General features: G+C 41.1%; 1 protein-coding gene across 3 annotated transcripts; it reads left to right on the plus strand.

Moving 5' to 3' along the window:
• Nucleotides 1-16,141: 16,141 nt before the first annotated feature.
• Nucleotides 16,142-77,911, plus strand: Amot (angiomotin). 3 transcript variants are annotated; one of them, XM_048441961.3, is made up of 15 exons: nt 16,142-16,562; nt 24,185-24,251; nt 30,737-30,885; nt 32,967-33,900; nt 40,453-40,900; nt 44,797-44,941; nt 45,311-45,403; nt 50,091-50,236; nt 60,649-60,798; nt 62,383-62,573; nt 70,812-70,934; nt 71,691-71,923; nt 73,046-73,323; nt 73,634-73,843; nt 74,170-77,911. In XM_048441961.3, exons 4-14 carry the CDS (start codon nt 33,029-33,031, stop codon nt 73,820-73,822), a joined length of 2,868 nt encoding a protein of 955 aa, XP_048297918.1. In that variant the 5' UTR covers nt 16,142-16,562; nt 24,185-24,251; nt 30,737-30,885; nt 32,967-33,028; the 3' UTR covers nt 73,823-73,843; nt 74,170-77,911. The 3 variants fall into 3 exon arrangements, with proteins under 3 accessions (XP_048297918.1, XP_048297899.1, XP_048297909.1); XM_048441942.3 differs by having other exon boundaries at nt 73,046-73,843; XM_048441952.3 differs by lacking the exon at nt 30,737-30,885 and having other exon boundaries at nt 73,046-73,843.
• Nucleotides 77,912-144,179: the final 66,268 nt, after the last annotated feature.

The following is a 144,179-nucleotide window of genomic DNA, read 5'->3' on the forward strand; positions in this document are numbered from 1 at the left end:
TACACACTGTTCTACCCAGTACTAAGGAACAAGAGTCATGGGGGTTGGTGAGAAGGAGAAATTGACAGTGCTCTCACTCTGACAGATACTTCCTCGTCAATGAAAGGCGAAAGGCCCATTTCCTTTTAAATGTCCGTTTTCCCTTCTACAGCAGCAGCCTTCTGTTTACTCCTTGTGTACTGTTAGCCTTCAGTTTCCCAGGAAGTTGGATTTTTCATTTGATTGTATTATTTCTGTGTTGGAAAAAAAATCTCTGTGTTGCCAGCTCTTCCCCTATCTAACCACAAGAAGTTTCTGTAGGTACGTCTGACACTTTGTCTTTGCTCATAGCATCCCTAAAACCCCACACACTGAGATCATCTCCAAATTTTACATCATCTGCAAACTATATGCTTTCCTTTTCAATACCTGCGAGCTAATTCTCCATAAAGGAATATGAAATTAGCCTTTTATATGTCACCTTAAACATGTTCAAATTATTCACCCACGTATTCCTCTTACACAGACTTTGATATACTGTACATAGATATTAGTCTTAGAAAAAACAACATATGCCATTTTCCTCAAAGATCTCATCGTGAGAGATATAACTAGATCGGCTGTCTTAGTTAGGGTTACTATTGCTATGACGAAACACCATGGCCAAAGAAGGAGAGGAAAGGGCTTATTTGGTTTACACTTCCACATCACAGTTCATCATCAAAGGAGGCCAGGCCAGGAACTCAAGCGAGGCAAGGACCTGGAGGCAAGATCTAATGCAGAGGCCATAAAGAGGTGCTGCTTAGTGGTTTGCTCCTCAGCCTGCTTTTCTATAGAACTCAGGACCACCACATCAGGCATAGCCCCATCCACAAATGACTGGGCCCTCCACCGTCAATCATTGGTTATGAAAATGGCCTGCAGCTGGATATTATGGAGACAGTTTTTTTAAATTGAGGTTTCCTTCTTCTCAGAGCAGGTTCCCTCCTCTCATACTTTAACTTGTGACAAGTTGACATCACACTGTCCAGCAGCACACAGGCCATTACAGTACAGTAGGAAACGGTTTGCTTTCTATTCCATGTGTGGTCAGAATACCATGGGAACCATTAGACTACATTAGGAAGATTTCCCAAGGAGGTAACGGCTAAGCTGTCTGAAATTACAAGTAGAGAAAAGAAAAGAGAAAAGGGGGATGGGAGAGACAGAGAGAACACAGTATGTTCCGGAGCACTGGGACATGAACAGACACTTAAAAGTAACCGCTCTATGCCAGTAGAGCACAGGGTGTGCACTAAGGAGAAGAGTGAAATGATCTAGGTATAAAGCCTGCCAGTCAAGTTTGGGCTCTATCCAGAAAGGAATATAGAGCACTCCTGAACACTTATAAATAGAACGGTGATGGTGGAACTCAGAACATAATACTCCTGAAGTATGGCATCTTGGCACACTGAATAATATCCATTAAAAGAGATTCAACGAGCCCTAGAAACCAAGTCTCAGTCATTTCCTCCTGGATGACTGATTGAAAATGGTGGGGAAAAGACAGGGGAGAGTTTTCTAGGGGAGTTGTGATTCCGGCTTGGGTAATTAGGCAATGAGATCAATGGTGATATCACTCACAGTCATAGAAGATGAAGGCAAAGGCACATAATAGTCATGCAATCCATTCTATTGTTTCAGAAGGTTATTTGATACATAGATCTTAAAAGAAAATGAGGAGATGGTACGGTTTTTCGGCATCACTACTCACAGTGTTCCAGATCAATTTTTGAGACAATAAAACATCTTTGACTTCTGGGTTGAAGATGTAGCTCAGTTGGTAGTGATGATCTAACATGCATGGAACTCTGGAGTCAATTCCAGCTCCGCATAAAACATCTGTAGTACTGCACAGCTGTAATCTCAGCCCTCAAGGGGTGGAGTTATGGGGATCAGAAATTCAAGATCATTTTTGGCTACAAAGTACGTTTGAGGCCAAGCTGGGATATATGAAACTTTGTCATCCATGTATCTTAGGCTTCTAAATACTCAAGACTCTGAAAATAACTTTCAAGTATCCTTGAAGCATTTTCATAGAGAGTGCCCTCCTAGCCCAGCCTGAGTCCTCTTGACTGAGCATAGGTGCATTGTAGCACTTGCAAACTGGGATAGATGCCACTCTTAAAATATTTCTCACAGGGTAATAAAAGATCTAAGAAAATCAAGCTTGCTTCTTGTCAGTCTTGCTCCCTAGCTAAATACTACATATGCACCAAGGACATTGGATGGCTTCCAAAATGTCCTAAAGAACAAGTTTCAATTGCTCCGGGTAGCATTCAAGTTCCTCAATAATTTGTTCTAACCTTACACAGCAAAACTCAACTTTTGCAAGCATGCATAGAAACTGCCTGCTACAATTAAGTCAGTCTACTTTCTTGTAGTGCAAAAAGAAGCCAGACATTTTTAAAATAGAACTTTAATAATGTTATTATTTATAGAGGCAGAAAAGTATGAAACTTTCCTCACTCATCATAAGCATCAAAACTGCCAGCTACACCACATATTAACAAGGGAAAAACAGTCACCTTATTGAACCAAAAGTTATGAGGGCAGGTTTTGCAGCAATGAGGATCCAAGAAACCAAGAAAAATTTGTTGATGCTCAGATTCAGTGGAGGCTATGTATTTATGTACAAATGAGATTGGACAAAAAGGAATTATTTTCTAGAAATAGACTGAGGAGAAACCCAGCAAGGCCTGTCTATTTAGACTTTTCTTGAACTTTTTAGGTAGCCATCTTTCCTTGTGACTATGGAAGAGAGGAAAATGTGGCTTTTCTAGATTTTACAACTTGCTTTCTCAAAAGGGTGCTGAAATTTTTCTGTGGTTCTGTGGGAAAAGGAATTGGGGTTGTCACTTTGAGGAGAAAAAAAAGTGAGGAAAAAAGAAGGCAGAACTCTGGGAGAAAAGTGGGGGGGGGGGGAGAGAAGCAGGGGACTGAGACTCAGCGTCTGCAGATTCCCAATCTCCGTCTGTTCAAAGCCCTCCTCTTGCTAAGGAAGCACAGCACACTTGATGATTTTCTCTGAACACCTACTGTGCATCCTGGTTGCTAATCAGAATTCATATAGCTTCCAGTTGCTTTCCTGCTTTGGGAAATGGGCTTACTGTGCCCGTGTATTCATAATAAAAACAAGTGTGAAAATTATATGTGACAATCAAGAGAGAAGATATACAATGGAAGCTATTCGGTCATCGGAATTGTTTCAGTGAGCCCCCTGTGTAGTTATCTAAGCATTTTGTCTCACTACTGATAACAGAGGCTCTGGACAACTGGGTCTTAATTGAGACTTCCTGGCACCATCTCATGTTAAGTATTTACTAGTCCTTTGCTGTTTACGTTTGGACTCAGGGCTAAGGTTCTATAGCATTGTGCAGCATTTGTGAGGTGTGGCCATGCTTGCTAACTACGAAAGTAGTACAAAGGAAAGCCAAAGAGAGTGAAATTCAGTTCGGCCAAAATACATTTTAACAGAGATTAGTCCTTCTGCTGAGTAAGCTGAGCCCTCGTAAACTGATCCTGCTTTCTTCCAAAGAGCTATGGAAGTAAATCACCTTGTGGGTGAAACAGAGTTAGTCTTCGTTCGCGAGGGGATTTGACGTGTCTCTGTGGTTTGGCTGTCTGCAAAAATCTCCCTGTATTTAACATCTGCTCTGTCTTCAAATTACCCTGAGCATTTTTCGGAGACTCCGTGAACATGAGCAAGGAGTCCTCATTTTGTAAAGTGTCCACCTAAGCCAAAGGGACAGTAATTAGATGCAGGGAGGGAGGGAGGGAGAGAGAGGGACAGGGAGCTGGTCTTTGCAAAGGAAGTCAGTTTATTCCCTGGGAAAGAAATGAAACATGAGTTCAGGGCATAGACCAGAAACCTTTTAAACTCTCCCTGGATAGACTAGCAAGTGAGTGGAAGGGATAGATGACAACGTCAAATGGGGGGGGGGGATAAAAAAGTCAGAAATTTCCTGCAACCTCGGGAGCTAAGGTCACAAGCACTTCAGAACACTTTCAGGACATTAAAAAAAACTTTCTCTGCGAAGAGTCAGATACTAAATACTATTTAGACTTTGTGAACCTCATTTGTGTAATCTCTGTCATGATTTACTGTTCATTTCATCCAGACTTCTAAAACGTGAGCTAAATTAAACAATCTGGAGTGGGGTTGCCTCCAACGACATCCACTGAGAAACACTCTTAGGCCCAGTCTTTGTTCCAGATGTCCTTGTTCAAGATAGCCCATGCTTAAAGTCTGATTCATTTTCAACTTGAAGAATACTTATTGAACAACTGTGGTTAAAAAGGCAAAAGTTTCGTTGGAAGCCTTGGGTAAAAGAAGACAGGATTCAGAATGAGGAAAAGACTGACTGTGGCCCTAAGCAGCAGGGAGAACTGTTTGGAGAGGGAACATGTTGAGTAAATCTAAGGATCTGTGCAAAAGCTATACAAAGTGAAGGGGGGAAAAAAAGAAAAAAAAACACTGGTGAGTGTGATTTAAACAGGACACTGAGCATCTGGCCAAATTCAAGCTGGAGAACTCCCGGGGGAGCCTTGAATGCAGACCCAAGAGCAGTCTGGAAGCTGGGGTCAAGGGGAGGCAAATGCTAAGGGTTTTTTTTTTTCCCACAAAAGCAGAGAAAGTTCTGGGGTTTGTATTATAATTACCAAGCATTGGAGGCAGAGCTTTGGGAATTAGTGAAATCTCTGCAAAACGTCACGTGCCTGCCAGGTATCCATCTAAAATACCTCATAAGGTAGACCTTGGTGCATGTAAAGAAATTATGCCTGAGAAATTGGAGCCTGGGGACCCTGGGAGTTCTGGAGCCGAGGATGGAGAGGTTGGCAATGTGCCCTTTCCCCTCCTCCCACAAGAAGCACTTTTCCCTGGGATGACAAAGCAGGCTGGGAAGGTAGCAGGGAAAAGGCACTTGATAGTAAGCCTTTGAGAACGCGGAGGAGGGGCTCCCCCAGATGCTGACTGAAAAGACCTGAGGGCAACAAGTCTTAAGCCAAGATCAACTTGTCAAGATACGAAGAACAATGCTTTCCCCTACCCAGCAATAGCACAAGGCTGTGGGGGGGTTAAGACAGGATCAATTCTTGGAGCCTAACTGGGAGGGGGGCAAGGGGCAGCGTGGGTGGTAACCACACTAACCACAGGTGTCCTGAAAATAACCATTGAGTTCGTTTCCGAGGTGTTTTCTTAACTGTTGTTTGATCCGAAGCTCACAACAAGGCAGTATCATACCAAGGCATGACAGTGATTGTCTGTTTTTTTCTTTTTCCTGAAAAAAACTGAGGCTCAGAAGGGTTAAGCTGCTTTCTCAAGTCTGCACAGCTTACACAAGTACCATCACTAAAGCTGGTTTTTTTCTCTGCCCCCACCCCATCTTGGGTCTCTCTCTCTGTGACCCCTGTACTCTTCTTTCAGTTCAGTTCTCTTTGTTTTGTTTCTTTTTTTAATTAATTGATTACTTAATTTAAAATTTCCACCTGCTCCCATCCTCCCATTTCCCTCCCACTCCCCCCAGTCCCCCTCCCGCTCACTCTCCAGTCCTAAGAGAAGTCAGGGTGCCCTGCCTTGTGGGAAGTCCAAGGCCCCCCTCCATCCTAGGAAGGTGTGCATCCAAACAGACTAGGCTCCCCAAAAACCAGTACATGCAGTAGAATCTAAATCAGGTGTCATTATCATGGGCTTCTCAGTCCGCCCTCATTATCAGCCACATTCAGAGTCGGTTTGATCTCATGCTCAGACCCAGTCCAGCTGGCCTTGGTGAGCTCCCACTAGATCAGTTCCACAGTCTCCGTGAGTGGATGCACCCCTCGCGGTCCTGCCTTCCTTTATTACATTCTCCCTCCTTCTGCTCTTCATCTGGGCTTTGGGAGCTCGGTCCAGGGCTCCAGTGTGGGTCTCTATCTCTATCGTCTCTATCGTCCCTTTCCAGATGAAGGTTCCATGGTGATATGGAAGATATTCATCAGTGTGTCTATGGGAGAAGGTCAGTTCAGGCACCCTCTCCTCAGCTGCCCACGGGGACCCAGTTGGGGAAAGCCCCTTGGACACCTGGGCACCCTTCTAGAGCCAAGACACTAGCCAACCCTAAAATGGCTCCCTTAGTTAAGATATATTCTTCCCTGCTCACATATCCACCCTTCCTCCATCTCAGTTATCCCATTCCCTCAAGTTCTCCCCAATCCCCCTCTTCTCCCTTCTCTCTCCCCATTTCTCCTTCCCCCCAACCCATTCCAACCCCCCTGCTCCCAACTTTTGCCCGGCGATCTTGTCTACTTCCACTATCCAGGAGGATAGCTATATGTATTTCTTTGGGTTCACCTTCTTATTTAGCTTCTCTAAGATCACGAACTATAGGCTCAATGTCCTTTGTTTATGGTGGCTAGAATCCACTTATGAGTGAGGACATACCATATTCCTCTTTTTGGGTCTGGTTATCTCACTCAGTAAAGTGTTTTCTATTTCCATCCATTTGCACGCAAAATTCTGTCATTGCTTTTTCTTTTGTTTCTTTGAGGTAAGCTCTTGCTCATGCAGGTCAGCATAGCCCCCAACCTCTGACTCTCCTTCCTCTACCTTCCTTGCTCTAGGATTATAGGTGTGCTCAACCACCCCATCTGTGGTTTAGTTTTTAACTGACATCTTAATTGTATATATTTATGGGATATAATGTGATTTTTTTCATGTGTTTACATTGTTTAATAATCAAATCAGGTTGTTAAACACAGGCATCACGTCATGTACCTACCATTTTTGTGGTAAGCACATTAAAACACCTAGAAGTTTTGAAATATATGATACACTGGTGTGGGAGAATTGTCTGTATTCTGTCAATCATATTTTAATAAAATGCTGATTGGCCAGGCAGGCAGTATAGGCAGGAAAACCAGACAGGAAGTAGAGGAGATGCAATGAGAACAGGAAAATTCTGGAAAGCAGGGAGGTTCCTCTTTCACTCCTGCGCAGACGACCAAAGAGGCAACATGTAAGTTGTCACATTGAGAAAGGTACTGAGCCCGTGTGGCTAGCATAGATCAGAATAATGGGTTAAGATAAGTCATAAGAACTAATAAGTAGCCTGACCTAATGGGCCAATCAGTTTATAACCTTATGGAGTCTTGTGTGTGATATTCTTTGTTGCTTGCCAGCTGTTGGGGTACTTGGAGGGATGGAAACCCCAACAAGCTGGCCCCCTCATGTTACAATACACTACTGTTAACTATAGATACTTTGCTGTGCAATATAACAGCCAAGCCAGTTACTGTCTCAATGTAATTTTGTAGGTGGTTAACAATGTCTCCCTACATTGCAAATAACATAACCACAACTGCTTTTCCACCAGCAAATGACTGGTAAAGAAGTACATGCTTGGAAGCCCTGTGGTGGTGGAGGCACACACCTTACTTAATCCTTGCACTAGGGAGGGAAAGACAGGCACATTGCTGAGTTCAAGGACATCCTGATCTACACAGTGAGTTCCAGGACTCCCAAGGCTACACGGAGAAATCCTGTCTTGAAAAACGAATAAAGATGAAGAAGAGGAAGAAGAAGAAGAGGAAGAAGCTTGGAAGAAGTGACCCAATTGGGAGTGGAATGGCGGAACACAACTGGCCAACTAGACAAGAAGGGTGGTTAAAGTTAGGAAAAACAAGCCTTCCAGAGAACAGTGAGTGAAAAAGACTTTTACATTGAAACAGTTCTGAATCCAAAGTCTATGTTTCAAGGAAGCAGGGACCTGAGATTTGCAAAAATGCTCAGGGCAACCAGGCAAAACTGCAAAGATGGAGTCAGAACAGCTTGAGTTATCTCAGGAAGAGAGCAGTCTAGAGGAATTGTTTTTCAAACTCTTGCTGAAAGTCCTTGCCTCAAATCTGATTTAAATGCAAAATAGGGTTATAAAGTACTCAGTTACAACAAAACAAAAATAGTGTTATAAATCTATATCCCCCCCACCTCCAGACCTTTACCTACTATTTAGTATATGCTACCTCTAACACGTTCCAGGGAGAGCAGACACAGCAGCTAAGCACGCATTGTCAGCACCTGGGGGAACCTGCAGTTGAGCTGGCTATACAAAAAAAAGAAAAAAAAGATTGTCCCAAAGCAAAGTGATAAGTAATCTGATAGAGATAGGAACTCAAAGGACAACGGAAAAAGGAAGCAATATAGGATCCTGCTGTTAACCCAGCTCTAGCTCTGGACACCTTCACCTTAAGCCCACACAGCTCCTATAGGGGGAAAGAAGTGATCGTTGAAGTGCTGGAAACAAGATATTGCAGGAAACATGACACTTGGTGAAATTAAACACATAACATGTGAAACATAAGTCACGGTTCTATTGTTCTATAGGGAGGTAAAAATTGCTATTTTAAACAATCAAACTAGAAATAATGAACCATGAGGAATTAGGAACTACATCCTTCCCTCCCAACCTGCCCCACTCTTCTGGAAAAGAGACTATCACGGAGAGGGTTGGACCTGGTGAGATGGCAGATCCGGTAAAGTTTCTTGCAACAGAAACCTAGCAACCTGCTATCATATAAAGGTGGAAGGAAACCCACCCCACCGTGTTGTCCTCTGGCATCCACAAATGGCACATCATACATACAAACACAAATTAAAAATAATACATACAATTTTTTTTTAAAAACCTGGGGGACATGGGACATGATGCTTGTGAGAATGTTTGGTGGGTTCCTGCCACCTGGCTAACAACGTGACAGCAGTAGCTATTTGGAATGTCAAGAGTCCACATTCATGCTCTCTGATCCCAGAAACAATGTGAGGAAAGTTCATCCACGTAGAGGTGAAACCTTTTGCTCAGGATCACCCTGGACTAATTTTTACCATGCCAGAAGTTGCTAAGGAGGAAACCACGGTAGGAACAAACAAATATACAGACAGTCAGGATGGAATGGAATATATTAAAAGCATCTCAAGTACTTTTTAAAATCCATTTACTGTCCACTGTACAGAAATTACCTGGATTTGCTTGAGTTTTAACCGAGTAATTTTTAGTCTATCAAAATATAATAATACTGGGGCTAGAGAGATGGCTCAGTGGTTAAGAACACTGGCTGCTCCCCTAGAGGAACTGGTTTCAACTCCCAGCGCTCACATGTTAATCTAGTTTTAATGATCAAAAATCTCTTTGCTTCTTCCATTTTATGAAGTTGCCCGCTGTACCATGTATTCACAATTTACTCCCAACAAGAGTGTCTTAATCGGCCAGAAAAACTTGTTACTCCCAAGGCTCCATCTTTGCACTCAGGTCGTCACCGCACACCATGAAGTTTGTAGGAATGAGGCCCAACACTTAGAAATGAAATTTGTGCAGGTATTCCGGCATCACCTTAACTTTTAGTCAAATCGGGGATCTAGTAACTTAACTTAGAGGTGACATCTGCTTAAGAAGTTTCAACATGGTGAGTAAAACTGTCCTCTGCTTTAGATTTAAAACTATGCAGTTGAGACAGTAAATGCTTAGACAGGCTCGGTGACTCATACCTTCCTTCACAGCACTCAGAGGCACAACGTGAGTTTGAAGCTAGCATGGCCTCCATGAGATATTCCAGACTAACTTCCGGTTCATAGCCACAACCTGTCTCACAAAGAGAAAGAGAGAGAAAAGTGAGAAAGTAGATAATATAGATACACACACATACATACAGCTCAGGCACTCTGGATAGCTCGCTGTTGACATTATTACAAAGTGCAGTATGAACTAATATTTGCATATGTATGTCAATTTAGCCTTGCCACCATCCTCTCAAATAAGTACTGGCTTTCATATTTCATTGTATTTGGTTTTGTTTTGTTGGTGTGAGACAAGTTCTGACAATATAGTCTTTGGTGACCTAGAATTCTGTTTTTAGACCGTGTTGGTCTTCAACTCATACCAATCCACTATCCTTTGCTTCCTGAATTCTGGGATTAAAGGTGTGTGTCATCACACCTAGTTCATTTTACTTTATTTTTATAAAGTGTGTGTGTGTGTGTGTGTGTGTGCATATGTGTGTTATGTGTGTGAGAGCTGAATGTATTTTCTTTCATCTCACTATAAAAGGGCTGGGATTACAGATGCATTCAGCATACCTAGGTTTTTATGGGTTTGAGGAAAGGAGACCAAACTCAGGTGCCAACATTTGCTCAGCAGGTGTTCTAACAACGGGAATCATGTCCCCAATCTGGTACCCATATTTCGGGATTGAAGAAAAGAGGACCAAAGTCACCAAGGTAGTGAAGAACCTAACAGAGACAAAGGAAATGACACCTTTGAGATTTGGAAACAGCCAAAGACTCCACTGATCAGGGCTACAAGAGAAAAATGGATGGGGCGAGCCTTGCAGCTAGGAGTTTTTCTTCGCTGGATACTCCTCAACAAATCCGTCATGCTGCCTCCTGGAATGCCTATGGCACACGAATGGAGGAGAGTTAGGTGACTTTGCTATGTCAGGCTTCATAACGGGATCTCATTTTGTTTAATCCTCACCACAACTCCTTACGGCAGAGAATTTGTCTTGATTTTATAGGGAAGGAAGTTGAAGTCCATGATGATTAAGTAATTTACCTCCTCATTAAACTGTGGCTCTGTGTCGGAATCCAGGTTTGGGTGACTAGAGAGAGCCTCTTTGCCCTTTCCACCGGAGGTCACAATTATGGCTTACTATTTAACCCTTCCTAGGTTAGGTATTTACATTTTAACAATGGGCTTCCTGTGTGAATTTCACAGGACAGTGGTAGACCTGAAAAGAAGGCTGATTGGAGCCTGCATGGTGGACCTGGCTTAAATCACACTGGAGTGACATGGACCTGCCTTTCCTAGAGGTTCAAAAGTCAAGCAGTAAGCCAGGGAAGATAAATCTCTCCTCCAGCTATCGCCTTCTTCCCCTCCAACTGGGATAACAAGTCTCACACACTCTGCTAACTACAAAAACAGAATGCAGAATCAATCAAGAGTTTATTTGCAAAGGGTAATGTCAGAGGGTGAACTTCCTGCTAACTCGGTACATTTAACATGCTTACTGGCTCAGCTGTTTGACTTCCTTCTGACTGGCTCGCAGAGATTTTTTTTTTTAAATCACTAACTCCAATAATATGCCCCCCCCAACCCCCGTACAGCCTACCACCTTCTACAGTACAGGTTTTAATGTGTGTTCTTCATACTTCATATATCCCTCTTGGTCCACATAACCTAGGAATTTACAAACAAACTCTACTTAGAGGCATCGTCAGCCTGGACTTTTGCAGAAATTCAGACTGCTGAGGGAGATATGGTATTTAGTTAAAACGAAGTGAAGCCCTGCATAAATCATAAAGAGGTGAACCCAGGTTAGTCAAACAGGGCCCTAGGAGGTATTTGGGGAATAGACTTGCCGGCAGTTTTAGTTCCCTACATTTGATTTAATTCCAAAATCCTGAGGCTCACAAGTACCCCAGGAGTAACTTGGCTCTCCAATGCTGAGCAGGTCTTGGCCCTGGAGCAGAGTTCTGGTGTTGTTTCCTGAATTCCCACATTGCTGTTTTCCACACATGGATCAGGCTTCAAACTTCCTGTGTCTGGATGTGTGTGTGTGTGTGTGTGTGTGTCTGTGTGTGTGCACGCACATGTACCCTTTGGTTCCTGTCCTGTTCAGACAAGGCTTCTCTCTTCTGGTCAGTTGACATCTTCGTGTTCAGGGTTTGGGTGCTCAGAAATCGGGAGGTACCTAAGCTTTACGGGGCTGCCCTAGAGAAGGCAGACTTTCAGCAAGTTTCTAGTTTGTCAGAGGCTGTTTTCCAGGGGTTGACGGGGGGAAAGGAGGCAGAACTGTAGGTAACGACATAAATATGTAGAATTTATTTGTTGTAGAGTCTGTGCTTGCTTCTGCTTTTGTTCCTAAACACATTTCAATGATTTCGTTGTTCACAAGGCAATTAGAGGAAGATGTGCTCATTTCCCCCTCCCAGCTCCCCGGTGGGTGGAGGAGCAGTCATTCATTGCAAAAGACTGTGCGGTTTTATGGTCTTTCAAGAATATGGCAGGCATCGAAGAATTCACCTCCCTCTACTTTCTGCTTGTCCTGGAGGTCAGGCAAAATTTTATATGTGAAAGACAGACTTTTTATTAAGACGTTCATTAGTTGACAAAACGTTAAAAACGAACGTTTTCATGAGGTACATATGACTTAAATGGCTCTTGAAGAGATGGAAGTCCTGGCAAGCTGGGCCTCGATGGCCTATGGTAGGGCTCCAGCTGCCCTTTTTACGTGAAAAAAAAAAATAAAAGAAAATCTACTCTTGGTACTGTACGTCATCGCATTGATTTTAAGGACGCGTACAATTAAAACATTGCGCAAGCATCACCACTGTCTAGTTCCGATCTTCTTCATGCTTCGAAATGGAAACCCTTCCTATGAAGCACTCTTTTCTCGGGCACACGTTTATTCCTCCTTCATTTGTGTTCCCTAAGAATCTGCGTCCTGCGGCTCCCTCACGCAAGCAGAAGCACAATCTGCTTTATTCCGCACAGGATCTCCAAGAGTGATATCTTTTCTTTTGACGGACAATTTCATTTTCCAGCACAGACTTTCCACATTGAAAAAGGAATTGCATTTTATGAAAAAGGGTCAAACAGGGTACCTAGCACAGAATGAAGAATCTTTAGTTCGCAGATGAAAACGTCCTTATTTTTTCCTCCATATAGTAAGATGCTTCTTCATGTGTAGTACTGCAGTTACCCAGTGTCTTTACACAGGTGTTTGACGGCTAGTGCTTAATTCTCCTGGTATCCCCCAGAGGGCTTTCCATGTTTTATAGGCAAGTCTTGAAGACTTAGGGATGCTGTAGGGATTAGTTAAATGTGTGTGGCATAGTCTGCTGTGTAAACTCACTCTCTGAAAGGTAGCTCTCACTCCCCGCTCTTAACGTCTACAGCTTTTACCATCAATACCGCTCATGTAGCACTTAGCAGACACTTGCTAGTTGTCTTCTCATGTGTATGTGCTGGAAGGCAGGAGCCAAGTCTCATACCTTTTTGTTTTTTTAGTCCCGTCCATAATAGCACTTCAGTCTATGTTTGTTGATGTTGCCCTCTCATTCCCTTTTAAGTAGAGCAGGCAAGGCAGAGCTTTATAAATTCAAGCTCACTTTAAACAAACTGAAAGGTTTTCGGGGTAAAAATACAGAGGAAGTCTTGCATGGCGGGAGAGGAGGAACCGCCTAAGACGTTAAGACACTTGGAAGACCCCCAGGGGAAAACAGAGTTTACCTAAAAACCTGCTGTTTTTGCCACAGGCTAAGTCAGAAATGACTCACACATCGCCTGCTTCACCATTACAATTTCAAATTGTTGGCGAGTCATATCCAAGGTTTACTCTTCTAGGCTCCGATAGCAGTGGAAAAGACATTTTGGAAGTGTTGTAGACGGCAACGTCAATAGTCAATAGTGTCAATAGCGGAAGCAAGCATATCGCGCTGAGTCCCCAGGCTTTTGCTACTGCAATGTAGTTTTCTGCGGTAACACAAGATTGGAAAGTGGCCCTTGGTAAGAAAGTGAGTGAAAGGGTTTTCACTCAGTTAAGAGCGAAGTGGAGGGTAAAGTGGTCGTCCTGATATGAAAGGAAGGACATGTAAGATATGTCATTGAATAAACAAACCCAAGGGTGGTGTGAGTGCGGACCCTACCTATAAGAGAGCAAAAGAATTCATCACTGGACACGTTCCTTCTTGCCTTACTTTCATCTTCCCATGTGTACATTTTGCTTTTTCCATTTTAGCAGGATTGTGGAGCTAAAAAGCTTCCTTTTGTGACTACGATCAGCTGCAAACCTTCAGGATGGCCCCATCACTTTTAGTTCCGGGTCCGTGTTTCTAAATACAGAACAACTCTGCCTCATAAACTAGATGCTTCTGTATTTTAAACACTCAAAAAATAAAATAAAATGTTACTTTCCCCAAAGGGAAAAAAAATCACCCAAGTAACCTCTCTTCACACATAGAGTGAATCTTACTCAGAATCCATTTTGCCAGGCACCAGCCTCCGAGTCAGCAGCTACTAGGAGAGCCTGCTGTACGTTCTGCAGCAAGCCTCCCACCTGCTACCTTTCATAGACCCAGAGGGATGTTTGGAGACCCTAGTAATCATGAAACAGTGTTTTGTGTTGAGCATACCTTCTTTGGGTTGCCTTGATGCAAGGCTCCCATTGGGTGGGCTGGAATTGGATGGCCCTCTTTCATGGCGTGGCTTCATTCTAACAGCTTTGAATGCATGGGGGCCTTTATACCTTTCCTTGTTTCTAACTCAAATGTTTTCTAAGAAGTACAGATCTATATAGAATGATGGTTTCCATGGAAAATCTTTGCTCATATCTGTTTGTTCAAGTTCACTTTGGTGATCCACAGCATGATTTCCTCGCTCAGCATCAGCGCCACAATAGCTTTAGGTCGTGGGGAAACTGCAAAACTGGTTGCAAAAGCAATCTCACCCACCCTGGTTAGAGGAGGGGTAATTTATTATTCTAACTGCAGGGAGCCAACTTCACATCCACCCTCAAAATTATAGGAAAAGAGGAGGCTTTTCAAAATAAAACCACAGAACTTACACAAGCCTGGATATAAATGCTTAAAACAGATGAGCTAGAGTCCCCGCCATGTGTATCGTATAAGCATGGATTGATTTATAGTTTTTAACGTACATTTCATTTTATTTTCGCATCTGTAGCACTACAAGCCCAGTTCATGCCTTACAGTGCTTTCGTACAGATAAGGAAATTTAGGCCCTCTAAAAGTCCCGCAGCTTGGTAATATGGGCGAGAGCCCAGAAGGAATTCTTTCTTTGGTTCAACTTCCTTGTTGTTTTGCTCTCCCTTGACTGCTTCTTTTTGTTTTCTTTTACACAGATGTTACCTTGTAGATTTCAACCCCTCATCTCGTGCCTCGCGATGCTGTTGTACTCAACTCTGTGTGTACTTGAGCAGTATGAATTTTTCGCAGCCAGGAAATGTGAGCACCACATTGACACTTCATGTCCTTTCCCTTTCCAGGTTTAATAGATGAAGAGCGAACAGTTACCTATTCGCGGAGAGTCAGACAGTGCTTTAAATACAAAGTTATATCCCAGTTGGCAAACACACTGCCGCACCCTTTCACGAGACTAAGAAGTCAACCGTCTCGTCTACCTATTCTCAGCAGAGGCTGGGGGAGCACAGAGAGCTAGACAATAGTCACTTGTTTGGTTTTATTAATTTTGAGGGCGGGTGGGATCAAAGTATGTGATTGGCGACTGAAAGGACCAATCACGGCCCAACAGCAGGCGTGACTGACCAATGAATAGATGCAAAAGAATGGTGGGTGGAACCTACTCAGGGCCCCGCTCTGCCTAGTAAGCACTCCCAAGAGGTGGAGCTTCCTCTGAGCCACGCCCATTTCCTTGTGCCCTAGTGGTCAGACTCTAGGAGTGGGCAACGACCCTGGTCGAGATTTGGGGCAGGAGGCAGGGGAAAGTGTAGGAAGGTTGAAGCTGTGGGTGGGGTGATGGAAAAAAAGAGGGGGATCTTGCAGACTTTGCCTTGAGTGGGTTGCCAGTTGGTCAAAGGAAACCGGAGAGTGGCTGGGCGGGCGCGGGAGGGGGGCGACGAAGGAGAGTTGCTCCTTCCTGGATTTGTGAAGCTGGCTTTGCCTCCGTGCTGCTTTTTCTGCTTTTCTACGATTTTTCTTCCGCCCGCGAGGGGGCAGGGAGCTGCGCTGAGTCTCCCACGCTACTTTGCTGCGCTGTCGCCATAGATTATTAAAGTCTTTGGAAAAACAACACAACAAAACAAACCCCGTTCCTTCCTTTCCTTTCTCCCACTTTAATTCCTGCAAACACTGTCGGCACTACCGCCACTGAGTCGAGTCCAGCGCGTGGGAGGACGAGAGCCAGCTAGTTACCCCAGCTCTCTCCGAGACTCCTGAACGCAGCGGATCAATTGTTTAAAAGTTCCCCGCCCAAAGGCCGCCTCTCCTCCTGGGGCACCGCCTCCTCCCCTTTGCCCGCCAGTGTCCTGCGGGTTTTCCTCCCGCCTCTCGCCCTGCTGGCCCCGCCCTCGGCTCTGCCCATTCCATCTTCCAGCCCCCTCCTTTTGGGCGGTCCTACCCGCTCGCCGCCAGAAGAAAAGGCACCCGTTCCTCCCCCTCTTCTACCTCCCATCCTTTGCTCAGGAGCTGCCTTCATCGCAGTCACGCCCCTTCCTTCCAGGAGCTTTCTGGCTGCGTTCGCTGGTAGACCCCTGAATTACTCCTCCATCCCCGTTCTCTTTCGTCTCTTCTCTAGTTCCCATCGCCTTCCCCCACCACCTCCAGCCTATCTCGCCTCCCACTATCCGCTGCTCCACCCTCCGGCCCGGTATCCTGCCTGCCTGTCCACTGCCACCAAGGAGAGACCCGAGGGAGCAGCGAGGTGGAGAGTAGCCGGGACCTGGGGCTTCCTCCCTACCCATCCCTGGCCTCTGGCCCGGGACCGAAGCCACTTGAGCCAGCGGAGAAAATCGTCACCTTGTCTTCATTGCCTTCAGGGGTAGGAGAAGCGTCGTTACTTTTTGCGGGGAACTGGGGCAGTAGTCTGTGGTGTTGTGAACTTAATCATGCCCTTATTTGTGAGTAGGTTGTTATATGTGCCTGTGGGGATTGCCTGTACGTCCACTTTTTGGCTGTTGGCCTTGAGTTTTCCGAGGTGTGCATGAAGTTTAAAACAGTTTAAAAGTATGGACTCCTCTCGTACTTGGAGGAGATGCTGGAAGGTACTATCCGGGTGCTCCTTATTGCGTCCCTGGGTTCTTGTAGGTCCCTACTGAATTGATCACTTAAGGAACGAAAGACCTTAACTAAGTTAGGGACTCTGAGGTCTACCTTTAGTCCTGCTTGAAGGTTTGTCTTTATCTCAGATAGCTAGATAACTTTCTTCTAAGTGCTTGGCTTGGGGTGGGAGCTCACCCTCCCTGACCCCCAGGCCATGAATTCTTCAAGTTTTCAAATGTGGAAGTAACGCACGCGTGTTTGTGTGGTGGTGGTGGTGGTGAGGTTTGGGAGGTGGAGACTGCCGTTATTTGCTTCATAAAATCAGAAGATTTTAATAAATAGTTCTGCAAACGGAGGTGTTTGTTTTAAGGTCCGAGCCTTGGCCATGGTACTTCAGTTCACCAATAGCAGGACTATCTTCATAGATAGGTAAAAAATGAACAGAAGTAAAGGGGGGCAAATGACACATTTTATAGACTGTGAGCAGTCCCTGATAATTGCCACTAATAAATAATAATAATTTGCAGCAAGGGAAAGGTGAAGGGAAAAAATTTGAGAAAGCCCTCTCTGTTACTATCCCTTTCCTCCGTGAAGAGTAGATGTCAGGCGACAGTTTAAAACTTCTATGAATATAATCTTTTCCTCCCATAATTCATTACCATAATCTTTAGTGATGAAGGGCTAATGATACGTAAGTTTTCTTGGGTTTGGCCATGTGAACTGTTCTCTCTCAGGCCAGCTTTTGTGAAGCCTCCTCAGACCTTTCAGTCCCCTCATTCAGTAGCTAAGAATAGTCAGAAATGCCATCTTGGACATGGCCTAAATTGTCACCTATCTCCTACCTCTCTTAAGTTGGGCAAGTGCCACAAGCCCTGGTTGTGTTGAAAGACTTGTTACTGAGATGTCCCCAATCTATTGCTTATTCTTTAGGGAACAAACCATTTACGTCCATGTTAAACTAATTTTCTTAGGTTGATTTTAACTGGGGGAGAGGGGTGGGAGCGAGAAGTTAGGAAGGTAGAGAAGGGAGGTGACCATGTTACATGGTGACAATTTTAAAGGCTATCGTGTTTCAGATCAGCTGGGAGGGAAAGGCTGGCCTGACCAAACACAATTTTAAAACTGGCCTGGGACATTTTACTAGCCAGGTGGTTGTAGAGGAGCTACATCTATTTACAGATGCTAACTCAGGTCCCAACTATTCTGTGCGGGTTTGCCTGGTGTCACTTGCAGGCACTCTCTGGCGCTACATCATACTTCATTTTAAGTTACTTCTTTCTTTGGGAAAGTTTGTGTGTCTGTAAAATTGAAAGTTATTTTTCGTCTTCTTTCTAATCCACAGCCTAGGTGCAAAGTAAACCTGTCACTCCACCTGTATGTACAGTAAGTTTTACATGGACATTGTAATCCCTTTACTGGATGAAAAATAGTTTAGAAAGAGAGTTTAGCGATTCGTAGTTGACATTGAGATACGAACCTTAAAGTATAATTTTTCATTTATGAAGTAAGGTTTGTTAGACTAATGCATAACTAAGGCCTTTTCTGAGGTTGATTTTCTCCATTCTATATTTGTATAGAATGAATGAAGCAGACCCTGGAATGCTAATAAGAAGAGGGGATAGATACTTTGACTTTGAGGTCCCATTGAGTGCCAGCATTCTAAGTGGGTACATCTGCTTCTGGGCCTCTCCTAAGAGCTCTCTCCCAGGGCCTGGGCCTTTTTAAAAAGGGTGTCTTTGTAATTAAGCAGCCCTTCCCCCCCCAACTCCCTTCTTCTTTTGATCCAGTTTTTTAGGCTTATTTTCCATTTGGAGAAAAGAGGAGTTTCTCACACCCTCTTTCTCCGCTCTTAACATTTCCTTTCCTTTATCCCAGAAAATCACACCCCACCACCAAGTACTCAGGATGGTTTGCAGTTTTGTTTTGCTTGGGACAGAGGGAGTGTTACCAGTGAGGAGGAGTAGAGGATATATCTCCCTATTGGGAAATACTTGTGGCCAGGTAGCCTCCTCCATGGAGACTGAGCATTTGAAATCCGTGAGAACAGTCTATTCTTCAGGACTGTCTGGTAGAAATTGTCCTTTGCACCCATTAAGCACAGCTTAAACCCACTGAAAGGGGTGGAGAGAGGTGTGTGTGGTCGGGTCTAGCCTTTTAGGATGGGAAATGTTTCCAAATCGCCTATTACATCACCTCTTTCTCCCATGGATTCAGTAGGTTTAGAGATCTGCGTGGCAAGTTAATTAGCTGGGGACTGAACCAATTTGTTTAGAATTGTGAGCTATTGATTTCCTGTCCCCAGGAATTCTTGTTGGTGTTTTACTATGATGTGTTGTCTTTAGCATTACTTTTCATTCCTTGTTGCCTTTTGTGGACTTTGGTCCAAAATCTAGGTTCCCACCCCCAAGTCAAAGGTTAGAATTTAGTTGCAGGAACTAAGGGGGCATTAAACAGGCGGGGACACTGCGCTTCTCTCCTCCACGGTGGGCTTCTGACCCTTTGGAAGGAAGTTGCCCTCTCCACATACAACACACACAATTTGAACAAAAACTAAAGAGGAAGAAAGAAAGAAAGAAAGAAAGAAAGAAAGAAAGAAAGAAAGAAAGAAGGGAAAGAAAGAAAAAAGAAAAAGAGAAAGGAAGAAAAAGGAAAGGAAGGAAGTAGAAGGTCATTTGCTTTCTAAAAGCATCTACACAGACTTCCTTGAACAGAGCTAACTTTTCTACTAAGTGTCTTTAAACTATGACTTGATAGATTAAAATAGTAATCAAAAAACCACCTTAGTATAACTGGGCTTTCTCAGGGACATGTTTATTGCTTAAAGGACTACATTAGCATTTGCTGTTTTGATTATTGCCTAAACTAAATGAGGCTATTATTGGGCTTTTGAAGCCTTTTGTTATATGGGATGGGGTTAATTGTCTATATCATTCTGGCTTGTAAAAATGCTGCCCACATTAGACTCAGCCCCCACATGCTTGTAGGAAGGAGTTAGCATTACTTTCTGGAACAAATAGAGCTTTGCAGATTTTGAACGTCTAAGGATGAGACTCTCCACCTCACTTAGGTAAAATCTTTTCTTTCCAGTTATTATATTTGATTAGCCCAAGGACCTAGAAAGTTGTTTGTTATAGGTTTATTTTTTGTTTTTGCAAATGATGGCCACTGGTATCATTTTAAATATAAGAGTCTATGATAGGCTTTCCAGGTGAACCCTTTGAGGAGAGGAGCCACGGTTTAGCAACGTTTTCTCCACTGTAAATTGTGGGGATTGGACAGGGGGATGTTGACAGTCAGTTCTCGAAAGTTCACGCTTGTCTTATGAGGCTTCACTAATTTGCTGTACCTCCCAGAATGAGGTGCAACAGTCATTATAAATTACAATCCTGTACTCATCCTGCGTGTGGGGGTGGGGTGGCGTGGGGATGAGTCTGTCTGTAATAATGTATCTATAGAAACGCGCTTTATAGTTTAGTGGTATCAAATAATAAAGCCAAGACTCTGTACAAAACTTCAAGAATCCCATTAATTGTTTTCCTGGTCCCTCTACTAATGTGCATTTTCCATAGTTTGGGTCGTAGGGGTGTGCAATGTTGCCCTTAAGCTTTGTAAACTGCTATGGAGTAATGGAGTAAGAACCAAAGTGAGTGCATGGGAAGAATCTCACATTTTGTTCCCAGAATTCCAGGAGGGACAAATAGGTTTAAGTGAGCTCTAAACACTTAGAAGTGGCTCATTTGTGTATGCAGCCAACCCATTAATGCTATTCTTCTGACCTGCACTTACGCTCTGCCACTAAAGAAAAACTAAACTAGAACCCAATGTCTACTCGTCTAAATCACTGGACATTATTTCAAATTGCTGCATTATGATATCTCAAGGTAGTATAAATTTGGGTGGACTCTGAAGGATCGCGAATGTGAAAAGGGGAGCAGGAAGGCCCAGATATGCTTGTCTGAAAGCTTCACAAATAATGTTTGTCAGACTGGAGATAAAAAAATGCAAGAAAACTAAAGTTTGTAGGCAATTAAGAACACAGCATATAGCTACAGTAAAGTGGTCCGCACACAATGGGTGCTTTAATTTGAGACCTTTAGGATATAGTGAAAACTTAAGGTTCATAGACCTTTAGTTATTCTTTAATAAATAAAATATAGTCTGCGTATGATATCTAATTTTTGATAGACTCATTCCTGGTAAACTAATAGCTCTTCACAAATTGAATGAAATTTCTTCAGCGAAAATATAAATATTGGAATCGAAGACTGTAGCATGTACAAATTTCCAAGTGAAGTACAGGCATGTGTTTCACCCTTTGTGCCCCTTGGGAAAGAAATGCAGGTGGGTTTGGTTTATTTGGTAATAGTTCCTAATGCAAATCAATCACACCCCCCTCTCTCTGTCTCTGTCTCTGTCTCTGTCTCTGTCTCTGTCTCTGTCTCTCTCTCCCTTGATTTGCTTGACATTTGTGAAGTCACTTTCACTCTTTCTGTGGCTGCCTGAAATGGCATTCATTAGTCTGTGTGACTTGAAGCCAGGATTTGGGATTCTCTGCCCAGCCCCTCTCTGACTTGCCATGTGACCAAGGGGAGCTGAATTAGCTGCTCTAAGCTTCAGTTACCCTTCTGGGAAGCGAGGATATTAATACTTCACAGAGGTGTTTAGGCATGCTTCATATTGGGCATATGCTTTGAGGTCATTGGATGAAAGGTGTTTGCATGATGGCAGAGCAGGCTTATTATAGGGTCCTGAGCAGATGTTCATGTCTAATGAGCTTTTGCTCGCTTATAACATACAGTGCCCTTTGGTGCCCTATTGCCTTTCTGAGTATAATTAAGATTGACCCTACATTTGTGCTATTGACCCTCTCAACCTTTTAAAAACATTCAACATTTTTTCCTATTCTCTCATAGTTTGTGGCCAAGTCAAAGGACAGTAGTGACTATCAGGATGGGGAGAATAGTTTGAGAAGCAGATAGTTGGAATGCACCCTAGTGACCAGTGAATCCTTCAGAGCACCTTCAAGCTTGTTAAAGTAAAGCAGAGTTTGATGCCTCTGGGTTTTAAGGGAGAAAGTTTTGAGTAATATTTGCCTGTGACAAACACTGGTGATAGCCAGTAACTGAAACCCAGCTGTTGTAGTGTTTTGTGCACAGCTGGTTTTTATTAATGATGGAATATTTATGCTTGCTCTACAATTCGTGGCTCATTTCCATGCGTATGTCAGAACTTAAATACCCCCAAAGGCAACATTAAGATAACATTAAGTATAAATGTGGCCAAGCTAGAAAGGGTGGATTTGGGGGGTATCTCGCTTATATTTATTGGTGTTGTTTCAGATTACAATAACTGATCATCTTTACACATTGATAATGATCTTTTCCCTTCTTATAATATCCCATAGATTTGGATACGTCTGATAAGGACAAGTGATTGTCGCCCCATTTTATGATGCAGAGGAAACTGATGTATGTATTTTTTAAAGAGCATTTTTTTTTTTACCCAGCACATGCTTCTCATTATCTGAGAGGCCTGGACTCAATCAGGAAAGGAGCAGAGAAACCACATAATTGAAAGGAGAATGACGGTGGTGCATACTTGGAATATTTGTGGGAAGGGGATTGCTGACATCAGAAAATGTAGCGGCCTGAGTGTTAACAGCATTGAAGAGAAATCAGCTTTCTGCGTTTCTGTGTATTGAGAATTATTTTAAGGCGATATAAATATGGGCCAGGTTTGACATCTTTTATGAAGTTGCCCTGGAAACTTTGATGAGGGTTGTTATAGAAAAGTTCAATTAAAGCCTTCCCTGTTAGGAAGCTAATTAGCGCATCCTTTACTCATTTTAGTTGTCTTCAAGGGCGCCGGTTTGCATTGAATTAGTGATATTCCCCCCTCGTGTGATAGCAAACAAGCCTAAAAAAAATCACAGATGAGGAAAATCATTTAGATTGCCAATTCTGAAGACAGAATTTCCTCTGCTACTTTTGGGCGTTTTGTTCAGATCTTTGTTGTACTCCGTTTATACAGTGATCCCATTTTAATTTAGCATCCAGTTTTATCTTGTGGATCATGAGTTCTGAACCACAACTTAGTAATGGGAGTTCTCTGTATGAACTGAGGAAATACAATGGATCGTAATACAGTATTTTATTAAGGTAATAGTCTGTTTTCTTTTCTTCTATGATTTTCTTGTACCTTTTTCTACCTATCCCCTTCTGTGTGTGTGTGCGCGTGCACATGTGTGCCTTTATGTGTGTTTGCCTGAGTACATACATATGTCAAAAGGAGAGAGCGAGAGAGATTGAGAGAGGCAGATTGTTTTCTAAAGCAAACAGTTTTTGTAGCTAAGAAAATATTGATGACCTGCTTTACCCCCTGGAGCATTCTTTTTGCCTGCAGCTGCCAATTAGTATTGTGTAGGGCAGTGTGGTAAATTTTCTGACCCCGTTGTTTCTGTGACCAGGCTAAGCACTTATTTCTTGGGAACATGAAGGGAAAGGGTTAGGGTGGGGCTAACCATAAGCACTGCCTTCCTAATAGCTTCTATTTTGCTTCACCTCTTTTAGGGAAAGAAATATTAGCTTCTGAGATTTCAGGGACATGTGCAGAAGAAGAGATGAACTATAGAGGGATAAAATATAAGGTCTACTTTGAGCCTCCCTTTCCTCCACAGTTTGTAGGAAATGATCATTCTTTATACCTAGTCCCTGATGCTTTTTCCTTGTGGGCCATGCCTGCATTAGTTTCCTGAGTGGGACAGTTACTTAGACTTTCTGACATGTGGCATAACTGATCTTCCTCTAGTCCTTCCTTGAGAAGGCAGGATGTAGAATCAGTTCTACAAGGCAACACAATCAAACGAAGTTCATGGTTTTTGCAGCTCGGCAGCAGGAGGAGGGGCTGCCTCTGTCTTTGGAGAGCGACTCAGGTTCTTTGGCATGAAGATATGAAACACTGGCTCTTATCCATGCACCTGCTGGATGCCACACCTGCAGCCAGCACCTGAGCCCCACTCCGACACAAAAACCTGACTGAAGGCAAATGGGGCTCCTTTCCAAACTCTGCAGCAAAATGGGGGCTTCGAGTTATGCCAGCACAACACCAGGGGATTTGGCTTTTTGTATGAGCTTCTCTTAGTTTTTACTAAAATTAATTTAAATGATTTCTGTTGTAAATTGTCTTCTTCCAAACCAGACAAGAATTCTGTGGAAGGGTTTGTCTTTTACCTGAATATAGGGCAGGCAGGAAGTCCCAAGATTTGGTTTCTGATTCTGACCCTACTGGGGAGCAACACTGAAACCTTGATCCAGGGAGTTAGCATTAGCTATGTGCCCTGCACTTGTGTTTCTCCAGTTGTAAAGTGGAGTTACTCACATCTGTCTTTACTTCCCCCCACAGCTGCTGCGAAGGCTAACAGAAGTGGAAGAATCATTGTCTCCATAGAGAGAAGACTGAGAAACTAAAGGTAATAATGATGTTAGTATTCTATGTCTTTCATATTTTTTTCTCCTGTTGCAGCTTCTATCAAAGTCCTTGGGCAGGTATTATTCACTCTTTATGTCCTTATTGAGTACACTGAATACATGAGTTGGTGTTTTAGGTACTGGGATAGAAAGAGCGTACACCCATCCTATGTATTCTACCAACTTGCACTTCCATTTCTGGCTCAACGTCCTGTGATTTCAGCCTGGACTCTTAGAAGCACCAATGAGGAGAATTGCCTTCTTTTATGTCTCTGAATACTACTGGGGGCGTAGATCCCTGAAGCAAGGCCTTCTGGATTTAAATTATATAGAGGAGGTGACCTGAGAGTAAGTGAAGGAATCTGTCTCACATTTACATTATAGGCGTTTCTCGAACGATTATTTTCTTCAGGGGTCCATCATACTTTCGGCCTTGGTGAATTCTGTTCCTATTTTGTGGCCCAGCCCTCTCTCTTATAACTTTTGCAATTACACATATACCAATGACTTCCAAAGATATATTTCAGAATGTCTCTGGAATCATGTGGGTCCACAAATTCTGTGCCTTTGACTCAGCACTCTGCATATCTCTGTTCTACAGAAGTTTCTAGAGTAGACCTACCTTCGCAGGCCTTCCTGATGACTAGGCTCAAATTACTTGTTGCTTTTTTCTTCTCCAGTGTCTTCTTAGTATAAATGAAAGCTAAGCACTTTGAGCTATAGTAAATGCTCACTAAATGTTGGTGAGTAGTAGACTGTGATTGATTAGTGCTAAAACTGAGCTGTATACAACGAACCATAGTAACAGAAAGAGGACAGAATTTGTTTTCTATGCTGAGCAGAATTCAGGGCAGTGAAGAAATGGAGCAGGATTAGTGAAAATCTTTGAGGGAGGGGCTGAACCCACTTTTCTGAGAGTTCTGGAAAAGAAGTGAAAAAAAAAAAAAAAGAAATGGGCCTCATGCAAAGCCAGGGGTATCTCTGGTCTGCTGCCTTCCCTAATTAAAACCTAAAACCCGGGTGACTTTATATGGTCAAGTATGTGCTCTTTCTATAACACATTGACCATTTAAACAGGTGGCATTTATTCATATTATATTAAACCAGGCCATCGTTAAAAAAGTGCTACTCTCATTGAAGTTGCAAATAGAGGCATGTGCACAGGCTCCTTGCTCATGTACATTCAGGTTTTTTTTTTTTTTATAGCAACATGCACATTAGGTTAAACCAAAGATTGGGATCTCAAAACTAACAAATTCTGTTCTCAGAAAGTAACAAGCTGGGTCACTAGAACTGAATGTCTTCAAGCTGACGGTCAGATCGTTCCAAGGGCAAAAATGAAAGATGATATAAGCCATTACAGGCCAGGAACCTCTTCTCACCCATCTGATGTTCTTACTAATTAGCTTCTTGGCCAAGTGGCAATTTGGGGCAAGTGCATACAAGCTAGATTCCTAGGGGAGCCCACATTCCACGCTCTGCCATTTCAAAAGGCACTGAGGTCCTACACTGCTTCTTTTGGCTTGAGCTTCCCAGTGTCCCCAGAGCCCTGCTCTGACCTGGTGGAAAAACGGGGGCAGAAGAACATTTTAGTAAGTGAAAGAAAGATTTCATGGGGTTTTGCTTTCTGCTACTTTTTTGTTCGTTTATTTTTTAAATGGATTTTCACAAACGTTTGTGCGCCTTGAGCCATTCCTTTCACTTGTGGGGTTGTATCATTAAGAAACAATATTATATTAGGATTAAGATTTTATTAATTTAATTAAGAAAATGTTTTTTCTTCCAAGATATGGCAAAATGGTTAAATCACAAAGATGTTTTAATGAAATTATTAAGGTTAGCACAAAATTGGAAGTCATTTGACTATCTTAATTGGAAAGTAGGTAAGTCATCTTGATACACTCATTCAATGCAATATTACATCACCATTACAATATTTGTTATGATATCTTACATAAAATCATATGGTAAAAGGCTTAGAATAAAATAACACGTAAGATCCCATATTTTGGGCATATTAATATTTCTTTGTGCTGGCTGTGATGGCTCAAACCCGTAGTCCCAGCACTGGGTAAACCGAGTAGAATGATTTTCACGAGTTTAAAGTCAGCATGGACTACATAGTTCCGGGTTAGTCTGGGCTACACAGTGAGACCCTGTCTCTAAAACCAAAACCAGGTGTTTTCCATTGCTTTACACAGGTCTAAATAGAACATTCAAAAATTTTAACAATGCTGAAGTACAGGATTTCTAAGTGATTTGTCTTCTTTATTATAACTATTTGCACACTATATTCATGTTGTTTATAAAAATAAAGTGTAAACAACAATACCATAGTGGGGAAGAGATTGTTAAGGCAGCAAGGATCTAGGTAGATTCTTAAACCTTCTTCCTTTTATGTGTGTCCCTTATATGGATCCCTTATACTTTTTTTGAGGCATTAAATGGCTAGATGTGGTACCATGGTCTAATAATTCCCGTTATGAATGGATGTATATCAGAGGAAGAAAAGAGGTGGTAACTGGATTCACCCCACTACTGTGTGTCTCACTGACTCCTCCACTGTCTGTGTGATCATTTTGTTGCCCATGAATATTTTTGGGTTAGTTGCTTCAGAGCAACATAAAAGGAAGTATAAGTGGGATAAAAAAAAAAGACCAATTCTGACCTGGGCATAATGACTCAGGGGTTTAGGGCACCTGCCTCTGGGAAGACTTGATTTCCATCTCCAGGATCTGCATGGTAAAAGGAGACAACTGCCTGCTGCAAGTTGACATCTGATCTACACATGCACAGCATAGTTAACTTAGCCACACATTGGTGCATGCGCGCGCGCACGTGCGCGCGCACACACACACACACACACACACAATAAATAAATAAAAATAAACTAATTAAAGTGTAATATGTTTTTAAAATAAATTAATGTTTTAGAAACAGTTTTCTCACATGCTCCTCAGTAAGGGTTAAAAATTTCAAGGCCTTACAGTAATTTTCCAACGTGGTATAGGCATTGAATGATATAGAAAAGAATTGTTGCCCACTCTTCCCTTCCACATTACTTTTTGGGGAGGGGCTTTGAAAGATGGGTTTCTCTGTGGAGCCCTGGCTTTCTTGGAACTCACTTTGTACACCAGGCTGACCTCGAACTCAGAGAACTACCTGCCTAGGCTGGAATTACAGGCATGTGCCACCACTGCCCAACCCCTTCCGAGAATTTTCTAAGCAGGAGCAAATGCCTATCCGGTATGCGAGTTACAGGACTGTGGGACACTAAGTGATTTCCCAAGAGTTATCCAGATTCTGACGGTTGATGGCTTCCGAAACCCTGTAACTAGGATACAAATAGGGACTTTAAATCAAACAACTTTCATAACATTTTTAAAGCATTCTAGAATAAAAGCTAAATTGACATAATAATTATAGCAAGAATTAACTTTTTGGACTTTTACAGAGTGTCAGGAGCCATGCTTCACACTTTCCATGAAATACCTCTACTTCTCTTAATCTTGATCGTAATCTTCCATTATGTGTACACCACTGATCCTAATTTCTAGGTGCTACTACTGTTACCTATGCAGATAAAGAAACATGGATGAGGTCAATTAACAAAGAACTTAATTCAGGATTTGAACTTGAGAAGTGAGATTATAGAACCCTTGGCCACGGGGCTTCTACTGTATCTCCACCACCTGTTCAGCTCAGTGACACCCTATGCAAAGAGTTGAATGTGTGCTCTGGCTTGCAAGATTTCTTGGGGAAGGTAGTGTCCACGAAAGATCAGGCTATTAAGCAGCACAGCCGGAGAGCACATGTGAATCTACTGGGACTTTCTGGTTCTGTTGTTGTTAGGTTTATTGATTTGAATGGGTGTTGGGCCTGGAAGGATTTGTGCACGATGTGCATGCAGTGCCTGTGGCTGCCAGGAGATGTTGTATGATACCATGGAGCTGGTGATACAGACACTTGTGAGCTGCCATGTGGGTGCTGGATATTGAACCCTAGTCCTTTTGAAGAACATTCAGGTAAATATAACCACTGAGCCATCTCTCCAGTACAGACTTCTTGCTTTTAATAAGAGTGTGTGTGTGTGTGTGTGTGTGTGTGTGTGTGTGTGTATTTTGACCTGGATGCTTTCTACTTCTCTGGAAATAAAGTATGAAGTAGATTGATCTGAATTTGGCAGAGAAACCAGTTTTCTAGACTAGGTTTTCCATCCTTGTTTGTATAGTAAAGGGCAGAATGGAAGGAGGAAGTAGAAGAAGGGTTAGAAAGAAGACCTAATAGGCTTATTGCAAAATTCATTTGAAGGGCAAAAATATGGTTTGTTCTGGCCACCTTGTAATGTTGATTTTGCTGGGTCTTGGCATGGGAAACATCTGAACTCTCACTAATGTGTTTGGCTCACCTTCCAGGTATATGGGGAGAGGTTCATGGCTGCAAGTGGAGCAAGAATTTAGCTTCACCTTGCTGCCCTGTTGTTACAGAATAGCTGGATATATAGATTTATACTGCACTTTTTAAAACAGAGTGAGGCATTTCCTTTCTTTTCTGGTCCACTATCCTCAAAGGCACTCTGTGTGTCCAAGAGCAAGAAGGTTATTTTATTGATTGAAGATGATGTCAGATCCCTGGCAGTGGCATGATTAAAAGTGTGGGCAAATTAAAGGTTATGTAGTTCCTACTATTTCGTTTCTTCGGCATGAGGCAAGGGATCTTCTCTCGTTTTTCCTTAGCATGCCGATTGATATAAGGTTTATCAAAAAAGCCATAAGCTGGGGAGAACTCTGTATATTTTTTGTTTGTTTGTTTGTTTTCTCCTGAGATGATTTGCCTTCCTGTAAAACAGAAACCAGAATCATGTGGTAAGGAAGCAGGAGAACACAGTGTCTCGTTGGTATTAGAAAGTGATTTGGGGCTTGAAAAAGATGTGGAGGAACTTGAACAAAATTAAGGGGGGGGGGCGAAGAGATTTTGGCCAAGTAATGTTTTCTTCAGTGAAGATCAGAGAGACAAGAGAAAGCCAGTCTCAAATCAGCATGAAGAATCTCAGTAGTTCTGGAGGAGAAACCTGTGGCGCCTTTCCACCAGGGGCTCCTCTTTGAAAGTCTAGGGCCATTTTCTGGTTTCGGTTGAAAGGCAGACACCTGTTTTCTTCAGAGTAGGACAACAGGAGCATGCTGGTTATTTACCAGAGTTCTACTCCCAGTCTCACTTTGACTCCAATTAAAAGTTGTTTCTCTGCTTTGCAATGAGGGGGAATCACCCTCAAATAATTACCTTGCAGATTGGAGGCAGTTTTGCTTTTGATCACGATTATACTTTGGACCAAAACAAGATGGAAAGACAAATTTCCGGGTTTGTTCACTCCATATCTGCTCGTTTATTTTTGGCAACATTGCAAGGAAATAATGCTAAATTAATCACTGTGTGGTTTTGTGGATTTTTTTTTCAACTTGAAAATTTTGGAAAAGCTCCCAAAATACAACGATGCTCATGTGTTTCTTCTGCATTGCCATGCTTCTCACAGAGCCTCTAGTGTGGAGTAAAAGGTTGTTTTTTTTTCTCTTTCTTTAAAGTGATACGAATGAGTCATGGCTAGGCCAGGATGTGGTTCATGTGCAACCTTACGTAAACACAAAGTCTTCGGTTTTACAGTAGCGTTGGTTGGACTTGGAGGGAGTTTTAGAAGGATTCAAAGCAGAAACTGTAAATGAAGACGCTCTCAAATGGAAATGAAATGGAGGAGACTCCTTTTGCTGAGACCCTGGGTCAGAGGAAGTGCCGAGAGGGCAAACTGAGGCATATTCTGTTGTGTTTTGAACCCGATAGGATGTTCGGCTTTCCTCCTCTTGCAAGGGTGATTGGCTGTTCATCAGATTGTAAGCTCAATGAGAGCAGGAACCATGTTTTGTGTATCTCTGTATGACTCATTGTGTCTAGTACGAGGCTGGCAAATGTGCGGAATGCTCAATATTCAATAAATATTAAATGACTTGACTGAAGTTTGTTTTTTTTCTGCCGGCCCGAGGCTGTGGCAGTTGAGTCAGGACTTTGATATTCAGTGGTCTCCCCCCCCCCCCCCCCCGGATCTAACATGCGATGTCTGCCTTTCCTTCTGGTTGTAAGGTAGTTAAACTTACGAATCTATCCTGCAACTGACACCAACTGAATGTTGTTTCCCAAGGTCACAGTGGTTGTGGATATTTACCACCACCTAGGGTTCCAATAGGCATGGCTTTCTAAGGCTGGGAGACTGGGACACAGCAGCTCTTTCCGGGGTCACTTCTTAGTCTTTCTGTCCCCTTGGGGGCTGGCATGACCTCCTGCACACACCTGCTGCACAGTGGGCTCTCATTTCAAAGCCACTCATTTCAAAGCCAAGCTACACGGGACAAGACTTTCCCTTGGAAGGAGTAGGTTGTTAAATTGCTGGCTCGTGGTGGCAACTTAGAAACGACATTTTGATTTTTCCTGAACATTTCAGAGTGACCTGTGGTTGGACTCTTGCCGGCGCTTACCCTGAACCTGAGTGTTAGGGGAGAGGGAATCTGCTGCTGCGGTTTCTGGAGCTGCCCATAAGCAAGAGTTCCCTATCCTCATCAAGGCTTTAAGCCTAAAAGAAAGCAGAAATAGGTATGAACCGTTGGTGTGCCTATATGTGCGTGCACGTGTGTGTGTGTGCGTGTGCGTGTGTGTGTGTGTGTGCGTGTGTGCGTGTGTGTTTGGGAGTGTGTATGTGTGTACGTGCTTGAGCACATGGGACCTGCGTTTGTGCGTGCTGACCCACAGGGGCGCATGCCTGGGCGCCTATGTGTGCGTGCTGGATGGACGGGTGTGGCATGGGAGGGGGTGGCATACCTTTGAAGGTATGGGGTCTGGGACAGCTCAGTGTCCACATTCTCTTGCCTTGCGGGAGAGGGTTGGAAGTAATATTTGTCTTAACTACAAACATTCTTGTATCCACCTTTTTTTTTTGCTAGAAGAAAAGAATTTGGTAGTCATCTGTCCAATTTCAGGCAACAGAAGAGATTTTTCTATTTGAGTCTTGAGTCCAAATCTGGGAACCACAGAGTGTCACGGCAGTGGAGAGGAATATGATTACAGGCTAAGTTAGGTAGTCTTTTGGTGGCTAGCTTACACTTTCCCCCAAAATATGGATGAGATACAAAAAAAGAGTGTTTTGTTTTTTGAGCTGGGAATGTAGCTCAGAGGTAATGTGCTTGCCCAGCATGCCTGTGACCCTGAGTTCCATTTCTAATATTCCAAAACAAACCCATCAATAAGAAAATTATATATCTGAATAAAAAAATGATAAAACATGCTTTTGGGAGGGAACCTGGGGTTAGCTTTTCCCTAGAACAATTGGAAGGCAAGTAGTGATAAGCATCAAGAAAGAAGAAAAGCCAGAGGCTGAGCGTGTCCATCTGCTGTCCCCATTCTGGATGCCCTGCAGCACTAAGGAAAGGGATTTTCAGAGAGCTGGGGGTGACTTACTGTTGAGATAGAAACCTGGTAGTTAGAGTGCAGGATTTTCATTTGGAAACCTGACACTCAGTAGATTGGCCCTTACAGTGACTTTTGTGTGACATGTCTATGCACACCAAGTTACTTCAGGTCTCTACAGTGAAAATTGCATGCTTTAGCATTGTTGTTTACTTGCAGTATTTAACAGGACTGATTTTATTTTCCAGAGTCTTTGAGTGTCTGATAAATCCATGTATGCAGTCGAGTGTCAAGAGGGAAGGGGTGGTGCATGTGACTTGCCCTTCAATTTTTCAGATGAGGAAGCAGAAGTCATGAAAAGAAGAGCACTGGCTTAGGCTCCCTTGTGTATTGCCGTAGTCTTGTGCCGTGGATCTTCCTTTGTGCTGCTGCTATTTGACAAGATCCATAGTAACTCTTTAGAAGAGCTGACGGCGGCAGTCAGGGCCACAGTCATCATGTTGTTTCAGAAGGATGGACTTGGATTTTTCAGTTTCTAAATGTCAGAGGTTCTTCCCCGTATCCACTTGTCCTACCCGACACCACAGAAAGCTGCCTTAGTGTCTCTCCTTGCTGGCCTAAAGAGAAACGTGTCAGTAGTACTTGTTCAAAGCTATTTTCTTATTAAGTAATGGAGCATCCAAAATGGATACGAAAAAGGTGTTTTTAAGATTATGTTTCAAAGTTATAGGCAATTTGAGAAAAAAAATGACATTAAGGCAGAGTTCATTTATGCCTGTCCTAGCTAAGCTGTCTTTATTATTTGTTTAAGTTATTGTTTTGGATTTTATTTTTCCTATATCGCATGCTGAACTTATTCATAAATCCTGTTTAGGGGGTAACTTTGCCCACTTCTCTGTCTCTGCCTTCATAGCATAAGACTTCTATTTTTAATTTAAATAGAGTACAGAGAGATGAAACTTGAAAGGGTCTTAGAAAACTTCCCAGTCTAATCACCCTACTTGACTGCTTCTTGCTGGCCCACTCCTTTTAGAAAGTAAGTCAGGATTAGTTAGATTATGGTAAAAGAGGAAACTACTTTTTGACCTAAATGTTCCTCAACCTATCAGTGCTAAAGACAAGAAGGATGGAATTAACCTACGATTTATGAATGCAATTCTCTGTTTTGGTTCTGTAATGGATTCCTCCCCTTCAAAAACACGTTTTCTTCCCCTTTAGAGGACTGATTAATCCATCACCTGGATGTTAAGCTTCCTGTTTCCCCTTCCCAGGTCAAGGGCAGCCCAAGTGCCCAATTTCTCTCTCTCTTCACAAAGCATCGCCAGCTATAGAGATGAGAAATTCTGAAGAACAGCCAAGTGGAGGAACTACGGTATTGCAACGCCTGCTTCAAGAGCAGCTTCGCTATGGCAATCCTAGTGAGAATCGTAATCTGCTTGCCATACACCAGCAAGCCACAGGGAGTAGCCCTCCATTCTCCACTGGCAGTGGGAACCCCGGCCCTCAGACTGACGTGTTGAGTCCCCAGGATCACCACCAGCAGCTCGTGGCACACCCTGCTCGACAAGAACCCCAGGGCCAGGAAATCCAGTCAGAAAATATCGTCATGGAGAAGCAGCTGTCCCCTCGAATGCAGAATAACGAGGAACTGCCGACCTATGAAGAAGCCAAGGTCCAGTCGCAATACTTCCGGGGCCAACAGCATGCTAGTGTTGGCGCTGCCTTCTATGTGACAGGAGTCACTAACCAGAAGATGAGAACCGAGGGACGCCCATCAGTGCAGCGACTCAATCCTGGGAAGATGCACCAAGATGAAGGCCTTCGAGACCTTAAGCAAGGGCATGTCCGATCCCTGAGTGAAAGACTAATGCAGATGTCACTGGCTACCAGTGGAGTGAAAGCCCACCCACCCGTAACCAGTGCTCCCCTCTCCCCACCACAACCCAGTGACCTCTACAAGAATCCCACCAGTTCCAGTGACTTCTACAAGGCTCAAGGGCCACCTCCCAGCCAGCATAGTCTGAAGGGTATGGAGCACCGAGGCCCCCCACCAGAATACCCTTTCAAGGGCATGCCATCCCAGTCTGTAGTGTGCAAGCCCCAAGAGCCAGGGCTCTTCTATAGTGAGCATCGCCTGAACCAGCCAGGGAGAACAGAGGGGCAACTGATGAGATATCAGCACCCCCCTGAGTATGGCGCAGCCAGGTAAGAGTTCCCTTTCTGTCATTTCCTGGCTTCATCCCCAACCAGCCTCTCCTGCTGCCTGGTGGGAAAGGGAAGGAATGGGCAGGTGCTTGATATAACAAACTTCCCAGTGGCTCAAGAGAAAAGCAGTACCTCATTTTAGCGTTGATGTACTCTCTTGTCTCCTGGGATTCTGGAAGAAGGGTCGTTGTTTCTAATCTTACGAGTTCTTAAAGGCCTGTCCTTAAGAAATAGGAGCAGATCTTCTTGGACTTTAATAAGTGCCACATTGTGTCACTTCCATTATTCACAATTCACTTTTGTGTGTGTGGACCAACATATCTGTTAGTTGTACTGTCTCAGAGAATTGTTTTGATACTTTTCGACACTCAAGAGCAAGGCAGATAAGATTGTTGGTGGGAGAAGAATTATATACATGCGCTGGTTCAGAATGGTCCTTGCCTTGACCCTCAGGTCCAGCTTCTGGAAATGTCTGGGCAGGGGGGCTTCTCGGTTCTTCTGGAGAGAGCTGGTTAGTCAGCTGCCTGTCATGTTTTCAAGCATCTAGGTTAAATTCACATTATCTCTGTAGAAGTTCTTCCAGATACTAAAATCTATGTGCAAAACTACACTCATCCCTTCCATGTTGTACCTTTTGTTCTTCCTAACTATATTTCTTAATCATTCAGCACCCATTGTCATTTTTACTATTCACCCCATCCTGATTCTTTTTTATTATTTATATTACTACTCTTTGGTACAGTTTTAGGACATGGTGCAGGGGAACGGTTAAAAAAGACAGCAATAGCAACAGTTATGCTTGGCATCCTGGCCTCTTACCAGGGCTAGGTAATGATGGGTGACCATAAGGTTTGAAGCCCTAGGTGGCTCACAGTCCAAGACTGTGATCTCATTGGTATCTTCCTCGCCTCTTGTCTATTCGTTCATTTGGGAATGAACCTCCTGGCTTGAAGTTGGTGAGTCAGGAGGTAAGGCACTTCGGGTGGAGTAGGGCGGAGGTAAGAGAAGTTATCTAGCATTTCCTGGTATTTCTTTTCTCCCCTCCAGGTCCTGATTTTTTTTTCTTGACCAGAGGCAATTCATTTTAGGCTCCTCCCCTTGCCTTACCGGTTTAGGATTTTTTTTTTCTCCTTAACCCAGGGTGATTTTTTAACCCTTTGAAAGTTCCTCTGAAGTTTTCAGAAGGCAGGAGCCTGATTTTTGATAATCATCTCAGGACAGAAAATGGGATAAGAACAGGGCCCTTCAGCTTTCAACTACTGCAAGACCCCAACTCCCATCTGCCCCATGAAATGGCAGACCCAGGGAGGGCCTGCACCCGTGGACTGCATAGCTTAGTGGAAATCCATTCAAGCTAGGAAAATGTCAAGGAAGCCTAGGGCTTTTGTTTTGCTGTTCCCATCAGTATGGAAGCATTGGAGGCACTGCCTCCCTTCTGGCCTGTGGATGGGCTGACGTCTGATCTGTTGCCTTGTGGAAGAGTGTGTTGGCTAGGGTGTGGAGCTGAAGCCAATGCCCCAGCTCAGCACATGGCCCGCCTTCCCAGGAAAGCTATTTTCAGAACTCATTCACCAGTATTGTTTGTGATCTGAAATGACTCCCACAGTGTTTGAAGCTAGATGGAAAAGCTCTTTGATCTGCCTAAATAAATAATGGGACAAAGAGGGGTTTTTCCTTCCCATACTGATTAAACAACCAGAGAAATTAAGCTGCATATATTTTATAGGAAGATATGTATCTTTTCTCTTTCCTTCTAAATTATCTGTGGATCTCAATTTATGGCCCTTGGAACAACAAAGCCTAAGCTGACTACCTTTGTTTTTGTTTTTTTTTGTTTGTTTGTTTTTTGGCCGTGCTGGGTGTCTGATCCAGGGCCTCCAGCTTGCTAAGCAAGCGCCCTTCCACTGAGTTCCGCCCCCAGCCCTTGAGCAGCTTTTTAACACACAGGTACGCTCTTTTTAACAGTTGCTTCTCTACGGGACAAGAACAGCATATTGACATGCTGGACTAATAATGAAGTTGCCTAAGCTAGAAGTTTTCCATGGGAAGTTTGGGTATACATCCAACAAATTCTGTCTCTAAGCGTTTTGCGTGCCCTGCGTGGGGGAGTGGCACCCATTGACGGATCCTTGGCAGGCGGAGGCAGTCCATCAGCTTTCCAGAACTCTTCTGCTTTTCCGCGCTGACACCTTTTCCTGCTTGATTTCCTATATGGCTTGTGAATATCTTCCCAAGTAGCTGCAGCTCGCAGAAAAAAATTGAAAAAAAAATAGAAAGCCTACCTCTTAATTCTGAACCTGTAGATGACAGATCAGGATAAAATGTCAGTTTTTCTGAAGAAAGTGCCATTAGAAAGAAAACGCTGCCTTCATTGCCTTCAGAGAGTCGGTGAACTGTTGGAGATTTGCTGTTCAAATGAACACAGTGTTATAAACAGTCCTTTGATTACTTCATCACCCCCATGCCCTCCTCCCTCCTTAGAAAAATAAATAGCTTGGATGCTCAGAGCTCCAGATGGGAAATAAGGCCAAACCATGTGAAGAATTATTAAATTTTTAAATCTTTGTCTGAGTACTGAACAACTTCTTCTTCTTCTTCTTCTTCTTCTTCTTCTTCTTCTTCTTCTTCTTCTTCTTCTTCTTCTTCTTCTTCTTCCTTTTTTTTTGCATCCTGGGTTTATACACCGATCAAGTGTTTTTAAAAAATTAAAATTATTTCTGTTTATATAGCAGCCACCCCCTTTCAGGTGTTGAAATCGTGCCCAGATTTGCGGTTCCTTGAAATGCTTGTTAAACAGAATCTCAGGGTGACCTAAGTCTGTAGCTCAGACAGAGCTACTTGTGCAATTGGGACGGTCCGCAATTATTCACAAGCCACTCCACGATTCCACGATTCACATTCACTGTCCCAGAGCCTGGGAGAGGCACCCTTTCAGTGGTGAGAAGCCAGCTATACGCTGCTGCTGGCACCTGCTCTGGTGAGAGAGAGGGAGAGAGAGAGAGAGAGAGAGAGAGAGAGAGAGAGAGAGAGAGAGAGAGAGAGAGAGAGAGAGAGGTGCCCATGCTTATATGGGTGCATGTGTGAGTGAGGGAAGAGGATGAGGACCCTATAGAGGAAGCAGGGTGGGAAGGTCTGTGTTTGCCTGCGCATGTGCGTGCGTGTGTGTGTGTGTGTGTGTGTGTGTGTGTGTGTGTGTGTGTGTGAGCTACTTTCCCTTTTTGTCTTTACAAGCTCTTTTTGAGAATATATCCACTCTCTCAATGCAGCTTTGGGGAGCAGCTTAAGTTTGGTGAGTGGTCTCTTGCATAGACAGCCAGGTCCCCTCTTCTGCAGATCACTAATAGCCCACAAGTTTTAAGGAGTAGGGTGTTGGAGAGCAGGAGCAGAGAGGCAGATCAGGTTGTCCCTGAGATCATGTGATTCTATTGTCTCCTTGGTGGCTCCTTGTTCCCAGTTAGTTCTGTCAGTGGGGAGTGTTTCCAGCTGCTGTGGGGTGGAAGGACCTGGAAGAGTGCACTGCCTTCGCCTTGGCCACTTTATTGCTATCATTACTCTTTCTTTTATTATTTAGTCTTCAGTGTGTTTTTGTTTCCTGTGACATAGGCCAGAGTTCTGCCAACCTGTGTCTTCTTCCCTGAGTCCCCTGTTCTCCAACAGACCCTTATTCCAGTGTTAATGTTGCCCTGCCTTTTGATGGTGGGCAGATGTTGAAGACCAGCTGGAGTTCTTTTGCCTGGAGCGTTTCCCTGCTTTTTCAACTACCCAAGCCTTTACTGGTTTGCAAATCTGCCAGTGAAGGACTGCCTTGGTTTTTCCAGCACTCTGCTTCCTTTTGTAGCCTGGGGAGTCAAGGGGCAGCTGCTTTGTTTTGCCTTATCTTCATCCTGGGCTTATCTGAGCCCAGAGACCTTCCGGAAACCTTGCAGTATCTTTTGCTAGACCCCTGAGAAGCTGTGCACTGTCCAGGGCCTTGACAGGCCATTCACCCTTCAGGGAGGAGGGAGGCAGATGCCTAAGTCTGTTTGAGAAAAAGGCCCCTGATGCTTGATAAGCTCCCAGGGGAGCTGTGGAGAGGAAGCCCAGTTTGAAACTATGTGTTCAGGCTTTGAGAGAGACATACCTCCCAGGCGGTGGACTTTCAGATCCTGAGAAGGAGGGCAAAAGATAGTGTTGGGTTTTTTTTTTTCCTTACATTTTGAAAGTAGGGTTGGAGAACATGAGATTTAAGACCTTCTGTCGCCCAAGAGATTCAAAGGCCCCCTCCTCCCGAATCCCAGGACATTCCAGCTCTGCATTAGACATATTAAAACAGCTCTTGGGAAGGAAGCACACGGTTGTTTTTACCTGCATAGAAAGTGAAGATGTACAGGCTGGGAAGTGGAAACCTTTCACCACGTAAGTTCACAAACCACCCCGGGCTCTCGGGAAGAAAGGTTATATATGGCGTCAGCTTTCCAGCTGTAGGCTTGACTGGTGTGTCGTTTCTTTTATGCCTAAGTAGTTTACGTGATTTCTTCCATATTTACCAATTATTTTCAGCGACAAGTGTATAAAATTGGAAGAATTGTGTGTATGTTAGAGGCATGTACAAGACTGCGGGGCAGACCCTAGGTATAAAGAGGTTTTAGTACTGTTGTGAGTATTGAGGTCACTAGATGTGTCCATGAGCAAATATTTGGGATGATTGGGTTGTAACCAGCATATATAGGGAGGAGTGGTTGGGGATTCTGGTTACTGGAGTGTGTGAGAGAGAAATGTGCTGAAGTGTCTGGATTGCTAGTGAAAAGTTAATGGCTTCTGCTCACTTGTTCAACTTCTATCAAGAGTTTTATGGAAATTAGCACAAAGATGAACAGGAAGACAGTAACAAGGTCAACATATCTCACCAGTAGATAAAAAACTATACTGAGTCAAAACGTGCTTTTTTGCAATTCATTTGAAGCCTGGCTGTCTTGGAACTCAGTATGTGGACCAGGCTTCTCTTGAATGCACAGAGGTCTATTTGCCTCTTCATAAGTGCTGAGACTGAAGGTGTGTGCCCTCATGCCCAGCAAGATAAATTGAAGAAGGACTTATTTTATGTGTATGGGTGATTTGCTTGCATGTATGTCTGTGCTCTCCATGCATGCGGGGTACCTGTCAGAAGACAGCATCGGATCTCCTAGAACATGGCTGTAATGTGGGTTCTGAGAATCAAAGCTGGGTCCTCTGACCGGGCAGCCAGTACTCTTCTCACCAAGTTATCTCTCCTTCTATACTAAGGAACTTGAACAAGGTTTCAAAGAGCTAGTAAGTCGTACCAAAAGTCTCTGAAGTCCCCTTTTTGGTCTCTAAATCATGTTCTTAGTCCTCTGTCTTCCCTGAATTGAGAAATTCAGGAACATATAAAGTTCAGCCTGGGCCAGGAGATGAAAAATAATGTTTTTGCCTTCAGAATACACAGACATAAACGCTTCCTGTTGGTGTTGATAGTGGGAAATAACACATCCGTATGCTTTGATTGTTTTAGTTAATAGTTGTGCACAAATTATTTGAACTTAAGTGTTAATATTTCGTGTCTCGTAATTAGTTACCAAAAATCAGGAAGCCATATTAAATAGTGTACCAAAGTGTTCTTTCTGAGACATTCTGTGAGCAATAGGTTGGGGATTTGTACAGCACTGCTTAGAAATTCAGGAAGCCAGAGGTGGGAGTGGAATGCTACCACTGACACCATAGTTCACTCTAACCCAGATCTCTGTCTTTGGCTTTCTTTCTCTTTCGGTTTGTTTCATTCGGGATGGGACTCGGGGCCTTATGTTATGTACTCCGGGCTTGTGTTTCAGCCCTGTACCATATCCAATCCCTCAGCACATCTCTTTCCTTCTCTGGGTTTTAGTTTCACCCTATCCAAGAAGATACTTCTTTTAAAGTCGTTCTAATTCCTAAATTTTGTGATTCAGTGTGCTATAAATAGTACAATAGTGTTGCCTGTATCTTCTCCAAGCCTCCATATTGCTCCTTAATGTGTATTATTAAATCGATAACTGGAAAGAGGAACAATTATTTGGTGTTTTAAATTTAATAAATGTCTTCGTATCTTTGAGAAATTCTTGAGTGTATGAATTCTCAAAGGTAGTCATAGATAGGACGACCAAAGGCAGCCGAGCAACTGTTTTAAGTAACCAAGTAAACATATTTTCTAAATTGAAGTCTTTGCATACATAAAGTTTTTTCCAGACAGCTTCAGTTTGCAGTCAGGTCATGAGCATTACTTTGTACGAGAGGAATTTTAAATGACTGAGGAATGAATGTGGAGATAGCCATCTTAAGATTTTCATACTTACCTCAGAGGTTATCTGGTTTCATCTCCAAAGGGATCATAGCTAGTGAGCAGTAGCTGTTGGACAGAGCCACACAATGTCTCGGTAAGAATGGGACTCTCGAGTTCTCTGGCGGGGATCTAATTCTGCTTGCTTCGCATTTTACCTGTATTTTGGGGATATCCCTTTGTGTCATTTACTTGTGCCTTGGGAGTGAACTTTATCAGAGCTGGCCTTCTGTGTTTTTCAGGACAACGCAGGACATCTCGCTGTCTTTGTCGGCAAGGAATTCTCAGCCTCACAGCCCAACATCTTCCCTGACGTCCGGGAATCAGTTGCTGCAGTCTCCACCATCTACGAGACTGTCTTCTGCCCAACACGCTTTGGCCGCAAACCAAGGCGACCACTCTACACACCTGCCAAGGCAGCAGCAACACTTTCTTCCGAATCAGAGTCATCAGGGGGATCACTACCGTCTCTCCCAGTCCGCCTTGCCTCCTCCAGCACCGCAGCAGCCGGGGGAAGCCTACTCAGCTATGCCTCGGGCTCAGCCGTCTGCTTCTTATCAGCCCATGCCAGCTGACCCTTTCGCCATCGTCTCGAGAGCCCAGCAGATGGTTGAGATCCTCTCTGACGAGAATCGGAACTTGCGGCAGGAGTTGGATGGATGCTATGAGAAGGTGGCCAGACTGCAGAAGGTATGGCTCCCCATGAGGGTCAGTAGCGGCTTCTTTGAATCGTACTTGTGGGACCTGTTAAATACCCATCTAAATGTTCCGTCTGTGTGAGCCTACCATATAAATGTTTCGTCTGGGTGTGCTTACCATCTTGCGTGGGTGGATCATTAAAATTCTTCCTCTGATGTTGGTCAAACTTTAGGAAAAAGCTTTGTCTATGATAACTAACTTTTTTCTTTTTTTATTATCATAAATTAAGAACAAAGCAATGGACTTCATGATGAAATTTTCACAATGCTTATCATACTTTCATTAAATTCACACTCGCTACCATCTTTTGTTTCCCCCTTTTCTTTAAGAGAGGTAACATTTTGTTTTTATACTAAAATAAAAATACTATAGATGTCCCAGACTCTATAATCCTAAAGAAATACTTAGTTCATTATTTTGTTCAAAAAGTCATCAGATATACTTTTTCGTAAAGAATATTAGTAAGGTCTGTGCCCATGGAAAACCTGCCAGCATTTAAAGGCTTTTTGTCTTGATTATATTTTCCCCATATGATTTTGAGTCAAAAATATAAAGCCATAGTTCATAGGTTCTAGAAAAATCCCACCAGCTGAGATTTTTGTATGGCTCAGGAAAAGACTGACAGTGCTCTTCCTTGTGGGAGTTCTCTTCTAAATTCTTGACACTAGCCCTCCTCCCCACTTTTGCTTTGGTCTTTCTGCACAGATCCACTTCGGCATCTGCTCTATTTCCCTGGTGTGTGTGTGTGTGTGTGTGTGTGTGTGTGTGTGTGTGTGTGTATGTGTTGAGGGGGACACACAAAAGGCACTTAGCGCCACAGCTGGGTGACAGGTGACAGCCATAGGCAGAGGAAATAGAAAAAGGAGTGTGGTTCCCCAGTTCCCATTCGTCCCTGTTCCCTCACCCCCACTGTCTGCCACGGCTTGGAATTCAGCGGTTGAGGGCCTTCAGGCCCGAACCTCAGTTCTTGCCTGGGTGGCTGATTGAATAGAGTTCGGCCTTTGGCGGCTCCTCTGTAGCTTTTGACCATGAGGAGTTCATGTGGCCCGATCTCCTTCCCGACTGTTCAGGAAGTTGTGGCCGAAGGTGGGGAGTGAAGGATGGTAGCCTTGTATTATTTAGCAGCTCTATCTCTAGGAGACAACAAGAATGGACATTTCAGGGCCTGAGAATTTGCTAACAGCAGATCTTTTACCTAAAGGAGAAGTGGCCTTATTTTTTTCCATAGTGAAGTGGTTTTTATGTAGTAGAAAAGATGCCCCTTTCTCAGTTTCCTCAGATCCAGTTGAGGGCTATCAGGGTGGATTGAGAGCTATTACTTTGTCTTGATTTGATAGTTTCTTTCTTCTCAGTTTGACAATTCCCCTCTCTCACATTGTGCTAATGCTGTACATGAATTTTGTCCGTTGACTAGAAACCCTGTTTAGCTGGTTCGACCTCCTCTAACTTTTAATTTGGGTGACCTGGCCTTATCTTTGACATAATTACTGGTTCCTGAGCTCAGATCATCTTTGTCAGGGATCCCTGGTGACACTAGCAGCTGGGCCGGATGAGTAGGGCAGAGCGCAAAATAGGAATTTTCTTCATTGTTTGATCCTTGTGCAGACGTATGTCAGAAAGTCACAATCATCATAGCTTGCGTGTCTGGAGAAGCCAGTTCTAGCCAATGCCGAGGTAGAGAAAAAGGAACAGAAAGGGGAGAAGAAAATGCAAGGAAAAATATGGTATACACCAGATAGTAGTGCTAGAAAGAAAGGAAGAAACAAAGGAAGGAAGGAGGGAAAAGAAAAAGAGGGGGAAGAAAGAAAGAAAAAAAGGAAGGAAGGAAGGAAGGAAGGAAGGAAGGAAGGAAGGAAGGAAGGAAGGAAAGAAGGAGAGTAGGCGAGTGAGCACTGGAAGCTCCTGGGGACAGAAAGTAGAACAAGTAAGTCCTGAAACCCACCCCCACTCTCCCTGTCTTCCACTCCTTCTACCACTCACACCAAGTCATTGGATCGGCCGTTGGCCTTTCTGTGAAGGCCTTGTTGCACTGCTCTTTGCAAGAGGACAGTATCTCCACAAGGGGAAGGAGAAGGATTAGCAACAGCTCCTTCACAGGCAGGCTGTGTGTGCACTTGGAGAAAGGGGCTGTCTTCTAGGTGCCGGCCTTCTCTGGGCGCTGGGCGGCAAGTAGGAAGCCTCAGTCACTTTCTCTTGGCTGCCTCTCGCAGACCAACACCAAGCCTGCTCTTTCAAATGGAAATGTTTATTTTCTCCTCTGCAGCACTTGAATTTCCTGCAAAAGCCTTCACCAGGCACAGGCCCTGCAGATCTTGTCTCTAAATGCCATTCGCCAGTTTTCACCTTCTGTGCTGCTATCTTGGTGCCATCTGCAAGGAGAAAAACACTTTCAAGTCTGCTCTTTTCAGTGAGCCTCATTTATTTGCAGGCAGTTCTGTCTCCTGCAGGATTCTGAAGATGGGGGCAGCTGCAATTGGAACTGACTGCTCCTCCCCCATCCTCAATTGGGGCGCCTGTTTATCCCCCCACCCCAAAGCACCATGAGCTTTGTTTAAGAAGAGTGGAAAGCTGAGTAGAAATGCAGAGTGGTTACAGGAGTCAGCCTTAATTTGAAAATTGCTTAATAGGCCATGGGGTTTATTTGTCTTATACAAATTATATGCAAATAATCTCTGCGGTTGTTACACATGCTCGGGAGCTGAACTGGTCGCAGAGAAACTCTGGAGTCTAATTTCTTCTTTTCTTCCTGATTCTGGCTAATTCTGGACAAGAACGTTGGCCTTTTCTTCTCATTTTATAAGACTTGCAGAGAAGTGTCATAAAACCACACAAATTATGAATTCGAGTTAAAAATCGGTACTAGTTTCCAACTGACTCTGGTGACTGCGGGATAAAGTCCAAATGCCTGGCATTTAAAACCATTTTATGACCTGACTGCACTTATCTTCACAGCCATATCCCTCTAGCTTCCCTGTGGCTACCACACAGTGTCCAGTCAAATGAGACTCCTGGCCACTCTGGGAATGCATTTGCTTACTCAGAATAGAATACCCTTCCCCTCACCTCTGCCCATTGAAATCCAATCCCACTTTCAGGATCTGACTCCAAATGCCATCTCTCCCTGAAATTATTTTCCTCCCCTCCCCCAACCAGGGATAACTTCTTTTCTGTTTTGCATTGCTCCGTGTTCCCTTCTGGCTGTGTCTGGCCCTACGTTCTCTGGCTAGATTGTATTGGAGGAGAGGCTAATGTGGACGTTCTCATTCAGGTTTGCGCACTTTACAGCGCAATCGTGCCTTCTTGACCGTCTGAATCTTGGTTGGCTAGTTGTGAAAGGGAATTGAGTCGTACTGCGTAAGGCTGACTATTTGGGGTTTTAGGGCTTATGTTTGCTGCTGATTTGTTCTTGGGAAAGGTGATTTAACTACTCTCTGCCTCGCCTGGGCAGATGTCAGGGCAAACTGAAAGAATAGCACAGAAGTCCTTTGAGGGTGTCAAAAGAAAGTTATTGCTATACAATAAACAGTATTATTAATATTTTCAAGATCAGAAATAAAAACCTTATGAAGTCTATTTTATCTTATTGCCTACCATGAGGCAGAAATCACTATGCCCAGCCCCCACTCCACCCCAACAGAAATACACACACACACACACACACACACACACACACACCTTTGTCTTATGGAAATCCTATGAAGCAGTCGAATCATTTACTGAGCTCACAGTCTTTTTCAAAAACCTGGTTCTTAAATATGTTACACTTGCTTCCTGGCCATATGTAAACTCGGAAAAAAAGAGGCCACCTAAGTGCTGTATGTACGGTTCTAAACTGTCTTTTCCATTAAACGTTTAGCAGCAACACCATCTTTCTTTTTAATGTTAAGGTGGAGACAGAAATCCAGCGGGTCTCCGAGGCATATGAGAATTTGGTGAAGTCGTCTTCTAAGAGAGAGTCTCTGGAGAAAGCCATGAGGAACAAGCTGGAGGGTGAGATTCGAAGGATGCATGACTTCAACAGAGATCTGAGAGGTAAGGGACTAGTGGGATTAACTTGGTAGTTATTTTTTTGTTTGTTTGCTTTTTGAGATAAGGTCTACATAGTCCAGGCTGGATTAGAACTTACTCCATTGTCTATGCTGGCCTTGTGCTCCATAATACCCATGAAAGCATGCATTCCCTACACTGGCTCTTGCTTTAGTAGGTCTTGTCCTGTTTTGAGATTCACATTTGCAAACTCAGGTGGGTCTGTGTCACCCATCCTTATTGTCAAAAAAGATGCTGCCTTTTGTCAAAGGCTAGTATTTAGAAGACAAATGGCAAGTGCTTGGAAGTGTGTGTGTGTGTGTGTGTGTGTGTGTGTGTGTGCAAGGCCCTGCTGATTTTCTGCGCATCTTGCAGACCGTCTAGAGACTGCCAACAAGCAGCTGGCAGAAAAGGAGTACGAGGGCTCAGAGGACACCAGGAAAACCATCTCTCAGCTCTTTGCCAAAAGTAAGTCTGGAAACTCTACAGGCAGGTATGAATATGTGGATGGGCCGTAACTGCTCTGGAAATGTTGCTGGTGTATATGGAAGAAGAGTTTATGAAAATGGTGCCTGACTTTTTAGCCTTCTCAAAACAACCAGGAGAGAATGAATGTCTTTCTTCTGTTGCTGCATGAAGCACCAGGAAGGCTGCTGCCACAACCTCCAGTCACACTACTCTCTGGACTAAGTCAGAAAAAGCCCACTTGGGCCCCCACCATTGTCATGGCTAACTGAAGACAAGACCTTAGGGAATCTCGTCCTTATTAATGCTGAAGGGATCGTTGTAGGTGCTTCCATATACTGGCTCTGGTATATGGGATGGGCATGCACGACAATGATTAATGTTTGGAATCCCCAACCTGCATCAGGGGTTCCCCTATTAAATGCTTACTGTTGTATCATATCATTACCCACTTGGAAATTGTGAAGACAGCCAGAGAAGGACAGGCCTCTGCTATGACCTGAATTCATGGTTCTGCTTGCAGAGTTGGAGGGTACAGGGCTGGGCAGAGCTGCGCTTTCCTCATAATAGGGTTTCCTTTGTCTGGAAATACTCCTAGGACTGTAACAATGAATTAATCCTCTTCTTTATCGGCCCCTAATGGACTCCACCCAGCTAGACAATGCCTAATTCTTTCCAATTGCTATAATAAAAGCAACAATAAAAACTTCATAGTAGATTGAGTCCACTGGGAGAATGAATTGGGTTGAGAACAGATGAACTGGCCTTGTTTCTGCAGATGCCTAAGTTTGGCTTTGCCCTACCCCAGCCTCCCTCAGTGAAGCTCCCAATGCTATCCTGCTTGTTGGGGACTTGTCAGACTCTTTTCTTTTTGCTGGGCCTCCCAGTGACCCTTTCATGTCATTCTGTGCAGTTTCCAGTTAGCTTTTACAAGTCTGTTTGATCTTCACTTACAATATTCCCATCCCCGCCTGGGTTGCTCTGTTGCGCTCTGGCTTCTGAACAGTTTTGTTCTTCCTCTTTGCCCTGAGCCTCCCAGTCCTTTGTCGGTAGTCTAAGAGTGAGGAATGTTGTTTTTCTGGTGTCATCAGAACCTAGGGGAAATTGTGAAGTTGCTTTTGTGGTGTCACGCTTACCCTGGAAGCTAGTTCAGTGGCAGGAAGATGGTGGCAGTCTCCCAGAGTGAAACAAAACATATGGATTCGTGCCCTGGATCTGCTAGCTTACACTCCTGTCTGTGAGTAAATGCTATTTCAGGTGCTCTCGGAGCTCTGCTGTGGGTTTATAAAATATAGTTATTTGCTAAACCAAATTACATCAACAGCAGAATGAAACACTCTCAGCACTTCTAAAACTAGGTGGGAAAGAGAGCATGCCTTTTGACCCCTTTATTTCTCTTGCCTTTGGGCATCCAAACCTCCCTGCAAGGTAGGAACTGTAGCAGGAAGGAAGAAAGCTCTTCTGAAAAGCCTTCCTTGGGAGTATACTCCAGCAACCAGAGAGACGGAAGCAATTTAACCCAGAAGGCAGTTGGGTACAGTAGAATAGACTTCGAATAGGTTGAGCTTAAGTATGGAATCCACTCCTAATTTTCCAGATGTGGGAGCTCTTACAATGCAGTCATGCTTGCTCTCCAAGTCCTGTTTCCTCATATGCAAAACAGAGAAGAGAAGAATAATGCCTCATATCCTTGTTCTGAGGATTAAGCTAGCACAATGCCTGATATGTAGTGAGCGTTCAGTAAATGCTCATTGCTTTTCAAGGTACAACTTAGTCAGATCGATGTATGTAATGTCACAGTGGGAAATGAGGCCACGCTGGCATCATGAAGATAAGGTCCAAATCTATTTGTTTGAGTTTCTGGGATGAGGTTTGTCCTAGATAACAGGAGAAGTACCTGGAAAAACATGAGGAGCCATAGAGGGATATGTCAAGGTCCCTTGTAGCTATACTTTAGTATCAAATTCAGAAACAAAATTGCTATTCTTACAGGTGAGATTTAGTCTCCACATTGTAAAAACTAATATAAAAGAATCATTCACATCTTAATAAAAGACATATTTTGAAACTGTGATTCTTTTCCATCATCAATCATGGTGATGATGATTATCATTTTCTTTAGTAGGCTTTCTTGGTGTTTTTCATGTTTCTCTCATTTAAATACCTTATGTTATCTAATTGGATCCTTAACTAATATGGATTAACAAAAACAGCAATGTTGCCTGTGCTTTCATCTGTAGAGTGTTTTTATCCTGTCTTAGAATGTCCATCTTTCTAGTTATATAACTCTCCTGTCCTCGCATGCTGTCTACATTTTCTTATTAAAAACCTAAGCATATTAATCAAAGGCATTTCAGAGTTATGATCTGACCATTCCAACATCCTTGACTTAACTGGGTCTGGTCCCGATGCATGCAGGCTGTGTCTTTTAGAAAACTGTGTGTGCATTTTGCCCTTTAGTTTAAAAAGGGTACTGCTATGTTGATTATGCTGTTGAGTGGCAGGAATTACATGGTGGCTAAGAAGGGCTGCAGTAGGCAAGTCTTGGAAGAATATTTGCCCTGTATTGTTCTGGGCATAAGACTCCTTCCTGATGTGGCATGGGCTGTGCAGCAAGTGAAATAAATGGTTTCTAGCAGTAAGATTAGGTTTTTGGTTTTTATTTTGAGGCTGTGCTTTTGGGCTGTAAACCTTATGAATGTGGCTCGGTCCCCACCCCTGTTGACTGCAGTGTGATCAGAGGGGCCTAAAGTCACGTACTTCTTTTTCTGAGGCCTGGAACGTGTCTAAATGGACCTTATCATCGTTCCTCCAGACTGCTTAGTATCCGAAGTATTTCTGCAAGTTAGGTATTGGTTAAAGTTTCTCCTCAGGGCATGTCTTGTTGAGAAAAACAAAATGTCTCCGTCAGTTTCAGGATGGTTTCTTTCCCCTCCTACTGCTGATAACATATTTTTTTTCTGGTCTCCTGGGAGAACCTAGATGAACACCTGGTGGCGAAAAACTTCCAAAAATGTGGGTGTTCCAGTATGAGCGCCTCTCCCAGGAATTAGCCCTCACATTTGTACATACTGAACTGCTAACGATTCCTCAATTATAATGCAGGGTTTCCTAACCAGCTCCCATGGTTTCCATGGTCTTTGCCCATGGAATTCTAATTTGGTAAATTGTGATTCTCTGTCCACCTACCTCCTATTTTGAGGACAGAAACTTGCCCTGTGAATTTCACTCTGTGAGAGCTCTCTATAGATCTCTCTTCAATCTTTTCTTTTTAATTCAGCTTTTTACGTATCTGTTACAATGGAGTCACAATTTTCTGTTATTCTATTTTAGAATAAAGAATTTAAAATATGGTTGGTAGTTGGCCTAACTGCTTTTCATGTTGAAGTCAGGAAGGTAAAGACAGGGTAGAAGTTAGAATCAAGGTCCTGTTTAAATGGCTCGTCATAGATTTAGGGCCAAGAGCTGTGATATTTATGGAACCACCCTTGCATGGCTGAGATAAATACCACTTCATTTTGCCGTATCATCTCCTAGTACACACTTTGCTGCAGATTTCGGTTGTTCAATTTTATGTGAACAGAGATAAGGGATTGAGTGCTGTTTGGATATCATTTTCTCTATTTCTGTGTCTTTCTCCTCTTCATTTCTAGTATCTTTGATTTACCCTGCTTGACAGAGACTTCTCAGTGCTTTCATCTTTATGTGTGTTACTCTGCTTCTGAATGCAATCACTAATTAGACCAACTTCTTCAGTGACTTTTCCATTCTAAAGACATAGACTGTATCAATGCAAATGTACATATACACACAGATACACAATGCACCGATACATGGCTATACATTATTCATAGGTATACATCCATAAATATGTTTGTGTGCATGTATGCATGCATGTGTGTTCCCATATATGCAAAATACACTGTAAGCACACAAACATATTTTATTACTGTAAAAGCTCTAATCATTTGCATAGATGAATTTGATGCCTATATTTCTAAATTAGTTTTCCCTTATACTCTGCCTCGTTCTTTCCCACAGTCCCTCCATACCCAATCTGTCCTGCAGAAGAAAGGGTAGGAAAGAACATAAGATGGCTTCCAGTTTTACCTTATTCCCTTTATAAAAACTCCGGGCTTGGTGGATACTGAAATGAAGTGAGTTAGGTTGGCCATGGTGTTGGATCAGGCTTTCCCTAGAGAGGACATGTTTTCTAATGGTATTGATCTCAGAAAAGGTTCTTGCATAAGGAGTAGGTTTGGAGGTTGCTTCTGTTTTAAGAAATAGCATTTTTAGACTATTTGGTACATTGGAATAAGGAGATAGTGGGGTAAATTTTGTTCAGCTTAGTTGCTATTTTGCCAAACATTTTGTAAAAACAAAACTAAGGAAATGAACTTACTCTGCATTGTATGTGTATGTATGTATACATGTGTGTTCATCTTTGTGTAGTGCATAATCCTTTCTTAGGACACTTTATATCTCCTTATTTGTTACTTCTTATTTACTCAACAAGTTAGTGGTTGATCCAGTGGTAAAATCTAAATGTTGTAAAATTTTGATTCTTTTAGCCATGTTCTAGAAGAGTGTACACTGTCAAGTAATTAATATATATGGCATATTAGTTTTTCTCACTTAAGGCTTTGACCAAGCTTCAGGAAGACAATATTGATATTCCATGTCCTCACAGATAAAGAAAGCCAGCGGGAGAAGGAGAAGCTAGAAGCAGAGCTTGCTACTGCTCGCTCTACCAATGAAGACCAAAGGCGACACATTGAAATCCGAGACCAGGCATTGAGCAATGCCCAGGCGAAGGTGGTGAAGCTGGAAGAAGAGGTATGTGTCCTCAGGTAGCACATGAACCTGAGAGTAGGAAATCTGGGGGGCTCCTGGGCTTCTCATCCTTTTGAATATGCAGCTTACACAGTCTTCCCACAGAGAGAGGGGCCATTGTTGGCTTCTGGTTACAACTGTGCCGACAAAAGTGGGTTGATTTTGATGTCATTTTCCTTTTCTACAGGTTCTTTTGTTTCTTCCAGAATATAACATTATTACAATCAAAGGAGGCAATTTTCATTCTGCTATTCATTTACTAAGTGGTTTTCAATCCCTAAGTTCTCCCTAATACCTAGCCCTGCCTTAAACTTATTTTTTACAGAACTTTAAAGCCTTGTTTGCAAAAAACTATAGAACCACTCAAGGTATTTTCAAATATTCCAGTGATCTTGAAATTGGAATGGTCCTATTCTTCCCATACCCACAGGGAAGTCAAACCTGTCCTTTGTCTTAGGTCAGAAGTGCATCTTGATGGCCACATCTTTTGCTATTGAATTTGACAGTGTGATTTGGAGATGGGAGCTGGCTTCAGGGGTCTGACACAAAGTAAGACCCATGGAGAGGTTACAGTTTCTGTCAGGAGAATGCATTGGTAGAGATCTTGGCTGTGGCTTAGAGACTAGTTTTAAAGAATATTATTATGTGGTATGGCTGAATTTGCCAGCTCTTTGTCTGAATGTATGGAACCTTCTCTTAACAAACACAAGAGTCTCTGAACTATTAAAAATGTGATTTAAATATGTATTTGATTAGTCTCCATGTAGAAGTTACTCTATTGCGACACTAAACTGTCCTCCTGTGAAAAAGAGGAAGCTTTGTGACTCTACTGTCATTAATTAACCCTGAATGCTGGTTGCGATTGTACTAGAGTACAATTAACAACATTGGACTTTTGGGAATGAGTATATTCCAACAAAGATGTGATGATGAAGTATAAATTGACTAAGAAATTCAAATCTTCTTAAATTCTATCTTGAAATTTGAATTGTTTTAAGAGAAATAATAACTTTCATGGATCTCTAGTAGAAAGCCACTTGGACAAGATAGCAAATCTAAGGCCAACTTACGTTACATAGTGAACCGTTTTCTGAAAACAATAGTAATAGCCCCCATTTTCTTACAATTTGAAAGCCTTATGAACCCAAAACAAGATAAAATTGTAGTTTCAGCAACTAAATGACATTGTGGCTCTTGTATGTGAAATGTCTTCCCTGCCTCCCTTGATCCCCTGCTTCCTGCCCCTCTCTAAAAATGTCCCTAGTTGGTGGAGAGCTCCAGATGTACACATTTCCCCTGCTGTTCTCATTGAGCAATAAAGACTGCTTGGAGTTAGGTTGTGGGTTCAGTTTACTAGGAGATAAGATCATGTAATCCATGATATCCTTTAGTCTGACTTGCCCAAAATGTTAACTTTAAGTTGTAGAACATCAACATAATGTGTTCTACTTCTTCAGTCCTCTGTCTTAGAAACATACTTTTACGTCATGGAAAACGACAGCGCCTCAAAGCGTTGTCACATTGCCTTGATATGCCTGATTACCCAGAAGGCCTTGCTTATTCAGGATTAAAACTGCTCAGTATGGAATCTTAGGATTCACTAACTCTGTCACAGTTTGATATGGGGTTTTTAGTGTAATGCTTTCACAAAATCAATAACTGTGTCTGTCTTATGAATGCTTTTCGTGCTGGGTGTGGTGACACATGCCTGAGAACCCAGCAGTTAGGAGGCAGAGGTAGGTGGATTTTGGGGAGTCCAATGGCAGCTTTGTCTATATAGTGAGTTCCAGGACAGACAGAAATACACAATGAGAACCTATCTCCAGACACAAAGCAAGAGCGAGGGAGACTGAGATTTATTCATGAGTAGATAAGGTTTTCTTACGCTTGATGAACAGGGCTTAAGGAAGGCCATGTTGGAGAGTAGAGAGAGACACCGAAAGACCTGCCTGTGTTCTGTGTAAACACACATTGTATGGCTCAGGTCTGGCCTTATGAACTTTCCTTACTTCTCAGAAATCTGGAGTTTTTCCAGGGCAAAGTTCTCTTGCCTGTTTTGCAAATCAGCTTTCTGAGAACATTCTCCAAACAGGCCTTTGGTGAGGGGAGGCTTTTCCCAGCTTTTCAAGTTCAGGGTCACTCAGGTAACTAGTTTTCATTGCACCAAGATGGTAGGGAAAATTATAAGTGTATCGAGTCAAGGACCCTGGAGTTCTTATATGCCTTCGCCTCTTGAAAGCCCGCATGTAGGTACATTCCGTGACCTTCACCTCATGTTTCTAATCCTCTGTGCCTCCTGCCTGTAGGCTTCTGCAGTCACTCTTGAAAGCATTCCACAGGAGGGCCACCTCAGGCAAGAACTGGTTTCCTAAAGCCCTAACTTTCAATTTCTTACAAGCTCAATGCAGATGGGAGCTTGTTCCTCTGTGAACGACGCTCTCGTGAAATCTACAGAGCTATTCTGCTAGGACAGGGGTGAATACATCTGCTCACCTGGCAAGTCATGGTGAGACAGACCTTAAAATCAGTCTACAGCCTGGGTAGCCAACAGCCAGATGAGGTAAATGATGCATTCCTGACCTCCTTACTGTTATCTTTTGGGACACATGTGTCTTATTGAAGTTGACACTGATTAAATGTGTCTAAAGAGCTCTGTGTCCTAAAGCAACCACAATATTCTCACATTCACAGAGAGCTTCCCCATCCTCTCTAATTTTAACCTCACCGAGGAGTTTCCATGGCTGTCTGGCATGTCTTCTCACAAGACTCAAGGCAGCCTGGGTGCCTGGCCAGCTGCTACATTAGGAGAATACAGAGTTGAAGCAGTGGCTTGGGTGATTGTTCCAGGGATGGTGGGAAAAATGAACTTGGCAAAGTCAGATTGAGAAGATGCCGAGGGTATGCATAGTGGGCACAGGGTACACAAACACATAAAGCAGCAGGTGAGAGGGAGGACTGGTGGAGAGCCAGGGAACCGGATTTGGGGCTATAATCACCACTATAGAGACTGAGGAAGAAGGGGCTAAAGCGTTAACCTGTTTGGCATTAGAGTGGCTAGTGAAGATTTAGACTTGTGCTCTTGTCAAGACAGTCCATTCTCAGGCACTTCTCAAATGTACCTATGTCCTGTTTTACTCCACTGCCATGAACATTCTTCTTAAGGGTTATCATTTGTCAGTCTTTCTATGTCCTTCACTACTAAATTTATTTGGCTTTTTGTTTTGTTTTGTTCTAAAGATATATTATGCTATATCATCTCTCTACCACAGAATACACCAGATTCCTCCTTTCCAGTAGTAAAGGAAGATGTCTTGTGTACAAACATTAATATGTTTAATACTCTCCAATAATTTTTAACCAGTTGGACTCTGTTGATGAAGTTTAAGCTTATATAATAGTTAAAACGTTATACATTTGAGTGAAGTCTATGACGGTAAACTATGTTTACACTTAGGGTTAATAGGATAAGGTACATACGCACCCAGACATTTCCCAGAGTGTTCTGATGATGGACTATCACATAATTTAAAAAACATTTCATCAAAGGATGAAAATTTTATGCCTATGACAGTGCAGTTTCTTTGTAGTGGGTGTGGGTTGTCTTATCCAGCATGTTCAAAAAGAAAAAACTTTGTCCACATACCAGATCGAGATGGGGTGATCTCTTGTAGTTTGTCTTTCAATCATTCCTTAATGACTATATGACTTTTTAAATTCCCAAGGTAGAAGCCTTGGAAGTTTCTTTATTCCGAAGGCAGCAAGTTTCCAGAGGCGGTGTTCTACTCTTTAAGTCTTTTAATATCTACCAGCGGACCACAGACATTTTGGCAAAGGACAGAGGCAGCTTGCTAATACCAGGCTAGTGTTACCAAATTGCTTCAATGTGAATCCTGACTTAGAGCCGGGTCACCGGGTAAAAACTAAATCAGATGAAGCTAAAACTCCTGAAAGCTCATGAGGCAACATAAAAGTTCATTGTAGGAAGGAGAAGAATAGAGAAAATATACTGCCCATTTGATGCTTACAAAATACTGTTTTATAGGCAATCGAAGGCAAGAGACGAATTAGATATATTCAAGGCACTGAATTTAGTTCTGCATCAGCCTCGGTGTCCTTGAGAAGATGGGTGCCTGCATATGGCAGTGTTCTCTCAGCTAGTATAATAATTTGGTTGCTGTACCTACACATAGCTGTTATTGTGGCTCAATGGTGGAGCCCGTGCCTGGCATGCACATGGCCTGGGTTTGAACCCGAGTAACAAGAGAGAAAGAAAATGAATAACAACAAAAGACATGTTTTCTAGTCTCTGGGAGCCTTGATGATAATATTAAAGCACAAATAAGGCAGGACAGTTAGAGAGAAATCTAGGGAAATCGCCAGCGCTTCTAGACCTGCTTCTTGTCTTCCTGTAAAGCAATGAGAAAATGATGACTTAAACACTTCCCTGTGAAGGCCTGAGGCAAGTGATTCGCTTGGGGTGCTCTAAATCAAATTTTGTATATAGCTATCTTTAAAAAATCTGTTTGAAAGACACCCACAGTTGTTGGAAGGAGGGAAGTGGTGCCGTCACGTGGTATTCATTTGTAAGGATCATATTTTCCTGAGTCAGAAGAGGTTATGGGATCTGCCAAATTCTTGGGAATGGGTTCAAATTCTTACAGAAGTGCAGTGGAAAAGATGATTGATTTAGCTCAAGAGGATTTGCCTTGTTTGTTATCAAATTACTTTTCTGCTGTTCTTTCTCCTATTTCTTATAATTTTTAAAGATTCCCTTTATATGTCTTTGCATGTGTGTGTGTGTGTGTGTGTGTGTGTGTGTGTGTGTGTGTGTGTTCTGTATGAGAGGGGGTGGAGGGAAGGAGAAATGGGGGAGAGAAAGAGAGAGACAGACAAACTGACTCATAGACTCGAGGTTGGTCTTGAACACTTGGTCCTCCATCCTCAGTCTTTGAAGTGTAGAGATTACAGGCCTGCATTATGATACTTACATAAGATTCTCCTTTGAAAATGTGTCATGAATAGGGATGATTTGAAACCCTTATGGTGACTTAGCCAAGCAAATATTTAAGAAGCATTGGTAGAGAGACAAAAATGGATGGGGTGAGGATAAGGTGAACCAAAGATGAAGGCAAGGGGAAATAATGGGTTAAAAAGACAAATTGGGAGACAAAAATGGATGGGGTGAGGATAAGGTGGACCAAAGATGAAGGCAAGGGGAAATAATGGGTTAAAAAGACAAATTGGGAGACTATGGGCTAGAGGAAAGTAAAGGAAGGGAAATACCTTTGACAAGTTTTGAGAACTAGTGCTTACTAAGAAAACTTAAATGGATGGAATGATTTCTTCTATTCACTGGATAACCAGAGGGATTTAGGTTGAAATGATGGATTTACTTGGCTTCTTCTGGGAACTCATGGGTACAGGGCTTGATTAGAAACTCAGAATGACTAATCTGTGGTTTTGAAAACTCATTTTCCACATGAAGACCCGAGCCACTCTTGTGGATTTGGAAACTCATCATTTCCTTGAACACTGAAGACATCAAAAATAAATCATCTAGGATTCTATGAGAAGGGCACATTTTTTGTGATCCATCATAAATATACCCCTCCGCACACACACAGCATGTTCTTAGTTCTTACCCCCCACAGTTATGACTAGACAATATTCTAGGGCCCTATTTATGACCTTATTTTATGTAGCCCTCTTAGATATGGCTCATTGTTTAATCTGAAAAGTGAACTCCTAGGTTCATGAACTATGGAGTTTGAAGACCTGTAGAGATCATCATAAATTCATTATCTGTGTAGTTTAGTGGGTTTTTTATTTTTAACTTCTTAAAACTTTGTGGGAGAAGGAATTCCTAAGCAGTGAAACAGTTTGGGGTGAAACAGCAGAGGGTATATGAGAACCAAAAGTATTGTTATGTAACAATCATGTATCTGTTTTATAGAAAGATAGTCATCATGGTAGGTATAGTAGAGTATACCTGTAATCCTAGCATTCCGGCAGGGGGATCTTAAGTTTCAGATCAGCTTGGACAGTTTAGAAAAACTCTTGTCTCAGACAAACAAGATGAGTGGAGTAAGGTGGACAGCCAGTTCGGTCAGAAAACCATCAGAAACGAGAAGAGATGAATACAGACAGACAGAACTCTGTTTTGTATAGAATCCTAAGAAACACATATACAATAGAGGAGCTAGGCGATTCAACCAATCCATAGGAGTGACCCCCTAAGTGTCTCCACAAAACATTAGAACGCTGGAATACAGTTTGAAGTTTTGAGAACCTTCAGAGATTGATGAGTTTTGATTTTTGTTTTCCTGTTTTGTTTTGTTTTTGTCTCTAAAATACCATGCTGGCACTAAACAGTAAATAGTTTTGATTTTTTGAGGCCATTGTAGGGTTGGTTGCAACTGTTTATACTCAAGTCATCATGGCTGGAAGGCAGCTGTCAACACTCTGTGGCCTGGCATAGTAGTGGCCATTTTGCTTTGCTGATCCTGAACTTCCCCTCCTATTATTGCTCATTGGTTTGCTAACAGAGACTCTGAGGCAGAGAATGGGGAAGTTGTCATCCTTAGCCAACTGAGGACTAGAACTAAAGTCTCCTCAGGGCCACTGCGTTCCTTTTTCTTTGACTGTGCTGTCAAGCAGAGGTTTTCACACACACACACACACACACACACACACACACACACACACACACACACATATATATATATATGATGGGAAATGGGATGGGGAGAGAGACAGACAAGGTCTTTAGTTTCTTCATTTAAGGGTTTTTGTCAGAGGCAAAGTATTTCTTTGTCACAAAGTAGAAGCCCTCCCCCCCCAAACAATAGCATTTTCAAGGAAATATTGTTATTGTGGATACTCAATGATTCCTTCTAACTGTATCTTCAATAAACAGTTTTCCTCTATACATTTAGACTTAGTTCCTTCTCTGCATAAATGATTAGAAGTCTAGTGTTTATCTGATTATATTTTTATTAAATGATGTTATCCTCTGGGTCGGTCACTAAGACAATGAGAAGCACATTAAGGTTATTTGGGATAAATATTCACAATTGAGACCATTATTAGAACCTGTCTGACTTCGTAATGACCTTTTTCTCTATAAAAGAAGGAAAACAAAACAAAACAAAACACCAAGGACGTTTTGGTAGCAGATGCTCTTCTAAGCACTTTCCGTGTTATCTCATTTGATCCTTATAAAGGAACAGGCCACATTATTGCTGTATCTATATTATTGACTAATGAGTAATAAAGGCTCAGGGGAGAAATCAAAACTGAAGTCAGAGACATTTAAGCACCTTTTCCTTAAGTTGCATAAATCTGAAATAAGAATGCCAGGATAGGGACTCAGGCACTATGAGAACTTAGGATATTAGATTGCTACTACCTATATGTTCTTTACATAAGAAAGAAGCAGCAATATTTCCAGTGGCCTTGAAAGATCTAATTGGGGGGTCTACTGTTGCAATTAGGAATCTAATATTTGAGGAGCTTAACAGCACAGAGAGCTGTAAAAGACAGGCAGAGAAGACAAGGGAGGTCACCATGATGAAGGGAAAAGTAAGATATATAACATTTAGGATAGTAATGAAGGTAAAGCGCATGGACTGCGGTACTTAGAGATGCGCTACAAAATGTGGAGTATGTAACTTAGAAGATGGCCGAGTTAGTAAATTACATTCATAAAGCCCTGCATGGGCGGCATTCAAGAATTGTCACTTTCCGTTGTGCCATACCTAGGGGTTAAGCGCTTCCCGGGCTCTTGTGGTGTTTATGGTGTTTGCTATCATCTTGCCTTGACAGGGAGAAAGAGAGGAATTACGGCAATAATGGTCTTTATTTTTCTTAACTTGCTCTGCAGAATTTGTCTAAACTACATGCCTGCTTTCAATAAACTCAGAGAGCATCTTCATCCCACGTTGGTTTTCTCATGCAGGAGGTTGGCTTAGTGACTCCTCTTTCTGGGAGTGCTTTTCATAGGATATTTACTTTTCCTTTTTGAGAAAGGCAGGGCATCAGGAGATTGGCGTGACGCTGGGTTGCTTGCCTTTCAGTTTTCAACGCTTCCATTGCTGTATTTCACTATCAAGGCAAGAACGGCATGCTGTCTATGTTTAATTGCCTTTAAGTATAACTGCTGTAAGCCTTCGTAATTATAGTTCACGTTCTCTCCATTAGCATAGAACAGCTCCCTTAGGATTTTCAGCATGATTCACAAATAATGCATTCAACTCTAAATAACTCAAGAACATTATGGAACCCCAAAGGTGAAGGATAAAGAATGATTCCCCTCCCAGTACTAAATGCCTAGCAAATAGCAAGGCAGAGGCTTCGCAGCCCCAAATGTCTTGCTTGTACTCGTCCAAAAAGAAACGTTTAAGCATATTGAGAGGCAGGATATGATGACTTATTTGTTTATTTTCTATCCTCGGAAATGTTCTTAAATAGCAAAACATCTAGACTTAACTCTGCCTCTGTTGGGTTGCATGCAGTGATAGATTGAATGAGACCTGTCTTGGAAGGAAATGTCAATGAAACATTGAAACAGTTTACCAAATTTTGCCTTCTCATAGACAAAGGAGATGCAGAGGTCTGGAGGCAGGAATATGTAAGATGGGTTTCCCACCCCATGGAGAAAGCTCAGTAATTCTAATTTGGAAAGAGGGCGATTTGAAACAAATATTGTTTCCCCAGCAGTCAGCGGCCTTGCTGTTTGCAAATGGAAATAGAGCAGAATTGGTTGGGATGGAGACTCATTGCCGTGAAGGAGATAACTGGTTTTGGCACCGAGAAGTCCTGATGGGTCCTGTTGGCTTCATCAAAGCCATGTGGACAATGTTGGTACAATGAGCAACTTGCTATATTGCAGCTACCCACTGAAGTCACTCGGGGCTTAGGAATTACCCACAGTCAAATGTCTGGGTTTAGTTTTTTTAGTACAGGTTAGCAATAATACTTTAACTCTTAATCTTAGGGGTGAAGGTTATCCTCGAAGGGAATGGTAATGGCAGGTGTCCCTCACTTGGGAAGATTTCTATTTTAGAAAGAGGCTACAAGTTGATCTCCTAGAATTGGCTGATGCTGGACAAGTGTTGTGAGAAGCAGAGTCTGTTCTTTTGCAAGCAAGCTGCTAAGACTGCCTGCCCATTTCCCAGTTCTCTTGGATGTTGAAGAACGACTATCTCATTTAAGGCTCTCTAATCACTTCCTCCCTCGTTGCTACTGAGCCAAGATTTGGCTCGCAAGTTAAACGGGCACAGAGAACTCGCATTCTTATTTCCAGTTTTCTCGACGTTTACTTTGGTTTATTAGACTTGCAAATCTGGAGAATCATGATTTACTCAATCATTCACTGAGATATAGATTGATTCATTTGAGTATTTAGGGATCTTTGGTTCCAGAATAAAAGTAAAAAGTGTACAGTCATCAACCCCAACACGGGAAATAAGTCCCAAATTATTTGTTGTTTTTTAATAAAAAAAATATGTGCGACACTGCTGGTCCTGAGACCAAAAGGCATTTGTACCATCATGTGGCATAAACAGAAAAGCAGAAGTTTTCCAAGCAAACCAATGGAGGTTATTTTGGAGCATAACTAGGCATATTTTACAGAAAGACTTCTCTGGCTTCTTTATACCTTTAGTAGCCACTTTCTCCAGTCCCAGTATAAGAAAGGAGACAGAATTTTAAAGGGTTATGGGCTGGTGAAAAGTCTCAGTAGGTAAAGGGATTGCCACCAAACCTGACAACCACAGTTTGATACCTGGAAACCAAATGGTGAAAAGAGAGAGAAAATCTAGTCTCATAAGTTGTCTCCTGACTTCTATGTACCCATTGAGGCATGTGGGCATGTGACCATATATGTATGCATGAGCATGCGTCTCTCCTCTCAATCTCTCCCTCTCTCCATCCCCCCCCCACCCCGCAACACACACAAATAAGCAATGTAAAAACAAAGAGGTAGGCTTCAGGTAAAAGTGAACATCATTCTTTTTTCTCCTCCCACCCTTTTAGCATTTATTACCTTTGAGAACTAAAATGAGGCATACTTTGTCTCAGACATCCTCATGTATAGCAAAGAGCAGAGGTGAGGGCTACCAGAAGTGGGGAACTGGCGATCTTGCCATCTAAGGTATTGTTTGGAGGGGCGTAGCCTTGGGGAAGACAAGCCTTTTGGGAAGGAGGAAGGGTTCAAGAGAGGCTCCCCTCTTTGTTCCCATTATTTGTACGAGATATACATGGCAACCAGCTGCTTATTCCAAGGGTTTGTCTCATGGTTCGTTCTTTTTGAAACAGGAGGAAATCTCAGATGAAGGCTGGATTTGAGAGTTTCGTAACTGACTCTGTTGCCCTCTTTTCTTTCCATTTGCAAACCTGCCACCCTGCACTTCCAGCTGAAAAAGAAGCAAGTGTATGTGGATAAGGTGGAGAAGATGCAGCAGGCCCTAGTGCAGCTCCAGGCGGCCTGTGAGAAACGCGAGCAGCTGGAGCATCGACTCCGCACACGTTTGGAGAGGGAACTGGAGTCCCTGAGAATCCAGCAGGTACTGTGCGACTTCCCGGGGATGGCGAGAGGTGTTAGATCAGTGCAATGGTTCTGCCCCAGTGTGTCTTCGTGAACCATGATGTTTATTAGGGTTCCTTACAGAAATACGGGCGAGGGGTTACTTACAGAAGTACAGGTGACTCCAGTGCAGCTGGAAAGCTTGCCCCAGTGTGGGTGATGACTCACTACAGTTGAATCACTAAAGATCTCTGCCCAATGTTCTGGCTGCTCTACTGATCACTATTTTTTTTTCTCTCCAGCAATTGTTACTGCTTATGTAACTCCAGGGTGTGGGGAGAGGACTTAGGATTCTTGTGTTAGGTACCTTAACTCTGGAAATATGGTTTACTTCTTTACTTATTGAGGCTCGTAAGTTTCATTTATTCCCGAGTCTTCTTTACCAGGTACGGGATGAAGGAAAGGAAGAAAAGAAATGCCATTATTCCCGGGTGTTAATTAATTAATTAATTTTACTTGGTGTTTGGCAAAAACACTAAAGGCTTTTAAATGCTTTCTCATCTTTACATTTGTACCATCTCCCCGTGTTACGGCAGAAGGCTTTGCCAGGATAAACGCAAAGCTACCTATTTCCTTAGCTTCCACTTCCAGAAAAATTCATCATAGTATCTTACACCTTTGACTTTCCACTTGAACCAGAAGAAAAGACCCTACAGAAAGTGAAATAGCTACACATCTAGATTCTTGGATGGTTTTGGATCTTGGGCAGATCTTCTGTTTTGTTTATATTGAGACCAGGTCTCATGTAGTCCCAGCTGGCCTCCAGCCCAGTCTGTGCAGGTATGCTCTACCACGTCCAGCTGGAAGTGCTCCTTAGACATCTTCTGGTCATACTACTTATTGATTTAGAGGAGGAAAAAAAATCAAACCGCCCCTCCCCATAAAATGTTGCATAACTCACCAAAGATCTCATAAATTAGGAACAGTTTTAGAATCAAATCATAGGTTTAAAAAATTTTCATATCCCTTGTAGACTTTATGGTCAAGTGAAGATTGCTGCTTTTATTTCATTAGTCTAATTTCTTAACAACATGGCAATTGATAAGATAGATTCCTTTTCTGGTCAAGGGAGCTTCATATTGCAAGCCCAAGTCCCGTAGAGATCTAAATTCTCCTTCCTTGTTTTGAATCAGTATTCAAACTCGAGGTTGGGATTAACTTAGTGATGGAACACTTTACCAGTGCTCCCAGCACTGGAAGAGGAACCTCAGGTTGTTTGAAGCCTGGAGATAAGGCTCCATGATAGCGTGCTTGCCTAGCATGCGTAAATCTAAGTTAGATCTCTACCGCTATTCAAACAGGTAGAAAGACGAACAAAACACCTTGGGCAATCTCTTCCTTATAAAATAAAAGCTCTTAAAATTGGATTTGGTAGGGGAGCTATGTCAGTGGATTCCTGAGTTTAAGGCCAGCCAAGGCTACAGAGTGAGATCTTGTCTCAGAAAGTCATCCCTATGAAATAAATAGATAGAAATAAGTAAATCATAAATGATGTTCACGTGGACTTTGGGCACTATGGTTGTTGTTTCACAAATTCGAAGGGTCCTGCTGTCTCCCTCCACAGCGCCAGGGCAACTCTCAGCCCGCCAATGCTTCAGAATACAATGCTGCCGCACTGATGGAGCTCCTTCGCGAAAAGGAGGAGAGGATTCTTGCCCTGGAAGCAGATATGACAAAATGGGAGCAGAAGTACTTGGAAGAGAATGTGATGAGACATTTTGCTCTGGATGCTGCTGCCACTGTGGCTGCGCAGAGGTAAGGAGTGGGTAGGAGGGCCACTAGGTAAAAAGACGAGGATGGGAAAGCCAGGTATGGTAATTCATCCAGAGATTTCCCGGTCTTTCGTCTCCTTTCGTACTCTTCCCCACTCCAGTTTCTCTCAAATATATTTTCTTTCTTTCAACTATACAAGGACTGGATGGCTTTGGGGACAGAGGTTTAAGGACTTAAAAAGGTTTGCTCAATGGATGTTTTGGAATCATAGTTGAGTTGGCCTTAGGAGTGAGCTGGAGCATTGCAGGTGGGCTTGGCTAAGTATTTGGACACGTTGCCCCCATTAGCCAGGTGGGCATGCTGTTTAGTCTCGGCACCAAAGTGAAATCCCTTCCTGAGAAATTCCACGTGGAAAGCAAATGTCACTCAGGAGTGGCTGCTGCCATTTGATAGCTCTGGCTCTTCTTGGGGATGTGGCGAATATGAGTCCATCACTGCCCTTTGAGAAGGTCTATATTTGAAGGCCGCATTCTTTGTATTCCTGAGCTCATTACATACAAGTAGTCTCATTCTGTCTGCTACCAGAGGAAAATATGGCAAGAGAAAATGTTATTTCTGATTTCTTTGGCACGTTCTTTGTATATTATAAAAAAATGGTTAACTGTTTAGGAAACAATTGCTCTTCGCTAGTTTTGCTGTGTTACTCCTCCTCATAACTGTTAGCCGAGAAAGAAGCAACCCAATTATAACCAGGTGATGCCTTAGGTTGTACTAATGGACAGATTCTAAGCATACACTTGAGTGTTGATGATTGTGTAGAGTACATTGCACCCAAACAGGCTTCCTCCAGAACATTAATAAAAACAGCAGGGTATTTTTTTTTGCATTCTTCCAAATGTGGTACATCAGTAGAGTCCAGCACTTGCAAGACTTTGGGCAGTGATCAGGGTGCAGAGTGGATCATGTGCGCTGTGGCCTGGCACATTCTCAACCTGCTCGTGATTCTCCACGAGCCCTTCTTTCCTCCTCCATGTGGTCATCCTGTTTCCAGATAACCTTATACCTTTGATGGACTGAAGCTGTCTTTGACTTAATCTTGAGGTCTTCATGAGCCGAAGCTTCCCTGGCTTTGTCTCCTGAGAAAAGCATGCTCAGTCAAAGCCAGTGTCAGAGTGGTGGCCAAGGAAACTCCAGCTGTGTCAGAAGATGGTCACAAGGCTTGGGGGCAGATGAGAAGCAGAATGTAGTGTCGGATTACCAAGCAGCTCCCAAAGAAGTGCAGCATTTGTTCAGAGCTATTTGTGAAAGACGGATGCTGAAAACCTAGTAATGGTGAGCCAGGGAGTTAGATGCAGGGGAACATTGTCAGCTTTATACAGATGCCTTGGGATGATATAGCTCGTGATGGTGCAGGGCATGAGAAAATGTTTGAAGGCAGTATCTTGGAGCTGACTACAGAACAGTCTCCAGGACAAAGTACAGGATAACTAGAGAACGCCCATTCCAACTCTCCTGTCTTGAAGGCACTATGCAGTGAGAGAATTCCCTTACAGACCTATATCCAAAATATATTGGCTTCTATGAATTATATTTGACTTAAATTGAATTGCTTTATATCACTAGGTAGTAAGTGTTCAGGTAATCACTGGATCCAGCAAAAATATGTATGATTATCATTTAATAGTATAAAACCCAGTCTGTTCTCAGTGTTCCTAGCTAATAGGGGCACCTTCTACCAGCAGCAAACGTTCCAAATCTGGAGTGTTTATAACTCATCCAGACAACAGGAGAGAACGAGGGAGAGACTGTACTGGAAGTGCTGTGACATAAATGAGTTAGACTAGATGGTTCTTCCAAGTCCTTCTGGGCTGTGTTTCCAAAGACAGGATCATTCCACTTTGCTGTGCAGAGCGGTTCCCTCTTTTTCATTCTTGATTTGATGACGAATTTGGGGAGAAACAGCCAGAAAACGTTATTTCTTAACTTATAGGCTTTTCTGTCTACCTTGCCCAAATTTCTTCACATTCCTTTTATATGTGTTACCCTCCCACCAGCCAGCCTAAAGGTAGACATGAAGAGTCTGTCCGGTGATCACTTTCTGTCGTGGAAAGCTTCATATATTTTTTTTTATTCAATGCAGTTTTTAAATGCCTGGAATACTGGCTGCATATGAAAAGTGCTCAAAATTTCATTAAATGGGGAGGGACAAAGAAGGAAGGGAGGAAGGAAGGAAGGAAGGAAGGAAGGAAGGAAGGAAGGAAGGAAGGAAGGAAGGAAAGGAGGCTGAGAGGGATTTTTTCTAAATGTGTAACTTATATTGACAAATTTAATTAGTACTACATTTTAACACACTGCCTGGTGTCTGCATATTCTATCAGCATCTCAATTTAAAATATTCTAAACTTCACAGGTCTATGACAGGTAGCTCACAGGTAAGCAACATGTGTCACAATTCAGTCACCCTATTTGAGTGATATCAATAGTAGAAATGACAGAGGTTTTTTTTTTCAGCTAAAATATTAGTCAACACAGTAATAAATTAATCAACTTCAAGTGTACGATTGGAATTTTGGAAAATGGATACAACAGTGGAGCTTCTACCAAAATCATAGGAGGCACATTCTTACATGACCTTGTGTCCTTTAAACTTGATGCCTTCCTCCCTAGACAATGAGTCATCTGGTTTTAGTCATAGAATTACTAACTCCTTTCCTAGAGTGTCAATATAAAAGGAGTCTTATTGTGTTTACACTTTTTGTTTTACTTCTTGTGCTCAGCATAATTATTTTGAGCCTTCCCAGTTGATGAATGTATTAATAGCCCATGCCTTTTTATTTCTGTGTAATGTGCCGTGCAATGGATATAGCATAGATTATTTATCCATCCACCTGATGACGGCTATTTGGATTATTTCCAGTTTGGGACCTGTAGTTATAATGAAATGCAAATTTTAATGTAAGAGTAAAAAGTTTATTTTCTTGGGTTAGAAGGCATACTAGGGTGATCTGTTTATACCCTTTCTAGAGCTCTGATTCTGGCTAACCTTTTGTCAAGGGGAAGTTGTTGATACAATGGCTTCAAACAGGAATAGGGGACTAGAAGCGTCCAGGAGTAGACAGTGATCCTGAGCAGTAGTGTATTCAGTGAAAAGGAAGGAAAGAGGGGGAGAAAGAAAGAATATATTGGAGGCTCATGGCTTGTCTAGAAAGGTAATTTAATTTTTTCTTATTTAAAATAAGTACCTAAGGTGGTGGCGGCACAGCGCCAGTACATAAGCGGGCCAGGGAGAAAGTCTGTGAGTTCAAAACCAGCCTAGGCTTTACAAGACCCTGTATAAAATAAAATAGGTTTTGACATTTAATACTTTTTTTTATCCAAAGGATATTAGAAAGTCTCTTTTATTGGTCAAAAATAGGCAGTACTCTTCTGAGGACTTTAAATTTGTTGCTTATCCTTAGGTGCTGTCAAGCATTCTCTTCTCAGGCCCAGAGGAATTATAGCATCTCTAAATCCAAACAAAAGGGCACAAGAGCCAAGATTTAAATCAACATTTTCTCACCTTGTCTGTCTCTGAGATGTGGCGTGGCTCATTAATGGGGAACTTGGTATCATTAGCTGCTCAATAAAGAAAGTATTAATTGAGGCTTATTACCTAGGCACCTGGAAGCATTATGAATAATTGCACCATCATTCCCCGCAGTCAGACTCTCAGTTAATGTGTCTCCAGAGAATCTAGGTGCTTAATATGATAAATGGAAATCCCTACCAAGAAGTTCTTGTGCATTCCCTGAAGACCAGATTTGGCAATACACATTTTGAGTTCAAGCTCATAAATGGTGAATTTATGCCTGAAGAGCAGCAAAAAAAAGATAATACGATAACAACCTATCAGCCATGTATTATCCTGTTATGTTGGATTTATTGAATTGGGTTGTTAACTGTACTTGGAATGTTCAGAAAAGGAGGAAGTAAAGAGAGCTCAGGAAGAAGACACACACCACACATGGCTTTTCTCAGCTTCCATATTCTGCTTCTCCGTCTGTATTCTGCTACAGTTACCTGGTTTTCTACCATGACTTCTCTGAAATAAGAAAAATGATGTAATAGTTGCTCTGACATCTCTGAAATTAAACTGAAAATCTCCAATAACTCACTGGATCTTGTCTTATGACTGTTCTCCAGGCAACTTCACTACAATAACTCTGAAATCTAAAGTCATCGGCACTTTCCAAAAACTCTCTCCTTGTTTTCCTATGACAGCCAACCGTAGTCCATGATTTGAATTACAAATGTAGTTCTCATTTATTCTTTCATCTCCCCAATGCTCTCTCATTGACATGGTCTCCCAAGTTCAATCACATCCACCTCCGACAGCCTGTTCCCACTTCCCCTTCTACGTTACGGTTTGGGTTTTCATTATCGCCTGATGGGATTACTGCAATCACCTTCCTTACTGGTCTCTTGATTCAAGTACCTCTCTCTTCTGGTCCAACCATCACATTTCCGCAACAGATAATACTATTGTCCTAAAGCCTGGCACAGGTCCTCTCGTTCTCCAGAAAAAGCCCTAGCAATTTTCAGTGCCTATTAGACTAAAGTCCAAACTCATTCCTGTAGTGGTTAATTATTTATCTTTTGTCTTCCCTTGCAAGTTTCCTGCAGCCAGGGACTAATCATTTCCACGTGTTTCTCTTCTCTGGCCTCCCACCATGTTCCACTTATGGTAACATTCTTGTATTAAATAAGCAGCAGAATGCTACCCAGAGGAAAATATGAAGCATATTTATTGATTGATTTTTTTTAAAAAAATAATTTTTGTATTTACTGAATTTTTAAAATTTCTTTTATTTTTTTATAAAAAGAAAGCAAACTATCTTTTTTCATTTTACATACCAATTCCAGTTCCCAATCCCTTCCCTCCTCCCCTCTCCTCCACCTATTCCCCCACCCTACCCCCATCCACTCCTCAGACAGGGTATGGTGCATTGCTTTGGGGAAGGTCCAAGGTCCTCCCTACTATATCTAGGCTGAGCAAGGTATCCGCCCAAAGAGAATAGGTTCCCAAAAAGCCAGTACAAGCAGTAGGGATAAATCCTGGTGTCACTGCCAGTGACCCCACAGTTGCCTCAGCCATACACCTGTCACCCACATTCAGGTGGATTAGTTTAGACCTATGTTTGGACCTATGCCGGTTCTTTACCTGTCTGGCTGGAGTTGGTGAGCCTCCATTAACTCAGGCAAACTGTTTCAGTGGGTGTCCCCATCATGATCTTGACCTTTTGCTCATGTTCTCACTCCTCCCACTCTTCAACTGGACTTTGGGACCTCAGCCCAGTGCTCAGCTGCAGGTCTCTGCCTCTGCTTCCATCATTTTCTGTGTGAAGGTTCTACGGTGATATTTAAGATATTCATCAGTCTGACTACAGGGCAAGGCCAGTTTTGGCACCATCTCCTCTATTGCTTAGGGTCTTATCTGGGATATCCTTGTGTATTCCTGGGAATTTCTCTAGTGCCAGGATTCTTGCTAGCCTCATAATGGGTGCCTTAATCAAAATATCTCATTCCTTGCCCTCATCTCTGTCCTTCCCCCTTCTCGACTCTCCTGTTCCCTCAAGTTCACCTCTACCCACCCCTTTTCCCCTCCTCTTCTCCTTCTGCCCTCCCTTCTCCCCCACCCCCATGCCCCCAATTTTGTCAGGTGATCTTGTCTATTTCCCATTTTCAGTTGGATCTATGTTTATTTTTTCTTAGGATTTACTTTGTTATTTAGCTTCTCTATAGGCACAATATCCTTTGTTTTATAGCTAGTATCCTGATTTTTAGAACTATTTTTGATCTTTTGAGATAGGGTCTTACTGTGTGACCTTGCCTGGCCTAAAACTTGTTACATAGAGCTGGTCTTGGAGTGATCTCTCTGCCTCAGCATCCCAAAGGGCTAGGATTATAGGCATGAATTACCACACTTGAAGTTTAAATGTCTACTAAGTGATTTAAATAGGACTGGGCTGTGGTGGCCCACACCTTTAATCCTAGTACTCAGGAGACAGAGGTAGGTGGATTGCTGTCCTCTACAGAGCGAGTTCCAGAACAGCAGAGACTACACATAGAGAAACCCTGTCTTGAAAAAAAACAAGTATTTTAATTAGGAAATCATGAGTGACAATCTCAAAAGTACTATAGTTTGGATTATACTATGAGAGAAAAGAAAAAGAGAGATAATTTGGGGGATATTGACAAACATCCTTTTATTTAAGACTTTGAGATGATGGTATATCCAGTTCCGATGCATGTGTCTTAGGTTGTGCATACCGTTTTCAGACTGCAACCAGTATCTCCTGATATCTGGGGGACAATCGGAGAGTACTGGAAGTTGTTTCTTCAGACGCTGTGCTAGCCTGCGTTTGCAGAGCCATTGGCTTCATAGCTCTGGTCTTCTACAAGGAAGATTGATGCTGAGGGCTGTCCTGGCAGCCTTGTTGGAATTCACTAAGTGCCCCACATTTTCAGGCTCCATTCCTGAGGAGTTCACAGTGTCCATATCAATTAGCCGGCCGGTCTCTGTGTACCCAAACTGGTCTTTTATGCAATGAAAGTGGCAGTAGGCCAGCCCTATTTCCCCCAGTGACAAACTGGACGTTCAAGCCCCCAGTGTCTGTAGACACCACACACTTTTCAGGAGGCTTGGCTCTAAAGTTTCCCTTGGCACTCTGTTAGGTCAGGGATGGCCTCCAGGATTACACCAAAGGGTAGAATGTCTTAAAGTCATAATGCCGGCTTTTTGTTGTTCTCTTTCTACCTCTGCACTTCTCAATATGAAAAAAGCATTGTTGAGTGCATTGATTGCGCCTGATGGTATATGTTTTTATATGAATAATTTTGTATTGCATGAAGTAGAAGGAAATGTCATTTCTGTTGCCTTTTTGCATATGAGGAAGAATAAGCATAAAACATGTAACTGACTTTCGGAGATCCGAAAGTTTGTTAGTGGCAGAGTATTTGTGGAAGTTTCGATGTGATCCTGGACCTGTCTGTAGTAAAAGCCTTGATATCAAGTACGTAGTGCTGTTTTCTCTCAGACAATCCAGTGAGATTGTGAACAAGTGAATTGCACTGAAGGAATATAGAATTTGGGGATGTTAAAATAGTTTGAATTTGGCAAATGATGACAGCAAATGTATCCCTCCTTCTGGCCAATTCCAATGAATGGTATCACTTCTGCAAGTGAGCTCTAGGCTTTGGGACAGCAGTGGCTTTTGCAGAGGCCTACCAAACTTCCCCAAGCTGGACATTTAACTTACTACCTGTTGACGCCTCTGTTATTATATTGTACCCAACATGTACTCATCATAATCTCAATGCCAAGAAAATATAGCTCTCTAGCTTCCAGCAGATAATACACCTAGGATATGGGAGGAGTACGGTGAAGCAGGGCCAGTTCACCATTCTTCAGTCTATTGTCCCGATGTTAATCTTTGTAATCCCGTGTGTCTTCCCTCAACCATAATACCTATCTCTTTCCCTTAGTCCTCATCTCTAGTTCTCTGTCCTTTGTCTCTCTTCCCCTCCCCATTTCTGCCTCTGCCATTCTCTCCTATGCACACGTGTTTCTCCTCAATAAGAGTTGAGGAGTTAATGGCCTGAGACAATTTCAGGTGGAACCTAATGACCCCTTGCCCAGCTGGGGCTCTGGCAAGAGAACAGTTACTTAGTTGGTATAAGCTCATGCATTCAGTGATAGAATAGTTCCGATGTAGATTAGATAAAGAACCAAATAGCCCCGAGTCCAAGGCCCCTTTTGTTAGTTCCTGTGCCCAAACTGTGTCTGCTGTTTTGTTTCTAGCCCTCATATGTAAACTGTCCCCAATCCTCCCCAGCCACCTCCAGTTCCCTCCAAAGTTTAACCTCTCCACTCTGTGACTGTTAGGAGAATAAATTGGAAAGCGTACCGATTCCTCTTGCTCTTTGGGGGCCTACAAATGCTGAATGAGACGGGCTGCTAGAAAATTGGGGGAGACGTGCTTATCCCGTTCCATATAGCCAGTGTATGCATATTTAACCAAATCTCCACTTCGGCAGCCATGTCCATGCCAGTGTCTTCTACCCTGAAATCTTCCTTGCTGAAAGCTCTTTCCAGTAAGTCACTCAGAAACCAACCGCTCCTATTGAGATTCAGTTCAGTTTAAAGCCTTTCAGCAAAACGTCCACTGACTTAGGCTAGAGAATGACATCTATTCATTCTGATGCCTGTTCATCATCATCACTGCCCATTTTCCTCCTCAGAGACACAACGGTCATTAGCCACTCTCCTAACACCAGCTATGACACAGCCTTAGAGGCCCGCATCCAGAAGGAAGAGGAAGAAATCCTGATGGCCAACAAGCGTTGCATGGACATGGAAGGAAGGTACGATCTGGATGTGGACTCAGATGGGTTGAGAACTTGATGTTGAGATCAGCTAGATCAATAGAGAAAGACAAGAAAGTTCATTCATAAATGATGAACTAGATTGTGTTGTCCCCTCCCCGCTTTCATTCCTGCTAATTACTTACCCAGGGTTTGATGTGATGACCATTATAATGAACATTCAACTATGCAATTCCAAGTAGGATTGCTTTCCCCTGGATTCTGTAATTGTTTTCATTTGCATTTTGCTTGATCCGATTTATTACTCTGAGGTGTTCTTCATAACACTACAGCTCCATTCTATAATAGAGCCGATTTCTCAACAAAACATCTGTTCACACTGAGAGAAATACAGCATCCAGTGACTTTTTTGGACTTAGTGTCATTTACATTTTACCTGAATGTCATGTATTATTAGTAGAATGCTCCATTTTCTCACTGAATGTGCTGTTACTATGGAAGAGCACCTTCAGCAAAGGATGATGTCTTAGATCTATAGCCTTTCTGTTTGCTAATATTTGACTTTGATTCTCTGATGTGTCAGCGGAAGTTCTTATATGTTCTCTTGCATCTCCTTAGCCATCCATAAAATGTGTTATTTTTTTTCCTTAAAGCTCTAACGTGCTGACTCTTCCCTCCAAACTCAGACAACACTTAGTAGAAAAGATGATGGGAATGCAAATCCACTTAGGCAGGGAGATCAGAACACAGAGGTAGCAACCACGTTTCTGTATGTGCTTTCTCTTCGCCTTTTAGGATTAAGACGCTCCACGCCCAGATTATTGAAAAGGATGCTATGATCAAAGTGCTGCAGCAGCGCTCCAGGAAAGAGCCCAGTAAGACAGAGCAGCTGTCGTCCATGAGGCCAGCGAAGTCTCTGATGTCCATCTCCAATGCTGGATCAGGCCTGCTTGCCCACTCCTCTACCCTGACTGGTACTCCCATCATGGAGGAGAAGCGAGATGACAAAAACTGGAAGGGGAGCCTAGGTAATGAAAAGGAAAGCAAACAAGGGAAGTGCACAGTGATGGACTTAGAAAGTGTCCGGCCTGTGCTACACACAGCAAGGAGAAGAGACAATGGTCCAGGTTCTAGAGAGGAGAATTCAGGGATGCTTTTGCCCCTGATGGAACGAGCTGCATGTTCAGGAACTCTGAAGTCTCATGGCAAGAATATTAATTGAGGCCAAAGCCTGAAAAAAAAATTAGAATCCTGAATTCCTTGGGGATGGGAAGGAACACAACTTGAGTTTTATGTAAAAAAAAAAAAATCTCAGATTTGGCTTTTGTCACATGGGAACTTTGTTCAAAACCGAAATGGCCTTCATCTCAGGCAAAATTCAAAATTACAGCGTTGCTGTGTTCCTTTCTTTCCTACAGAAAGAGGACCCAAAGTTCTCTTTAAGCTAATGGGGTCAGGTGGCAGCTTTTGTTACCAGACTGTTCCAACATGCGAACAGACTGTGCTTTTTTGTTCAATTCCTGTCTATTTCATCCCCTCTAATTAAAGCCTCAGAGTCTCATAGATACTGGGACATGTTTTTTTGACCCCGAGGAAGCAAACAAATATATATTTCAAATCTTTTTTTTGTTTTTGTTTTTATTGCCTTTCTTTGTTCTCTGACTCTTGCAGTATCCTTTAGTCTGAGTAAGCATTCTGGGAGCCATTTTCATGGTTGGCACTGTAGTTTACACAACGAAAAGCACCCTCGTGGGTATCCATACAGATTCCCCATACTCCTGGGTTATTTTCAGCTCTCTGGTAATATGGGGCATTAATATTACTGGAACAGAATAGAACTCTGACGAGTTGTTCTGCCACAATCACCAATGGGGAGAAAATTGATAAAGTACCAAGGACACACACAGGTTTAATACGTTGTCTTCAGACTTTGGTAACGAAGACGAGAAGGGATCCTCTAAGTCCAAAACCAACCTTTAGCTATGGTGGGAAATGTAGGCTCCCAGAGGTTCACTCGAAGTAAAAACAAATAGTTTTCAAAGAAAAAATGTCATATATTTTCTTTTCCTGAACTCCGACAAGGGTGAATAGTTAATTGGTGTCTAGCTAGGAATCACCTACTTTTCTCTTGTCCCTGGCTTCATCTGTAGGCGTTCTTCTGGGTGGAGACTATCGTGCCGAGTCTGTCCCATCCACACCTTCACCTGTGCCTCCATCGACGCCCCTGCTCTCAGCTCACTCGAAGACAGGCAGTCGAGACTGCAGCACCCAAACCGAACGTGGATCGGAACCAAGCAAAACCGCAGCTGCTACTCCCATCTCTGTTCCGGTTGCCGTTCCAGTTGCTGCTGCTGCCGCCCCTGCTGCTGCCAACACTGCAAGTGCTGCCACCAACACTGCCGCAGCTGCCACCAACACCACTATCATGGTAGCTGCTGCTCCAGTTGCTGTTGCTGCTACTGCTGCTCCAGCTACTGCCGCTGCCACTGCCCCATCTCCAGCAAATGCTGCTGCTCTTGCTGCTGCTGTCTCTCCAGCTGCGCCTGTCTCTCCAGCTGCTCCTGTCTCTCCAGCTGCTGCTGCTCAGATTCCAGCTGCTTCATCTCTTACTTCTGCTACTGTTTCTCCTACCCCTTCTGCTGCTACTGTCGCTACTGCAGCTACTGCAGCCGCAGCTGTTGCTGCTGCTGCTGCTACGGCTGTTCAGGTTGCTCCAGCTGCTTCGGCTCCGGTTCCAGCTCCCGCTCCGATTCCGGCTTCAGCAACGGCTCAGGCTTCTGCTCCGACTCCGACTCAGGCATCAACTCCAGCTCCGACTGCAGTTCCTACTCCAGCTCCGACTCCAACTCCAGCTTTGGTTCAAGCTGAGGGTCCTGCAAGTCCAGGTACCAGCTGTGGACCACGCCGGTTGTCCACACCAAATCTGATGTGCAACCCAGACAAGCCAGGTAATTCCCGTTTATCTTCTGGTTTTGTTCTCAGATGTAGGTCTATTAGTTGGTGCCTGCCATTTTGACAGAGTTGAATGTTTCATGATCTAATGGGGATTGGTTAGAGAAGAGACAAGAAGAGCTTCTGGAAATGCTTTCTCTCATTCACTAAAATAAAAATGGTCATGAGTGGCCATTTTACCAGGAAAGTAAATGATGCCGATGTACCTAGTGGCAAGTCACTCTTAGAAATTAGTTTTGTGATGGCTCTTCGCGTTGTTTGGTGAAAGTTCTTTTTTTTTTCTTTGTCTCTAATTCTTTTCTATCCTCTCATTTCCATTTAGATGGTCCTGTCTTCCACTCCAACACTCTGGAAAGAAAAGCACCCATTCAGATCCTGAGTCAAGAACCCGATGCAGAGATGGTGGAATATCTCATCTAAACAGCATACTCGAAAGCTGAAGTTATCAGCAAGAGTTCATTTAATCATTTTTCCCTTGTGTTTGTTTAATCTAGGGTGATGATGGGGTTGGGAGGTGGGGATGATTTTTTAAAGGGACTTTTTATTGGACTCTTGTAGTACTTAATACCATGATAATTCCAGTCTATTTTGGAATACATAGGGAGTACCTCAAGATGATAGGTTAAACAGAATGTTCTCTAGAACTAATTGCTGGCATTGATCTAAATCATGGACTATTAACTGGTAGCGATGTCCATTGATTTCAGATGCTTCAATTTGTTTTGACATTTCCCAATTTGAGGTCATTTTTCATTGAAGAATACAGCATGTGTGGAAGGCAGTTTGTAACACGTAGTTCAGAAGTGGAAATCTGGAGAGAATTTGAAGATTTGCTGCTTTGTCTAGCGACTACCTGGACAACAGCCATAGAACGGTCTTTCTTTAAGCTGAGAAAAGAAAGCGTTTTAGGAGCTTTGGAAGCTGGTGAAAAGGAAGAGAGTATTGGGGTTAAGAAGGGAACTGGACCACTTTTCTCTCCCAGTTGCCAGTTACCCTGCCCCTTCATACTGATGGTATTTATCTTCATTTCAATGGTGCTTTGGAAGTGGATTCTTTTGGTTCCCTCCTGGAGGTTCATACATTCATATATATACTCTGGAATAATTTATGCATTTGGATAATTAATATATTGCTTTCAGATGGTAGGAGAGTAAATGAACAGAGGGATGCATGACTTCCTCTCTCATGGGGGGTTAGATGTTAGAAGCTTCAGTGGAGGGCTTCATGAGATGCTGCATGCGGACTTTTGTGGTCAAGAGATAGTCATGAACACGGCTCAGTCACCTTAAATTTAACCAGTTGACTGACTTAGCCTTTATTTCTTCCACAAGGCAGATGCACTGACTGGTTCCCCAGTCTTTGTTTGCCAATAATTTGCAAAATGAGGAAACATCTTTTTTGGACAGGTTGAATGTGTTGAATTTCTGGCTAATACTTTGAAATATTTCAGTTTTGTTTTCCCAAATTAGCCTGTGTCTTCAAAGGCATATGCAACTGTCACCTCCATGAAAAAAGCATAAGAAGTCCAAAGTGCCGGGCTGCAGTCAGGAGAGAGGTTGATTGCAGCAATCTCCTCAACTACCTCTTCTCACTGCCAGTGACGCCATCTTGGAAACCCCTTGGGAAGCAGCTGGGAATGTATACATGGGCGGGACCAAACAGGGAGCCTTACCATAAGGCTGCCTCTAAGGACACAGAAGGTGTCAGTTGTCACAGGTCCTTGTCCTTAGTCTCTGCCCTTCATAAGGTGATATAACTTCAGATAGTATCATTAAGGTCTGTTTTCAGGGGTATAGGAAGGGTCAGGGGAGGGGGACTATTAAGTATAAGGGGTAGAGGTTTAGTGATATGTTATGTTAGAAATCACATTGATAGAAGGGTAGCCTATATATTATGCCATGGACTTTAGTGATGGAAAGGAACTTTATCTAGCAATGTAGCTCTACATTCTAACTTTAGTTGATGAGGAATCTGAGACTTGGAGAAGTTCAGTGACTTTTTCAAGATCACACAGCGTATCTGTCTGCTCTGCCAATTACATACCTATTTTGGGAAATGATTATCTATAAAAAAAGAGCCTGTTTTGAAGAAAGGGCATTTTCCTAGTCTAGGGTATGCCTACTTTATGAAAATCTTCTTGGTTTGACTAGATTGTTTGGGGTGATTTCTCGCCTTGTCTCTGCTGGAGTGCCTTGTATGGAACTGTTCTTTTTCTCATCCCATTTCATCATGAGCTACATGAAATGCACCCCTAAGACATCAACTCAGCTGTTTTTCACAATAAAATCGTGTGTTTGGGGTTATTTTATGTATTGCTCTGTGAGTATAAGAGTGCTCTATTTACCTGTATTCTTGAGTAGTTCCTAATTACCTTCCAAAGGATTTATTTGTGTGTGTGGGTGTGTGTGTGAAGGAAATGCAAAACAACTATTAACTAGTTTTTCACATTATTAATAACGAAATGATCATCCAGTCCAGCAATCCTCAGTTAAAGAGTGAACGCCAAATAGAAACGTGAAGCAGTCCTGTGAATAATGCTCATTCACAGCATTTTTCTGTTGCAAGAAAAAAAATCTTCAGCCAGTAGAAGAATCAGGCAACAAGCACCAGGAGAGCGACTTTCTGCCCAAGCTAATGAATGAAAATAAAAAGCTTTTTATGTCCTCTCCCGATGACAACACATTGCTAGAATTTGGGCTGACACTGGGAGCCATGATTCCAGTCACATTTTATGAAGTGACAGATGTGGTACCTTCTTCACTGTGTGGCAACCATCTCTTTAGAATCATGTGTTTGGGGATAGAAGGAAGTCCTTGCGGAAGTACTATTTGGAACTTTCCTGAACCTTTCTGGCCTACCACACTAGAGGCGGTTCTGCTCAGTATTCAGGCCCAGGCAATTTTCTAGAAGGACAGTGTAACATCTAAGAAAAGGAAGAAGACTGTGTTGGTATAGTCTGTTTATGGACCATACAGGCCCCACCTCTTGAGAAAATTTCTACTAGGCATCAGTTTAAAATTCAGTTATATGTGAAAATCTCAAATTAGCCACCTCTTCCCAGTTGTGTGGATGTAGCATTTGAAGCCTCTTCTTGGACTTTCTCCTATCTACAATAAAATGTATGCATTTTCCTGGCACCCTAGAAGAAGTGGGGACATTTGTTGTCTTAACTTTTATTGCCGGGTGGTCTATGAGCATATTATTCTTCATTACCCGCAATGTCCCATGTCCAGCAGAATTTCATTTGATTGAACTATACTTGATACAAAACTGTTAACATTGTTGCGGAAGTAAACTCGGCTTGAACTTCCTTTGAAAGTCATGTATTGTGACTGTTGTCTTAATGAAGGTTTTGATTTCAGTGTTGCTTTTGAGTTGCAGCATAACGGGGTGGTAGAAACTTGAAGCATCTGCCATGATCTGTGACAGGAAATATAGCAAGATACCTGTCCTGTTCTCTTCTTCCTTTTGCATTGTTGAGTGGCTCTGACAAACTGATTCCCAACCTACTTTTTATGAAGAATCTAAATAATGTGGCAGCTTAAAGTATAGATGTATGTGCTAACTTTAACAAACGCTCATGTCTGTTAGCCGTACAATCTATTAGCTTAAATGCTCATTCATACATGGAATGTGTTACTTAGAAATGTGTTCCTTCTTCCAAGGAAATACTTTCAAAGGGAGGTATTGGCTGTGGGTTCATTGTTACCAATTTCTGCCTGCCACAATCTTTAGAAATTCTTCTTCCAAGTGCCACCGTTGACAGTAGGAGAAAGGGTGGAAACATGGACATTTTCTTCTGGTAGCAAGGGAGGGTTACAAGAAGCGTTCAAACCTCCTTCTGCCCTACTTTGTTATCAATGGCATGTGTTTAATAAAATGGCTAGATGGGGTTGGCAGATGGTTTGAGAAGAATTCCTTTTGGTTTAATATATGTGGTCTCATAGTGGTTGTGATTCTATTCTGTAATCATGAGAGGTAGATCAAATAAAGTTAAGCAGGATAAATCCACTTTGTGCCTATCTTTTCACTGACAATAATAAAGTAAGCTGTTTGAAAATGAAGCACCGTGTGGACAATGCTTTGGTGTTTACTGGATATAGGCTTTATGTGCTTAGTAATTACTTTCAACTCAGCACACGGTGAAATTGTCTTGCACCAGCAACAGAATTTGCATTTGCTCAAAGTATAGGAAGTGATTAAAAAGTCTCCAGATAACATAACAGGCAGTGTGTACTAGTCAGTATTTCTATTTACAAATACAATATATAGTAAAAAGTTTTGCACCTTTTTGTTTCCTGGTTCTGGGTGATAAAATGATGGACACCCAAAGCTGATAATTAATTGGAGGTTAGCATTTTGGAAGCACCATACGCGCATACTTTGGCATCCCTTTTGTAACAATAGTAGTTGTGCCAATTCAACCATTTTGGTTGAGAAAGCTTGTTATAAAGGCAAATAACACCCATGCACATACTGTCGACACTAAGAGGAGTCAATGGGGTTAAACAAGAGCATGTCAAATAGGGAGGGAAAAGTGATGGGGCAGTATGGGGTGAGTTGGAAAGGAGGGAGTGAAGGGGGATTGGATGAAAACACATAGTCATATATGCGTTTAAATAGTAAAAATAAACCAATGAGGGCAAAATCCACATTAGTTGGGTCGTCACTAAAAATGATAAGGCTGCCCTTATACAGCCTTCTGTGCTTCATATTTACTAGTGAGTTTGGAACCTAAGCGCGGAAGAAAGGATCCACAAGTACTTTGAAATAACCTGTTTTTGATTGATGTTACAAGTGAGGTTGATCAGGGACAGAATTTATACAACTATAAATATGATTTGGGACTGGATTCTCTCCATATTTATGATGAGTGATTTGACAACTATGAATGAAAACCAGCCCCTCTTTTTCAGCCCAAAGAAAGACATAGTAATAAAAGCTTTTTACAAAGCTTTGGCAACCAGAGTTTTCAGAAATAGCTCCTTCCTGGTTTTTAAATGGTTGTCTATTCAAGAGCCCATTTAAAACATATGACATCACATATGTAGGAGCATTTCTAGGTAGTATGATTTGATCATAGGTAGTATCAATTTGATGTCTACCTGTTTCTCACACCCTTGGATGGGACATGACCTCCTGAGAACAGAAATCCCTTTTCCCACCTCTCCTGATGCCATCTTCCCCTACAAGAAGTTTCGTTTATTTGCTCATATGTTTGTTTACTTGCTTTGGAAAAAATTAATTCAAAATTCTTTGATCTTAGAACATTTTACACATGGACCGGTAATCACCTGACATAGGAGGGGAGTGTCCTCAATGATAGGACCTACTCCTTAGCTCCTCCAGAAAATGTTCCTTTCAACTTCAGCATTGCATATCACATTACAAGTATGCGCTCCTAGATGCACCAAGTGACCAAAAGCATTGATTTTGCTACCAATGTATTGCCATTTACCCAGTTTCCTCTAAATTAAGTACGTGTAAATTGCTGAGTACATACTTACTTGATGTTGGCATTTTGGAAAAAAAAAAACTAGACGATTTTAAGTCCATGATTCTAGGAAGCTACGGAAATGACACACACACACACACACGAGCACACAGTTAAAATTCATTGTGACAAAATTCCTAGTGCAAAGGAAGGGATGGTTATTGGGACGACTTAAAGGAAACGATTTGGGCATTAACCAGACTGCAGGGAGGACCAGAAAACATTCCAGGCAGGAGGATGAGTGTGAGCAAAAAGACATCAAGTGACTGTTTCCAAAAACAAAGGTCCTAGAAAATTGCTTTGACTGTTGAACATCTGTGTGAAGAAACTTCAAATTCCAGTTAGGTGGTAGACAGTGCTAGTGTGGAAGTCAACAGAGCACTGAGCTTGAGTGCTGTCTCTGCCAATAAACGGACATTTACCTGTGGATATGGATTTTTTTTGGTAGGATAAGAAGAGCCTATCAGTAAAATGGGAATAAAGAATTAGTTCCTGTGTACCTTATGAGAAAATGGTATGAGAGCCACTCAAAGGGAGACTATTAAAGATAATAGTCAAAGCAATAGACTAAAATGTGGGGAGTAGAGAAAGTCATGAGAGTGAGATCCTGTGTCTGCATTTTTGGCATGGGTATGGCCATGTCAAAGGCCCTAGCCTCGGACCCAGAGGGAAATGCAAAATTGTTCCCTTCTGGTTCATGTGCAGATGTTGATAGTGTGTATGCAGAAAATGTCCACCAGAGCCACCAGATGTTATTGCCCAACGACTGCTCCCCTATGTAGGGAACTTACTGAGATTAGGTAAGTCTATCTCCTTCATCAAACTGTATAGCATAAACCCTGCCTTCTTTTTTTCTTCTGTATGTAATAACCCCTCCTCGATGTTTATCTAGATGCAATAATTCTTCTCTGTTTGACTCTACTTAATTAACAGGCTGAGCTTTTCAGGTGCTGTGCTTTCTCAAGCAGAGAGCCCAGCTGCTGACAGATTTCTGTCTGGTATGTCTGTGTGTTTGTCTTTTTCTCATTCCCTTTTTACCCCACTTCAGTCTGTCCCTGAAGCTGAACTGGATGTGGCAGTAAATATATGAAGAAGTGATTTCTTTGACTTTTTATTTAAGAAAAATCCAGTGCAAAAATAGAATAGTCAGGGCACTTGTGGCCGGGGGAATGCATTACTGGGCACCAATAATTATCAACACAAGGCCAGTCTTACTGCACAAATGGCCCTTATTCACCTACTTTGCATGTATTACCTTTGAAGCACATCCCACACACCATTGTACTTTCTCATAAATAATACTCATAAAGAAGAAATTTTAGCAATAAAAATAAAATTAATTAATAAAAACCCCCACCTTTTACATGAAACAAACCTTATAAACCTCTGAATAAAAATGACAATATTCTTGCTTTGGTATGTACAAAGCTCTTTCATTTCATTTCAACTTCTTCCTTAACCTAAAACCTCTGTTCTCAAAAACAGTAGAGGTTGCTGGAGAGATGCCTTGGTGTTTGAGAGTATTTGTTATTCTTGTGAAGGATGTTTCTCAGCATCTACATAGTGGCACACAACTATTTGTAACTCCAGTGCTAGGTCCAGTGACTTCTGAACTGTGATGGAACCAGGCACACACATAATGCTCAGACATATGTGTAGGCCAAACATTCATACATATAAAATAAGTAAGTATATTTTTACATTTTTAAAATATGGATGTTCACTCTCTGATGACCCACATTTCAAAATGCAGGATATTTTATTCAAAGGCTTCCCAATATAGATACTAAGCTATCTTCCACTCATAATGATCCTGTCAATCCTGTTGAGCATTCCTTGTTTACAGCTACTGATTTGGTTAGTATCGCAAGTGTACTGGTGATCTTGGTCCCTGGGTGACAATTGCATCTTCACTCCTAAATGATTTAAGCAGCATCCTGTCATCTCCCTAGCATCTTAATCTCCACTAACTTCCATATCAACTCCGCTTTAGCATATTCTGCTTATGGCCAACCTAGAGCTGCGTATCACCACTGCTCCATACTGGACACCATGTCTGTGTGCGCCCACCCACTTGGCCATCACACATTTTCTAGTTCAGAATACTCCTATGTGTCCATTGACCTTGGAGAGCCCTCAAGGCCCTACTTTCCTCCATTTATTTCCAGGTTCTTAGCCATTACCTACCTGATCTGTACTTCAGGTTCAATTGCCTGAATTGTCAATATATTTATTCATACCCCCAAAATTTCAATATTCGTCACATACCAAATATTCAATAATGCTCGACACACTTCTCTCCCTTGTTACTTTTATCCAATCTGTTACTGATCCAATCAAAATAAAGCTAAAAATAAATCAATTTAGTTCCAATTCTTCTAGGAACCTTCTAGTTTGGACTACTGCAATAACCTATTTACTGATCTGTCATACTCACACTTGTTCACTTTTCTAGTTACTGTTCAGCAGCAAAGTTTATATAATACCATTCCATGCTTAAAACTGCTATAGCAGCTTATTGTTATAGTATAAATAAATATAAATAGGGCCTCCCAAAGCAAAAGCATTTACTCAAAGTTTGAAAAGTAGATGTATTAGAACAAGTATAAAGAAATTTTGGATTCTTATTCCACTGGAATTATTATCACATACTGTATGTTATTTTTCTTGTGTTCAAAATTCATAAATTATATAATATTTTTATATTATCATTTTGTTTTTCTGGTATTAATTTTCAGTGTTGTTTGTTTTGAGACAGGGTCTTGCCTTACAATCAGACTTTTTTGTAGCCAAACTGACTTAGTCTATAACTGTTTGGTTTGAATTTTAGCTGATACATAAACACATAAAATTTATACAAGTATGAAGGCAGATACTTAAAAGAAATCCCACACTAGCTCAGAATTGAATATAATAGAGGATTATTTATTTAGGGGTACACTCACAGATTACAATCCTCTGCTCAAACAGGGAACAGCTACCGAATTCAGAAGCTGGAAAAGAGGCCAGACATGTGCTTCACAGCAACATATATAGTAAAGAGGCTACGCTCAAGTGGGCAGGTAACTTAAGGGCTACTGGCTGTAGGAATTCCTGCAGCACCTCCCCCTTTTGTTTAAATAAGAAAGTTCTAAGCTTAATACAAAATTATATACAATAAGAACAAATATCAGGTATAAAAATTAGAATTACAACCAGCAAAACAATATCAAGCAAGAAACATGTGATAAATGTTTCAATAATTAACCTAAAGAGTTTAAGTCTTATATTATAAATAACTTGGCTAAATAAAGAGAGGAAAATAACTAAAACTATCTAGGCTTTAACCCCGTTGAAGACCTGAGAAGGGAAATAATATTACTTGAGTAAGCAGGAAGTGCAATCAGGCAACTTCCAAAATATGCCACAAATGGCAGAGACACCTGGCTACCTGGGCAATCACCCAAAGCCTCATTTGCAACGTTGGAGCAACCAACTTTGGCTAAGGCCTAGAGTAACTGACAGATCATTTTCAGAGGCAGCAAAATTTTTCAAAACCATCGTACCCTGGCTTGGCAAGATTTGACAGTCTTTTTCTTGTATCACGTGTGTCCTGTCTGGAAATCATGTATTTTGTCAGTAATTGACGCATGGGCAGTTCCTTGCCCAAAGACCAGTTTTGCCAAGAAGAAAACAAGCTCCAAGTGGGGTGTCTTTGGTGCTCAGCATTCTCTCAAGAATAGACTGGTACTGCCAAGAGCAATCGTGTCTCACTTTAACAGAACCCCAAGTTATATAAGTGTCATATTCTACAGCTCTTTGAAGTAGTTGAAGATTACCAATCTATGTAGAATACAATCTTTATGTATCTAAAGAACCTGATTAATCTAACTATAAGTATAACAAATATGGATGACTATTGGCCTATAAATCTTAATTCCTATATAACTTAAAGACTAAGACTTTGTATTAGAATATTAACAATCTTTAAACAACTGTACAGCAAATGACGACAATAACCTCAAAATATAAACAATGTATGAGTATCTTGATCCGAGGTAGAAATGTATATTGCAATAAGATAAATATATCCTAAAATTGTATCTCTTTATATTCTAAGTTGGCATTTTCAAAAACCAGAGATTCAATAAGTACTCATCTACCATCTGGGTCTGTTACTCCTATTTGTACAGCTTTAGTTAGTCTTTGTAAAAAAGGTCACTAAGAGATTCTCTCTGGCCCTGTTTAACCCTGGTACATGATTCAATTTATTTTCCTAGTTCTTGAATCCTGTTCCAAGCATTTAAGGCTGCTTTGCGGCATAGGGACAAGATCTGTTCATCATAAAGAGCTTGAGCATGTGGGTCAGCATAAGTGCCTTCACCAAGAATTTGATATTGGGAAATCTCAAGTCATTTTGCTTTTCCCTGTTGTTCTAAAAATTTAGCCTCTTCCCTGAAATAACATTTAAACAACAGTTTAGGCCATCATCTATGACAGTTAAAACTAACTAAAGCCAGTTGTGTGGCATCACTTTAATGCTAGAAGCCAATGTCTTTATCATCTCCCTAACAAATACAAAATGCAATCCATAAGTTACTACTACTTGCTTAATTTCTTTTAGATCATTCATTCCTATAGGTAACCATCTACCTTCTTTTGATCCTTTGGGACCTTTAGAACTTGATGCTTTGTCAGAGTAGATTACAGGGTAGGAGGCTAAAACCCTGGATAAGTCATCTCTGACAGCTACTGGTGATGGTGAATCCAGTCCTTGTACCTTCTTTCCCTGCTCATCAGCTCCAATAATTTGCTCAATCATTTTCAATCTTTTTACTACTGTCTTTTGTAAAGCCTGAATCTCCTGGCCTATATATATCTCTAGTGATTTCATTGAGGCACTAGCCTCTGGTCCTCATTCTGCACATGTGATTCCAAGGTCTAGAGTTTTTCCTTTAAAGATAACATCTTATTCTTGGACATTATTTGGATATCATGCAGATTGCCTTCCTGGAGTGATAGTCTATCTGCTAACCTATCATTATTATTTATCAAATTTTGATTGTCAAATTCAACAGTATGAATTCTTTCAGATAATTTCTCAGTACCCTTTGACATGGATTCAATTTTTTTCTGTCAAATTAATGTTACCCTTTTCAATAGTATTAATTTTTTCAAGTATCTTTTGATTTTTGATGGTGTTAACCCTGTCAGCTAGCTGTTTATTATTAGTCTGTAAAAACTGTATCATTTCTAAAAGTGTCTCATCCTGGGCTATCTTATCAAACCATTTTCTTAAGGATATAATATGAAGAAAAAACTGAGCCCTAATATCCAATAAATGGATGTATCACAATAACCATATAAGCCTTGCAGAATACAATCTATAGTATTAGCAAAAACGTTACTAAATTTTTTCATGGTATTGCTGTCTGCCATTATATAACTTTCAAGTTTATTGATTTATTAATTACTGTTATGAGGTCTGGCAAATTGTTTTAGGTGTAATAATCTTTATGGTCCAGCAGGTGCCATGGTTGCAGAGTTGCAACTAGCAACACAACCTGGTGCCACGAGCAGTCCCGAGTTTTGTTTTGTTTTTTTTTTTTTGCCTTGGTGCTGGTTATATATTGAGAAATATGCTTTGCTTGACAAACTAAAAGCAATTAAATCAGTTCCATATATGGAGAAGAAACCCAGAACTCATGGGCAGGGAGCACACATTGGAAGCTATGCAAGTCATCACATGGCAGGGAATGCAGCAGTGGGAGAGTGGGATGTACATGAGCTTGGGAAATTTCCAAGTCGCTGCACGCAGTTAGCTCCACTATGGCAGGGGTTTAAAAAAATGGCTTAGGTAAAAGCAAACCAGGTGGGCGGGAGTGGAAGACTTTCTTGTTTGCAGTTAGGCCTTTAAGCGGATCCACATGGTAGGTGTGGAGTCAGAATCAATGTGGGTGCCAGATGAAGTTGGATTCTTAAAAGAAATCCCACACTAACTCAGAAGTGAGTATAATAGAGGGTTATTTATTTAGGGGTAGACTCACAGATTATAGTTCTCTTCTTGAACGGGGAATAGCAAACAAAACCCAAAGTCAGAAGAGAGCCCGGACATATGCTTTACAGTGGCATATATAATATATGAGGTCACACTCAAGTGGGCGGATAACTTAAAGGCTACTAGCTTTAGGAATTCCTGCAGTACAAGTAAGTTGATAGGAATATATATATGTGTGTGTGTGTGTGTGTGTGTGTTTGTGTGTGTGTGTGGATTCAGTGTATATGTATATTCAGTGTGTATATGTGCACATATATGTACATTTCAGTACATATACATACATATATGTATATACATACATATACACACTGAAATGTTGAAGTTAGTGTTACATGAGTTCTAATTGGTCTTAAAATAAACCCTAGAGCTAGATATCAGGGTAAATGCTGAAATATCAGAGAGACAAAGGAACAAGCCACAGCCCAATCTTACCTTGCTAATTCTTCAGTCAAAAAAAGGCTGAGCTCCTGTCTCCTCCTACCTTATATTCCTCTCTACACCCAGCCATATCACCTCCTGTCTCTCTGTACAGACCTATAGACTGCTATGGTTAACTAATGAAGATCAGCCCTCTGATCTTCAGACAAGAAGCATAAACAAAATATCACCACAAATTAGAGTAAACATCCCCTCAATAATACATACAATAACTTTTCTTCTAGCTTTCTGGAATACATAACACACCATTCTTGGTGATAGACACCCTACAACATTTTTATATTGCTAATACAACTCAAATCCAAAGTTGCATTTTTTAAGCATCATCTCTGACACTTGTTGAGTGTCCATTACCTGGTCTTGCACTTAGATGTGCTGATCTTATAGTTCTAAACCAAAACCTTACACTATTCATTATTTATTTATTTGTTTGTTTGTTTGTTTGTTTTCAAAATTCATTTTTATACATCTCCATGGAAGACAGTGATGTAACCCCTGAGATCACATAGTTTTAAAAATAATTATTTCCAGGCATTTATTTTACTTCCCTTTTCTTCAGTTCTCCTACAATGCAACAGACCCCTATCTCATGTGACTAAACAATAAGTTCAATTTGAGTGTTAACTACAGTGCATTCTGCTATTTAAGGGGATATTTTGTTTTCTTCATTTAGCCTTGGAAATGACTGTCCATACTTCTCAACAGCTATGACTCTAAGTAGTTGGATTTACTGCTACTATCAAACAGAGCATGTTGTTGGTTACTTTAGTTATTCGTTTACATGGATTAGAGTCCTTGAGGCAACTGCAACCACATTTGTGATTTTGCCCAGCTCATTTAGTGCCAGTGACCATTTTGTAATATGAAGTCACTGGATTATGATCTCTAATGTCCTTTCTGGCTCTTACCCTACATGATTCCAGGAGACTAAATACTGATTCTGAGGTCATACATTCTTTCACACAGATCCAAAGTTGACTATGAGGCACACAGAAAAATATCCTCAAATCTCAATATACTATAAGTGTTCTATATACTTGCAGATATACTCTTTAAACTTCATTTCTTTTCTCTTAGTTCTGTCCACAGAGCACTGTTTCTTCCATTTTGACTTCACCAACACCATTTTCCTTTCATGGGTATGACTTTTCCAAGAAGAGAGATTTGCAAGAATCCCTTTTCTAGAAAATTTGAGAGATCAAAACAGAGAGAAAACAAGGTAGTTAACCATTCTTTAAAGCCCTGAATGTATGATAGCTTACATTTAGTCAGTTTTAGGGGGCCAGTGGAATAAACAAGGGAGAATAAAAAGGAAATATTCAAGTTTAGGTTGTGGAAGATGGACAAGAGAAGTATGGCATTTGCTGAAGCAACATGACACTTATGGGGATAATAAGAGATGGGTAAATTAGGAAGGAAATTTGCTATTTTGTGACCTGCTAGCCATTACAAGCTAGTATAACAGATGTATAACTGATGTGTTTTTGATTGTGGCTACACTTCTAGAGTAAGAAGACCCAGAAATAACCAACTATAGGATCAAAAACTAAAAAGAGGGAGTTAGATATGTCTTTCAATACTCTTCTTGCCCTCATACCCAGAGTCAGAGTCATATTTCTGTAAATTATGAAGCTGGGACAATTTGGAAAGTCCTCTCTAGGTCAAACATCCTTAAAAACTGTGCAAACAAGACTGGAGATTGCTTGGTGGTTAAAAGCACTTACTCTGAAAGCTTAAGGACTTGAAATTGAACCTCAGCAGCCACATAAAAAGTTGAACATGGCTGCTTGTGCCTGTAACCCCCAAAGAGGGTAGAGATAGGTATATTTCAAGAGCCCACTGAAATTGCAAGCATCCTATTAAATGAGAGAGTCTGTCTCCAGGCAATAGGGTGGAGAGAGAGCGAAGAAGACAACTTCCCTCCTACTGACACCTCTGCACACATATGCACAGATGCACACACTTATGCACACACTTATGCACACACCATATACATATAATACACACATACATACACACTACTATGTACACACATGCCATATGCTTGCAAAATATTGGGAAGACAAACACAGATACTCAAGCATTTTTAAAATGAGAAATCAAAGCTATGTACAAAATTTAAATCTGACTGCCCCAAATGCCACAATGAAAATATTTAAATGCTACATTTTCATTAAGTAATTTCAAATACACACACACACACACACACACACACACAGAGTACCTTTCTCTTTAGTTTTGGCTTGTCCTAGTTGCTTTCTGTTTCTGTGATAAAACTCTGACAGAAAACTACTTGAGGGGCAAAGAATTTCAATTTACAGGTTACGTTCTGTCATCAAGGAAAGCAAAGGCAGAAGCCTGGAGCAGAAACCATGAAGATACACTGCTTACTGGATTTCTTTTCCTGGCTTGCTAAGCTATGGGCTTTCTTTCTTTCTTTTTTTTGTATAGCCCAGGTCTACCTGCCCAGGATGATATGGTCCACAGTGTACTGGGCCATCCTACATCAATTAGCAACCAAGAACATGTACCACAGATACACCAACAGACCAATATGATGGAGGCAATTCTTCAACTGAGGCTCCTTCCTGTGTGTGTCAAGTTGAAAACCAAGATTAGTCAGCATAGAGTTTAATGTTGGATTTTTGCTACTACTTTATATTGTTGTTGTATGACAATACCAGGAAATCATTTTCTATTGAGTGAATCAGCAATTTGTCTTTCTATTAAAATGACTGATAAAAATACACTATTACTATTGGTAAGTAGGACAAAAAAAGAATGTTGTAAATTCATGTAGATATGTTCTCTATGCTTGTAGAAGATAGATTTGTGCTATTAACAATGTAAGAAAATTGATAACTTCTATTTTATGTAATTTCTATCCAAAATAAATATAAGTACAATTTATACTTGTATATATTGTGTTATTGAGTATGTTTGTAACAAGAGAAATTATCTGGGAACAATACATTAACAACACCCCTTCATTATAATTGTACACATCAGGTAACCTAAACAAGTTTCTGCAAACTAGCCTCTTTAATATTTTATTTTTATCATGTGTGTGTGTTTGTGTGTGTGTGCATCATATGTGTAAATGGGCATGTATTCCAAAGCATGCATGCCCAGGTTAGAGGACAACTTTGAGGAGTTAGTTCTGTTCTTTCACTTTCATGCATGTTTTGGGGATAGAACTCCCATCTGTAGGCTTGCTATACAAGTACCATTACCCCTAAGCCTGATCCACAATATAATGTTTTCATTCACATAATTCTGCTTTTAGTCCTCCAGTACCACATGCTTTCTATGCCATGTACCATAAGACGCATTCCTATAGTGATAAGAACTCTGGCTTTGCACCTTTATGTCATCATGCTGAATAAACAAGCAGAGTCAGTAATAGGTATTTAGAAAATCGTTTCCTCTATTTATACATATGCATAAGGTTGAAAGGGAACTACATAAATCACACAGATAAAACTGATCAAATACCACTAACTTTATCTCCCACCCAACTTCCCTTTGCTGGGTAACAAACATGAAAGAAAAAGGTATAGAAGAACTTTTATAAGGAACTATTTCTCATGATTTGTAGCTAATAAATCTAGTATTTTGTAGAGTAGACTGTCTTAGAAATTTAGGTGAGTGCGGATGTCACAATTTTAGAGCTGCAATTTTTCTACGTTGGAAAAGCTAAGTCTTTGATTTTAAGGTCTTTAAGTGATTAGCTGGAGCCCACTTCCGTTATGAAATATTTGTGTAACCACACTAAGGCTTGTACTGGGAAAAAGAAATGATTTCATTCAGTTATCTCATAAAGTCAACAAACACAATCATTTAAGCAGGTATACTAAGATTGCTATTTTTTCAGTTTTTATAGAAATACAAATCCATGTGAAGTAATTCATATGAACCCATACAGGATGTTAGAGTGGATACACATACTTCATATTTACATTATCAACAAATATCATTCATTTCATCTTCAAATACATCCAGGATTAGTACATTTCTTCTGAGTTGTGAATACTCAAATCTACTCTTCTGTTGGATCACCAAGTTTTTACACGTTGCTCTAATCTCTGCTTTGTGTTCTTGATTTATAGAATTGATTACAGATGTGTTTCTAATTTTATGAAAGCATATTTGGACAGAATATTTATTTATTCTGTGGCAAAACGCTTTCTACCATAGGAGTTTTTACTATACAGCCTCATGTATAAATAAATACAGTTATACTCAGTTTTGTGTCAGGTTCCATTTTAATTATCCATCTTTGGACAATTTAGAGTATCCTAACCTATATCCATTTAAAAGCAGCACCCGTGAAAATTTGTGACATGAGTCTTCCTTGATTAACAATCTGTTTTAAAGTACTTTATACAAAATAAATTTGGCAGATTGAGGAAAGAATGAACACTTCCCAGATTGGGTATCCTTCAGAACCAGAAATTATTAAAGAACCCCATTGTGCAGTGTGGGTAGCAGGATCTGAGATGAAATAAAATGGATAGAATAGAATAGAAATACAGAATCAAAAGTGGATTGATTATGCCGAAAGTTGCTTTCTTTTTAAAAAGTCAGGCAGAGGGGACTTCCTATTTTGGCTAAACCTGGTCTGTTTAGGATAATTTAGTTGCTATCTCTAATTAGTCAGAAGCTTACGTGAGTGACTTACGTTTGGTTTCTTGCCATAAAACTTTAGCAATTCCACCTTGCTTTGGTCCAGTGGAAACCAGTGGAAAAGCTCAGTCCAAGTCAATGGCCTTATATAAATGCTACTTAACATAATCAAAAGAAGTTCTGTGGCCAACTAATGGAAACTGTTACGGTTTGAATGTGAAATGTTGCCCATAGGTTCTTATGTTTGAATACTTGGGCCCCAGCTGGTACTGGGCTGGTGCTTGGGCATGTTGGGACGGTGAAGTGTTGCTGGGGCACTTGAATGTGTATCTTGATGTTTTATAGCCCAGTCTACTTCCTGTATACTTTTTGCCTCCTTACAGTAGATACAATATAATAATCTGTGTCTGATTTTGCCTCCTTGTCTTCCCTGTCTGACAGAATGCATCACCTTGAATTTTAGGTAGAACTCATCCTCTCTTCAGTTGTGTCTTATCATGGATTTTGTCACAACAACAAGGAAAGCAACTGACAGAGACATTGGCTTTTCCCAGCAAACGCGTTTTCTTTCTTTCTTTCTTTCTTTTTTTTGAGGCTTTTGTTTTCATTTTTCCTGTTGCAGTTATATAGTTTCCAGGAGGGGAATATAGTTTCCAGGAGTGGAAAGGGAAAAGACGAACTTAGGCAACCTTTCTCCTACGGCAGTAGCTGCCAATTCTTGCTTGAATAATAGCTGATACAAAATAGTGCTCCACAAGACTGTTTAGATAAAAGAATTAATGATTAATCCAGCAAAGGGCATTCTGAACTCCTGAAACTTAGATATTCTACTAAAATGTCTAGATTAGGGCCCTAGGTACTCATAATCTCTAGTTTCACTTGGAACTATTTGGGTGGGGAGGTTCAAGACAAGGATTTCTGTGTAGACTTGGCTATCCTGGAACTCACAGTGTCGACCTGGCCTCAAACCCACAGAGATCCACTGCACGTGCCTCCTGAGTACTGGGATTAAAGGTGTGTGCCCCCATGCCTGCCTCACTTAGAAAATGTTTTGTGCCGCCACTTTGATGAGTTGTTTCCTGTTTTCCTCAGTAACAATAATTACATATCACATGGCAATTTGGTCAGATGTGGTCCACATATATGATAGCAGTTCCATCTGATTATACCACTGACTTTGTAGTTATCTTTATATATTTAATCACATTCTGATACCTGTACAATGATGAAATAATATAGCAAAAATTTCTCAGAGCTTTTGTAGTCCTATGTAAAATGATTCCTGATTATATTCCACCCACAGTCTTCTATTCATTAAGTCTATGAATATCCACCTGCATTGCTCGCAGATAGTCTTCAGCTCCTGATCCAACATGAAAACAGTTTTCAGGTGGAAATCTCAGATATGTTAAGAACATACAAAATTAGGTGGGCGTAAGTATAGTTATTAGCCATCCGGAATTCACTTTGGGTGAAAATCATTGCTTTTGACATGCTATTTTTAACTAGAGGAAAATCAACGTCACAGAATTCAACGTTCAGCCCCCTACACAGGCACATTCATCCCACTCAATTTCTGTGCAGATCTGCAGGGTGCAGACAAGGCAGCCTTCTAAACAACGTCAACTTCCACCTTTCCCATCCTTGCTCTACATCTCTTCATCACCTAAGGCACTTTGAAGTAATTACCCACAAGCCCCTTTACTCCTTTATATGGAACCTCTGTTTCCCTCCTCCCCTTCCATCTTTTTGTCTGTTAAAGTGCTCAAGCCAAGATCTCCTTTCTTCTCTATGATATCCGTATTACAGTTTTTAAAAAATTTATTTGTTTGTTTAATTTTTGATTTTTTCAAGACAGGGTTTCTCCATGTAGTCCTTGCTCTATTGGAGCTTTGTAGGTCAGACTATCCTCAAACTCAGATCTGCCTGCCTCTGCCTCCTGTGTGCGGAGATAAAAGATGTGCACCACCACAGCCCAGTCAGATTTCAGTTTCTTAACCAAGGCTTACGCTGTAAGGCCAGAAAGTCAGAGTAGAGGTCCAGGGAGGAAGCCTGTTGGGCACAGGTGGCAAAGATGCAATGATTCAGAAACTAAGCAAACACGGACGGTATCTTATTCAAAGCACAAGCAATTTGGAACTGAAATGACAGAGGCTGAATTCAGCCACTTATGCACATTCTCCCACAAACTTCCATTACTTTGGAAACTGGGGCAGGGAAGAATCCTTGGGGTACACTGGTCGGTTCCTCGTACAGAAACACCAAGCAGGGGCTGAGACACGGAAGCTGAGGGTGGCTGATGATGACAGTTGGATTGAAATACTTGAAATGTGTTTAGTGAAAATCCTTGAGCTAGACCTATAATGTAGAAGTAGAATGAGGGAGACAGATATATCTGCAATGCGAGAAAGAATTTTCTATCAGAACCCTCAGAAAATGGAATGATTTAGATGGAGTATCATTATACTTTTAATCACTGAAGAAGTTTAACCCTGAAGCCAAATAGTAATTTACTAGGCAATTCATACAGCACACTGCTTATTTAGTCACAGGACTCCCTTCTTTAGTGAAGGGAAACATGAGATTTATTTTGTACCCTGTAGGGAGGGAGGGCGTATTGTGTACATGAAGCTCTGAGTGAATGTGTATTGTTGACAAGGGCAAAGCTATGGCAAAGACCGAGGCCTCAGCTCCATGGGAAATTGGCAAAGCTTTTCCCTATATTGGTCTGTCTTGCTCAATTTGTCAAAGGATTCTTCCTCTAGTTCTAGTACGAGTATTTAAGAATGATTGATCAGTGTATGCAAAAGCAGGCAACTGCAGCTTTCTACTCCAATATTATAGCCCTAGACCTCTTCCTGGGACTGACTAACCACTTCCCCTGTTCTGCACATAAGAAAGATGCTCAAGTTCCCAGTGTCAGTGGTATAGGTATGGTTCCATTAGACTGCACATCCCATCTGATCCTATCTTTTCTGTGTCTGTGTGTCTGTCCTTTCTTCATTCTCTCATTGCCCCAGTCAAGTTTCCTGATCAAAGCTGAGTGGGTTGTAGCTGTACCTTCAATATGTTTTAGTGTCTGACTCACTTTCTACTACATAGTAGGTATTCGAATAGTTAGATATTAATAATGAGAAATAATGGTAATCTCTCTGGGTAAACTGGGAGTTGGGGTAAAGAGGGTAGGGGGACATGGTGAATGGGAAATTGAGGGGGAAGCTGGCTGGGCTGGCTGGGCTGGCTGGGTGTGTGGTATCCAGTTTGAGAGTAGAATGGAGGGGGAGAGTAAGGAAAGAGACAACTTGATGGAGGGCATTTCAGGGCCTTTTCAATGAAACTCTTTGTAATCTACAAGGATGATCCCAGCTAAGACCCTTAGCTATAGTACAGAGGGTGCTTGAACTGGCTAGTCATCTACTGTAATCTGATTGGAGACTATCCTGATTGACATCACAGAACCTTTACGAGATCAACAGCCAAGCACTGGGCTGAGCTCCATGAGTCCTCTTGAAGAAAAGGAGGAGGGATTATATGAGCCAGGAGGTCAGTGTCATGACAGAGAATCCATAGAGACAGCTCACCTCAGCTCATGGGAGCACATAGATCTGGCCCAACAGTTAGGAAACCTGCATGGGACTGACCTAGGCCCTCTGTATGTGTGTGACAGCTGTATAGCTTGGGCTGTATGTAAGGCTCCTAAGCAGTGAGGTCAGGACCTGTGCCTGGCGGATTGCTGACTTTGGGGAACCTTTTCCCCATGCTGGATTACCTCTCAGGCTTTATGTAGGAGAGGAATTTGGTCCTATTTCAACTTGATGTGCCATGCTTTGTTCAAGCCTGTGGCAAGGCCTGCCCTTTTCTGATTGGAGAAGGAGGAGGAGTGGGAGGATGAAGAGGGGACAGATGGGAGTTGAGTGGGGGAAGCATGAAGAGAAGAAGGAGAGAAAACTGTGGTCGGTATAAAAAATTAATGGAAAAATTATAACTAAATAAAAATGGTAATCTCTCAATAAATAATTCATTAAACTAATACATTAAAAATAAAAATAAAATGGCACCAGGAGTAAAAGAAGACAGACAGCATCCTTTCCCAATGTACTGCTGTGTTGTGACTGTGGTAAGATATCTAAAAGAATTTGCTCAACTGAAAAACACTATTATCAATATTAAGCATTTTTAGGGAATTCATGCCTTTTATCTCAACTTACCATTAGTGTTATGTGAAAAACAATAATATACATTCTTAGATTTTTAACTCTGAGAAACTGATAGCTCATGAGGACCAAATAAGTTTATACAAAGTAATTGAAAGGAAAACAAGAGCTATACTATGTGGTCCCATGTACATACGAACACTCCCGGTTCCCAGGGAGCCAATCTGAATGTATTATTTGGTTGGTGAATTTGACTGCTGACACTTGTTAAAGCACCAGCATTAATTTCAATAATAGCATGGTTTGTAACATTGGGTAGTGTCGTGAGTGGTTTCTATATCTTTGATTATTTGTCAAATAGGAACAATAACTCTTATTATAATTCTGTGATCAACTGAGATAGTGTAAAGCAGGTTCTTCAAATTGAGTTGTACTGATGGTTCATTTTTCTGCTCTTTTGATATATAGATATTTGTTTCTTATTAAGCCTGTAGTTGGCATCCAGCTTTATCTATCTCGCATGTTTCCCTGGAGGGAAAATAATTGGGTCCTAGAGCATATAATTAAATTGGCTGGGGGGCTGTTAAAATGTAGTTTAAAGAATGCATCCCTTGACAGAAAGGACACAACTTACTGTTGAGAATCTCGGTTGGGTAGGTATGAAATGGAAGATGAGGGTTACTGGAGAGAAAACTGATTATCACTGTGGTAGTTGTTTTATTCTCTCATTGACATTTGCTTCTGTTTTTTGATGGACCTTTCTAGAAGCTGCTTGATGCTATAGGATTCTATTTTCGGTGATCCTATACTGCCTGTTTGTAGAAGTATTCAAAAAATAGCATCGAAATCATCCAGTCTTCTGCATTCTCTTGATTGTTGTTCTCCACAACACCTCTGGAATATTCCGGAAATACAACATTCCGAGACAAGGATGGAACCGCATAGAACATACTGGTCTCAGTTCTAGCTTCTCCTAGAAACAGTGTGCTTCTCACTACTTTCTCACGGTTCTGGAGACACAAAATCCAAGGCAGGTCGCTTGCGGGAGCTTCTCATCTGGTATAACTAGGAGCAGTCTGGCTTCATCTACCCCAAGAAGCTTTCTGGGCTAAGACTTAGAGCACCCTCTTGACTTCTGCTGTCTCTTGCTGCCTTTCTGTAAATAATAATGCTGCTTCATGTAACTTTCTGTACGTGTGGGTATTCCTTTTCCTCAGATAGACAAGTGGATATCCCGTCCACAGTGAAATGGTTATGCACTTGTCTGAAGTCTTTGTTCATGAGAAGGAATGGTTGACAACATGTGAGTGAGTGGTGCCTGTCACATCCACAACAAGGACAGCTGCAATTCAATGTTAACTCAGCCAAACTAGCAATGGTTGCATAGCGCAGAATCACTTGTGCTTTAAAGTAAACCCATATTTCCCTACAAACGGCTAGCTTCCCATCTCCTTCTATAGTAAGACTGGCTACATTGAAGCGTGAGAAGCTGAACTACTGAGGCAAGAACAGTATCTTTTTTTCAGTGGTCAAGTTCTGTGGTGACCCTCTGGAGCAGACTGGATTATGTCTGTGCCTTCTGTTTGTATATTTTCTCCCTTTGCTCTCTAGAACTAGAAAGAACATTTAAAAATAACATCCATTTAAAAGTTAAAACATCTTTATTGTCTTCATTTTAAAAGCTCCTTTTTTTTTCTGTTTCTGATTCTGTGCGTCAATGAACACATTGATTTCCAATCACTGAGAGGAACAGGAGCTCCTTCAGCCTGTATCAGCTTACAAGTCAGTGTGCAAAGACAGGATGAAAAAACCACAGGCTTATGGGATGCTTCCTGTAGGGGCCAAATTGCTTGTCACTCTTGCTTCACCAAGCTGTCTAGAAAAACATTTGGTTTCCAGATGTTCTGTATGACAGGACCCTTGTTCTTTCTCAGGGTCCACATGACTTATGCTATGTGAGCTATCATAAGAATGTATTTACATAATGTTTTCAGATAAATATGTAAATGCTAGGACAAGAATACAAATGAGGGATGTAGACTTGGAAGGGTTCAATAACTTCCATTAATTAACCTTGTGTATCTTTTTGAAACTGTGTTGGTGTCATTTGAATAGATTCTTTAAAAAATGCAGATTCCTTGACTTTTTTTCTCCATTCTGAACATGATCCTGACATAATCTGGGTATCTGCATATTTAATAAACTCTTCATATTGTTCTGATACACAGTTAGGATTCTAAATAGAGCTTTCATAATTGACAGGTAGACATATCTGTACAAATACACATCTCAGTCAATCTTCCTTACGTCAGCTCCATATCCACAGGCTGCCATATTTGAGGGAAGAAGTAGCTTCAAGATAATAACTGAATGAAAGTCAAAATGTGTTGTACTCAAATGAAGGCCAATGGGGTAGGACAGTGAACTAAATAAAATGAAATATAGCCTTTGTCAGTTGACATTTAAGTGCCATTTATTAAATATTTTAATGTCTTTTCAGAAGTATACAAGAGTTTTCTATTTTACTCTTCAGTCAATAAAATTGGCCCCCGTGGCAGATGTTGTAACTAGCTATGGGACTTCCTCAATTTTAATTCTTTTTATTGTATTATGTGATATATATGTTTCTGTACGTGTGCATGTGTACATGAGTGTACATGTGGGTGCCAGATGGGAGGGAGAAATTGGGTGTATTCTTTAGCCACTCTTCACCTTATATTTTGAGACAAAGTTAACATGGGGTCAGTAAACACGGAGCTCCTATTCAGGTAGCCTGTCTGGCCTCTCTCTCCTATTCCCAGGGCTGAGGTTACAATCTAGCAATGATAGGGGAGTTCAGTCAATCATATTCGGTTTTCGGGGCGTGCCGCCCTCAGGCAAAAGCCTGCCTATAAACCTTGCAAACACGCTCCGCTAGCCCTCTTTTCGCCTGGCTCCTGTGTCCGGACGGATCGGTTGGATTCTAGTGTAAGCTGTTGTAAGTCTTACTTCTGTTTGTTAAAGCTATATATTTTGTATCAAGATAGTCTGGGGACTTTTCTTTACCAATCGCCCTGCAGCTTCATACCAAGCCCAGGTTTTTTGTTGATCTAGACTCAGGTTCTCATGCTCATAAAGCAAGCACTTTGCCTACAAAACCACATCCCCAGCACTGAAAAGTTTCATTCTTTTTGTTTGTTGGCATTTCCCTTCAGACTCAATCATTTATCCATTACTGATAACTATATGCTTGTGTCTAGCCATTCATCATACTGTGGTTGGAGTTTGTTGATTGTGGATGTGTAGAACAAAGAAATCAAGCCTGCCTTTAAGTAGACTAGTAATTGAAAATAAGAGGCAGCAGGCTATCACAGGTGTTATCAAAACAAAGTTATATTATGATAAACTAGATATATGGACAAAAGAGTTTTGGAGTAGGGAGCTTGTTGGTTTCAGCAGCTAGCTTAGACCTGAAATAATCACACAGAAACTGTATTGATTAAATCACTGCTTGTCCCATTAGCTCTAGCTTCCCTATTAATTTAACCCATTTAAATTAATATGTGTATTGCCACGTAGTTGTGGCTTACCAGCTGATGTTCCAGTGTCTGTCTCAGGCAGCAGATCCATGGCTTCTCCCTGACTCTGCCCTTCTTTCTCGCAGCATTCAGTCCAGTTCACCCCATCTAGCTCTGCTCCACCCCACCCTGCTCTGCTATAGGCTCAAAGCAGTTCTTTATTCGTTAACAGTAATCATATCATGCAGAGGGAAATCCTACATCAGAAGAGGAAAAGGCCTCAAAGGAAATATATTTGCTATCAGAAGGCAAATTTATGAAGCACTTAGTGTCAGGCTCTGTTATGTGTTTTATATGAGAACCACAGCAATTAATTTATTTATTATGAGGTAGGGCTAAGACTTGAAGTCCTTTTCCTAACTACTCTGTTATATTCTTTTCTTTTTGATGTCTGAAATTTCCAAAATTAGTGTTATTGTTTTTAATAATTGTAACAACCAACAAATTTATGAAAAATTTAATGTGCACCAAGTAGTACACAATTATCCTTCACATGTATTGCTTATCTCATTTAATCTATACTGAGCAATCTCAATTTTAGAAATAGAAAGCTAAGAGTCATGTATCTACAGAGCATCAATTTGATCATCTTCTTTCTGAGCTGTCCATAATATTACCTACTATATCACATTGCCTTAAACAAACTACCTACACAATGAAAGCAGTGCATTAGCAAGGGGGTAGTGATAAGGAGCTTAACTTTGAAGTTAGATATCTGAGCATGAATTCACTTTATCAGTGATGAAGAGTGGTGTCTGTGACTTTGTATTCTCATCTATTAAGAACAGATTGTAACAGGGTCTATCTTACAGAGCTATTGTGAAGATTAAATAATTTACTAGAAGACTAGGATGCCTGCAACATGATAACATTCTATAAACATTTCTCAACACTGGAATGATTTTTCACATGACAAAAATGAAATATTACATGTCATAAATGTCTATATTATATCAGTTAGCTTGTCACCTAGTAAAACTCTGACAAGGTATATTATAGTAATTGTGTACAATTATGTACATAAATGTGGAGAGTTGTGAAAAAGAACATTGTACCCTGGAATGAAAGTAATAAGTAGTGCGCACATGTGCGTGTGTGTGTGTGTGTGTGTGTGTGTGTGTGAGAGAGAGAGAGAGAGAGAGAGAGGGGAGAGAGAGAGAGACAGAGAGAGAGAGAGAGAGAGAGAGAGAGAGAGAGAGAGAGAGAGAGGTAGTATATGGATGTAGAGAGTGAAGCACAGTTAGGTTTACAGGAACAGAACTGAAAAGGAAACTGATGGAGGAGGGTTAACTGTCTATATGTTACTTTCATTGGTTAATAAAGAAACTGCCTCGGCCTTTGATAGGACACCAGCTTAGATAGGTGAGTAGACAGAACAGAATTGTGGGAGAAAGAAAGCAGAGGCAGGCAGACGCCATAGCTCTCCTCTCCAAGATGGACGCAGGTTAAGATCCTTCCTGGTAAGCCTCCACCTCGTGGTGCTACACACATTAATAGAAATGGGTTAATCAAGATGTGAGAGTTAGCCAATAAGAGGCTGGAACTAACGGGTCAAGCAGTGTTTAAAAGAATACAATTTGTGTGTTGTTATTTCGGGTGTAAAGCTAGCCGTGCGTGAGCCGGGTGGGAATGCAGCCCACCGCTCCTTTTACAGAAGAAACTGTGGAAAGGCAGAAGCGAGGCATGTAGTTAAAAACCCTTTCTTCCATGTCAGATGCAGGGATTTCAACTTGACTCTCTGCAAAGTGATAAAAGAGGGCTTTAAAGAAGACAATAGCATAACTAGCTTTGTGCTACAGAAAATCACTCTGGAAGATGCATGGAGGACAGGCTGAAAGAGATCACATTTGAAGTAGCTTGGTAGAATAGCTGGGATTTTTTTTTCTGTTTTAGCAAGTAAAAGGGAGTGCTAAACCTGGAGAAGTATTAGCAGTGGGGATGGAGGTATGTAGCATGCATTTCAGAACTAATTAGGAAAACAGCATTCATGAAACATGTTAAGTGGTTAACTGTGTTAGGGAAGATAGAGAGAGGAAACCAATGTTACTTCCATGTTTCTGGATTAGATGACTTGAGAGTGGGAAGGGGTGCAATGCACTAAGACTACTCAGAAGAAACCTGGAGAGGAACTAATAGAGCTCCTGAGTTTAGTTTGGATTTTTTGTCTTTTAGGTCCCTTTGGGAACTCTAAGCTACTGTCAAAGAGGCAGAAGAATATCTGAGTCCTAAAGCAATCTAGTATGAACGTAAAGATTTTGTGCTCATCAACTTGTATGCTAACTTTAAGACTACAGTACCATTGTTATTGAGCAGGAAGAGTACATAATGTATAAAAAAGGAATAAGGACAAAACAAAAAATTACTGCAGCATTTAAGGGGGAACATGGGGAGAGGTTAGTAATGGAGACTGAGGTGGAGCAGTCAAACAGAATCAAGAGTGCTTGTTCCATTTTCATCTTTAGCCTAACATTTACCAAATAGAGTGGTTTGAGAGAAAGCTAACAACTAATGGATGTATTGGTATGTGCTACAGCAGGGGTCCTCAACCTGTGGGTCATGACTCCTTTAGGCATCAAACAACCCTTTCACATGGGTTGCTTATCAGATAGAAGGTACATCAGATATTTACATTATGACCTATAACGGTAGCAAAACTACAGTTATGAAGTAGCAATGGAAATCATTTTATGGTTGGGGGTCACTACAACATGTAGAACTGTATTAAAAAGGTTAAGAACCACTATGCTACAAAGATCTCCATGTTGTTCTGTAAAAAGTGTTGTGGATCATAAAGTCTAGTCATAATTATTCACCTCTGTTATTACCGTGTTAAAACACTACAGACACATTTTTATTGAAGTGGGTGTGGGTGTATTCTAATAAAAAGTATTGTATATAAACTCCAAAATTTGTTTTGAATGTCACGTAATTTTGTGGTCATCAAAGACTTTTCTTATAATTAAAAAGTAATTACTACTGTATGTGTATATGATATGTGTACTCTGTGTGTGTGTGTGTGTGTGTGTGTGTGTGTGTGTGTGTGTAATAGAGAGAAAGTAAGTCGTTACACACTGCATGAACGTGGAGGTCAGAAGACAAGTTTTGGGAATCAATTGCTTCCTTCAATTGGATTCTTGGGGTCAAAACTAAGGTTGTCAGACTTACATGGTAAGCACTTCTACCTATTGAGCCATCTTAGCACCTTGTTGTGATTTGTTTGAAAGCTTGTCTATGTTTTAATTTTGGAAAATGTCAAGCATGCTAAAATTATGCAGTGAATTCTTGCACATCCATAACCCTGGTTCAATAATTGTCAAAGAAATAGCATCATTATATTTTGTACAGATGTCCCTAAAAAACACTTGTTCTATCAAGCAGACATGAATGTGGGAAAGGGATTTGTAAGGTGAAGGGGGCATAATAAATTGGAGAAAAAAGTAAGAAAGAGTAGGTAGAGTGTTACAGTAGTCAGAACATTTTATATGCATAGGCAGAGTGTTACAGTAGTCAGAATGTGGTATATACATAGGCAGAGTGTTACAGTAGTCAGAATGTGGTATATACATGTGATTTGTAAAAAAAAGTTAAAGTTTCATAATGTTTTATGAACTCACAGACAATATTAAAATAGATTACTGAACAGATATTTATCATGAACTCTAACTTGTCAATATAGTCTGAGAGAAGCAGCATGTTTAAAATGGTAGGTAGTGTGTAGCTAAGAAGCAGCCTGCCCTTTGTTAGCACTTGTCATTGTGTATAACATCTGGGAAAGTACAGAACCTAGATTGAAGATGTAATTTCAAGCAGTAAGGGTAGGATACCAGGAATTTCTTGTTTATTAGTAATATATTTGGAATTTCTAAAGGAGAGGGCTGGGACACTAGAGTGATTAGGAAGCAAGGACTAAAAGGTATCAGTTTTATTTTGGAGATTATGAAAATTCTCTAATGTTTATTGTGATGATGATTGAATAACTTTGAATATAACACAACTCAGAGGCATTAAATTGTGCAGTTTAAATGGATGACTTTTGTGGAATGTGAACTATAGCAATAAAGTTCTTATCAAAGAAACAGAAAATGGTAGTGTGGTGGTTTGAAAGAAAAAGGCCCCCAAAGGGAGTAGCACTATTAGGAGGCATTGCCTTGTTGGAGGAAGTGTGTCAGTGTGAGTGTGGGTTTTGAGGTCTCATATATGCTCAAGTCACACCCAGTGAAGCAGTTCACTTCCTTTTGCCTGTGATATATAGAATTCTCAGCTACTTCTCCACTGCCCTGTTTGCCTGTATGCTACCATGCTCCTGGCCATGATGATAGTTGAATAAACCTATAAAACTGCAAGCTGCTACTTCAATTAAATATCTTTTTGTATAAGAGTTACCATGGTCTGCGGGGCGCCATCCTGTCCAGCAGGAATGAACCCCACCAAAAACGAGAATTCCTTCTCTGGTCACATCTTTATTTGGAGCATTCCCTTGAGGAAAATTGGGGGAAGGGACGATAGAGCAGGGACGAGAGAAAGCTTAGAGAGAGAGCCTTGGGCCCCGAGGCAGCTGCTTTTAAACGGCGGAGCAGCCTGAACGCTGTCCCGATTGGTCAATGCCACTCTGCTGGTCTGAGCATGTGCAGGCAAGGGTGCAGGCAGGGTTGCTCAGCCCCACGTGGCTACCTCCAAACTGCAGGACCACCTGTGCCTCCAGGTGGCTCCCAACATCTCCCCCTAATTATTGTCTTTAAGAGCAATAAGGCAAAACTATTTTCCAATCTGGTCCCCACCTAGACGCAGCATGCCAAGGATATCTCTGCTCCCACCCATCTCCAAGGAGGGAGAAAGGCAAAATAGAGTCAGAGATAAGAGGTTGCACAGGGTGTTGCTCAAGTCGATGGTGTGAAACAGCTGCTCTTGACACCGCCCAGAAGGTCATCTCTGCTGTCTCCGCATGAATCTTCCACAGCAGGACACTCAGCATCCACTGAGTCATCTTCTTTATCTCTCTTGTCAGTCTCGCTGGCATCCAGATGTATGTCAGCATTCCTAGAAAAACATAAACAAAACTCTCCTCCCAAATTAACATTTAAGAGTACTAAAAACTCTCAGTGTAAAAATTCAGCACAATCAGTACTGGAAGTAGGCTGGTTTTGAACTTAGAGACCTGTAGGTCTCTGCTTCAAAAAGCAAATCTTGTTTGCCTGTACCAGCAAAATTTTGAATTAAAAATTAAGTGTAAAGAATGCAAGAGAAATCCTTTCTCTGGGGGAAGCTGTCACTGGTAGTGTATTCCCCCTCTTATGTCTAAAAACCAAAGCAGTTGTCACTGGGAATTGAACTCAGGACCTTTGGAAGAGCAGTCAGTGCTCTTAACCTCTGAGCCATCTCTCCAGCTCCCCTATTCAGATGGAAAAACCTCTAGGTAGCATTTTATCTCATCAGGTGCCTCAGGCAAAAGGTCCGCCTTTCTTTGTTACCTAGGATACGGTAACCAGGTAAACATGCCTTTATTATGATAATCACGACCAGTTCTTTAAGGGAGAATGGGCGTAGCATCGATCATCTTACTACTTCCTGCTGACAAAGGGACGTTGTTTGGGGGATAAATGTTTTTATCTGACTAATCTTTTGGCGACAAATGTTTTTATCTGACTGAATTCTTGGCGACCTTGATTGAGGGCGGCAGCAGCGGAAGGCGGCTCCGTCTCTGAGGCGCGGCCCACCGTGGCGCGCTCCGCATGGCCCAAAGGCATGGCTCCGCCCCGCATGGCCCAAAGGCATGGCTCCGCCCCGGGCCGTGCGCGGGCTCGCCGGTTATCCCGTAACTGCGAACTGTACCTCAGCCTCACCTCAGGCATTGAATTCGCACCGCCAAGCTCCGGCGAGGGGGGCATCCGCCCACCCGTGGGGGGGCTTCTCCTGCCCGGTCCGCCCGCGCGCAGAGCCCCGTTCTCTGGGAACTCATCTCCGCCCGCCCATGATGCTATGGAAACACAGTTTTTCCGCAGAGCCGATTCAGCTCCTCTCTGCTTTCTATGGCGCCGCTGCTCACCACGCAGCTTCCGCCTCAGTCAGGCGAGTCCGCTCAGGTGCTGAAAAAGTCCTCCAAAAACCATAGCCCCGCCAGAAGGCCGGGACATATAGCCTCTGATGTCACACGGACTTTAGCCCGCCCGTCGCCATGGCTATTCGCAGGCCTCTGAGGACTCCAGCAAATTTCCCGCCAGCAACTGGTTAGCATGGCCATGCCTCCCGAACGAGCTAGCACTGGAGAGTGCAATTTTGCGTCTCCCTCCTGAGTAGCTGGGATTACAGATGTGCACCACCGTGCCTGGCCCACTTCCGTGTTTCTAATCAGGCATTACCGCTCAAAGGCGGGCCGGCTGCCGCCAGCACTCTCAGCACGATCAAGCAGCTTGTCTTTCTCAGTCAAAAAATTAAAGTTTTTTGTACGTGAGAGCCAGAGACTGAGCTCTCTTAACAAAATTAGGCGAAAATCACCTCCAAAAGCTCTGTGGCTCTTTAAGAACAGGGAAGGCAGTGATCAAGTTTGCCTCCCTACGAGACTGTTGCCTCCAAGTCTCTTATCAGCGAGTACGCAGGTGGACGGAGAGGGAGCGGAAGCCGCGGTCTCCCGTACCCCATCGTCCTCAAAGTCCCGCCTTAGTTACCTCGCCTTTTTTGCTGCTGTTTACATTCCTCCTGCACTGAACTTAAGGGATTTTTCTTCCCCGTTGCTTTCTGTACCTTCTTTCAGATACCTTAACTTTGATTTTTTTTTTTTTTTTTTTTTTTTTTTTTTGTATTTTCTTTTCTATTTAGGCCTATCCTTTGAAATTCCTTTTTACATTTCTTTTCCTCCCCTTTCTGGGGATTTCAACCGACGTCACTCACCGCTCCATGTTCTCAGAGTTCTGAAATTCAAGGCTCTCTGTGCTGGTGTCTGATCTTGGCTTTTTCTCCCGGGCTTTCTCAGGGTCCCCCGGCGTAGTTGTCAGGGTCCCTCAGCGTCCCGGAGTTTCGAGCACCAGTTGCGGGGCGCCATCCTGTCCAGCAGGAATGAACCCCACCAAAAACGAGAATTCCTTCTCTGGTCACATCTTTATTTGGAGCATTCCCTTGAGGAAAATTGGGGGAAGGGACGATAGAGCAGGGACGAGAGAAAGCTTAGAGAGAGAGCCTTGGGCCCCGAGGCAGCTGCTTTTAAACGGCGGAGCAGCCTGAACGCTGTCCCGATTGGTCAATGCCACTCTGCTGGTCTGAGCATGTGCAGGCAAGGGTGCAGGCAGGGTTGCTCAGCCCCACGTGGCTACCTCCAAACTGCAGGACCACCTGTGCCTCCAGGTGGCTCCCAACAATGGTCCTGGTGTCTCTTTAGAACAATAGAAACCCTAAGACAGGTAGGAAGAATACAAGGCCTACAAAAGGCACCCATCAGAAACTATTAAGCCAAAAGAAAACTGACACCAGATAGTGAAACAAACTGGGCTGACTCTATAATGTAACCTCTTTCACTCTCTTCTGATAGAAAATGGTGTGACTCTTCGCTAGGATTCCAATGAATAATCAATCACCTGAGTATTTGTGGGTACAATCCAATAAATAAACACAATGTTCAAAACATCATGCAGTCAATCTCTAAAGATAAACTTACAAAATATCACCAAGAGATATAAAGAAGGAATTGGTTCATTGCAAGTTTGTAGCCAAAGAGAAAATTTTTTAAAGAAGAAATAAAAGGAGAAAAGACAGAAACAAATATTCAATAATTATGAAAATGTCCACCATGCAGGGATCCATTAAATTCACACTGGTCGACACTTACATTGGGATATTAAAAGTAATATTGAAAAGAAAAAGTTAAATCTATCTGGTGGAATGTTTTATTGGAAGCTCCACCTCAGACCCCACTACATCCTCTCTAAACCCTGATCCTCAGAAGGTCCACCAAGTGGTGGCTCCTGCCCTGGAGCTGCTCAAGACCACACCTGCAGGGTTTTTAAGCTCTGTTCCATAGACCTACCACGTGATTTCTGGTCTTCCCCTGAGGTTACCCAGGAATGCTTTGCGCTGATTAACCCTGGCCCTTTTAATTCAGCTCAGTTTGGCTTATTGCATTGGCAGAGAAACCTAATACCAGAGATACAAAACACTTTTCAATATCAACTGATTAAAGAAATATCTCATGTTATTTATTGGGAAAGAGACTCAAGTCCAAAATAGTGTATATAACATTCCGTTTGCGCACATGTATACATAAAAGTACATATGTATAGAGAAGAGTGGAAAAGTAACAGAGAATATGAACATAAAAGCAACAACTTTATACGCATTTATTTCATCTTGAGAGCTCTGAACATAGCATATTTTATTAAAAATCTGGCACAAATTCATTTGGGGAAAAGCTAGATATGTGACTATTTGTAATCTTCAATTCCCTCACATAGTGTGAGCAAACACTTTGCTACATAAATTTTAATATGTTTGATGAATATGGAGCATGTATAATTTGTGTCATTGTTGTCCTGAACCTCACTGGGAGAGTGACATACTAAATGCTGTAGGCAGTGCATCATTATGTCAAAATCTTGAAAATGTTGAGCTGAAACATACTTCTGTAACATATGTGCAAGTGTGTGTGCGTGTGTTTATATTTTAGGAAGCTTCTAAAGTAGTATATTGATTTTTTGTAAAAGTTTTTAGTGTTAGTTATCCTTCCCCATCCCTCATCTTATTTGTTATACATTCATTCATTTATCAGTTAGTTTCTTTTATTATTTTATTTAGTTTAAATTTTTCATACAGTATATTTTGATCATGCTTTCTCAGCTCTTCCCACATCTTCCACACCTCTCTACTAACCAACTTCTTTATGTTCTCTCTGTCTCTCTTTCTCGCTTTGTGTGTGAGAGAGTGTGTGTTTGTGAGAGAGATAATAAGAGAGAAATCACAAAACTGATAATCATAAAAAGAAACAATAAAAATCGCTGCAGAGCTGGTGAGGCTCTAGAGCCTGAACTCTTAACTACTATTCTACGCTGCTCAAAAATTAGAAGAGAACACTCCATTTTGGAGCAAGGAGGCCATTGAAAGAGTCATCATAATTTAAATGGAAGGCACCTGGACTTAGAATAGCAATGGAGGGGCTGAGGAAAACGGTTCATGCACACAAGCATGAGGATCTGGGTTTGAATCTGTAGCACCCAAGGGAAAAAGCCCAGACAGGGGCACACTGTGTAAAGGAGCAGAGACAGATAGTTTCCAGGGGTGGCTGACTGGTCAGCTCAACCAGTCAATGGGCTTCAGGTCTAGGTTCCAGCCTAGTGAGAGACCGGTTCAAAAAAAACAAAGTGGGGAACAATTGAGGGAGACAAAAGACGGTTTCTCTGGCTTTCACATGCACGCACACACGCACTCGCATGCACGTACACACACACACCACACACACACACACACACACACACACACACACACACACGTTCGGACAGGCATATCAGACACACAGAGACGAAAACTGGCTTCTGGAATGGGGCACGTTTGTGCTGAAAGGCCTTGCCTGTGACTTTGGTAGCCTTCTGCTTTCCTTGCTGTTTGCCCCTAAGCACTTTCAGTTGCTCTCAGGAAGCTCAGTCTGGCAGTTGGGAGCTGTCACGATGACTCACTTTGAGGAAGGCAGAATATAGATAAGGGAAAGGAGTGTTCCAAGGCTGAGGCGCCGGAAGAGTTCCAGCAGGTCTGGAGGTAGTGGAAGGGAAGGTAAAAGAGAGAAATCACCCAGCTGTTCCCTGGTCATGGAAGGTACAGGCATGTTCAGAAACCCAACTTCATAAATCAAGCTTTAGGGGCTTATCTCCAACTTCTTTCTTGGCTCCTTTTTGGCCACTATCCTGCTGTTTATCTAGAAGGAATGTCAACTGTTACACAAAGCTGAGCGGGAACAGGGAACATAAATAGTTGATTTCGACGAAACTGTGTTCAGCGAGGGACTGGCAAGTACCCCTAGAGCCAGGCCTTGTTAGAGACTTTCAGGGAGAAGATTTCAAATGATCCTGGATCTGGAGCTGCAGGAGATTGGGGCGTGAAGCTGACCCTACCTGAAAGTTCATAGTTCCGTTAGAAGTTATCGCTCATTGGCCTTTGACTTCATGATATTGTCTAGTCTCTGGTGACTGTACAAATACTTGAGAGATGAAATACCACTGAAGAACGAAAGCAGACAGAGCAGCTTTTATGAACAGGAAACTAGCATGATCTTCAGTCATCAAGGCAACGAGACAGAGCTGTATTCCTAAAATACTTGAATTGTCCACACCTGTCACCTTAGCATTGGCCCTGAATATCTTTGAATCTTGAGGAATTTTTTCTCAATCTTTAACTATGCCTATCAAATAACTAAAACAAACCTAGAAGTGTAACATGAGGGGCCAGGCTTGTTGGGGATTTCAGGCTTGTTTTGCCTGATTTTTTAGCCCCAAAGAAAATCACATAGAGGTCTCTATAAGTTATAAGCTGATTGGCCCATTAACTCAGGCTTTTTATTAGCTCTTATGACTTATATTAACCCATTATTCTGATCTATTTTAGCCATATGGCTCGGTACCTTTTTCAGCTGGGGGGGGGGATTAGCTTCCTCCTTCCCAGAATTCTCCTGTTCTCATTGCATCACCTCTACTTCTTGTCTGGTTTTCCCGCCTATATTTCCTACCTGGCCAATCAGCGTTTATTTAAAACATGATTGACAGAATACAGACAATTCTCCCACAGCATAGAAGAACATCTGAAGCTCATTGGACCCACCCAGTTAATCTTAGAAACACCTTTTGATGCAAGTAGTAGACTCCAAGCTGAACTGAGGATTTGGTAGGCTCTATGAATTCCTTGAAAGGGTATTCACACTTTTATGTAATTCAAACATGAGCATTTTTTTAATACACTGACTATTCATCTGGTGAGGTTATAGTGAATTGTGTTACCACCAGGGACCTACTAGGGTATAGTCAAAAGCAAAGGCTGTTATAAAATTCTGACTTCCAGTTGTTCCACTTATCAGCAGAGTAGGTTTCAACATGTGATTAATGACTGCACATGCACTCTGTAAAATGGAGAAAACAATGGCATTAAACGTTGAGGTGGTATGTGATATCCAGTGAGACTAAAACTGGGATGTGTCATGTTCTGATCACCATAGTCCCATAATTATACTTTTTTTTACTATGTAGAGAACTATTTAGAAGGAAGCAAAAATAAGAGAAAAATCATATAAAATAATGACAGTGATCCAACTCCTGGACTAGAGTTTCTAATTTTGTTCCAGTAACACAGTACTGGGGTTCATACAGCACTGTGAAATCTCCTGAATTATTCATCTGTAAATAAACAATATCTACACACATAATTCTTTGCTAAACTTGATGCTGTCTTTTGTATTCTAATATAGTCATGTAGTAGCAGGGATAAGGGATTTCAGCAAAATTAAAGGGGAAACATAAAATCCCTTCACTTACTGCTTATTTTTTAAACATTTTTGATGAAATGACCATTTCATTTCATTTCACTTTCACTGGACAGATACTTTGATATACTTGTTTGCATAAGAATGCTATTCTCTGAAAGGTAGTCAGAAAAACATTTCTAAAGAGAAAGGAATTAGACATCAAAGTCAACTTTATGTAAAATCAAGGTCCTTCCTGTGTCTTTTTCAATCTCATCTGTGCTTCTTTACTGAGCCATCCAGATGGTTGTTAGAAATTTATTATTACTGTGAAAATGCATTCAAGGTTCAAAGGCTACTCAGATAAGAATACTGCAGATTTCCAGTAAAATGTATCCAAATGAGTTGGGACCAGATTCCAAGGTGGGGCCTTTGATCCCAAGGTTTAAACATTTTCTGAATCTACCTGAAAGTCTGATCAGATGAGACGCCTAGAGTCTTCTCTCATACAGCTCTTTGAGCACAGGTCACTTAATCCACAGTCCTTGGACCAAGGAAGACAGTCACCAGCAATAAAGTTTCAGCCTTGGACCAGAACCTGGAGCCAAACTGAACCTCTTCTCTTTTAACTTACCAAGTCTATACATTACTGTAACTATCAACAGAAAATAGGGATGTGTAAACTATTGAGACTGCTCATTTGTTCCTGGCTGCCCAGACCTGAATAATCACACAGACACTATATTTATTACAACACTGTTTGGTTGATGTCTCAGGCATAATTCTGGCTAGCTCTTACATCTTAAATTGACCCATTTCTATTTTACAACGAGGTTTGTGGTTTGTAGCATCTTGGGCAGCTACATAGCAGCTGCCTCCTTCGGCAGCTACATGGCATCTCCTTGACTCCATCTACACTCTCTCTCTATTTCTTACAGCCTGTCTATATTCTGCCCCTTCATAGGTCAAAGCAGGTTTATTCTTTAACCAATAAAAGCAACACATATACAGAAGGGCATCCCACACCAGGGTTATAGTAGCTGGGAGAAGACTGAAGAGGTACTGTGCACTAATGTGAACTTAAGGTTTGAGGGAAGTTCTAGTAACTAAGAAGCAAAATAGCATCGCTATCCCCTTTGGACAAACCTACATATATCCTAGTGAAGTAACGCCTGTGTACTGCCACATTTATTTTACCTAGCTGCTACATTGGTAGCTTCTTTGGTGATGATGGGAGAGGGGGATGGGGAGACGGGAGAATAGAAGCTAGGGTAATAGACTGCTGGAGAGGGCACCAAAACGGATAAAAGAAAATTCTCTTCAGTATTATGAGGATATATTTGAAAAAGTGTGGAGAACACAGAGTAGTCTGATTGAAGCAATTTTCTCTGGATGGAAAACATTATTTCTGTAAAATGTGGGCCAGAGGACAGTGTTCTTTTGTATCAAATTATTATTTTAATGTCAAATATTTATTGAATGGCCTTTTATTTGCCAAAACTCATTTAATCCTCACAATGGCATGAAGAGATTGAGGCTACTATGTGTGTAGTTCCAGCTATAAAAATGGGTTGTGAAGAAAGGAAGTAATTCAAGGTCACATATCTGGTAAGTAGCTGAACCAGATTCAAGGCCCGACATTGTCTCGTACTGTACCAGTTCATATCACCACTGCCCTCTGTGTGCGCTGCTGTCCTGTCAGCAAACTGCTGTGCGGAGTAGGAAGTCCTGTTTCATCCAACTCACCTCTTTTCTTAATTCTCTGCTCCTTCTTTGCTTCTATCCCATCCTCTCTTACTTCCAATATTGTGTATGCATACCCATGAGCACACATGCGTGCACTCATGAGTATTAGGAGTGTGTCACATGTTTGAATGTGGGCATCTGTGAGAGACATAAAACACATAAAGGTCAGAAGACAACATCAGGTGTTGCTTTTCACCTTCAACCTTATTTAATACAGGGTTTCTGATTGTTTTCCATTGCATATGTCAGGCTGTCTGGCCCAAGAACTTCTGGGGATAGTCCCATATCTGCTTCCCATCTTGTCATATGTGTGAGCACTTGGTCTGCGGACACACACTACTCCATCCAGCTTTACTTGGCTTCTGGGGGATCTGAACTCAGGACTTCATGCTTACATAACAAACATTTCGCCCACAAAGTCACTTCCTTTGCCCTTTCAGTATGTTTTAAGAAGACGACAGGTTAGGGAATGGGAACAATTTGTAATGAGACTACAGCTAATTCACAGCAGAAAAACATTGAATTCTGTATTGAAACACATACTAATGACTAAAAGAAAATCATAAGCTATCTTCATGTTAGCCAAATTCTTATGCTATCTTTTCTATGGAGGAAATGAAAACCCTATATGCCCCTTCCATGACTCCTCCAGGGTCACACATCTGCTGGATGTGTTAAAAGCCAAGTTACATGTCTTCAACCCATTGTCCTTTACCCTGGCTTCCTCCCTGATGGCTCAGCTCTGGAGCCAGGCTTCTCTGTTTCCTTATGTTTTTCGCTCACACTTCTCTCACTTCCTCTTCAAAGTTACTTACCATGCCGTCACCAGAAATGGGAGCTGTATTTTGATTTTCTGGATGATTTCCTGACTGGTTACATTCTCCTTCAGTGATTACTTCTGATCATTGTCCTTCTCAGCAGCAATCCAGCCTTGTCAAGCCTCTGAAGACAGGGATCTCGTTGCTCTGTGCCTACAATGCCAAGAAACCCAATTCCTTCATATCAAAAATGAACTGCCAATTAAAACCAATAATTCTCTTTTCTTTAAACACTTTCAGTTTATGATACTTGTTTTTCTTTTATACTTGTTGATATTGTAAAATGTAATCAAGGTGTAACCTATGGATAGATCTCATTCCCTCTTTCTCTTCTCTGTCTCTTCCCTTCCTCTTTCTCTTCCCCTTCCATTCCCCTTTCCCTCTGACTGGCAAGTGACTTACTCATAATCATGTTACTACAGAGCTAAGGCTGGGGATATGACCACAGGAGTCAGCAAGCCGAGGCATCCTCTCCTTAGCTCCAGTGTCCTTTATAGTCCTTCCTGAAGGGTCTCTGGTTTTTAGGAGGCTGCTGTTGGACAGAGATGGTGGATGGTACTGTTTAGGGACAGCAGATGTCACTTAGAGGAATAAGGAAAGAGGAAAGACTGAAGAACTGAAGACAATACCATATATGTAACGTGTTCGTTTTCAGGAAGACATTCCTGGGTCCCACAGTTTTGTGAATCCTTTCAGCGTTACTGGAGTAGGTTGCAGTAGCCTCTGAGGTTTCTTCTTAGCCAGCTTCGTCTGAATGGGTGTATTTGGAGAAAGTAAAGGACTATCATATCCATTTCTTTGTCTTTTAGCAGTAATACCCCGTATTTTCCACCAACTCCTCTCTCTCCGTCACTTTTTTTTTAATAATTCTAACATGAATTTGCAGTTAGAAAGATCTTTATGCATCTTAAAATTTTTCTTCCTTTAAAGAATTCTCTTTAATGAAATAATGGAATCTACAGCCTTCCAGGGGATGCATGTTTCCTCACACCAGACATGACTGAATCTAGAACATCCAAAGGTGAGATACTGCTTAACTTCTAAACTTGGAATTCAGATAATGACTCTAAATTCTTTCTCTTTATTCCTACTTATCAGGAAGCAGTACAGAGGGTCCCTTGATTATGATATATATAATTATATATATATAATTTTTATATATAATTATATATATATAAGAAATTATATATAATTATTATATATAACTTATATATATAATTATATATATATATAATTTCTTGATACCATACAGTGATTTGCATTCCTTAGAAATCAGATTTCCAATTTTAAATATTAATCATTCCCTCAGCTTGCCAAATGGGTATAGATGTCTCTCAAGATACATGGCAGCAACAGTCATTCAAATTTTCAAGTCAGCCACAATATTTCAAGACTAAAGAGGCAATACTTAGTGGTGTACTGTGCCTCTATGCAGGGGTGTTTGGTAGACTGGGTATATCAAGTGCATTTTGGACCTGATATTTTCAACGTACAATATGTTTATCAGAATATTACCCTTCCATCAATCAAGGAACATTTTTACCCTAATCTCTAAGGTATTACTACTCAATCCGTATACATCATACAAATAAAATATAAACACTATGAAGTACACACCTTAACAACTACTTAGATGGCCTTATCTTTTTGAGTTTGAGTGTTAAAAGTTCTAGACATAATCAGAGCTGGCTTTGGTCTTCCAGCTAGTACCTATTTTTTTTTTTTACCCTAATGGACCAAACTCTTTACAATCCAGTTTTCCTGTTTGTTGAAGGAAGCAATAATGATACTTAATCACCCAAAGTGTTAGGAGAATTAAATGTGTAGCAAGTAATGCACAATAAATCTTTGTCAGGAACTGTTAGCTGTACTGTTGTACCTTCTACCGTATACACCTATTATTTCGTTTTAAATAGCACTCACAACCCATTCTGTATAGCAGAGGCTGGCAGAGGTGGAAAAGGTTTTCTGGAGACTACTCAGTGTCCTAGACCACTCTTGTCCTAGAACCCATAACAGTGTACTGTTGGCTCCTTTAGTGACAAAAGTCTGAGCTCCTAGCCGTTTGAGCCTACTAAGGGACACCATTGAATACTTTCTCAACCATTTCTCACATTCCCTTTTTCCTCTTTTTTTTTCCATCCTTCCTGGAATAGGAATGACGTTCAAGGCAGATCAGAAAAAAAAATGACATCTTGAATTTAGCAGGAAAATTGGTGGAACTAGAAAACATTATTTTGAGTGAGGTAACCCGGAAACAGAAAGACAATTATCACATGTACTCACTCATAGGTGGCTTTAAAACATAAAGCAAAGAAAACCAGCCTACAAAGCACAATCCCAGAGAACTTAGACAACAATGAGGACACTAAGAGAGACATGCATAGATCTGATCTACATGGGAAGGAGAAAAAGACAAAATTGCCTGAGTAAATTTGGAGCATGGGGACCTTGGGGTTGAAGCGGGGAGGAGAGAGGCAGGGAAATTTTTAAAATTTCAAACAAGTTTTCTTTTCTCTTAATTTTGTATGCTTTTTGTCTTTCTCTCATTTCTTCTTTTTCCATTCCTACTGCATTTTTTTTCATAGGGTAGTTGAAAGGTACTGGGGACAGAGAAGGCTCCCCTAGGTTTCTAGGTAATTACTGAGATAGATTTTGTGTCCATAGAGAGTAACTTCCTTTTTGGTCAGACTTGAAAATATATCCCATTTTGAACTTCACACAGCCTCTGGTTCCTTTATTCAGAATGTCTGGGTTTCTGTTCAGAACGAGAAACAGGTTAATCCCCGCTCCCTATCCTGGGCCCCTCTTCCACTTCTCCAGACACCCATTTCCTTTATTGCAGCTGCAGCTGCTGTGTCAGCCTGGGAGCCTAAACCCCCTTCCTCACAACCCTTTTCCCCAGGTAAAAATAAATAAAATGTCAGTGAGCTGATTGCTTTTTGGATTGCACCTCACCTCTTTCTTCCTGTTTTGAGCTTTCAGGTTTCTTAGTGGAAACTACAAACCTTGCCTTGACTCCAGGGTGGGTGTGATTTCCTCCTTCCTGGCTCCTGTCCCATCTCTCTACCCCCACTCCTTCCTTCCCCAGCTTGACTCTCTTATCTCTCTAATTGGACTTTCTCACTAGCTAAGGGGTTTCATCTTCTCCCAAATTACTAAATGTCTGGAAAGGAAGATGGAACTTAATTTTCTATAACCCACCCAGCAATTTAAGCCAAAGAATGAAAACTTGTAATTTATGTTTTACCCAAGACTCTCTATGCATCCTTAAAATCCCTGTCACTGAGAGTACATTTGGTTTGGGAAACCAAATTCATCAAGTTGCCTCAAATACGTTTATAAAAAGTATACTTGCCTTATAAACACACCTCAGGAAGTATTTCTTAATCTTCATGAGGCCCACCAATTTGCTTCATAGACATAGAAAATATAAACACAAATGGTAATGGATACATGGAGGGAAGGTTAGTGTGGTTGTCAATATTAAATGAAGTTCAAATCTGCAGATTCAACCAATTTGGATTAGATTTCTTTCTTAATTCTAGAAAACTCCAAAAAGCAAAATGTGAGTTTGCTGTGTGGCAAGCACTGTACCGAACCCACGGGAAGGAAAGCTTTTGAAAACACATCTTGCTATAGTCTCATGACATTCCATACACATGCAGCATCTCTTTAGCATTCATTGTTTGCTACTTAACTACCTTGCATCTCCTTGTATTCTTGTAGGGAAGCCTTAATCGCAGATGTTGCTTAAGACCATCGGAAAACACAAGTATTTACACTACAATTTGTAACAGTAGAAAAAATATATTTATGAAGTAACGATAGAAATAATTATATGTTTGAAGTTACCACAACATGAGGAATTGTGCTAAAGGGTCACACCATTAGGAAGGTTGAGAAACACTTGTCAGAATGCACCTATACTGATGATTATATCCCTTTTTCTTGTCATTATCCCAAAACTAACAGTCTAACAATCACTTGTATAGTATTTGTATGGCATTAGGTATTATAAACAACTTAGAGGTGGTTTAAGATCTACAGGGAATGCGCATATGCAGTATATAAACAATATGCCATTTTATATTAGCAATTAAGGTTATATGTAAACTCAATGGTATTTTATATTAGATATTTGAGTATCTATACCTTTTGGTACCCATGGAGGGTCATCACCTTGTGAATATGGAGGGACTACTATAATATTGAAATTCTTTGTCATTGACTTTATATATGCTACATTACTTTTTAAAATTGCAAAACAATACAGACATTTAATATCATTAGAATGGACTTTCATACTTGTACAATTTATGTTGTTTATGTGGATCTCACATTGTGGTCTGAACATAAAAAGCCAAATAGTGGTCTGTATGATGCAGTTGCAGTTCTAACTGTAATCATCATAAAACTATAAAAAAAACACAATTAATGAACAGTGAGTAAAATTGCTTTTTAGCACGGATCCTGTTACCTTCCTGCCTGAAGTGCATTCAGACTTCCCAGTACGGTTCTAGGATGGATTAATGGCATGGAGGCAGTGAGGATGAACAGAGCAAGTACCTGTTGGTTATCTAGAAAGCACTGAGGGACAGCCCGAAGAGAGATAGCTATTGTAGATGTAGGTAGAAGAAGTCCATCTCTTATAGCAGTTCCCATTATGTACCTATGAAAAGAATTATACATGAACAAATAGTGTTGACAGTATGGTTCTAGCATTAAGTCACCAAGATTCAACCAGATGTCTCACTAACCACTTTTGTGACCCTGAACAAGTCATTTTTGTCTCCAACTCACCGTGCCTTTATTAGGAATACAGCGACAATATTTGTACCTAATAGGGAAGGACAATGTAAAGAGTTCCTACAGGCAAAATGCCTAACACAATTCATTGCAACTGTTTATTCAGTGCTAACTATGTGCAAGACTGCTAACACAGCTTTCCTCTGTTTTCTCCTTTACATCTTAGAAATCCTCTATAGACTAAACACTCATGCTTCATTTTCCAAAAGAGGAAATGAAGGTTATGAGAATGAGATGGTTAGAGTTGAGTATAAAAAATATTATAACAGGCGATTGTACCAGGAACACAAAGACGGGCATGCCTAATTTGCACTGTGGGAAGTTAAGAAAGGAAGTACAGGGGTGAAAACACTTAATGTAAGCTCCAAAGGGCCTATCCCAAACAGCAGAGAGTAAGCGAAGGTCAGCGTACTGTCATTGTGCATAGTTGAACCACAAGTAGTGCCTGTGTAAGTATCAGCAAGGACAAGGCATCAAGATTTGTTGTGGCAATTCTGTGATTGCCAAGCTAAAGAATTTAAACCTTGCCCTCCAGAGAATCATCGAAAATTCCAAATATCCAGAATATGTTTGGAACTAGGTTGAGGTGAATGATGAGGTTCAATACAACCAGAGTGGCAGTAATAACTGACCTAGAGAGGTAGAAAATAAGTATTCTCTCCCCTTCCTAGAAATAAATACAATATTTAGTCTCATGTGTTGGGGGTTGTAGTCTTTACTCTCCCTTCAAAACATCACAATACAATGCAAAAATAAGAACCAAATCAAAGATGAGTCTGGGCTGTGGATGTAGCTGTGGTAAAACCCACTTCACTAGTGCTGGAGAGGCAGTTCAGTGGTTAAGAGCACATATTATTCTTGCAGAGGGCCCAAGTTTGATACTCAGCACCAGTATCAGGCAGCTCACCACTACCTATAACTCCAGCTCCACGCAAACTGACATTCTTATTCCATCCTCATATGTATACCTACATATACATAAATAATAATACAAATATTTACAAAAACCATATTTGACTACCACATGCAAGTTCTTGTATTTGTTTAATCCTCAGCACTGTAAAAGTAAATCAAAGACCAATCAGCAATTATAGTATGATATGGTATGTTCTATGGTAGAGAAAGGCTATCTATAAAAGGACCCCCGCAGAAGAGTTTCACAAACAAAGTGAAACTATGCAACTATGTGGAAATTCCAAAAGCGAGAATCACACAAAGAAATTCGCAAGTCTGCAAAAGTATAGGATGTTGGAGAAGTTACAGGTATTTCCATATTGTTGGAGTAGAAAGCACACCAGTAATAGAATGGTAGATGGATGAAGCTAGAGAGAAAATAGTACATTCAGAAGACATGTATATGTCATGCCAAGGAGTTTGCACTAGTTCTAGTATAGAAAAGGAAGCTATTGAAATAATTTCCATATGTATAGATATGCCTATTGCTAGACTGGTAGCAGTGTGGATGGTTTGACTGGAGAGGTTGACATTAGAAGAGGGAAAACCCGAAGTCGGAAGATCTGCTAAGAAATGATTGCAACAAGTCATTAATGATGGGGAGTACATGAGGCATGTGAAGTGATTGGAGAACCGAAGTGGTAGAATTTAGTACCAGATAAGTAATTTGTTATAGTGACTGAAGGAAAAGTAATTGGACTCCTAGGTTTGTGACTTTAGGAATGAATGATTTTTATTTCACCAATTAAGATGCAGCATGGAAAAAAAATTCTAGGAGGAAAGCAGCAAATTAAGTTTGGGGCATATTGAGTCCCAGATGCTTATGGACACCCAAGTCATACCCATACTTTTTAGTATATGAGTCCAGAGCTTCAGGGTGTTATATAAAACCATCACATACATTTCATAGAAGGAATATATTTAGTGAGGTCAGGAGAGACACAGCATAAAATCTCAAAGAATTCCTAGCATTCAAGTGACAGAGAAGAGGATGTACAAAAGGTTGGTACTTGCCTTATACTACATCTTTGGTAACTGTGGGACTTTTGATTGTTTTGCTTTTCAAGACAGGGTTTCTATCTGTGTAGTCCTGGCTGTCTTGGAACTTACTCTATAGAACAAGCTAACTTTGAAATCAGAGATCCCCCTGCCCCTGCTTCCAAAGTACTTGGATTAAAGGCATATATCACTATGCCAGGCCAGAATTGGGATTTAATGTGAAATCTCAAATTAGCAGCTTCTGTCTCTCATCTTGAAAGTTTCTGAAACTACTGCATGTCTTACATTATAGAGGATAAATACTAACTATATCTTTTCTGATATACTACTTAATGTGTTGTAAACCAGAAGTGTTTCAGAGTTTGCATGCTGTGGAATATTTACCAAATACCTTCCTGCTGTGGATTAAGGCCTCATTGTAAAAACTGTGGAGTGTGGCTGGGTGTGTATTCAGTGCATTATACCTAGCAAGAGTGTTCTTTCTTTCTTTCCTTCTATCCTCCCTCCCACTCTCTTCTTTCTTTCTTTCTTTCTTTCTTTCTTTCTTTCTTTCCTTCCTTCCTTCTTTCTTTCTATCTTTTTTCTTTCTATCTTTTTTCTTTTCCTTTCCTTTATTTTAGTTTAACATATATAAGTGACCAGGCACCGTGTCCAGGTCGAAGTCTTTGTGGGTGGCCGATACACTTCAAGTGGCATCAACTGACTTCATTGTTTATATCTAAATATTCACATCCTAACCTGCAGTCATAGACATATATACAAGTAAGTCAGAGCTTTCTTAAATAACAATTGCTAAATTTGTCCTCCCTTTCAGGGTTTTGTTTTAATGATTTGGTACCAAGGGGAAAATTACAAAAATGAAAAAAAAATACTGGCATGTGGATTCCAAGGGACTGTTTCCTTTTAGATTATTACAGCATGTTAAAAACTGATCACAGTTGATATACAGCAGCTTGCCTGAGTCTGCAACATACCTCAAATACAGAAATCCCTGATGATGGACGACTGTGGGTTAAAACATACATGCATCAAATTTCTTCTTTGATAGCTTCCAGACCCGGTTTTAGTGGGTTTGGCTCTGGAGGCAAACTCCATTTGACAGCACAGGAGTAGCACTCAGTCATTTTCCCCACATTTGGCCTTCATTCAGCAGGCCAGCTTGACTAGCTGCTTGCAACCCCTCCCTCCCAAGGGAGAAGGGAAGTTAGAGATCTCCCTGGTGAGTGCCGAATTGCAGTCCATGCATGGGATTTTATAGGGAAGAGCAAAGCGCTCTGTTTTTCCTCAATTTCATTGTAATAAATCTCTGAAGAGACTCTGTGGTGAGTGAGGAGAAGAAGGAGAAGGAGAGGGGAAAGGCTTAGAAACTAAAGAGCCTTATAGACTAGGAGGATGAGGATGGAAAGCGTACTGTCCCTGACATGCAGTTATTTGGGGGTACATTGTGTTTGCAATGATTAGTTCCCAGCTACGTTCTAATCTCCATGAAGCGATTTCCTTCTCAGTGACAAGTGGTGACATTCTGATCTAATTGAGACCTTTAATTCTTTGATAAGCAGACAACAGGGTTCTTGGCTTCCTACATACCTTTATTCTCCAGCACACCATTGTTAGAGTTAAAAACAAACACATGTTTTAAAAGCCTCCCTCCATGGCCTCTCTCTACAAGACTGCTGCATTTTGTGGTAATATTGTTAGCCATTTGCTGGGCTTTAGGCCACCACACCACCACATCAGGCTGCATCAGGATCAAGTAAGTTATTGCCACTCTATAGAACCCTGTGTCTATGAGATGAAGGTAGGAGGCATTGTTCTTTTATAATCTTTGGAAAAATCAGAAGATAGTAAAATGTAGGAAATCCAGAGAAATAAAAAGCAAAGACAAAAGAAGACAGGAAGGCAGGTGGAAAAGAAGAGGAACAGAGGGGGAATAGCGGGAATACAGAAAACTCCTGAACCCAATGTCCTCAGGGTCCGTGCCCCAATGGTGTTGCTGTCCTTATTTCTCTTCTCACAAAAGCATTAAATAAGTGATCTTTACTTGAGCCACAGCTTTTGTATTCCCCTGCTGTGGCACCAAGGAAAATATATGGCATCAAAGAAGACAGGCTTTGGAATTACATCACCCGCAATTCTCATTCCAGTATCAGTAAAATATCTGACCCCTAATGAAATAGAGGCTCCTTTACTTAAGAAATGTGTATTTGAGCTTGCTGTGATGATAAGAATTCTTCTGAGATGTACATAGTACTCTATCATCATGTCACATCAGTAATATCTCACTAGAAGTTGCTCTTCTCAAATATCTCCAGCTATGAGGAAAATGAATGCCAATGGTTGAGGAAAGTGTATTATCACTTAACACACATGTAGAGCCTTTCAATGTATATTTGGCAAAGAATCCAAATCTAATGAAAACTAAACAATAAAACATCTCTAACACCATCACAAATTCTCTTACTTTTTGGTTTTAAATGTAATTATTGAACTCCTACCAACCATTCTTTATTTTTTTTTATTTTTTATTTTTTTATTTTTTTTTGTTTATTCAAGTATCTGAAAACACTCTTTCCACTTCCTCCCCTCCTCCCAATACCCTCCCGCTCCCCCCACTCCCTCTCCTCCTCCCTCACCATTCCCAAGAGCAGTCAGGATTTCCTGTCCTGTGGGGAATCCAAGTTCCTCCCCCCTCCCTCCGGGTTCAGGAAGGTGAGCATCCAAACAGGCCAGGATCCCAAAAAGCCAGTCCATGCAGACGAAACAAGACCCAGTGCCATTGTCAATGGCTTCTCAGTCTTCATTTGGACCTCGGGGGCTCAGTCAGCCCCCATGTCATCCACATTCAGAGAATCCGATTTGATCAAATGCTCGTTCAGTCCCAGTCCAGTTGGCCTTGGTGAGCTCTCATTCGATCAGTCCCCTTGTATCAGTGGGTGAACGCACCCTTCATGGTCCTGACTTCCAGTGCTCCAATGTGGGTCTCCGTCTCTATCTCCATCCATGTAACATGAGGGGGGCAGCTTGTTGGGGTTTCTGTCCCACCCGGTACACCATAGCTGGCAAATCCCAAGGAAAATCAATCACACAGAGATCTCTATAAGTTATAAAGCTGATTGGCCCTTAGCTCTGGCTACTTATTAGCTCTTATAACATGTATTACCCCATTATCCTTATCTATTTTAGCCACATGGGTTCAGTACCTTTCTCAGTGTGACAGCTTACATGTTGCCTCTTCGGTGGTCTGTGCAGGAGTGCCTAAGGGAGTTTCCTCCTCTCTAGCCTTATCCTATTCTCATTGCCCCGCCTCTACTTCCTGTCTGGTTGACCCACCTATACTTCCTGCCTGGCCAATCAGCGTTTTATTAAAATACATGATTGACAGAATACAGACAATTCTCCCGCACCATTTCCCTCTTTTTTTTTTTAAACAAAGAAAAATACCCATAGTCCATTTGTTGGGAATGTGGGCATAGTATTTCAGGCTACTTCCTGCTGGTTGGGGGCGCTGATGATCTTATGGGGACCTAAAGAAAATTTAGAGTTATAATCAAGTCCTGACTGAAGTATCCTGTGAGTCTTGATCATCTCAGGCAGCAGTCTTGAATCTGTTCTGGATGCATAACTCAGACATCTGGGCCATTTGTTCCTGTTGGAGATTTCTCAGGTGGCCACCCTTGATGGAACTTGATTTTTCTTAACTCAGAATGAATCCATAGCCTCTCATTTTCTGTGGAAACAAAAGCAAAATCTCTTCTCCAAAGTAACAAACCTTTTGACTTCAGTTTTGAAGCCAAGGTGTTTTCAAAATACCTATCTTGAGTTAGTTCAGCAGTATTTATAAACAACAGTCCTTTAGCAGCTGTTGCTCCTTTCTCAGCATTCAAACAATTTAAAGAGAGCATAATAACATACAGTATAAAGATTCTCTGTGCATTTTCCATCTTTGTGTGGCTTTACTTTAACCTCTATTTCTTTTATTTTTACTTTTACTTTTTGAGACAGGTTCTCTGTATATCTTTGTCCTGGAATAACACTGTAGACCAGGTTGTCCTTGAGCTCACAGAGATCCTTCTGTCTCTGCTTCCCCAGTGCTAGGATTAAAGGTGTGTGCTAACTCAGAGATCTGTCAGTCTCTGCCTCCCAGGCATTGGGATTAAAGGTGTGTACCACCACACCCTATTTCTCTCTTTCTTTCTTTTTTTATTTTTAATGACTTTAACCTTTAGCCTGCATATATTTTTAACACACTGTAAACTCTTTAGAGGTTTTCTTGATCTTTGAACCTCTCTTTACTGTATATCTCTCTTTTTTTGACTACATGAGTCTAAAACCGTGGCTTTGACGGCCAGACTCATGGTAGAGGTACCACTGGAGCCTTTTACTGCCACAACTCTATGGCATTTCAAGGTCCTTGCCAGCAAGCTGCGGCATTCTGCTCACAGACCACACTCAGTCGGACTGCCTGCCTGAAAGAGTCAGAGTTTGCCCTGGCAGGAGAGCCAGCATTTTAAAACAGCGCAGCTTTTTTCCTACTATGGCTGAAAACCGAAAAGCATGCATTCAGCTTTTCCTCAACACAGTTTAAGTGTTTAGTGGCAGGACCTCTTAAAGAGCTGCAGGGTATTGCAGCTAAACCTGAGTCAGGAAGCCTCTCTTAGATGAGAACCTTGCTTGCCTCTAGCAAGCAGAACAGACCCGAGAAATTGCTGCCACCAAGAAAACATGCCTTACTCTATTCTTTCCCAAACTTTCTCAGGCTTTCCGTGGATTCAGTTATCCACGTGGGCGCCATATGTAACATGAGGGGGCCGGCTTGTTGGGGTTTCTGTCCCACCCGGTACACCATAGCTGGCAAATCCCAAGGAAAATCAATCACACAGAGATCTCTATAAGTTATAAAGCTGATTGGCCCTTAGCTCTGGCTACTTATTAGCTCTTATAACATGTATTACCCCATTATCCTTATCTATTTTAGCCACATGGGTTCAGTACCTTTCTCAGTGTGACAGCTTACATGTTGCCTCTTCGGTGGTCTGTGCAGGAGTGCCTAAGGGAGTTTCCTCCTCTCTAGCCTTATCCTATTCTCATTGCCCTGCCTCTACTTCCTGTCTGGTTGACCCACCTATACTTCCTGCCTGGCCAATCAGCGTTTTATTAAAATACATGATTGACAGAATACAGACAATTCTCCCGCACCACATCCATCGTCGGATGAAGGCCCCCTCTGATTTTGCTTTCCTTGCTCACGATCTCCCTCCCTCTGCTTCTCATTTTGACCTAGGGAGTTAAGTCCAGTGTTCCAATACGTGTCTCTGTCTCTATCTCCATCCATCACCATATGAAGGTTCTGTGGTGACATGCAAAATATTTGTCAGTATGGTTATGGGCCAAGACCAGTTCAGGCACCCTCTCCTCCGCTGCCCAGAGTACAATCTGGGGACCTCTCCTTGGGCCTGGGAACCCCTCCAGAATCAAGTCTCTTGCAAACCCTAAAATGGCTCCCTTAGTTGAGATATAAACTTCCCTGCTCCCAGAACCATCCTTCCTCCCTCCCCCCTCCCATTCCCCCAAGCCATCCCCAATCCTCCCCCACTCCCCTCTCCCTAACCATCTTCACCTACTTCCACTCCCCACCCTCCATGCACCCGAGTTTGCCTGGCAATCTTGCCTAGTTCTAATATCCAGGAGGATAACTATATGATTTTCTTCAGGTTCACCTTCTTATTTAGCTTCTCTAGGATCACAAATTATAGACTCACAGACCTTTAACTATGGCTAGAATCCACTTATGAGTGAGTACATACCATATTCCTCTTTTTAGGTCTGGGTTACCTCACTCAGTAAAGCGTTTTCTATTTTCATCCATTTGCATGCAAAATTCAAGATGTCATTGTTTTTTACCGCTGAGTAGAACTCTAATGTGTATATGTTCCACACCTTTTTTAACCATTCTTCTATTGAGGGGCACCTAGGTTGTTTCCAGGTTCTGGCTATTACAAATAGTGCTGCTATGAACATAGTTGAACAAATGCTTTTGTAGTATGATAGGGCATCTCTTGGGTATATTCCCAAGAGTGGAATTGCTGGGTCCTGAGGGAGGTTGACTCCCAGTTTCCTGAGAATAACCATTCTTTATTTGACAGTTATACTTTGTCATGGAGTGAAGGTTGGCCCAAGTTACTTCTGTTTTGTCCAGTTTACTGGCTGTGACTTGGTTGCTGTTGGAGTCTTTTGCAAGGGTCATGTGATTAAAAACTTGGTCCACAGAGTAGGGTTATTGAGATACTGAATACTCTTTAACAGCTGTGTGTGTGTGTGTGTGTGTGTGTGTGCGTGTGTGTGTATGTGTGTTTGTGTAGGGGTTTTACCACTGGAAGTGTGTGGTAGTTCTATGATTTCTTGACAGCTTTCTTAAAGAGATGGCTACAAAAGAGTCAGTTCTGGCCTCTCACACTCTTTACGTTGCCTAGTATCATATGCGGTAACTTGTTCCTGTGCATACATCTGCAGAAATGTTGTAATCTTCCTCCAACACCAGAGCCTGAACCCTCTTGAATATGGAACCTCCCAAACTGTGAGGTGACTGATCTTCTTTATTTATAAAGTTGTTTTACTGCAGGTCTGCTGTTAGAGTGAGAAAATAATGCCTGCGTGCTAAAGTACATTTAGGAAGTGGAGCATCAGGGCCATGGGGTGGGGATCGTAGTCTCAATAGTAGGGAAGATGAAGGATTGGAAGATGTCAACTGCTTCATAGCCTCACTTATCTCATGGTGTGACTTTTAGACCTTGAAATATATTTATCCCTTTAAAAATTCTGGGCATCAGAAAAAGAAGGTCCTGTGCAAGATCACACACTGCCAAATTTACTGCCAGAGATGACATGTAAGCTCCTAAGTCTCTAACTTTCTATGATATGGTTCTTTTGCGAATTCTCCACAGCCTCTACCAGCAGAATAATCTCCTTAGGATTTCCTCTTATGCCACCTTGCACTGTAAATTCTTTCTGGGTCTGCAATGGGAGTCCACAGAATCATCAAAAGGAGGATTCTTTTCTTTTCAGTGAAGTCATGATAGATAGCTTGTGGCCATACAGAAATAGTTTCCAAACTTGAGAGCAAATCTGAATCACCTTTGTTGATAATTAAATACATCAGCCATTTTCACCCATTACTGAATGTCCAGGAATTCTCTTTGTATCTCTGGCAAAGGTCTATAATATTCAATGAAACGACCTGCCTCACTTTGTAATTTTCTCACTACAGAAACCATAAATGGGACTAAGAGGAAACAAACATATTTTATTTTGTATTGTGATTTTTCTGATTTGTTATAGAATTAACAAACATTTATTGGTACACATGGGAAGAACATCAGGAAAACAGGTCAGCAAAGACTGTTCTTGAAGTCTTTGCTAATTGTCAAGCAAATTCTCATTCCGGACACAAGAGGGAGCTTTCACCCAAAAATGAAAAGTTTAATATAGGCTCTACTGTCTTTAAGAGTTTTCATTAAATTTTCTTCTTTTGGTGTCTCCTAAATCATACCAGTTAACTTGTCAAATAATTGTATAATGGAGAGAGCTGATCAGCAATCACTGGTAATTACTACCTCTTGCTATTAGTTAATATGGTGACCAAAACAGTGTGACAAACTTTTTCTTCCTTTTTTTTTTTCTAGGTTTTTTTTTTCTCCCTAAATACCACATTTTTGGATGGCCTTGTAATATTTTGATAATTTATTTTTCTTTTCTATCTCCTTCAATGTGGCTATTTTTCTGAGTTCCCTAGTTCTCTTGTCTTCCCATTCTTATTCTTATCCTATGCAATTTCTTTGACTAATCTAACCCGAGTTTTAATTTCATAAGCCATCATGCATATCTATTGCTATTAAGCCTATCTTAGGTTGTAAATATACATATTTTCTTGCACACTAGATATGATTAAGAACGTGAAATCCATCTAGAGGTAGCTCATTGGCCTGAACTAAAACTACAAAACACATCAATTAAAGATTCTTGCAGTTTTCAGGGTACAGAGAAGGTGATCCTGAATGGGCATTTTAACACTAACAGTGCTGAAACAGAACAGAGAGACAGAAAACAAACAAACAAACAAACAAACAAAGGAAACAGTGATAAGAACTTCTTGTCCCTAAAAAGTATCGTTCAGGCTAGTGATGTGGGAAGTCCTTCTGTATATGTGTTGCTTTTATTGATTAATGAATAAAGAAGTTCCTATGGCTTGTGATAAGGCCGAGTAGAGCTAGGTGGGAAAATTAAACTGCATGCTGGGAGAAAGAGGGTGGAGTCAGTAAGAAACCATGTAGCTGCCACAGGAGACAGATGCCTTTGCTAGAGTCTGCCGAAATTTTGCCAGTAGGCCATGACCTTATGGTGATGCACAGATTAATGGAGATGGGTTAGCTTAAGATATAATAGCTAGCTAGAAATACACTTAAGCTATTGACCAAACAGTATTGCAAATAATATAGTTTCTGTGTGATTATTTTGAGTCTGGGTGTCTGGGAACCAATGAGCAGCCTCAGACAACAGGCTAGGTTATCCACTACAGCAGAACTAGTTGTAAAAAATCTGTGTGTGCATGTGTGCGTACATGTGTGTGTGTGTGAGTGCATATGTGTTTGTGAACTTGTGCCACTCCAGGCATGTGATGGCTGGAGCACAACTTGCAGAAATAGATTCTCTTCTTACACCACACGGGCTCCAGGCATCTAACACACATTGATAGACTTGATAGTCAGTGAATTTACACCCTGATCAATCTTGTCAGTTTCAAAAGTGTCTTTTAAGCATCTTACATGTAGCTGGTTTGAACTGAGATGTAGAAACATATATTCTATTTTAAAAGGGGAGATTTAGTGTTTTTAAACCAATCACAGTACAGATCCTTGCTCATATGACATGCTCGATAAATGTTAATTGTTACCATCAGTAGACATTCAGTTCTCATCTGTTTAAATTTCTTGATGTTGCCCAAACCTACCAGAAACTTTGATTCTTTTCTGTCTCTGTAAACGCTATTTCTCCTTCCTGGAATGTAGTATTTCAAATTCAACATCTATTAAACTCCTGTGTCACTTTCAAGACCTCTAGCTTAATCGTAAGCCTCTTTTTGAAGCACCCATATTAGCAGCAGCCATATTCTCCTCTGTGATAACTATGTGTATATATCTGCTAGGGCACAGATCTTCCTATAAAGTTACTATAGTCTGTATATCTGTTTCCTCCTCTGGACTCCAGCCCAAGAATAGGAACTTGTGAATTTTCTCATCACATCTCCAGAGTCTAGCAAACATTTGTTACATAAAAGACCCTCAATAAATGTTTCCTAAACCAAAAACAAAATCACGAAATCTATCTATATTTACAGCTTAAAAAATGAAGTCTATGGCCGGGCGGTGGTGGCACACGCCTTTAATCCCAGCACTCGGGAGGCAAAGCCAGGTGGATCCCTGTGAGTTCGAGGCCAGCCTGGTCTACAAGAGCTAGTTCCAGGACAGGCACCAAAAACTACGGAGAAACCCTGTCTCGAATTTAAAAAAAAAATGAAGTCTATGGAAGTCTTTCAGAAAAGATTTAACTTTTGATACTATAGGATCAGCAAAGCCTTTTCTTTTCTCTCTGAAAAGAATGGACAAAAAGGAGACCCAAAGTAACTAAAAGTAAGAATCTGCATATTTAGCCCAGGGAAAGGTTCTGGCTTTAGACAAACACTGAACTTAATTCAGTGACATTTGAGCCTAAAAGAGAGAGCTGTGAGGTCTAGCTCACATAATTAAATGCTTATCTCAAAGAGGACAGGATTAAAAAAGTCATTGCCGAAATTACATCCAGACAAGTTGTTTACTCCGCTAGCTGTCTATTCCATATGATAAATGCTTATTTGAGAGGGAAGCAGGAATACACCCAAATTAATTGCAGTGAAGTTGAATTTGAGACAAATTAGCCAAGGAACTAATCCATATAACTAAGCCTTTATTTGAAGAAGGAGGACATGGCCACTTCTAAAATTACATGTGTATTTGTAGACAAGCTGTTTGTATCGTCTAATTCTAGGAAGTAAATGTTTATGTGAAGGAAGTATGGAACAAATGTCAACATCAAAGTTAATTCTAGTGATATAAGACCCTAGGCAAGTTTATCATGGGCTTGATCAATGCAAGTAACTGCTAGATTGAAGAAAGAGCAAACAAAATTATCTTATGCCAAACGAAGTACAGTAATATTTGTTTCCAGGCTGGCTACATTGGTTACAATTTGATATAACAGAGTGGTTACAATTTGATATAACAGAGTGTTTAGATCATATTGGCCTGTGCGTGAGTCTGTGGGAAACTGTCTTTATTGCCATTATCAATGTGGAAAGACCTAGCCTAAAAGCCATCAGCACTTTTTGGTAGCTTCCCAGGTGAAAAGGACATAGAAGAAGGAAATCTCAGTGTGTTCATTTTGTTGTTGCTTGTCCTTTGTTCTTGTTGAGTTCATCTATTCTGCTGCTGCTGCTACTTCTGCTGCTGCTGGTGGTGGTTATGATAAGATGATGATTCTTTCCATTATTTTTTAAGGGTTCCAAATGATGATAATTCATTCAATTATTTTTAAGGCTTTCAAAGCAGACAGAAGACCCTGCTAATTTCTTCGTTGATGTTACAGCCATCTTCTTCAGACTTCTGAAATGGACTGATGATCAGCACCTTTCCAGGGCTCTTCCAGGTCTTCACGACCAGACTGGGACTTGTGAACTCGACCAAAATTGGTTTTATGACTTCTTGGGTTATCTGGTATGATACAAATTTTCTTCTATGACTCTGACTATATATATATATATATATATATATATATATATATGTGTGTGTGTGTGTGTGTGTGTGTGTGTGTGTGTGTATAAGTCTATTAAATACTCTTTTGATATGTGTTTTAGTTAAGATTTTATTGCTGTGAAGAGACACCATGATCATGGCAATTCCTCTAAAGGAATTAATTTAATTGGGACTGGCTTACAGTTTTTAGAGGTTTAGTATTATCTTTATGGTGGGAAGCATGTCCGCATGCAGGCAAACATGGTATTAGAGAAGTAGATGAGAGTTCTATATCTGGATCCAAAGACAGCAGGAAGACACAGTGCTATGTGACACTGGGCCTAGATTTACTACGTAAAACCTCAAACCAACTCTCAGTAACATGTTTCCTCTAACAATACCAAACCTCCTAATAGTAACACTCCACAGGAACCTATGGTGGGCATTTTCTTTCAAACAACTGCAATATATATTCATTATTGGTTCTATTTCTCTAGAGAACCCTGACTAACACACCCAATGTGAGAAAAACACTGGAGAGCAGGTCGAGTCAGGGAGATACCCCATAGCTGCTGAAGGAGACAGGAGCCAGACAGAAACTTATGAGTAGGATACAACCTTGTGATGGTATACAGATTGATAGAAATAGGTTAATTTAAGATGTAAGAGTTATTTAATAAGAAGTCTGAGCCAATAGGCCAAACAGTGTTGTAATTAATATAGTTTCTGTGTGATTCTTTGGGTCTGATTAGCCAGAAAATGAACAAGCAGTCTTCTACCCACGAGCAAATTGGAGACATGGGATGGTGAATAAAAAATTTCCAAATAGTAGCAACAACCAGTTCTCTGGAACACAAATATAAACAGCAAATGTATATAGAAAACCACAACAATAGTGGAGAACTGGTATTAAACCTTTCAGTGCTTTCTTATTGAAAAGGAGAATGGGCAACAGACAGTCAGTTTAGGCTATGGGTGGGTACCTTAAGGAGAAAGCAGAATGACAGCCTAGGAGAGGGCAGCAGATTCTGCAAAGTCAGGAATAACAGATCAAATCTTTGAGTACATGAGGATATATGCATAAAGTAGTCAATCAGTTACTAGCAAAAGTTAGCCACTCAAAGGTAGAAATATTCAAGGTTGAACTTCTGGACTTGAAAAAGAAATGCTGGTGATTGCGAAAATCCTCTGCCTTTTGTTGAAAGCTGTAATAGGCATGGGAGTTGAATTTTCAACTAAAGGCTTTCTTTTTATGAAAAAATTATCCAAAAATAAGATGAATTATTCCAGTGATTTCTAAATTTGCTTATATGTCTGTGTAGAGCATATATTCCTAGTGCCTATGGAGGTTGGGAAATAGTAATTAGATCCCTTAGAGTTGGAGTTACAGATCATTGTGAACTGGCATATGAGTGCTGAGAATTAAATCTCGGTCTTCTGGAAGACCCGTGCACATAACTACCATGTCATCTCACTAGCATTTAGTTCAATGAGCTTAATGAGTGACTAGGGGTAATTTGGAATTGTACTTCATTGTGGCTTGAATGGCTCAGGCTCTTTTGGGAGGTTCTGTTATGGAGCACTTAAATGGGGTTTGTGAACAGCATGCTTAATGACAACATAGACCCACTATATTCCTCAAGCTAGAGCAGTGATCACGGCTAGCAGAGCTGGCAGTGAACATATTTCTCTGATGGACTTGATGGAGTGAACAAGCAAAGACACAGTTAGTCCTAGACATGCCCACATAGCACTTTAAAAAGTGCTTCTGGTCAGAAAAATATTACAGATACTCAATAAGGATAGAATCAGACAAAAAGAACTCTAAATGGGTCACAGTGTTGGATAAATGCACATGGGCTTAGGAAAAAAAGAAAGAGTACCAACACTTATAGATTAAAAGAATAAAGATGATAATAATTATTAAAAAGTAATAGGGTGAAAAATAAGCCACATAAAGATGGGATATACAGAGTCTGGATTATGTATATTATTGTGTTTTATTTGAACTTATTGACTGCAGAGAAACATTTGACATCTGGGGGCTGCTAAACTAAGCCAATATATATATATTTTAAAGGTATCTGAACCTCAAAATTTGAGTCTAAGGATATATTACTTTGAAAAAGAGAGTCTGCTTTTGTTTCTACAGAAGATGAGAGCCTGTGGATTTCTTCCAGGCTAATGAGGTTTAATGGAACAAGACCCTCTGAAAGGTCTCCATGAACCCTAAAAATACTTCATCCAACAAACAGCAGGAAGTGCTTTGGAGGAAACTATGCCAAAATTCCTGAAATGATTGTTTACAAATGTCTGCTTTCATTTAGAAGGAGTAGGGTACATATCTCTAATGATAACAGTCAATCTCTTCTTTTTTTGAAAGTTTACCTTAAATTTGTATCAATAAACCAAAGTCCATACCAATGTAAAGTATCCACCCTTATATCATATCCCCCTCTTTTTTTTAAAAAAAGAGATTGACTGTGACCATTAGAGATATATACGTTTAACAATAAGAGCAATAATGAATAAATGGGACCTTCTGAAACTGAAAAGCTTCTGTAAAGCAAAGGACACAGTCATTAAGACAAAAAGGCAACCTACTAAATGGGAGAAGATCTTCACCAACCCCACATCAGATAAAGGTCTGAAATCTAAAATATATAAAGAACTCAAGAAACTAGACATTAAAATTCTAAATTACCTAATTAAAAGTTGGGTACTGAACTGAACAGAAAATTCTCAACAGAAGAATTTCAAATGGCCAAAAGATACTTAAGGACATGTTCAACATTCTTAACTATAAGGGAAATGCTATGTAGCTATGTAGATCGAGCCTTTAATAACTTCGGTCTTCTATAGGCAATGGTGTTAAAAAGCTGTATTTGTGTTTTATACACTGTTCTTTTAAAATTAATTAATTTATTTGTCTGTTTGTAGATGCACATATGGAGGTCAGAGAACAAATTGCAGGAGATTGTTCTCTCCCTCAACTAAGGGAGGATTGAACTCAAATCATCTAACTTGGCAGCAGGTATATTTATCCACAGAGCTGTCTTGGTAGCCCTGAAGTTTTAAATATTGCTCCTCTTTGTTGGGAAAAGAAGCAGCAGGCTGTATCCCACCACCCAGCTCCCGGCTAGTTTACACAGAAACTGTATTCATTTAAACACTGCCTGGCCCATTAGTTCTAGCCTCTTATTGGCTAACTCTCACATCCTGACTATCCCATATCTAATAATCTGTATGCCCCCACAAGGTTGTGGCTTATCAGCATGAGTCTAGCCAGTGTCCATCTCGGGAAGGAGAATCATGGCATCTGCCCGAATCTGCATCTTTCTCCTAGCATTCTGTTCTGTCTACTCCACCCACCTATGTTCTGACCTATCAGGTCAAACAGTTTCTTTATTAATTAACCAACGAAAGCAACACATAGAAAGAAGACCCTCCTACATCACTTGTCTTGAACTTTACATATAACTGAGGATAGTCTTTATCTTCCTGCCTCCATTTCCAGAGTGTTTGAATTACAGGTATGTTGTAGTACACCCAGCATATACCATTTTTCTTAGACAGATACTTGGTTGTTGTTTAGCCTTGATTAGAGAATGTGGAGAAGTTTTACTTAAAATAGAAATAATGATAGTATGATACTTTCCTGAAAAAAAAAACGGAATCTGTTAATGGTTCTCTTTGCCTTTTTTATTTTTACTGTTTTTCTCCCTTGCCCTGTAGGTTTCTGAAAATTTCTTAGCTACTCTTCCCCAAGTAACTAGTTATTCTATGCATACCCATATATATCCATGCTTTGAAACTATATATATTTTGGTTGCATTTGAGGGTATAACTACTGTACAAATAAAAAGATAACCAACATGAGCTAACATAACAGTGTTATTTTATTCATTTAGATTTTTAGAGACAAAATCTCTAACTTGGACTGGTTCCAAACTACCTATGGACACAATGATGACCTTGAGCTCTTTTTGGAAGATTTATTTGTGTATGTTGTATGAGTTCAGTGTGCATATGTGGGTGTCAGTCTAAGTATGTGTGATGTACGTGTGCCACAACAAGTATGTGGATATCAGAGGACAGCCTGAAGTCTCAGTGATCATTTTCCACCTTGTTTGATGCTATTTGGCATGGGATCTTTGAAGAGTATTCCTATTTTCCTGACTCACATCACTGTAAAGAGATTGCAGATCCATTCTACTACATCCATATTTACATATATTCTTATGGTTCAAAGTCTAGGACTCAAAATCTCATGAAAAAGGCAGACATTTATAACAATCAATCCTTTTCTATCTCCTGAAAAGTAACTAATTACACACAGCCATTGCAGTAATAACTTTTTATTTTATTGAATATCTCATCCTCAAAATATTTATCATTAAGCAGCAGTTTCATTGTACTTTATTGACCTCTAAAGATCTTTTTATCTAGAGAATTTTATTATTTTCACTTATACTTTATGTGTTCAAGCAATGCTATCATTCGTCCTATAAGACCTTCCCAGATTTGGCATCTTCTATTACCGTTTGATGTGCTACTTTGTCCTACACTTGCTACAAATTGGCACTTAATTTCATAAGATCAGATTTGTGTTGATTTTTTATTCTTTTTTTATTTTACATGTTGATACCCAATTATGACAGCACCATTTGTTAAATATGCTTTCTCTTTTCCATTTTATATTTTTTGCTTTTTTGTCAAAAATCAGGTGATCAAAGGTATGTGGATTAATATTTGGAGATTTACATATTAAAAGTGCAATCTTACCAAAAACAATCTGCAGATTCAACCCAGTGCCCAGCAAAATTCTTCACAGACCTTGAAAGAGCAGTACTCAACTTCATATGGAAAAGCAAAAAACCCAAGATACTCAAAATAATCCTGTAAAATAAAAGTACTTCTGGAGGCATCACAGTCCCTGACTTCAAACTCTACTGCAGAGCTACAGTACTGCAAACAGTCTGGTATTGACAAAAGAACAGAATTATTTGTAACAGCCAAAATCTGGAAACAACCTAGATGCCCGTCAATTACAGAAAGGATAAAGAAAATGTGGTATATTTACACAATAGAGTATTACTCAGTGATTAAAAAAAAACGACATGTTAAAATTTGCAGATAGGTGGAAGGAACTAGTAAAAACAACCCATCCTGATTGAGGCAATCCAGACCCAGAAAGACAAACATCGTATGTGGGAGGTCCTTTTGTATATGTGTTGCTTTTATTGGTTAATGAATAAAGAAGCTGTTTGGATGATTGTTAAAAGACCGAGTCGAAATAGGCAGGGTAAACTAAACTGAGTGTTGGGAGAAAGAAGTCAGAGTCAGAGAGAAGCCATGTAGCCCCACTGGAGACAGATGTCAGAACTTTACCTGGTATGCCACAACCTCATGGTGATATACAGATTAATGGAGATGGGTAGATTTATGATATGAGTTAGCCTGAAATATACTTAAGATATTAGCCAAACAGTATTGCAAATAATATGGTTTCTTTGTGATTATTTCAGGGCTGAGCAACCAGGAGCAAACAAACAGCCTTCTACAACAAATTGGCTCCAATGTGACGAGCTATAATCCATTTAAAACCTGAGAAAACTTAGAAAGGAATTGTAGACACAGAACAACAAAGTTTAACTGCATTTTTCTTTCTGAAATAGCTTTGCTTGCTGGTGGCATGCTGCAGCTCCTTTAAGAGAGGTCTATCTGATTCAGTGTTGGCTTCCTGGGCTGTGCTCCCAGCACAAACTGTGACTCTTTCTGGAGGTCCTGCTATGAAACATTTAAATGGGGTTTGTGAGCAGAGTGCTTCAACTTGCTTAATGGTAACACAGACCTGCTGCAATCTGACCCTTGATCTGGGGCAGAAAGAATGGCTCTCAAAGGCAATGAACAGACCTCATCCAACATGTTGGACTGGGCAACCTTAGTCATAGTAATGTCCCCAAACTTTTTAAGAACCACTTCTGTCAAAAAAGAATTACAGATATGCAATAAAGAAAATTCAGATTAAAAAGACCTCCAAATGAGTCACAATGTTGAATAAATGTATGTAGGCTTGGGACAGAGAGGAAAAACTATAGAGAGTTAGAAAAAGAAATAATCACTTTAAAAAAATAAAACAAAGTCTTTAAAGAGACAGAGTACAGACAGTCATAGTTTAAAAGGAGTAAGAAAAATAAGCATGTAAAGATGAAAAATATACGGAGAGTCTGGATTATGTATATTATTGTGTTTTCTTTGAATTTTTGACTGTAAAAGAGCTAAGTACAGACAGACATTTCATTGTATGGACTGCTAAGCTAAATCAGCATAAAGGTATCTTGATTCCAAAATTGGGTCTAAGGATTTGTTGCTTTGGAAAAGAAGTTCTTTTGTTTCTGCAGAAGATGAGAACCTACGAATTAATTCCAGCCTATGTGGTTTGATGGACCAAGACTCCATGAAAGGTCACCTTGAATGATCCTCAAAAAAGTTACTTCACCCAATAAACAGCAGAAAGTAGTTTGGAGAGAACTATGCCCATATTCCCAAATATTGTTTATAAATGTCCTATCAAAAGGCGAAGGCAGTCTCTTTATTTAACCAATGAAAGCAACACATAGAAAGAAGACCATCCTACACCAAACCACAGCATTAGAAAGGTTAAGAATAACTGCTCCAAACACCCCCACACCCCTCCCCATTCTCCTTCCAATTCATGGCCTTTTTCTTCATCAATTGTTACTGCATGCATATACCTATTTGTATATACATGTGTATTCCTATATCTTAGATGTTGATTCCATATAATCTGCTGATTGCATATAATGTTACCTATATGTATGTTTTCAGGGCTCACTGTTTGGCACTGGACAACCAATTCTTATGCTCTTCCCTGGAGAGAGCCATCTTTCCCACTCCCTGCTTTACTCAGTCACCTCTAGTTCTTTGTGTAGGGCAGGCTTTTCCCCATGTAGTTTGTGGAGAAATGTGGAAGACTAGAATTTTGGACTAAAAAGAACTGAATGTTGTAAGTAGAGCTTAAAAGGCTATTCTAGTTGGATCCTGGAATATAGTAGTTCTGAGATCAATGAAGACTACAGAGGCAAAACTTAAGAATTTTCAGGAGTCACAATACTAGCGACTAGTCAAAAGGTTATTCATGTAATATTTTGACAAAAATATCTGGCTACCTTATTCCCATATCCGAAGAACTTACATGTGCTTAAACTTAAAAGTAATGGACTACTTTCCTCCACAGGGGAAATTTCGAGACAATCAAACGTCAAACATGGTTGTTAGCATTAACCATACTCATAATGTAGGTCTACAAAGAAAAAGAGCAAGTGGGGCAGAAATAAACAAGACATGCAGTTTGGAGAGAAAAACAGCAGTAGGAGGTTTAGAGTCAATGAGAAACCTCCAGATAGATACTAGAAAAAAATAACAAGGATACCCCCAGGGCAAGACCCCACCAACATAAGCTTGCAAATTACAAAAGGGCCCAATGAGTTTTCAGATGCTAGAAAGTAAATAGAAGCTGCTAGAAATATGATATTAAAAAAGTCAGATGCCACCCCAAGTGGGTTGCTGAATTTGGCAGCTATCCCCATGGGGCTGGCTTTGGAGGCATGAAAGATGCCTGAGTGAAAGGGTTCGTGGATTCTGTTGTGGTTTCAGTGAGGCACTAAGGCCAGACAATGTGTGACAGCGGAGTTGGTGAGTGAAGGCCCCGAGAGGGCAGGAGGCCTTTAGAGGTTGCTTGTGAAGTTGTGAAAAATGAGGTCAAGGTTGCTGGAGATGCCAGATTCCTGTGATATCTGCCAGAGAGGCTGCATGCAGTGTGTTGGACTAGTCAAAGAGAATGATATATGTCACAGGCAGCTACACTTGTGGGACTACGTCATCTAAGCCATCAGGAACTAAATTTTCAGACATTGGTCATGGAGCTAAAGCATTTGATATTTTCCCATCTGGGTTTTGGTCTTGCTTTGATCCAATATTTTCTCACTGTGTCCCTATCCCTCCATTTCGGAATGTTAATGTCATTGTATGTTGGAAGTATACAATTTGATATTTGATTTTATAGGGAGCTACAGTTAAGAGATTGCCTGGATGAGGTTGAAGAGAAGGTTCCGTGGTTAAGAGAACTATTGCTGCTCTTGTGGAGAACAGGGTTGGTTTTCTCATCATCCATGTAACCACTTACAAACACCCATAATTCCATGTACCCTTTCTTGGACCCAGTGGTCACTTGGCATACATGCATTGTATTTAGCATATGTATGAATAATACTCATGCACTTGACATAAAAATAAACAAATATTTGAAAACAAATGTCCTTGCATCTCAGAAGAGATTTTGGAGAGTGTTGAAAATGATAAAAATAGTATGAGAACATTTGCAGGTAAACTTAGTGCATTTTGCAATATGAAATAGCTGTGAGCCTATAGAGATCAGGGAGAGAACTCTGGTGACTTGAATGAGGAATGTCCCTCATACTCTTGTGTACTTAAACACTTGGTCTACAGTTTGGTAGTTGTGTTTTGGGTGAAGGCAACATATAGGGAGTTGTGACCTTGCTGGAAGAAGTAGACAAGAGTTCAGAACCTCACTCCAATTCTAGTTTGCACTCTGGGTTTTGTTTGGGCTTGAGAATGTGATCGCTCAGATTTGTACTCCTTACACAATGTCTACCACATGATTTCATGCTGCCTCTATAATGAATTCTTATCCTCTATGAAACCACAAGTCAAAATAAATTCTTTTTTTCCATAAGCTGCTTTTGGTCATGGCAGTTGATCACAGCAACAGAAAAGTAACTAATACAGACACTTTGATAGGACTGACTAGTTCCATAGCCCATTGACAAAGAGGAAAAGAGCAACAGTAAATAGCTCACCTGTAAATGCACTGTACCCTTGAGAACACAAAGTGAGAAAACTGGGTAAAACCATTGTGCCCCTGGGAACGATGTACAGGAAACCATTCCTAACAGAGGCTACTGTTGCTTATCTTACAGTATAAAAATGATTGCTGTGACAACGGGGCATTGGAGGTGGACCTACAGAGAGACTATTCTGCTTTAGCCAGAAATTTCTCAACTGGGAACCCTAGCATGACTTTTAGCACACCTTCTCCAGTCAGTTTTGCTGATTTCATGATGATAATCTATTGCCACATGTTATGTGTTTTTATTCAGACTTCTCAACTGAGGATTAAGGCATTCTTCATGGGACTCTCTTCAGCCTTCAGAGGTTTCCAGCTATTATTCTCATGAAGCTTTCCTGGTCACTCCTGATGTGTGATAAAAACGCCTGATCTCACGTTCTGCTGTTTAGCCATTGCTTGCACTTTTTATTCCTTGCTTGATATCTACTTAATAAATGTATTCATTCAGATTGGAAAAGCATGGCTGTCACAGGTTATTCTACAGTTAAAATCGGCCTAAACATAACTAGATATACATCATGGTGTATTTTACGTATGTTTTCCTACTTCTCAATAATTGATCTATTTGCACTGAATCAAATTCACTTATCTTAATTCTTCTCATGGAATATTTTCCAAGAAGAATTCGTAGGTCCTGATACATTTCCTTATCAAGCCTCATGATAACTGAACCTAGAGCCCCAGCTAGGAGCTTTCATTATTTTCCAATTAAAACATTTTATTTTTCTATTGAGTGTACCTCTGTTTGATCAGCAGTTTGAGTAACTGAATCTCCTTTATGTGAGGTCTTTCACAATACCAAGGCATAGAAGAATAAAAAGGACAGGGCCTTCTTCATCTTTCCTATCTGATCCTGTATGTTGTCATTGTCTTGTTGCTTTTATTCTTAATGGTGTCTAATAGGACCAAACAAAGCATGCTGTATGGGACCTGCTTTACACATAGTAGTATTTCTGTTGTTTCTATATTGCATTTAGGACAACTGTTTATTTTATGAGAATTTTGTGGTCACATACTGAACATACCCTCCATAGCCATGTCCTTTCTAGGATCACTGGAAGTCACAATCTGTACTACTAAGAGGGACGAGACGTTGTTTCTGTTACCCATCTTACTAGTTTTCACTTCCGGTGGAGATCATTCAGCCTCTCCATCCCTCACTGTCTCTCTAAATTAATTTATTTCAACATATTGATTCAATATGGTTTATGAAGGGAGGGGTGTGATAAGGTTCATAGGAGAAACTTAAGTAAATATGAGAAAGATTTGGGGTGGGGGGTCCAGCAGTTGCATGATGCTTCATTGTAAAACTCTCTCTGTGTCTGTGTAGGGGGTGAGATGTAGTATACATATTATAATCTTCACGTTCACTCTTGAATATTAAGTAATATTGTGACTAATAAAGCCTCATCTAATTCTATTTTTAAAATTGTATATATTTTTCAGACTTTAAGATATGCATATTGTATTTATACCATTTCCCCCTGCCTTCTCCTCCTTCTAACCCCTCCTGTGCACTCATTCTCACTACTTCTCAAATTTGTGTCTTCTTATTTTTTATTATTTTTATACATACACATACAGAGTAGAAATTACTCAGAGAGAGAAAAAGAGAGTACAAATTACTCAGAGAGAGAGTAGAAATCACGCAGAGAGAGGGAGAGAGTAGAAATTACACATTTGGCTGTTGATTCTTTGTTCTCACACCTTAACCATTATGAATACTGCTATAATAAATAGGCTGTAGATTTCTTTTTACATACTGATATGTTTGTTGGCTATATACCCAGTAATGAGTAATCTATACCAAATGATCAGAAGTTGTTCTACATGTAACATTTTAATATGCTTTAAGACTGTTTTTCCACTAACAATATGCCTGGATTCTCTTTTCACTACAGCATCACCAACAGTTATCTTTTGTCTTTTTTATAATAACTATTTTTTTCTAATGTTGTTTTTATTGTCATTCAGCATATGTGTCTGTGCACATATACACAGATGATGCCTATGTACTATTGTGGGTGTGGACATGGGCATGCCATGGTGATTACGTGGAGGTCAGAAGACAACTTTGTGAGTCAGTTCTTTCCTTTTATTTTGGGTTCCAGGGATCTAACTTGAGTGGTCAGGCTTATCCGGTAAACACTTTTACCCTCTGAGCTATTTTACTGATGATAGTAGCCAGTGTTCTTTGGGTGAAGTTGTAACATGATGGGGGCTGGCTTGTTCGGATTTCTGTCCTGCCTGACCCCCCAGCTGTTTAGTTCCAGAGAAAAATCACACACAGATCTCTGTAAGTTATAATGCTGATTGGCCCATTAGGTCAGGCTACTTATTGGCTAACTCTTACATCTTGATTAGCCCATTTATCTGATCTATGTTAGCCATGTGGCTCAGTACCTTTTTCAGTGGGACAGCTCACATCCTGCTACTTTGGTGATCTAGGCAGGAGTGGAAGCAATCAACTTCCTCCTCCCCAGAATTCTCCTGCTCTCCTTGCATCATTTCCACTTCCTGTCTGGTTTTCCCACTTACACCTCCTGCCTGGCCAATCAGTGTTTATTTAAAACATGATTGACAGAATACGCTCGGCAATTTTTCCTCTCACTTTTCTTGATTCTTTGCAGATTTTCACAGTATGCATCTGTTTCCTCTTATTTTCCAGTACCCTCGCATGTGTCCTTACAAAACAAATCCAAATTTAAAAGAAAAAGCCAAATCCAAACAAAACAAAGAAATAAAACAAGAAAAGAAGAACCTTCTCATGGAAGCTGTACTGTGACCTGTTGAGACACAGTTTAGCCTTTAATCTGTTCATCTTTACTTTCAAGTGTTCATTACCAAGCGTTGGTCAAGAGTAGGTCAAGGCCTAACCACCTATAATGAGATCTTACTGGGGATTTCCTCTTGGATATCCTGTTGTGCTGTGTCAAGGAGATGCTGCTGATTTGGATCTGTAGGTTCGTCCCCTTCACATGCTCCAGCAGTTCGTAAAGGTTAAATGTTGGGATAGGCCAACTCACTGCCCGATTCTGAGCCTTGATGGTAGCTGGATTGGTCAGTCTACCAGCTTTCTCTTAGAGAAACTCTCCAGCACTGTCTACCAACACTGCCTGCATCAAGGAGCAGGGCCAGTTCTCCTACATGACAACCCTCCAGTTCCAGGTCTGCCTTACTGATATTCCCAGGGACCGCTCTACTGTTTTACCCAGACCAGGTGCAGGTCCCCCTCTCATGATTGCTGTAGGATGCATAATGGTCGTGGTGAGGTCTTCTGATTTCACGCCCTTTAGGCTGGCTTACCTGCAACCCCAAAAACAGGGTCAGGGAAAGATGCCCTCCCTGCTCCACCCCTTTCTACCTGTGGCAGATAAGAGAGCTGGTCCTGGGGGTCACAAGAGTGAGAGAACTAACCCTGCCTTACATCATCAACAGCACACAGGAGAGTGGACCCTGCGTGCCACCTGGACAGCACACTCAGCATTTCCTAATTACCCAAGGTTCTTTGCATAGGGTTGAGTGTAACATGAATAATAAAAACCTAGAGACAGATATCAGGGTTCAAGTTGAAGATCAGAAAAGCAAATCAGACAACAAATAGAGAGACCTGGGAAGTGAGATGCAACCAGATCTTTGTGAGTTCAAGGCTACCCTGGGCTACAAAAGACTGATCCAGAAACAGCTCCAGGTGGTGGTGGTTCACACCTTTAATCCCAGTGTTTTGGAGTCACACACCTTTAATCCCAGCATTAGTGAGGTGGAGATACAAGCAATATATCTGGGCAGAGAGGAATATAAAGGGGGAAGAGACAGGAACTCAGTGGAGTGTGGAGTCTGAGGATTCATAGAGATAGGATTTTGTCCTTTCAGTGTAAAGATTTGGTAGAGGTAAAAGATTTCTCTAGTTGTCTGATTTTTTTCTCTGATCTTCAATTTGAACTCCAATATCTGTCTCTAGGTTTTTATTATTCGTGCAAAAGTTGAGGCCTTGTCTTCTTTCCCCTGACTACTTTAACTCTCTCTCTCTCTCTCTCTCTCTCTCTCTCTCTCTCTCTCTCGTGTGTGTTTGTGTGTGTGTGTGTGTGTGTGTGTATTTGTCCTTGTTCTGCTCATGTTGGTGATACTTTATCCATGTAACTTCTGACGTTGCTAGAAGAAACCATGTCATAGAAAACTCCACAATCCTCTGTCTCTTACATTGTAAACTGTTGCATCCACTATGAAAATCAGTGTGGACAATTCTCAGAAAACTAAAAATAAATCTACCATATTACCCAGTTATTTCACTCTCTGGCACATGTCCAAAGGACTCACATCCTACTCCATAGATACTTGCTCATTCATGTTCATTGCTACCCTATTCACAATATGTATGAAATGGAAACAATCTAAATGTCATTCAACCAATGACTGGGTAATGAAAATATGATAAACACACACTATGGAATACTACTCAGCTTTATAGAGAGATGAAATCATCAAAATTGCAGGTAAGTGGATCTAAGTAAAAAGATCATATTGAGTGAGGAACCACAGAATGAGAAACGAAAATAATGCACATTATCTCATTGGAGGCTCCTAGCTCCAAATCTGCAGATGTGAGTACATATCCTAGAGTGACTTCAGAAACAAGGGAAGTAAAAAGGGACCATTGCAGGAGTAGGGTGGTTGGGGTAGAGATGATCTTATTGGAGAACTGAGGAAACGGGTCTCTAGGGAGGGGAAGATACACAAGGATAGAGGAAGACAAAATAACAGTATTGAAAAAGTCATAAGGAATTATACATTAATTGTTTACCTAAAAGACCTTATATGTAATAATACATTTAAGCCTATGTATAAATATGCATGCATAGTTTAAATGAAATGTTCTAATCTGGGTTGACAATGTTTCTTCCCAGAGCAAAAGACCCATATAAAAATAAATTCCCAAGACCAGAGAATTCATTTTCCGTTATTATTCAGGGTTGCCCAAGACACTCCCAAAACATCCAGGGTATTGCTGTTGCCCTTGTTTTCTCCCAGATGTGGAAGGTAAGTCCCTATTGTTGAAGACACCATATACTTTAGATATAGGGACAAGAAGTCCCTGAGCTGGAACTGATCTAAAAGCCTCCTCTCTGAGAAGTAGCTTTTAAGGTGCCAAAAGTTGCCATGCAAGCTTCCAAAAGAGGAAAACAACCAATAGTCCTATTCAGTTATGATGTCAATGGACCACAAGAACGACCAGCATGTCGCCATAACCCTAAGGGTGCAGGGTAGGATTTCTCCAAAGCTGATGAAAATGCTTTAGATTCAGATGTTGTTGGTCATATAATGTTGTGAATTTACTAAAATCACAGATAGTATATTTCAAAGAAATTAATTAAATATCTATAAAGCAAAACAGCAGCTCATAGAAAGGGGTCTATAGAGTTAATTGTGATTGGAATTATGTGGTTTTAGGTACAGTTCAAAGACACAGGAGAATGACAATAATGCTGGCTTCTAATGATAAAAATG

Source organism: Myodes glareolus, chromosome X (genome assembly GCF_982192425.1).
Source record: "Myodes glareolus chromosome X, mMyoGla1.1, whole genome shotgun sequence".
NCBI classification, from domain to species: Eukaryota; Metazoa; Chordata; class Mammalia; order Rodentia; family Cricetidae; genus Myodes; species Myodes glareolus.

Excerpts from the sequence above, each read along its gene's own strand:
- Amot (XM_048441942.3), top strand. The coding sequence starts at position 33,029 with ATGAGAAATTCTGAAGAACAGCCAAGTGGAGGAACTACGGTATTGCAA. Across the intron at positions 45,404-50,090 it reads CTCTCAGCTCTTTGCCAAAA|ATAAAGAAAGCCAGCGGGAG; the intron begins GTAAGTCTGGAA and ends ATGTCCTCACAG. Across the intron at positions 70,935-71,690 it reads TGCATGGACATGGAAGGAAG|GATTAAGACGCTCCACGCCC; the intron begins GTACGATCTGGA and ends TTCGCCTTTTAG.